Genomic DNA, 144,179 nt, shown 5'->3' on the forward strand with positions numbered 1-144,179 from the left:
GAAGCCAGGCACACAAAGACAATATAGGAGGAGCCCAGCACAATCAACTCCACACAGAGAGGACAATGGCGATTGCAAGAGGCCAAGGCTTCAAGGGGGAAAGAATGGTCAAAGTTAAATATGCATACAAGGCTTGTTCTTTGTTTTAACATCTTTGTCTCAGAGTAAGGCTACGAAGACCCTGGCATGCCCATTGTAATGGTTTCTCTGGGTTGTCAACTCAGTGGGATCTGGGATCAATTGAAAGATACATTTCTGGGTGGGTGTGAAGGTATTTCCTGGAAGGATTAACTGAGAGAGGAAGCCCGACCCCTCCCCCAGGATGGGCAGCATCTCCAGGTGGCAGTCGGGATAAGTTAGGAAGCTGTTGCTTTAGCTTGCTCATCTTCTACCTTCTGGGACTATACTTAACTCCATTCCTGACACCACTGTAGCCATCAGCCTTTGCTGACATCAAAACCCAGCTCATTCAGCCTTCCACTGTGCACCACATCCTCCAGGTGGTCATTGCCACATGCTGCTGTGGGACCACTAGCCTCAGGGAATGAGCCTTAGGTGTGCAGGACATTGGAGTGTGTGTGTGTGTGTAGGGGGGGGGGGGGTTGCCATACTATTCACTTCATTCATAAAAGCTGACCTAGTACATCTTCTTTGGGTGTCTTCATTCCATCCATTCTGCTCTCTAGAGAGCCTGACTAATACCCTCGTAATCCCAGCCTCGTGGGAGCAGGAAGATTAGAAGTTCAAAGTCAGCCTAAGTTCAAAGTCAGCCTTAGTTGCACATCAAGTTTGGCAAGGTTGAGGCCAGCATGAGACCCTGTCTCAAAAATAAATAAATGGATGAGTGAATGGACAAATAAACTACTAGCTAAGAATAAATGTCAGATATTTTTCTCTAGGAAAAAGAAAAGAGTACACATTGGAGCAGCTAACTGTGACAATTAACTTAGCTATGCTACATCATATTCATAAATTATAACGATACTTTGTTGAAGCAGGTTTTCTTTTTTGGGCTGCCAGTTCACAAAAGAAAAAGAAAATGACGTGGAGACTTGTTATTAATGATGAAAGTTTGGCTTGTCCCACTAGCTCCAATAACTTAAATTAACCCATTTATATTAATCTGTTTTGCCTTGTGGCTTTTTTACCTCTTTTCTATGTTGCACCTCCTGTTTCCTCCCTGTCTCTTCTGGCATCTCCCCCACACCCCTTCCTCCCTCCCTCCCTCCCTCCCTCCCTCCCCCCCCTCTCTCTCTGCCCAGAAGTTGCCCCTAATCTCTTCCCGCCTAGCTATTGGCCATTCAGTTTTTTATTAAATCAATCAGAAGGCACCTTGGCAAAGACACATCTTCACAGTGGACAAAAGAGAAATATTCCATAACACTTTGTGCTGCATAAATACATACAATCACAAATTGTTAATGATAATAATACTACAATAAAGATATTATAACAAAACTCAATAGGTTGTGAACCACAAAACAAAGAGGATGGGGAAAGGGTAGGGTTAATAGAAATGGGACGTAACAAAAACATGGATGATGTGGCTAGAATCAGCTGCAAATGATAGGAAGAGGCCAGGGTAAACAGTTAACAGTACAGAAACCCCACCAATTACGAGCTTCGAATGCAGTGTGGTCCTCACCCTTCCTAATGCTGTGACCCTTTAATACAGCTGTGGTGACCCCCAACCATAAACTTGTTTCCATTGCTACTTCATGACTGTAATCTTGCTACTGTTATGAATCATAATGTAAACATCTGTGTTTCCAGCAGTTATTGGGTAACCCTATGAAAGGATCCTTTGAAACTCGCCACTAAGGTGTCATGACCCGCAGGTTGAGGAACCCCTGTTCCAATGTTTGTATGGTAACCTAGGGGGTTACAATTAAAATTGCATTAAAAGGCCTCAAGCTTGAACACCTTTTAGTGTGCTCCAGCCGAAAGATGATGTGGATTAAAGGGGGAAAGCGTATGGATAGAAGTAATTTAAAGGCCCCCGTGGCAAGAACTTGGTTGTTAGCTCTTGAATGAGCTGTCACAAAGGGGTTATGACCTAAGGCAGAGTTGTGTGTGGAGGCCTTCAGATTCCTAGTATTGTTCCTGCACACGTATGAGGCCAAGTCCGTAAATGCAGGTTAGGTGACCTCAGCTGCAAGACAGGGGCACAAAGGGAAGGAGTCAGGAAATGCCTTACCCAAACAGTGTGGGTTAATCAGCGAGGCAGTGTCAGCTCAATGGAAAAGAAAAATATTAATTGTTTGAGAGCTTTCTCCAACACCCCAACTTATTCAAATGTTTTCACTATGAACTTGAATGAAAACAAAGATATGGTAACCAAATTTGCAAACAAGAGACTTAGGGGAAAACAGGTTTAATAATAATAATAGTTGTAAGAGTTGGGTGCAGTTAAGCTTGCGTGTAGTCATCATGCCCTGTGTGGCTTTTTCCAAGTTTATAATAAGATACATATGAAGAAATAAAAAGTCTTGACAGTTCACAATACCCTGAACTGGGACCATATACAAAGACTGATCTATCATGAGAACCTCGGACAAATTCCTGTGAATGACTAAGAGATATTAATTGAGAGGAAACGTGTGGGTCTTGTGTTCTATGTAGGAAGCCAACCTACTCTCCTGGGTTTGTGGCTCCTCTGCTTTCTACCTCTGGGTTAGCATCAATTCCCGCGAGACATGAACTTCTCACACTGCAGACTTCTCCAATCCCCATGTTTCTGGGGATTGCACTAAGGACTTAGTGGCTATTACACACAAAGCATGCACTGGACCAGTGAGCTCTGCCCCCCCCCCCCCCCCCGCAGGCTTCCTTTTGGTATTTGCTTTCGCTGAGTCAGCTGGCTGGACTTAGACTCACTCTGTGGCCCACACACTTTGACTCCTGACCCTCCTCAGCCTCCAGAGCAGCGAGGGTGAGAGACCAGGACCTCCGTGTTTGAATGGCATCTCCTTGGGTAGGTGAGGGCCATAGACAGAACTTCCTTGTACGCCCTGGCTGTCACCAGATAACAGTGTCAATGGGTGGTGCCCCTCCCTTTAGATAAAGTGTCTGTCAAAAGACAGATTACAGCAAATTTAGTCTAAACTGTCTTTTATCAGCAGTTCCAAGAGTCAAGCCACACACGGTATAAAATGAAGTATGCTCCGATGGGCTGAATGGAGATCGGCTTTACTGAAGGAAAGAGACTGGGGAAGCACAAAGACCAAAACTGGGGCTCTTGGAGACTGGAGAGATGGCTCAGAGGTTAGGAGCATTGCTGCCCTTCCAGAGGACCGGAGTTCAATTCCCAGCAACCATCTGGTGGCTCACAACCATCTGTGATGAGATTTGGTGCCCTCTTCTGGCATGCAGGCGTACATGCAGGCAGAACTCCTTATTCATAATAAATAAATAAATAATGGGCCTTTCAAACTAACTTTTCCTCTTAGGGTTAAAGGAGAGGCTGGCCATAACGATGCCCCCTTTGGGGATCTGGCTGCTGTCACTCTATCTCCTTCCTCAGAAGGTCGAGGGTCTTACTTTGGGCTCGGTGGCTTCTGGGACTTCGGCACCAGTAACCGCACTTTGCTTCTGCTTGTTGAGCCTGGGGCATAAACTCCATTCAAACTAACGATTCCTATAAGTTCCACCTATTGTGTCTTAATATATGTAGTCGCTTGAATGCGACTGGCCCCTGTAATATCATAGGGTGTGGCACTATTAGAAGGTGTGGCTTTGTTGGAGTGAGTATGGCCTTGATGGAGGAAGTGTGCCACTTTGGCTGCAGACTTTGAGGTTTCCTATGCTCAGGATACTGCCCAGTGTCTCAGTTGACTTCCTGTGGCCTGCATGTAAAGACATAGCGCTCTCAACTCCAACACATCTCCCTGCATGAACTGTAAGCAAGCTACCACAAATGTTTTCCTTGTGTAAGAGTTGCCGTGATTATGGTTGTCTCTTCACAGCAATAAAAACCCTAAGACAATATGTGACCACAGGATTTCCCTTCAGCTTGCTTAGGCTGTTCTTTCTGAAAGTTCCCACTGTGTGTGTGTGTGTGTGTGTGTGTGTGTGTGTGTGTGTGTGTGTAAATTCAGCAAATATCCCTCCCTTCAGTATTGCAGGGGTTGATGTGTGAGTTTATGTTACAATCACAGATTAGTTTGGAGACAAACAGAACCTTTACAATGGTCAGGTCTCTCCACGTGAACAAGCTTACATCTCCATTTACTTTTCATTCGGACCTACGCCATTCAAAGAGTGGCCTAGGACTGGAGATTCTCCTGCCTCATGCTCCCCTGCAGCAAGTATGCATCCCTGCACTCAGCTTTGTAGAGTCTGCGATGGGTGCAAGTATGATTTCCTGTGTGTGCCAGGGAAAACAATGGGATTTCGTCCTCTGGCTCATTGCCAGACTAGGTTGACCCACTTCCTGGCTGTGAATGCTGTGAATGCATCTCACGTCACTGAAATAAATTGTATGCTGTCCTCATCTCCCTGCAATGCCGTCTCTTTTATTAGCCAGTGTGGGATAAAGCATGAAGCTGATTATATTCTTCTAATTATGGGAGCGAAAGTGCAACTGAATTTTACTCAAAAAGTAATTTGGGATCAGAGAAATGGCTCAGCGGATAAAGGCGCCTGGTGCGGAGCATGCTCACTTGAGTTCACTCTCCTGGCGCCACGTGATGTGATGACAGCACCATCTCCTGCAACTTGTTCTTCCGTGTCAACGCGTGCACTTGGCCACATGTGCATGCTCACACACATGCAGGAAACAAATAAAATAAAACCAAGAGTAGTTTGTTCTCATAGTCAGAACATGGAAAAAAATCACGAAACTCTCTGAAAGAGAAATTGCTCATATAGGTAACTTTGATAACTACTCGTAATAAAAGAATGGATACCATTGCTGCTTTCTCCTTATCACACACAGCTACTTCCAGGGCCTGACACGGTCAAGCCGTGCCCGTGTTCCTTGTCCCTTGAGGTGATTCTCCTTGCTTCAGTCACCATCACTGTGTTCTTTTGGAGAACAAGACCCAGGTACAACCATTTGATATGTTTCTACACGGTCCTTTCTCTGAAGCTCAAAATTCTAATAGGTGAGCTCTAGTGTGAGCTGTAGATATACACGGAGTCGACTGAAGCCAACCCTTCAAAAGATACCCCACTGCTGATATGCAATGTGTCCATCCAGGTCACATATCCTCTCCATGCAAAACAGCTGAATAGGATCTTTGGCCATTAGGCATCCAGAGTCTTCTCTGTTGACTGATGTGGTGATACCTTGTTTGTATTCTAAATTCATCAGAGGGCAAAGAAAACCACAAGTTAACCATAGCGGTCTGGAGGTCTGTACAGACAGACAGGAAGTGATATGGCTGGGCAGAGAGAGGAAGTGATGGGCGGAAGGAGACAGGAACTCACTCTCTTTTCAGCTGGGAAGGTGAGTGGGTAAGGCAGCCATGGCCTTGCTCCTTTGTCTCTGATCTCTCAGCATTTTCCCCTATATCTGACTCTGGGCTCTTATTATTATGACATTCGAACTTGTGTTACAGACTGGTAACAACAGTACTGCTTTTTGATTCCCAGAATGCATGTCTGTTTTGCCTACTGGTTCCTAACCTTGTGAGTATTCATTGAGAACTGTAGAGGAGGAGGAGGAAGAGAAGGAAAAGGAGGAGGAAGGGAATGAGAATCAGCTTGCATTTCCCCAAAGTACACAGACTTCCAAAACCTTTGTACATCAGTTTTGTTTCTCATTATTGAGAACAGGCAGCTTAAGTAAGGAGAGGGGAGGGATTTTTTTTGGGGGGGGGGGCTCCCAGCTCAGGGAATGCAATCCATCCTGCTGGGAAAAGCATGGCAGCAGGAGAGGCTGTGCTGGCAGGAAGTAACTTGCCCACATCTGGCACATCTGGCTGGACCAGGCAGTGAGAGGAGAATGCAGGTACTCTGCTGTTTTCTCCTTTTTACTCTTTTATTCAGCCTGGGATCGCAGTTCATGGGACTGTGCAGCCCACATTCAGGAGGAGTCTCCCCTCCTCAGCTAGACCTCTCTGGAAACACCTTCGAAGAGACAGCCAGAAGTGTGTCTCCTAGCTGACTCCAAATTAAATCAAATTGACAATGATGGCTTTTGCAAAAGCTAAGTACAAAGGCACTCGAGGAAAGTCTGGCCTTTTACTGATGCTGTGGAACACCCAAGATTGTAAAAATGAGAAATTTAAGCTATTAACTGCCATTGATTACTGTGGTAATTTGAAAGAAAATGGCCCCCAAAAGGAGAGGCACTATTAGGAAGTATGGCCTTGTTGGAGTAGGTGTGGTCTTGTTGGAGGAAGTGTGTCATCATGAGGATAGGCTTTGAAGTCTCTTGTATGCTCAAGATACTACCCAGTGTTTCAGATCACTTCCTGTTGCTTGCTATCAAGATGTAGGTCTCTCAGCTACAGTATTATGTTTATCTGCATGCCATCATGTCCCACCATGATGATAATGGAGTAAACCTCTGAAAATGTAAACCACCCCAATTACATTTTTCCTTTATAGGAGTTGCCACTGTCATGGTATCTCTTCGCTGCAGTAGAAACACTAATTAAAACAGTTGCTAAAAGGTTAACACTACTTTTATTAAGTTTCTGCAACCATGCAAGTACTGACAAACAAAACAAGTAGAAAGTAGATAGAAGTTATTTGTATTATGCCTTTCTCTTAGGCTCACGGTGTCTAATACACAGGCCAGTAGCTATGTCCAGCTACCTAACACTGGAAATGTCTGGATACTGTGTGCTATTGTGTTGTCTTTGAATTGCTCAGTTGTTAAGGAAGGAACAACAACTGTTAAAATACACTTGATTAACAATGCTGCTGAATTATCCAATTTATATATTTTAAAATGCTTTTACTTCAAAATTTAAGTCTAAGTACAGGTTACTGGGGAAAAGAATTTCCATTTTTGTTCACAGAAAATGAAAAGCTGTGATTCCTTCCAGACTAACATGTTTTGATCAAGCAAGACCCCCTGAAGACTGCTTGTCTTCAGGTGATCCAACATTCAAAACAGCTGGGAAAAGGCAGCCTTGAAGACTATAGCCAGGATTTCTACATCTTCTTAGGATCCCCAAGACAGTGCAAGCAGGAAGCAGTTTAGAAAGAACAATGCCCAAATTCCCAAATATTGTCTATACGTGTTTGTTTTCATTTAAATGGGGTTGGTTATCCTTCTGTGGTCTTTGACGAAGTTGAAGACAGATAGTTATGGCTATAGTTTTCCTTATTTAAGATTAAAGATAAGTTACATCTAAGACTTTAAAATCACAAAGATAGGATAGATGATAGAATATTTTCTTTAGTTCTTGATAATGTTAATGAACTAAATATTGTAATTATAGTTCTTGCTTAATAACTGTTTTGTTATATGTAATTTTACTATGTTAAAGTTAAAACCCTTCTTTTTATTTAGATAGAACAGAGGAGATGATGGGAAATATTCTTCTGTATATATGTTTGTCTTATTAGTTGGTGAATAAAACACTGATTGGCCAGGCAAGAAGTGACGTGGCATGGCAGATACTGCCACTAGCATATATTGCCAGACCATAGAGGTCTGGAGGTCTGGGCAGACAGGCAGGAAGTGATGTAGCTGGGCAGAATCAGAATATAAACAGGGACAAACGGGAAATCGCTCTCTTCTCTGCAGAGATGTATCAGGCAAAAGAGATGAAGGTCCTGCATTCCCGGTAAGCCAAGACCACGTGGAAACACTTAGATTGATAGAATTGGGTTAGACAGAACTAGTCAATAAGAAATGTTAGTAACAGGCCAACAGGTTCATAATTAATATAGAGTCTCCGTGTGTTATTTGGGGCTGATGAGGCTCTGGGACCAGGCTGGTGGAAAACTGCTTGTAGCACATATTATTTTAACAAAGAAAAAGGAATTTTGCTTCAAGGGATGTTAACTTAGAGGAGTTTACAAGAAATATATGGGGAACTAACAAAAGATAAGGCTGACTTAGTAAGGGCTGTTCAAAATTTCTCAGAGTTGACTGCACATCGGCGATAAAACAGTCTTTTCCTCCTGGTATTGGGAAGGGTAGAGGACCAAGACCTTCACAAGAGAAAATGGATCTTCTGGTTTTAGATAAATAAGGGGACCGTTTCTTACTGAATCTCAATGGCTTTCAGCTCAAAATAACCCTTATGCCAAAGTGACATGTTTGGTAGTAGTGCAAACCGCTCTCATCCAGTGGCAAGTCCAAACGAAGATGTGCTGTTAGCAGAATAATTGTGGCGGCATGTGGAGGATGAGATGTCCCTCGATAGTTTTGGGTACTTAAACATCTGGTCCCAGTTTCTGGTGCAGTTTGGGAGAGGCTTGTGGCTTGATGTGTGAGCGTTCTCCCTATTGTCATGGACTCTCAAATCCTCTGGAACTGTGAGCCCAAATAAATTTTCTTTCTTCTGTAAGTTGCTTTGGTCATGATTTTTTTTATCACAGCAATAGAAAAATAACTTATATAGTTTTGAATACTTTGAAGGAAAAATGAATACAAACTATCTTAGCTTTCTGTGATTATATGTAAACTTTTATTTTTGATATACTGAGATAAATCAAATACCTCATTAATCAATTTTCTCTTTTTATGTGTTTCTATATATATCTTATTTTATTTATTTTTAAATTGCAGTGTGTATGTGTGTGTGTGTGTGTGTGTGTGTGTGCAATGTCATGTGCAGGAATTTGAGTACAACCTATAAGAGTTGATTCTTTCCTTCAGACATGTGTTTCAGGGAATGAGACTTAGGTCATCAAGCTTGGTGGCAAGCGCCTTTATCCACTGTCTCATCTGGTCAACCCTTATTTCTAAGATAGCACTTAAAATGATACATAGTTCATTCAATTTTGCAAGCCCATGTTATTTAGGTCATTAAAATAATAGCCGAGGAGTTGGGAGAGATGGCTAAGCACTTAAGAGACCATATTGCTTTGTAGACTTCCCTAGTTAGATTCCCAGCACCCACATTGCCGCATTGGGTGGTTCACAACCGCCTATAACTTTAGCTCTAGGGAGATCCAATATCTCTGGTGTCTGTGGGAATCTGAACACACACACACACACACACACACACACACACACACACGTCTTTAAAAAGTAAATAAGTAAATAAAATAATGACTGGGGTTGAGAATACATTTTATTTTTAACAAAATGACCCTTGTTGATAGGTTGATATCAGATATTGGCTAGCTTGCTGGGTTATTGTAATTTATACTGAGAAGTAATCTACAGGAAAATCCCCTTGGGCACTCGGACGAGCAGAGAAAATTTTTTGTTTGTTTGTATGTTATTTTAAACCTTCAAGAATATATTGGTCAACTGCTTGGCACAGCACTTTTCCTATTCTCCTCAAAAACAGCCTCCAATTGTTTAGAATGTAAGAAAGGAACAACCAATGAGCTGACATGACAGAAATATGCTCAAGTTCAACCAAAGGAGGATCTGATGAGATGGGAAAGTAAACCAGTCCCCTTTGTGACTGGTGTCCATACACAGAATGCCACCGCTGATGTAACCATAACAAATATTATTACATCAACCTAACAATTAAAACGGGAGTACTTGGTGGAGAATGGTCTTCTGTATATGTTTATCTTATTGGTTGAAGAATAAAACACTGTGGCCAATAGGGCAGCATGATAGGCAGGTCTAGGACATGAGAATTCTGGGAAATGTAGGCAGAGTCAGTCACGTTGTAGGATACGAGATGAGTAACAGGTCCAGACTTATTCTCCGGTAAGAGAAGACCATGAAGATACACATAGATTAGTAGTTATGGGTTAATATAAGACGGAGCTAGCCAATAAGAAGCCCTAGCCACCAGCCAACAGCTTCATAATTAATACAGTGTCTCTGTGTTTATTTGGGGCTTAAGGGCTGCGGGACTTGCTGGGTCAGAAACCTCATGCTACTAAGCAGCTAATAATTAAAAGAAAAGGGATTATTTCTCACTGAATCACAGCTGTTGATTTTTGGAACTTTTGATTGTTTTCTTGATGGCTTGAAATGGCCATGGACATGACTAAGTAAAACTCAAGGGATCTTTTGTCCCATAATTCTTCTTGGCTCCCTCATCCTGAATTGTCCTACTCCTTTCCTGCGTCTTTGGGAGCTAGAGATGGCCAGCCTATGACCTCCAGTTACACCTGCTTCCTTGACCTGGGCGGGGTTCATGTTTCACAGCTGCATTCAGTAACCAGCCCCACCTCTGAGCACCCAGAACAGCCCAGACCTTCTTCCCAGGACAGCAGACCATGCTGGTCTCTTTGCTTCTCTTTCCCGTGACGTAAGCCTCAGCATCTCAGCTTTATGTTTTTGATTGTGTGTGTGTGTGTGTGTGTGTGTGTGTGTGTGTGTGTGTGTGTGTTTGAAGGTTAAGAAAAACCCACAACCCCCTTGTGTTCTGGAAGATTCCTCATATGACTTAATGCCCCAGTAGTTTACGGATGATTACGGCCAGATCAAGCCTGCTAAACACCCATTCTTGGCCTTCTGCATGATTATCTGGGCAGCTTGTTCTAAATGATCAAACAAAATGTCTGTCAATCATATTAGTCAGCTTCCGGATTCCCGGGGGGGGGGCGGGGCCTTCAGCTCAGGCACACCCTGAGCCAGCATGTAGTCTGTAAGGACCCTCCCTGTAAACAAGCTGACCTTCATTCACTAAAACATTCTCTGATGGCCCCTCCCATCAGGTAACTCTCACATCCTACCTCTCCTCGCCCATTCTTGTTTATTCTGCTCTCTGAAAGAAGAAAGTCCTTCACCCTTTTCTTTCTTGTTTATTCTGCTCTCTGAAAGAAGTCCTTCACCCCTTTCTTTCTTTCTTTCTTTCTTTCTTTCTTTCTTTCTTTCTTTCTTTCTTTCTTCCTTCCTTCCTCCCTCCCTCCCTCCCTCCCTCCCTCTCTCTCTCTTTCTTTCTTTCTTTCTCTTTTTTCCTTCTTCCTTCTTTCTTTCTCTGCTTTTGTCTTTCTCTGCTCCTCTCCCTCCCTCCCCCTTCCCCTCCCTCTCTCCCTCTCTCCCCTATGATATGCATTGTATATGTATATTGAGACCAGAGGTCAATGTTGAGTGTCTTTCTTTACTACACTCAATCTTACTTTCGGAAAGTCTTTCACAGCATTAGAGCTCATTGTTCCCAGCAAGCTCCCAGGATCTTCATCTTTCTGCCCTTTGTACTGGGGTATCAGATGGGCACTGGCCTCAGCTTTTCCCTGGATGCTGGAATCTGAACTCAGGCACAGCAAGTGGTTTATGCATCAAGCCAGCTCTCACACTCCTGCTCTGTGTTTTTGTTTTTGTTTTGAAGGTCTTTTGGTTTTGTGGTTTTTGAGACACAGTCTAAACTCTTACCCAAGTTGGCTGAGAACTCACTGTGTAATCCAGCCTGGCTTCAATTCATGTTTATGTTCCTGCTTCAAGTTAAGGGATGCTGAGATTACAGGTACAACACGCCCAGCCAAGAGTCCTGTTTGCTTTACTCTTAGATGCTTAAGACTCAGATGACAAAGCTTCCACCATGCCGAGGGATTACCCCCTTATGCTTGGTGGCCTTTCTCCCCCTTTGTGACAGTTCTTTTGGATGGGCTGGAGTTTGTGTGGGACAGTTCCTTTAGATATGATTACGGATCCCTTGGAAGGATATGCCTGCATGAGCAGCACTCGGGACACTTCCCTGGGGACACTCCCTGTTTACAGAGTCCACAGGAATCTCACACTTGGGCTTGAAGTTCCCAAGGTCCAAATTTCCCAGTATGACATAATGATGGAATATCACAGAGGCTTGTCAACCTTCTCTCCCTGCAGAACCCGCAACATCTCAGGCCTCACTCAGTCTTCATGTTCACAGAATACCTGCCTCCTCCCCTGCATCTTCTTAGCTGGCTTCTCCTTGCATCGATAGACCCAGACCCAATGCCATTGCTTTTCCTCAGGAGAGGATTTCGTGTGTCTCTAACATCTTCACAAATTGCTTTATTATTTTGTTCTTTCATTCACTTTGGTTTTAAAGCAAAAAGGGAAAAGAAAAAAGAAAGGAAAAAGTGAAGCTATAAACCTCCCTTCAAGTGTTACAGCTCTCTGATTGTCTTGCACTTTCTTCCCAGGCTCCAGGGACCTCAGTGCTTCTAGTTTTCTTTTTGAAGTGAGCTAGCACCCTCTGTAGGCCAGTCTTTACAGAACATCTCCAACTAAGGCAAGGATGGTGTTTCTAATGCCAATCAACCCCATCTATCAAAACTCTCCAGGAGAATCCAGTAAATTATTGAGGGACATGAAAGCCTAGAATTATCTCTTTTGGTGCAGTTGCTACATCCTTCTCGGGACAGTGGACCATTAGCGGGAAAGAAGATTGAATTAAGGAGTGGCCTTCCCTGATACCACACTGTCTCTGCTCACACCCACGCGCTGATGTCTATGCTCTTCATTCCACCTGTGACAAATTCATTCAGCAGCACTTGTTTGTCCTAGGGTGCCAGTCTCCACCGTAAGCTCCACTTTGGAGAAAGAGATCCTGCTTGCATCCTAATGAACAGGCACAATACTGACCTCTAGATTAAACCCCCCAACAAAAAAAAAAAAAAAAAAAAAAAAAATCGATGCTTGGTTGGAGACAGTTTCACAAGAAAATTCCAACTACAGCTTTGAGCTGAAGTTTCACAAAATAAATAAATAAATAAATAAAATTAATTAGTACTCTGGTAATGTCATCTGAGGAGTCCTGGAGGAACTCTAGAGGGCGATGCGAAACAGAGATCTAGATGAAGGAGGGACAGAGTTATCTGCCACAAGCAGTCTTGCGACCATGAGGAGTCCTACCACCCCCAACTCCTAATCTCTTTGCAGACTTATTCGCATCACACATGTGGTGTGTTGAGCTAACCCCTCAAGGATTCTAGAGGAGGAGGAAGCTGTTGCAGCTGCTCACCCTAGTCTTCTTAGGATTTTGGAGATGGCAGGCTGGAAATCTGATGACCTGGAGGACATGTGGTGTCATGCAGTGGCGGGGTGTTTTATTTGTTTTTGTTTTCATTGTGTAGAATAGTTCCTGCTATGGAAGGAAGAAATGGATTCCACTGTGTGAACACATCTGGGGGTGAGGATCAAACCCTGAATTATGCACTTGCTAAGAGATTACTCTGTCACTGAGTTACATCCCTCCCTGTCATGGGAGAATGATGGATATTTGAAGTTATTCTGTGTACTGTGAAAGGAATTTGGTTCTATATTTAGATATAGGTATATACCTTTAAACTTCTTTATTAATTTCTTCTATTGCTTATTTAATCTTTTCTTTTGTTCTGAGACAGCATCTTATTTGTAGCTATTCTGGCCTGAAACTCTCTATGTAATGCAGGATGGTCTTGAACTAAAATTACAATCCTCCTACTTTAACCTCTCAAGGGACTGGGATGATAGGCATCAACCATTGTGTATATCTTATCATTTGTCTACCTGTCTGTCTGTCTTTTCACACATCTACCCATTGTTCTGTCTACCTGTAACCTTTCTACCCATTATCTATCTATCTGTCTGTCTGTTAGTCTGTCTATCTCCCTCCCCCTTTTTCTCCCTCTCTATCATCTATCTAGTCTCCCTAGTAGCCCAGGCTGGCCTCAATCATGATGATCTATCCTTAGCCTCCAAAGTACTGGGATATGTACTACCATGCCTGGCTTGGTTAACTTCGGGAAAAAAGGAACTGCTTTAACTATTAGGAAAGAGACTCAGAATATCATTCCCTATAGTCTCATTGTGCTCGAACTGTTGGTTGAAAGATCATACTATATTCCTGAACATCAAATGGGGCTGGGAAGTGTGGAGAACACTTCAAACCAGGTTCCTTCAAGATACTGCTATTCCTGTGGCAGCAGATGGGAGCAGTGTTTCAAAGAGACATCGCTATCAGTTGGATGTCGAATGTCCCCCAAGAGTGTCTACATGTTGCACTAATGGGAGGTGGGATCTGGCAGGAAATCTTTAGGTCATTGTGAGCATGAAGGGAATTGTGGGACCCCAGCTTCTTCCTGCCTTTCTGGCTTCCACAGAGAAAATTTGCTGTTCCAAGCATTCTCTACCTATACCATCCGTCAAACCCAATGGATCCACCAGATTTTGTACCCGAATAATTAGTTAATTATCTCTTCTCAAGTTACTTATTATAGCAATGTAAAGCTAAATAACATTGGGGAAACCATTTGAGCATAAGGGTTACAGAGAGAGCAAAGAGAGAAAACACTTGACAGATCAAGTGGTGTCTTTGAGAGCTTATTTACATGCTCAGACTTGCCCAGTGATGTTATATGATAACATAATTGACTTTTGCCTGCAGTCTGAAAAGACAGAGTAATAAGCACACATCATAGATGACTAACAAATGGCAAACTAAAACGATGGAAAGCAATGGGGTTGGCAATAGTATCTGAGTCATTCTAGGCCATGTATTCCCATTTCAGAAGGGTGTTTTGAAGTCATCCTTTAATGTTCATCAAAGCAAGAGTGCTGTAGTGGGTTGAAATTGTGTTCCTAGGGGCAGAACGCTATCTACAGAGCATCTTCACAGCATCATCTATGCCTGGGAGGTGTTTTCAGTATTTTTCCATACTTCACAAAACATTTTTGAAATTATTTTTATCTGAGGACTTCTTGAACTTCTGGTGACTATATTCCAAATGACCCCTGCCCTTATGTGAATTAGCATAACTGATTGCTGCTGATGACTAATAAATTCTATGTTGTGGAGCAAACTATATTGTAATACTTGATTATAGTCCCTAAATTATCTATTATTTATTTGTCTATTTATCTAAGTATCTTTTATCTATCTACCCTTCTTTCTAGTCCTTGACGTCACTGAGAGGCACATATCCTGATTTGATCATTCTGCTTTTGTATAATCTTTTCCTGATCACATTTTATCTCTGTTTGTATTTTACCGGCAGCTGAAGTGAACTTGAAACCATGGTTGTCCAGAATGTGAATTGTGGTTAGTATTGATAAGGAGACCATATTATTACTGACTGTATGAAAAAAAAATATAGGTAGCATTGTCACCATGGCAAACTGTCAAATCTTAAAAATGGTTATCCCTTATAGATTAGAAAAAGGCTTTGATAGTATGTCAGAAGATGTCTTTGTGGGGCTGCAATCAGAACCAGATGAGGGACCTGAGTGGGAGTGTGTGAATGAGGGAAAGGCTAGCTATAGATGATAAAGACAGAATAAAAGTCAGGAGGGCAGATCAGTCAATACTGAATCGCCACAAGTTTATTTTTCACCACTTTTATATACCTTAACCAAAAAGGGGAACATGGTATCATGTATGGGGGGGGCAGACTTTTCTCTCTCGATTATTCTATGAGTTCAGTAACCACACCTTAGCTCCAACTTCTTGTTCCCTAGCCTTGAGGATCTGGAGTAGCCACACCTCAGACCAGTTCTGTTGTTATTTAGAATAAGACAGCCAAACTGTACCCTTACCTTTGGCCTTTAGGTCTTATGATTTGCTGAGGGCAGTTTTGAACTCTCTGTTGTTGTGCCAAGATGTAGCGCAGCTATCTTCATGGACACCAACAATAGTATTTATTTATTTGTTTATTGTCATTGTTTATTGGTTCGGGAGATTGAATTTAGGGCCTTGCCTGTGCTTGGCACAGAGTTACAACCCTAACTATTCAATGGTAGTTTACTAACAAAGAGATTAAAGTATGCCACTGAGTCATCTAAGACTGTCCTTACCTGTCATTTTTTAAATTTACAATTTGCTTAAAACTGGATTTTTAGATAAGATAAAATACTACATACCCAGTTGAATTTGAATTTCAAAAGGAAAATATATGAAATGTATACATGCAAGACATTTAGTTGTTGTTAACTGAATTAACTCTTATCCAGTTGGGTGTATGTTGTTCATGGTTTCTAACCTAGCAACTCTACCTTAAAACTACTCTGTTATTGATGGTCAGTGATGTGACTCAGGGGGTTAAGGCATTTGTCGCCAAGTCCGATGACCCGAGTTGGCCAACAAGTTGTCTTCTGGCTTCTGCACACACCATGGCACACATATGCCTTTCTCTCCACATACATAAAATAAACAATTGTCAAAACCTAGGGGGCAGAAGCAGGGTAATCTCTGTGAGTTTTAGACAAACTGGTCTATATAGCGAATTCCAGACTGTCTTAGTTAGGATTTCTATTGCTGGGAAGAGGCACCATGACCAAAGCAACTCTTACAAAGGAAAACATGTAATTAGGGCTGGCTTACAGTTTCAGAGGTTTAGTCCATACTCATCGTGGCAGGAAACATGGCAGCATGCAGACAGACATGATGCTGGAGAAGGAGCTGAGAGTTCTGCATCTTGATCTGCAGGCAGCAAAAGCAACTGTGTCAAGCTAGACTGAGTGCAGCCTGAGCAAAGGAGACCTCAAAGCCTGCCCCATGTAGTGATAAACTTCCTACAACAAGGCCACACCTACTTCAACAAAGCCATCCTAATAGTGCCACTCCTATGGGTACCACGCTCTTTCAAACCACCACATCCCATCCCTGGCCCCCATAGGCTTGTAGCCATAGCATAATGCGAAACATTAATTCAGCCCGACTTCAAAAGTCCTCATAGTCAAACTTATTTAAAAGTCAAATTTCCAAGTCTCTTCTGAGATTCATGCAATCTCCTAACTGTAATCCCCTGTAAAATCAAAATCAAAAGCAGATCACATACTTCCAACACGTAATGGCACAGGGTATGCATCACCATTCCAGAACACAGGGAAGGTAGCACAGCGAGGACATTCTGTACCAAAGCCAGACTGAAAACCAGCTGGTTAACGCCAAACTCTGCAGCTTCTTGCCCGAGGTCAAAGCGCTCTTCAGATCTCCAACTCTGTTCGGTTTTGCTGACTGAGACGCACGTCTCTCTCTTGGGCTGGTTCTACTGCCCATCAGCAGCTTTCCTAGTCAAGTAATCCATGATTCTGGCATCTCTAACATCTTTGGTTCTCCAAGGCAATCCAGGTTTCAACTTCATAGCTTTCCTCAATGGTCTCTCCCAGGCTTCCATTCAGGGACACCCCTGACCCATGCCTGGCCTCAACTTCCACCCAATCTGAAACAGGGTCATTTGTGGCTATGCATGGTAGGCTAGCTAGCTCATCAACCTCTAGGAGTTTTCTTGCCTCTGCCTCCCATCTAGGAGCACAGGCAGTAAAGACACATGCTAGCTACTGCATCTAGCTTTCAGTGGGTGGGGATCCAAATGCATATCTTTCTTCATGCTTGCGCGGCAAGCACTTCATCCTATGAGACATTTTCCTAGCCCAGCTTCTTCTTATTAAACATTATCCTTAGGATTCAGGTGGTCCTTCTTGAGTATGGCTCGGGATAGTCACTCTAGTTTACCTTATTTTTAGAAGGTCAGGCCTTTTGTAAGGAAGAGCGCTATAATATAAACTATACTGAACGTTGTTATGGCCTTTTTGAGATTGTCAAAAACAGCTCCCGAGACGGGAAAGAGCCCCCCTGTCCCACAAATTCATCATGTTTATGTAAAATGTCCTCCAAAGCACCCTGTCCTGGGTCAGGCTGGGCCCCGCCTACATCCGAATTGGAGAAAGGAGAGCAAACTCTGCACCTTGAGATCTCAAAGAGACCATTTCAGCTACCCCAGTCATTTCTGCTGGACATTGAAGCCCCTGATTAATAACATTACTTTTGCTTGCTCTCTCTTTCAGGCTACTGGAGTTGTTTCTGATGATGTTCTAGTGCCCAGTTTGATGTTTTGCTGTCTGCTGCGTCTGTCTATCTGATACTTGCTCTTTGATCTTTTACTTTTGCTTTCTATATACTGAATAGATTCACTCCCTTCAACTGGAAAAACATAGTTATTATAGACCGTTCTCCACACAGAAATGTGTGCATGCAGTCTTCCACCTAGGAAGGAAAAAAATCCCACATGCCCTCTAGGAATGACCCTCCATAGCTTGTGCATACTTTGAAAATACATAATTTCTGTTTTCAGTCAGGTACCTGGTCGTCTAGAGCCCAACACCCTCCTTCCCCACACACCTCCCTCCCAACACAGCCAAATAAAAAGCATATGACACAAGATGGATGTATGGATAGAACATAAAGATACACAGAGCTAAGGGCTGGGCTGAGTCACTCACTGGCAGCCTCTGAAGTGTGTTCACCAATCCAAGAATTCCCAGCACTGAGATCCCTGGAGATCCTCTAGCATGGTTCTTCCTGGGATGAGTGAATTCATTTATTTCTTTTTAGTTTTGCATTTTTGATATCATTCCAATTATCACTTCTTTTGAAAATTCTCTTATTAGTTCTTTGAGAATTTCACACGATGTATTTTGACCAGATTCTCTCCCAATTCTCCCAACTCCTTCCAGATCGTCACCTACCCCCAACAACATAGTCCCCTAATTTCATGTTGTCTCTCTCGCCATGCTCCCCTCCCCTCCCCAAACTAACTTGTGCTGCCCATATACACATGTCTGTGGAGCCATCCACTGGAGCCTGTTCAACCAATAAGGGGTCACACCTTTAAAGAAAACTGACTCTTCCTCCCTAGAAGCCATCAATTATTGATAATAGCTCCTGGGGTGAGGGGTTGTGAGCCCCAAGCTGAAATGTTGTTTGTGTGATGGTTTGAATGCAAATGGTTCCATAGGCTTATAGGAATTGGCACTATGAAGATTATAGTCTTGCTGGAGTAGGTTCAGCTTTGTTGGAGGAAGTGTGTTGCTGGGGGTTGGGCTTTGAGGTCTCAGAAGCTCAAGCCCAGCCCAATGCCTAACCTGCTCTTCCTGCTGCCTGCCAATCCAGATGTAGAACTCTTAGATATTTTCCCAGCACCATGTCTGCCTGCATGCCACCATGCTTTCCACCATGATGATAATGGACCAAACCTCTGAACTGTAAGCCAGCCAGAATGAAATGTTTCCTTTATAAGAGTTGCCATGGTTATGGTGTCTCTTCACAGCAATAGAAACCCTGACTAAGACAGATAGCTCTTGTGAGGGCAACCACAGATGCTGTGGGTTAATGAGTGTAGGAGTCTTGTCATGTCCAGAAGACAGCTTCACCCTAGTCAGCCCCAACCCATGGCCTTTACAACCTTTCTGCCTGCTTTTCGTCAATGTTCCCTGAGCCCCAATGTACTTCTTTATTGATTAACACTGGAATATTGATTAATACTCAATACCAGTGGTTACTAATGATGGGACGTCAGCTACTTCCTCAAACACTGCTAAAGTGTAAGAAGGCTCTGTGGGATCTTGTACCTGATGTTGGATACTGTTATAGTCCAGGAAGTGTCAGACCACCACATGTATAAGGGTAAATTAGAATCCTTTATTAGAGCTGGTCACCAAGAACAGGCTCTTGCCATGATAAACTATGGATACTGAAGCTCAGAAGTACATTGTTTGTAAAAGGAAAAGACACCAATCACACAAGATATGCCAGGGCAATGATGACACAGAACTTGTGGGAGCAACCACATGTAACCAGCATCCTAGGTTGTTAACAGAATGCTAGGTGTTCAGGGTAGGGTATGCATGCATATACAGGTAAAGGTCTTTAGTTGCCAAGTGCATTATTAGAAGAGGACTGTGTATATAGCTCATACCAAGTGGAGTCCTAGGTTGCTAAATATTCCCTATGCTTTCCTGTATCACTACCAAGCATTGTCTATAAGCAGAAAACCAGGAAATAGTGCAATTATTATAGGGACAGAGGTTTGAGAATTGGAGGTGCAGCTAGAATCCAAAGACCTGAGAACTAGTACCTTTAAAATTCAAGAACAGGAGAAGTGGAATGTTCCAGCTCAGGGGAAAAAAACAAAAAGTAAATAGTCATTTTGTTTGTTTGTTTGTTTGTTTTGTGTTGCCTTCATTAGCCTGGCTTCACCACATTGGTGAAGGCAGGTCCTCTGTAACAGTCTATGGATTAAAATGCTAATCGCTTGCAGAAAAACTATCTAGAACCAAGTTTTAGAGCTATCTGGGCATCCCTTAGACCAGTCAAAATGAACATAAAACTAACAGTTAGAATGTCTGACCTAAAATAAAATGGAAGGTGGTAGAAAAAAGAAAGTGGTGATTACAAGTCACCAAACTCCTAGTACAAGATCACTAAGAATAACTATGTCCAACTAATTCAGTTGCCTGGGGAAGCAAAGGCCAGAAGTGACTTCAGTGAACAATGCCAATGATTCATTATGTTTCTCATTTGTTTATCTTTAAATCTTCAGCACCGGACTAGAGACATAAAGCATGGTACAAAGTTCACCACACTCAAGGGCTAGTATTTAGGACAAAATAGTCACTCTTGTTTTGGTCACTGTTCTGCTGCTGCTGTAAAGAGACACCGTGACTGAGGAAACACTTATAAAAGAAAGCATTTAATTTGGGGCTGGCTTACAGTTTCAGAGGCTTAGTCCATTATCGTCATGGCAGAGAGCATGGCAGCTTGCAGGTGTGGTACTCAAGAAGGAGCTGAGAGCTACACCCTGATCCGCAATCAGACAGAGTGAGACACTGAGCCTGGAGTGGCCTTTTAAAAACTCTGAGCCACTCCAGGGAGACAACTACTTCAACAAGGCCACACCTCCTAATCTTCTAAGGTCTTCAAACACTTCCACTCCCTAGTGACTGAGTGTTCAATATATATGAGCCTGTGGGTGCCATTATTATTCAAACCATCACAAACCTTTAATGCGGTCTTTGAGGTCCCACAGCAAGTGGTTTCCTGGCCTGTTCCATTCTGTCCCTCTTGTCCAGTCCACGCCACTTCCTCTGTCCTCCTCGACAGGCACATCCCTCTTTCCCTTCAAACAAGAATCTCCTGAATAATGTCCATTCATGAGCTCAACTGAACCTTCTCTGGCTCCTCAGAGAAACTCCACTAATCTCTCTCCCCCCTGTGAATCTGGGCTCTTCCTTCATAACATTTGCAACCTCTTGTCAAGTTATGTAATGATTTCCTTTCTCAGAAGACAGAACCTCTCCCAAACTCGAATCCTACCTATTTTTTCCAGTTCTTTAATAATATAAAATACAGATCTTGACTGGTATCAACGCACCAGAAAGACTATCAATGCTGATTCCCGAGTGTCTTAGTTAGGGTTTCCATTGCTGTGTGACTAAACACCGTGACCAAAAGGCAAACTGGGGAGGGAAGGGTTCATTTGGCTTATACTTCAGCATTGCTGTGCATCACTGAAGGAAGTCAGGACAGGAACTCAGATAGGGCAGGATCCCGGAGGCAGGAGCTGATGCAGAAGCATTGAAGGATGCTACTTACTGGCTTGCTTAAAGTTTATTACCATGACGGGGAGCATGGTGGTGTGCAGGCAGATGTGGTGCTAGAACAGCTAAGAGTCCTACATCATGTAGGCAATAGGAAATCAACTGTCTGTTAGACTGCGTGAAGCTTGACAGTAGAGACCTCAAAGCCCACCCCCACAGTCACACTTCCTCCAACAAGACCACACCCATTCCAACAAGGCCACACCTCCTAATAGTGTCACTTCCTTTGCGGGCCATTTTCTCTCTAACGACCACACTGCGGGAATGTGGAATTTATTTATATTGAGTCTGTGTTCTGTGGACAGGAAAGGTGACTTTGGCCAGGAGGCAGTCTTGTGATGTCTCTCTTCATGGCCTGTGTAGATGTCTTCAAGAGGGTGCATGCAACATGTATAACGAAGGCACAGAAGCAACTTTCTCTAGGTTAGCCTGCTTTCTTACAGAGCCCAAAACCACCAGCCTAGGGGCGGAACTGCCCACAGTGGGCTGGGTCATCGCCCATTAGTTACTAATTAAGAAAATGCCTTACAGCTGAATCTTACGGGGGCCACTTCTCCATGGAGGTTCCCTCCTTTCAGATAACTCTGTGTGTCAAGTTGACATAATACTAGCCATCGCACTTGGAAAATAGGATTTTTATGAGAAAGAATCAAGGGTTTGCTATTCTGCAATGTTACATTAATTCATAATTGCCAGCATTAAAGACAAAAGCCAACGCTAAATGCTCAGCATTCCCTTTCAAATGTTTTATTATGCTGCTATCTTTCCAGCTATTACCATAACATTTTTCTAAATTAAATGCTTATTTTTACTTAATTTGCACAATTAGGCTGAAAAATCAATGCTTTAACCACACCATGAAAAGACTATTAGCCGATTTATACTTACTCAGTTATTGAAATTCAAATAAAAACCTATCTCCCTTTCCTCTCTCTATTTCTCCCTTATTTCTCTCTCTTTTTTTTATTTCTCTCTCCTTTCCTTCCTTCATTTCTTCCAAGATTATATGGTATGAACTGGAAGCTGTAATATGTGCACACAGTTTGAATGTATAACCCCCAAATTCAGGCACATGTAACCAGCCACGTGCATAGAGAGTTCAGGAGTTCAGTGTGATCCAGGTGACTCATGATCACACATGTCTGGAAGAAGCATCGGCCAACACATTTCAACATCGTGTGTGTGTGTGTGTGTAAACACATTTGTGAACATGTGTGTGTGAGTGTGGGCACATACATGCTGCAGGACATGTGTGTAGAGGTCAGAGGAACCTTTGGAGTCAGTTCTCTCCTTCCTTCTTGTTGAGAGAGGGTCTTTCTTGTTGTTTCTGCTTTGCATTAAGGTCCAGGCTACCCGGCCTGCAAGCTTCCAGTCAGTTGCCTGTCTCTGCCTCCCATTTCACCACAGTTCTGGGCTTACCGATGCCTGTCATTGTACCTGGCTTTAAAAGAAAACCCAAAAACCAAGCCAAATCAACAAACACAACAAAGCAAACCAAGGAGGGGGGGGGAGAGAGACTCTCACCTGGTCTGACCCATGGGTCACACGCTTCACTCTTGGTTTTCATCTTCACCTGCAAGTGTGCACTCCATGAGTCAATCGGGCTGGCTTGAGGCCTCTGTCACGCCAGCGGCAATGGGTTCACACCGGGGCTCGCCCCCCAGACATCCCACCGTTGTCCTGTGTCGCCCTACAGTAGGTTTGTCCCCTTTCCATGCTCTTAACGGGTCATAGATGAGATGAATGTCGGGGTGGGCCCACTCAGAGCTCCGTCCTGTGCCTGGGTGGCAGCTGGACTGGTCAGCCCGCCGGCTTCCCGTCATTGTCACCACCCAGGCACACTCCCCAGCACAGTCTTGTTCAGCTCACCCAACTCAGCCTACAGCAAGGAGAGGGGCCCAGTCTCCCGTCCTCAGCCCCTTGGGCAGCTCCCTCACACTGGTGCCTCCAGGACCAGTCCCACCCTCTTGCCCAGGCTCCTGATTGGTGAAGGGAGTACAAGGGGGTGGGGTCAGCTCTCCTGTTCTCACTCCCTTGGGCCACCTCAACTCTATAGTGTACAGACCAGACTGGATGCAGGGTCTGTTCTCACATGTGCTACAGCTGGAGAGGGACAGGGCTAGTCCTCCAGCTCCTGTGACCCCAGGGCCAGCTCTCTTATCAGAAGCAGGTAGCAAGGGGCCTATACCCATGACACCACATGGAAAAACAAGAGGGGTGGAGGCAGCTTTGCTGCTCTAGCTCCCTGAGGCCAGCTCACCTGGGTCCCCGACAACAGGGAGCGCTCTAGTGTGCTGCGCAGATGAGTAGCATGCTGGTAATGGGGGGGGGGGGCGTCTTTTCTGAGTCTGTGGGTCAGCTCTCCTGCTGCAGTATTCAGTGAAGGGCGGGGCCAGTGAGGGGCATGCCCCGGCTGCAGCAGGACCAGGGACACAGACAGACATTGCCTCAACAACAGCTCATCCCGGATGCCTCCATGGTCCTAATGGCAGTTCAGGTCACCTAGATCAGTATGGCTCTGGTGGCAGGATAGCATTCGGACACCAACATGGCCTTAGGTGGCTGACTAGACCCTGGGTATCTGCAGAGCCCTTGGTGATGACGTGAGTCTTGGATGTTACCCCAGACCCTGGCCACTGCCGGGCCACAGACCCAGCTATGGCTCTAGGCAGCATCCTAGATCCAGATGTCTCCACGGTCCCAGGTGGCAGCTCAGGACCCACAGATGAGTATGGCCCTGGCAGTAGCATGGCCCTTGGACACAAACATGGTCTCAGAGCCCTCAGTGGCAACTTAGACCCTGACTGCTGCGGTGTCACGGACCCCGACATGGTCCTCTGTAGCAGCTCTGGAATGGACAGCGCCATGGCCCCAGGTGACGGTGTAGGCCATTCAGATCAACCAGGTCTTGGTGAGACATGGCCCTACGTCACCAATGTACCTATAGGCTGTGGCCTAGACCGCTGGCATCCATGTGGCCTTTGGTGGCAACTAGGCCACAGATATCAGTACAAACACCTGCTATGGTAGGACCATGGACCCAGACATGGTGCTAGGAGGCAACCTGGGCTCAGGGGGCACCATGGCTCCAGGTGACAGTGCTGGCCATTCAAATCAGCATGGCATCAGCAACAGCACAGCCCTCCAACACCACCATGGTCACAGGTTGTGGCCTAGATCCTGTGGGGCCTTTGGTGGCCACATGGGGGCACCAGACATCAACACAGACCCCGGCTGTGGTAGGATTATGGACCCAGACATGGCCCTCGGTGGGTAGCTACCTAGGCCCAGATGTCATCATGGCCCAGATGGCAGTACATGGCACTCAGATTGGCCTGGCCCGCACAGCAGCATGGCCCTTAGACACCAACATGGCCCCAGGTGGTGGCCCAGATCAGAGGTCTCTGCTTGGCCCTCAGTGGCAGCAGGAGCTATAGACTTCATCTTGGCTTTAATTCCCATCCCTAAACACCCCCCCCCACCTTTGCAGATCTGTCTCTCTCCCCAGCCCATGACCCCTCCCCCTCCTGTTCTCACTGCACATAACGGGCCCTAACTGACTGGCACCAGGCACCGGATGGGCTGCTGGCTGGCACAGAACTGTCGCTTGGGCCCAATTTGTTGGTCATTTATCGAAGCTTACTGTTTCGCCCCCTCTAATACTTGGTTTATTGATTCTCCCCTCTCAGGCTGAGAAGCAAATAAAAATATTTCCTGAAAACGCTTCACCAAGTCCAGAGACCGCTTGTCACCTCCCTACTCTGGCTCTCCTTATGGCCCAGGCAAGTAGATCTTTACCCAGTAATTTTAGTTAAAACCGTTAATTACAGAATGCACACAGATCTGAACACATCAGATCTTTTTTAGGCTGCATCCAATAAAAGACGGAGGTTTAACAAGTTTGCAGTCTTACACACAAACCTGGATGTTAAAGGACACGGTGATCTCATTTCGTCCGCGTTGTTAAGTCTTTAGTTGCGATGTCACTGTGGCCTGCTTCTTCATCTTGTTTTGATAAATGCTTTCTATGTCTTCCTTCTGTCAGTAGAACTCGCTAGGCTAGGTAGTTCTTTTTTGAGGAATCTGCTAGCTAACGCCCCATTGATGCCATCCTGGCATAGCATCATAGGAAGTTTTGTGTCAGTTGGACTTTCTGTGTGCTGCTCTTTCGCTTGAAAACCAACCAGGAAACTCTGTATCACTTTCCAAAAGCAAAGTCAGGGTCATCGCTGGTTGCTCTGCCTTCTGTGTGTCTGTGGGGCTGGGGATTGAGGGCAGGTCTTTGCCCATGCTAGGCAACCATTCAACCAACTGTCATTTGACCTCAGCTTCACCCAGAGGCCCCCAGGTCTTACTAGACTTATGTGGATATAGAATAGAATTTACCTGTTTGCCAAGAATTTAGACCCCTTCTCTGGTCATGACAAAAATGTGTAGGAATTAACTCATGTTTCAAAGAGGAACTTTCAACACATGCACAGATCTTACTGCGACAGAAAGAGGGGTCCTCAAAATATATATACCCATCTTAATATGAGATGTTTTTAGCTTTTCAAGGCAGGGTTTCTCTGTGTAGCCCTGGCTGTCCTGGAACTCACTCTGTAGTCCAGGCTGGCCTTGAAAGAACTCACAGAGATCTGCCTGCCTCTGCCTGAGTGCTGGGATCAAAGCCATGCACCACCACCACTATCTGGCTGACAATGTAAGTATTGGTTAGTTTTGTATGAACTTGACACAGCTAGTCATTAGGGAAGAGGGACTCAGTTGGGAAACGGCCTCGATAAAATTGGCCGGGTCTACCAGGCGTTGTCTTGATTTAGTGATTGAAGTGACAGGGCGCATTCTACTGTTCAACCCTTTGGAGTCCAGGGGATTCTTTTCAAACTCACATGCCTCCTGTAATAACCCAAGTGCAGACCAGAAGGCGTCTCACAAGGAGGAAAAGTCTAGCATCCCACACAGGCAATGCAACTATGGTCAGGAGATCCCTGGGTGTGTGAGAGAGCAAGCCAAGCCAGCAGGAGGAGCACATCAGTGAGCAACATTCTTTCATGCCCCTGCTTCGGTTTCTGATCCCAGGTTGCTGCCATGACTGCCCTTGGTGATGCTTTTAGTCATGGTGTTTCTTTTTTTAAGATCATAGCAATAGAAACCTCAGACAGAAGGGAACCACCATTCCAGACAACACACGGCAGGAAAGACCTGAAATTCACAAGGGCAGATGCATTAAAAAAAAACAAAACAAAACAAAATAAAAATGAAACAACCTTACTTTACATGCCAATCCCATGGGGAGTCGGCAAAGTCTGTCATCACTTGAGGCAGGACCAAGGCCCTCCCCCCCTGTATCTAGGCTGAGCAAGGAATCCCTCCATAGGGGATGGGCTCCAAAAAGCCAGTCCATGCACTAGAGATAAATACTGTTTCCACTGTGAGTGGCCCCATAAGCTAAGTGACTCAACTGTCACCCACATCCAGTGGGCCTGGTACAGTTTCATGCAGGTTCCCCAGCTGTCAGCTGTCATCCACGAGTCAGTGGGAGCCCACTGGGCAGATGCATTTTTAAGGGTACTTTGCTAAAAGAGTACATAGTGAGTGGCATTCCTTCCCTGTCTGGATAGAACAGAACATTTTTTTTTTTTGTTATTGTTTTGTTTTTTGAGACAGTGTTTCTTTGTGTTAATAGTCCTGGCTGTCCTGGAACTTGCTTTGTAGACCAGGCTGGCCTTGAACTCATATAGATCTGCCTTCTGAGTGCTGGGATTAAAGCTGCCACCACCACCTGGCTGGCTGTAAGTGAGCATTCGGAAGCACCCAGGGGACTGTCTACAATGGGATGTTGGACTTTCCCTCCTAGCTGGATACCTTCTAGGCTGCATTTGGGTTACTATAGGAGGCAAGAGAGTTTGGAAAGAAGCTGAAAAGGATTTCCTGGACTTTAAAGCCTTTAAAGAAACTCGAAGAACAGGCTGGGCCATCTCTTGCTGGAGAGGTGGGACAAGGGCTTGACGTGGGCAGGGTATTCCACCTCCGGGAAGAACAGATAGTTTTTCCTGTGGATCAAGAAGACATCCTACAGATGATAACTGGTATACTGACCCCTGCCCACCAACCACAGAAGGAGAACGGGAGGGAGGGCAGATAATGAGAAATTAGTTTGATTTGGATGGAACAGAAGTGTTCCACAGCAGAAAGCGTGTCCTCTTACACTCGAGACTGATGCCACAGTGGAAGGGTGTGTCTGAAACACCGTCCCGGAGTTTTAGAAAGGAGATCTGCTTGTTAGGAGGTAGACGGAGAGAAGGGGAACAGTGTCGTGTCTGCTCCGATGCAGCTTGTCTAACAAATCAGTTCTCGGTGCTTTAAAACAAAGCTGTGGTACCAGCTCTAGTAGACATTTGCTTTCACCCAAATCTGTTTAGTCGGACCCTGTATCGAATGATGCCCTCATAATCCACCCACCAGCTTATAGGAATGTACTCCGGTGGAAGATCGCAAGGAGATTGTTAGAACAATCCAGACCGTGAGACATTCCACAAAGACACAACTCTACTTCTCAAAAAAAAAAAAAAAAAAAGTGAGGCTTGTTATGAAGTTAATTCATGATTCCAGATTTAAAAATAAAAGGGAGAGAATGAGCAAAGGAAAAGTGCTGTCCTAGTCCTGCGATGACATATCCGACAAAAGCAATTTATTTGGCTCACAGTTGTGAAGGGGATTATGGTCCATCCTGACGGGGAAGGGGTGGCAATACCTTCAGGCACCTAGGCACACTGTTGTGTGCAGGCAAGATACAAATATACAAAGAACAAATTGGAAGTAGAAGCCACAGGGCCAGCCTCTAAAGCAGTGGGTCTCAACCTTCCTAAGGCCGAGACCCTTTAATACAGCTCCTCATGGTGTGGTTGGTGCATGGCCCTCCCCACAACAACCGTGCAATTATTTTCACTGCTGCTTTGTAACTGCAATTTCACTACTGTCACGAATCACATGGAAATGTCTGAAATGCTGATGGTTTAGGCAACCCTTGTAAAAGGGTTCTTTGATCTTCCAGGCGGTGGAGACCCATAAGTTGAGAACCAACATTCTGAACCCTCATGGGTCACCCCTTATGACCCACTTCCCACAAGGCTTCACTCCTAACCGGCCCATAACCTTCCTAAGCAGTGCCACCCTCTGGGAAACTAGTATTCAAGTATGGGAGCCTACTGGGGACATTTTACATTCAAATCATAACTGATAAACTGAGAGACTTCTATGAACTCTATTTTGGAACACACACACCATTTTTTTTTTAATTTAAAAACTCTAAAGTGATACATTTGCAATAATCAAAGAAAGTGTTTATCTTTAATCCCAGCATTCAAGAGGCAAGCCTGGGCCACATAGTGAGATCTGACTATCAGCTGATTTGATCTGGCCAGGAGCATGCTGAAGAAAGCATCTTTTAGATCTAGCCCAGTATAAACCTGCTTCTTGGTAGGGAGGGACTGAACTCAGAAGGCTATGTGTATTGGCTGGTGTGTGAATCAGCTTGACACAAGCTACAGTCATTAGAAATGAAGGAGCCTTAGGTGAGAAAGGGCCTCCATGAGACCCAGCTGTAAGGCATTTTCTCAATTAGTGATCAGTGGGGGAGGGCCCAGCCCTTGGCGGGTGGTGCCATTCTTGGGTTAGTGGTCCTGGATTCTTTAACAGAACAGGCTGAGCAAGACAGGAGGAGCAAGCTAGTAAGCAGCATCCTCCTTGGCCTCTGCATCAGCTCCTGCTTCCATGGTCCAAGCTAGTAAGCAGCATCCTCCTTGGCTTCTGCATCAGCTCCTGCTTCCATGGTCCAAGCTAGTAAGCAGCATCCTCCTTGGCTTCTGCATCAGCTCCTGCTTCCATGGTCCTTCCCTGTTTGGGTTCCTGTCCTGACTTGCTTTGGTGATGAACAGCAATGCTGGAGTGTAAGACAAGCCCATTCCTCCCCGGTTTGTTTTTAGTCATGGTGTTTGATTGAAGTAACAGAAACCCTAGCTAAGACAATATGGGTTTGGAACTGCTGGGTGGATGTCCTGTACTCTCTCTTCACTCCCCAGAGTTTCTGGGCTGGCCTATAATCACCCGTTCCCAGTTTCTTTTTAATATTTTTTCTTCTTTTACATATTGATCCCAGTTCCCTCTCCCCCCATCCTCCCTTCCTCAACACAGGTCCCCACCCCACCCCTACCTACTCCCCAGGGAGGGTGAGGCCTTCAATGAGGGATCATCAAAGTCTGTCACATCATTTGGGATAGGGCCTAGGCTCTCCCCCATGTCTCTAGGCTAAGGGAGTGTCCATCCTTGGGGAATGGGCTCCTGGAACCCGTTCCTGTACTAGGGATACATCCTGGTTCCACTGTCAGAGGCACTATACATATCCCAGGCCTCCTAACTGAGACCCACATTGAGGGGGTCTGGGTGGGTCCTATGCTGGTTTCCCAGCTATCAGTCTGGAGTCCATGAGCTCCCCCTTGTTCAGGTTCAGGTCAGCTGTTTCTGTGGGTTTCTCCAGCCTGGTCTTGACCCCTTTACTCATCACTTCTCTCTCTGCAACTGGATTCCAGGATTTGGCTCAAAGACCGCCCTGAGTGAGGTAACCCAGTCACAAAAAGACAAACACAGTATGTACTCACTCATATACGGATTTTACACATAGAACAAAGGACTATCAGTCTACAACCCACACCTCCAGAGAAGCTAGGAAGCAAGGAGGACCCTAAGAGACACATGGTCCCTCACAGAAGGGGAAAGGGATAAGATCTCCTGAGCAAATAGGGAGCAGGGCAGGGGAGGGGAGAGGTGGGCATGAGGGAGCAGGAAGATTGAGTCAGGAAAAGAATAGAGGAGAGCAAGAAATGATACAATAGAGGGAGCCATTATAGGTTTAAAGAGAAATCTGGCACTAGGGAAATGTTCAGGGACCTACAAGGATGACACCAACTAACAATCTGAGCAATAGTGGAGAGGCTACCTTAAATGCCCTTCCCTGTTAACGAGGTTGATGGCTACCTTATATGCCACCCCAGAGCCTTCGTCCAGTAGCCGATGGAAACAGACACCCACAATCGTTCCCATTTTCTTAAGAGGCAATAACGGGGTGGCAGGGACTGATGTACCAGCTTCAAGTTGCCTATCAGTTCAGACTTCTATTTCATTTGCCTTCAGTGTCATAGCACATTCCTTTACTCGACAGGGGTAGCATTGCTTTTTAGTTCCACCATTACTGGGGGTGGAGGGGTGGCGGCAAGATTGGTGGGCTGCTAGTTCCGGGGTGGGTTTGTCTCTGCCCAAACAAAAGGAAACTTCTGAATTTCTGTCATAGGTCTTGTAAAAGTCCTGATTTTTTTTTTATTTTATTTTTCTCCAAAGGATAACAGCTTGATAGAATACATTCTTCCCCAATGGAATGTTGTCCATACAATTTTGTTCATAATTTTAGGACTTTTAAAGTCCAATTTAATGTTATCCTTTTCAAACCATATTTCTGTCCTTAGTTGGTGTGGAAGGTCATGGCCCAGCGGAAGGTGTGGGCATTTGGGCCGAGTAGAAAGGAGCGGGTTGCAGTCCCCTCCCCCAAGTCCACAGATTACTTAGTGGCTCAGGAGTAGATCTATGTCGTTAGCTCCTTGTATCACAGTGTTTCTTACTCAAACCCAAGCGGCCCCATATTCACAAGGGAACTGATGGGAGCACCCTCTTCTGAGTAACCCTGGGTCGGTGTGGTGGCTGAGCTCAGGCCCCATCAGTCTGTATGTACTTGGAGCGCAGCTGCTGCCTCTCTTCTTCTGGTTTGGGTATCCATCTTTCCCGTGGCCAGTTCCTTTAGAGTAGGCACCTTGATCTTTTCTTGGGCATTTGTCTCTGCAGTGGCCAGTCATTTTACGGTGGGCACATTCATCTTTTTATACAGAGGGCCCTTTTCTTGATAGCGGTCTCTCCCTGCCCCTTTCCTCCTGCTATAAATCCTGTACACCAAGGTCTCTCTCCCTGGAAGGCTGCCACCATTAACTTAGCTAATTTCCTGGTCTGCCGCCCATTCTCTGGGGTATTCCTATTGTACACCTGGGAGTCAATTTCAACTTCAAATCCCAGTTTTCTCAACCTTTCTTCTCTGGCTCGATCAGAGTATGAGTCTGAGAAGCTTCCTGAAGGCACTCCAGAAAAGCAGAAGGGACTCGTTTGAACCCTGACTACCTAACCTACCTGACAAATTTGTAGGGCACTTAGCGGCAGCCAGGAGCCCTCCCGACAGAGTGTGGTGAAAGAGTTTAAGGGACTCCCTACCTTGTACTGGCTTCTAATCTGGTTGCCTAGAAGGAAAAGCTTTCTCAACCAGTGCAGGGTCATTGGATGGTCTCCCATCTTCCCCCATGACCAGCTTCTGGGCTCCCTGTCTGATTCTCTCCCTCTCCTCAGTGGTGAAATGGGTCTCAAGTAGCTGCTGACAGTTTGCCCAAATTGGCTGGTATGTATAAAACACCATTTCTAGAAGAGAGATTAAACTCTGGGGTTTGAGAAAGAGGGTTCTGGCATCTCCAATTATACAAATCAGTAGTGGAGAGTGGAACATAAGCCATCACAAACTGAGGAATTTTTCTGCCTTTTCTATCCTGAGAGGGCCCCATACGAGGGGCCTCCCTCAAGCAGAGAAAGGCCAGATAGGGGGCCCCTGCAGCTGGCAGCTTGAGGGAGGCCTGGTGTGCCCTAAGAGAGGAGCAGGTGGGGATGAGGACTCCCAAAGGGAGTCAGGAGAGGACTGGGGGGTCAGTCAGGATGAACAGCTGTTCGGGTGCCTCCAGTGATTTGCATCTTGGCCTGGCTGGTGCCAGGTGTACAGGGTGACAGTACACCTCCTTCTGAGGGGGCTGCTAGGAAAAGAGGCCAAGATTTGTCCTACACCTTTTTATTTTCTTTTTAAATTCAGGATTAGACTCCTCCAGGCCAGGATGTAGGGGAGCTGGTCCGGGTGCCTGGTTAATTAAAGCACCTTGTGCTTAAGAGAAAGGTTTAAGGATGCCTCGGTTGGCCAGCCCATCTGAAATGATGACCAATCAAGGGAGGAAAAAGTAGTTGTTGGTTTTTTTTTTTTTTTTTCCCCTACACAGACTCATCCTCTGGACTCCTGGGCTTTTCTCTGGAAATCTTTAAAATGAGACCTCGTCAGGTTCAGGGGGGTTGTTTGGGAAGAATTTTGGCCCATAGTTTCACCTTTCTCAGGGATGATAAACGATGTAACAAACAATCTACACAATAAAAACAAGACAACGTTCTAGACCTGGTAGTCACCCTGAATCCTGAGCAAACAGAGAGGGCCAGCAGTGTCCCTGTGGTCCCTCTGATTCAGAAATTGATACTATATTCAGCTTTTCCACAAGTGTCCAGCATTGTAAGCTACAGAGAAGCCTTACCTCCGGAGGTTTTAGAAAGTGCCTCCCCCTCCCCACCCCCCATCTAGGCTTTGGGAACCCACCTCCACATCCTCCAAACCTGGGCCGAGGTCAGCTCCCAGGTCACCAGGCACCCTCAGCTTCCCAGCTCTCGCTTGTGTAGTCTAGGCATTGAGAACCTGTCAGAAGCCTCCCAAGCAGTGGGATTGCCTGGACTCATTACAGAACAACCTTGAGTGTATAATACAGGGAGTTTTAAACAGACAATACGGAAAAACCACGTCCCAGGTAGGCGGGTGCAAGGGGAAGCAAGCAAGCAGTTTAACAGAAGCCAAGGACACGAAGTTAGCTGGGGCATTTGGACCACAGATTTCTACAACATGGTCGGGAGCTTTCCCACGGGCAAGAGTGTGTGTGTGTGGGGGGTCAGCTTCAGTTTAAACCAAGACGAAAGAAACCTTTTCCCTCTTACACAAGGATGAAACCAAACTCTACAGCTAATTCAGAACCCAGCCTCCTGCCATGCGTTACTGTGGCTCTGGCTGCCATTCGGAAGGAAACCGGTGACTTGGGACTGGAAAAGCAGGGGGAAGCCTAGCACAGCCTGGGTTTCTCTGGCCCACGTGGGCCGGGCGCTGGGCGGTCGGAATCGGCCTTTCCAGCCAAGATAGCGACTCGGCTCCGGATCGGCGCGGCGTCTGGAGCAAACTTCCATCACAGGCTGGCGCTCGTCCGAGAAGGTGGCTTTGGAGCCCGTTTCTCCAGCCCGGGACAGGGACACCTCCAGGGGTGACCCAGAGGTCGCCACCCTGTGCCGGACGATTGCAGCCCTCTCAGGTCCCAAGTGCGGTGCAGCGGTCCCGGGCGTCCACGCGCTCGCCGGAAGAAGCCGCGGTCCCAGCTTCCTGTCTGTCACGCCAGCCCCCGCTGGCGATTGGTCGGCGCTTGGGGTCGGCCCTCCTCCGGCCCCGCCCTCCCCGCGGATGGACGGGCCGAGGGGGCGGGGCGCCAGCGACCCCGCCCCTCGGCTACGGGCGGGCCCGCCCAGCTGTCAGTTACGGGGGCGGCCCGGCCGGCGGGCGCTCGCTCGCTGCCTCGGGGCTCGCTGGCTGGCTCGTGCTCGCTGCCTCTCGGTCCGGTCCGTGGGGGCCAGTCCGGGCCGCCCGAGCAGCGTCCACCGCCGCCTCGCCCCCGCCCTCCTCCCGGCTCGCCTGCCGGCCCTGGCGCCCTCCGCTCGTGAGTAACCCGCATAGGGCGCGGAGAGTCCCCGCGGCGGCGGCGGCGGCGGCGGCCAAACCATGTTCCGGAGGATCTTGCAGAGGGTAAGAGTGAACGCGCCCTTCCGGCAGCACGTGAGTGCGAGCGAGCCAGCCGGCGGCCGAGCCCGACCCGGGCTAGCCGAGCCGGGCGTGGGCTCCGGGCTCCACTAGGCCCGGTGGTGGCGGCCGCCGAGGCCTGCTGGTCCTGCCGGAGCCGGGCGGGCCGCGGGTGGGGCGGGGCGCAGGCTGGAGCCCGGAGGCCCCGGGGCCGGCTCCCGCGCCCGGCTGTCACCGCGGGCCGAAGGGTGTGGTGCCCGCGCGTCCCTGCGCGCTCCCCGCGGGTGGGTGCGCGGCTGCGGGGGGCTGCGGGGGGCTGCGGGGGGCTGCGGGGCCCTTTCCTGTCCCCCCCCCTGTGCCTCCACCTCCCCACGACACGCACCTGCCTCTAGACCTACTCATCTGCACCACAAGGGAGGGGAATGGGAGACCCCGTCCAGCACGGGCTGGGATCCTGGGACTGAAGACGCTTAACTGGCAAAGTCAGCAGACAAGGAAGATATTACTCACTGTTGGAAACTTTGAAAGAATTACAAGTGCATTTTCCTCTCCAAGCCCCAGAAAAAAACCTTATTTCGGTTTTCCAAGAATAAATGGATCGGACGGCAAAGGCACTCCAGTTTAGTTTCTACCAGGGCTATCTGGATTAGCGTTGGAGAGCTGTAGGTGTTTTGTTTAGGTACCAGTTCCTAGAATAGCATAATTAAAATCTCATCTAATAAGAGTTGCCTACTCTTTTTTTTTTCTTTTTCCTTTTTGTTTGTTTTGTTTTGGATACCTTCCATTCGCTCCCTTCCGAGACTGGTAAATGTGAAGAGATGTTACTCAGAAGGTAGGAGAATTAGTTCAAAGGACGAGAACTTAGTGAATTTGTAGTATTTAGTCAAGGAATGTGCCAAGGAGAGTTGAGTCACCCAGTATACAGGAAGGGAAGATTGCTGCTCACACAGCTGCTGTGAAAGGCTTGAAGGCATCTGAAACTTGGTCCGGTCTCAGAAGAGAAATAGTTAACTCGTGTCTCTGACCCACTGTATTGACATTTGATTTTTCTTTCCCTTTTGCAGTTGTTTTGCCAGTTTTTTTCTTATTTATTTTAATAAAGCAGTGATTTGGCAGCAAGGGCATGCATGCCCATTTCCTCTCGACATCAGTTACTTTGTTCAACAGTGAAGGCTTCTGTTGAAGGCTTCGGTGTGTGATTGATTCCTCGATTTACTTGAGGAACTTTTATCAGTCCGGGTGTCACTGCTTACCTCGTGCCTTGGATTGCATTTTTGTCATAGTTACACAAGAGAAAAGGAGTCAGCCCGTGGTTCACTTTGGCGTCTTCTGATTGAGGAGTTGTTCCTGGTAGCTACAGTCCGAAAGAACATGGGATGCTTCGCAGAACTATAGCAGATGCTGTGAAGCACTGGGTTTTGTGAAGGTTGTTTTTGGTGGTGTTGTGTTTCTATCTGTTTAAGAAGTTTTTGTCAAAATTTTAAAAAATGTTATTTACTGTGGTCTTGCTGAGATGTGTAATTGAATCATCGTATTTGAATAAATCAGTTGGCAACTGGGCTTCCAAAACTTGGAGTTTCACATTCTTGTGAGCAAGTCACTCTTTGTTATAAGGGTGCATTTGTAGATGGCTAACATCATCTCTGGCTTCTATTTCGTAAATGGCAGCCACATTCCTTCCGATATTGTACCTGCTTTGAGGCAACCAAATATATCTCCAGACTTTACCAGATGTCCTCTAGGGGCTAAGTTGCTCCTGGTTGAGATCCATTGTGCTATTAAATGTATATGTTCTTCAATAGAAAAACTTGAAATAGTTCTCATAGTTCACTTTGTCTTCTGCAAGTGTATATGTTGAGCCGTCAGTAGAATTCAGGCATTGTTGTAGGAGCTGGGAATTGATTTAATAAATGTGGTCCTCCCTTTAGAACTCAGCACCTGGAAGGGGAGGTGAACACCAAAAAGTAATTACAGTGCTGTGAACTAGAAGAGTGAGGAGTGCTGTGGGAACCACTTTGGAGGAGGGTGTTGGGCAGTTATGATAAGCTCCAGGAAGGAGGGCATGCTTATAGCTTGAGAGGGAAGGATATGTCAGGCCGAGGGAATGGCCTTTATAAAAATATGGAGTTGTTCAAGGAGCAAGTGATCCTGGGGGGAGATGAACAGTTAAGTTTAAGAAGTGAGATTGTATTCGGGGTTGGGTGGAAGATGAGGCTACTCTAGTGGATAGTGACCATATTATGAGAGGATCTTGTATCTCTTTGAAGGAGTTCAACTTTGCCTTGTACATGTGTCTGTTTCATTTAGTGGGGAGTATTTTGATGACTCTTAAAACTTGTGATTTATATTACTAATTTAGAATGTGTGTTTTTAATTAACTCTACAGGTGGTTTGTGCTAACAAGCATACCTTGAAGCTTTGAATTAAGCAAATGTCAATCCTTTTGTTTCCCTTATCCGGTCTACCTCGTTCTCAGCACTGGTATTAAGACATGCAGTTCAAACTACACTTACTGATTTAGAGGTTTGTTTGACGTGGTCTCTAACATCTGTCTTTAGATGATCTTTCATTTTGACTATTATAGTTTTCTTCTGATTGCATTTAGATCACATTTTCAGAAAGAAGAAAAGGACATTGCATGTGTCATAAGTTGTAACTCAGTCTTTGAACATTGTCAGTAGTGCCTCAGGGTACTTCACAGACCTTTTACTCCTCTTCTTCCTCCTCTCTCTACTTTTCCTCCTTATCCTCCTTCAGTGGCTTACTAAAAGAAAGGTGTTATTGAGGCTTAGAAAAGTCTGGGGGAACAACAGTGGCGCTGAAGGCACTCGACATGCATGCATTGAATATTTTGATTAATGTTATTAGCCTAGTTACCCTTCCAGTGTTGAGATTAAAAACCATCATGAACAAAATGACTTAGAAAAGAAGGCATTCAATGTGGGTCTTGTGAGGGTCCATGATGGTGGAGGAAAGGCATGGCGACAGGGACAGCAGAGAGCTCAAGCTGGGTGTAGTTTGGAGGCGTGAAGGGAGACACTGGGAATGGCTCGAGTCTTTTGAAATCTCAAAGCCTGCCTCCAGTGACACCTCCTCCTGAAAGGCCACACCTAATCCTTCCCAAACAGTTTCATCAGCCAGGGGCCGAGTAGTCTAGCCTACGAGTCTGTGAGGCATATTCTTATTCAAACCATCGTGGCTACTTTGAGAAATACTTGAACTTAAGGCATACAGTGGCCTTAAGATTATCAGTGTTTACTACATTGGGCAGTCTGCAAACTTTGCGCCATTTCTTTCTTAAAGAACACTCAAAGTATGATTTAGTAATAGAGTATTAGATTTTCTTTTGCTGATAAATATAAGAACATGTCTGAGGAGAGAATGGATTGAACTCAGAATTGGAGACATGGAAAGGATGCTTTGCTGGTCATTTGGTTTATCTCTTTGGTTTCACAAATCAGAAAGTAGAAAGAATGAGATGCATGAGTTATCTACATCAGTGAAGTTAGTAGATTTCAAAGACTACTAGAGACTAGAGCCAATTAAAAAACAAACAAAACTCCAAAACATCAACTTATTTCATTTAAATGCGTTCTACCTGCATGTACATCTGTGTACCACTTTCATACTTGGTCCAGTGGAGGCCAAATGAAGGCTCTGCACCCCCTGGAGCTAGAGTTAACAGACAGTGGTAAACTGCAATGTAGGTATAGTGACCGAATTCTGATCCTCTGCAAGATAAGCAACTGCTCTTCACTACTGAGCCATAGCTCCAGTTCCTACAGCCAGATTTTACAGCTTCCCAGTCTGTTCCCTTTTCCTGGAACTTTGCTCCCTCCTCCTCCTTACTGCTCATTTGGTGTGGTTAGCACTGTCTAAGATGCAGGATAGATGTGAGACCCAATTTCTGTTTCAGGGACTGTCTATGCGAACTGCTAAAGTAAGTGATAGAGTCATTAAGTCTCTAGAGTAGTAGTAAGAGGAAAGGTCACCTTGGGAAATACTGCCATTAGAGGGGGTCTTAAAGAATGCTCATAGGCAGGGAAAGTTTTATGGCAGGAAAGCAGTTATGATGTAAACAGAGATTTAGAAAAGGTGCAGTTTGATTCCCCTCTTGTTGGAGTTTCTCTCTTGGACTAATAGCTTTTAACACAGTAACAATAAGTTGCAGTACTTGTAACACTAGCTATGTGCTAGGTACTCAAGACAACAGTGAATAGGCATAGCCTTTATCTGTAAGTTGCTTAAAACCACCTGGCTTAGAGATAGCAGTGTATTTAAAGAGGAAACTGAGAACAAGTTGTAAAGTAATGTGAAACTCAACACTGGGTTTGACTGGTTCAGCTCTGTCCAGTGCAAACATCATCATTTGTAAACCAGATTGGTAGTAGTAATGCAAATTGAAAGTACTCATTTAAGCTAGTATATTTAAACTATTTCTATGTGTGAACCATATAAACTTACTAAGATTTTGCATTTTTCATTCTTAAGTCTTTGGAATGTTGTGTGCACTTAACTCTAATGGCATATCTTAACCTGAGCAAACCACATTTCAGCCATTCAGGTGTCTCATGTAGGTAGGGGCACTATTTTGAACACAACAGGTAGTTGGATGCTTGCATACTACATTAACTAATTTTGAACTTCGAAAAAGTTGGAAGAATAAAGTAATGCAAAGAGCGCTCTTATATTCTTTACCCATGTGGTGGTCTGAATGAGAATGGCTCCATAGGCTAATATTTCTGAATGTTTGGTTCCAAGTTGATGGGCGTTTGGGAAGGACTAGGTGGTGTGGCCTTTGGAGGAGGTGTGTCACCAGGGGTGGACTTAGAGGTTTCAAAGCCAACGGCAGGTCCAGTGTCTCTGCTCTCTGTCTCCAACTTGCTGATCAGATGTGATCTCAGCTGTTGCTCTAGGGCCTGCCCACCTGCTGCTGTGTCCCCACGTGATGGTCATGGACTCAGCTTCTGAAATCGTAAGCAGGCCCCCACTTAAATATTTTTTTAATAAGTTGCCTTGGCTGTGGTGTCTCTTCACAGCAATAGAACAGTAACTAAGACAACCCGTATCTGACTATTGCTAATATTTTACCCAATTTGCATTAACATTTGCTGACTTCTCTTATTTTTCTTTCCTCTCTATTTTTCCTCTTACTATTTTTTTTTTTCTGAGTCAGTTGAGGACCATTTTTCAAAGAAGAAAATAAATATTTCTTGATATTGATCCTCCTATTCTTGTTACTGGAACTGGAGTTAGATTTTATGTGTTAATAGATTTAAAAATATTTGTCACATTATATTGATCTCTCTTATTTAACTTTTACACTTATTTATTTCATGTGCTTTATGTGGAGGCCAGAGGACTTGGTTCAACCCTCCCACCTGCGTGGGTCCCTGGGTTTGAACTCAGGTCATTAGGGTTGGTGGCAGGTGTCTTTACCTACTGAACCGTCTTTGCTGGCTCTACTTTGGTCTCCTTTAATTTGGGATATTTCCATAGTGTTCATTTGTATTTATAATGTGTTTTCAAAACACATTTCCCCATCTTAGTTGTTTTGTGTTGCTGTAACAAAATAATTTATAAAGACAAATTTACTGAAAGAAATCCTTCAAGTTCTGTAGACTGGGAATCCAAGATTGAGGGACTCAGCATCTGCAGAGAACTTTACTTGATACTTAGTGGTTCAGTAATGTAATGTGAATATTTGTTGGTTGTGTAGAGAGGATTAAGGGAAGGACCAGCTAGAAAGTTACAGTATTTCCTAAAATGGGAATCATTTAGGATTCCTAAGGAAATTCTTTCCCTTCCTTCTTTCCTTTCATTTCCTTCCCTCCTCCCTCCCTTCCCCCTTCTTGATTTTGTAATTCTAGGATCAAGTTCTAGACTTTGTTCATGGTGAGCAAGTACTTGCCTGCCACTGAGCTATACACTTGCCAAAAGATTCTAGAGCCTCACCATTGAGTAAGGACGAACGGACTTCTGATTGTTAAGTTAGTGAATATAGAGAGCTTGAATTCAGGGAGTGGCTTTGGGGATAGAGAAAGACCGACTTTTCAAGAAAATTAAACAGTAGGATTGATAGTGCTTTTATTAATATTGCATTCTATTATTACTTTAGTTACCTGTATATGTCTGTGTGGCTTGGTTCCTTGTGAGTGCAGTACCCACACCTAAAACAGATTGCCCCTGTAACTGCTGTTGTGAGCAGCCTACCTGGGTGCTGGAACTCAGGCCTTCTGGAAGAGCTGTATAAGCTTTCAGTCACTGACTGACCCAACTCTCCAGTCCTGGTAGGACTTCGTGACTTGGATAGCTGAAATGATGGTCAAATAGTCATGGGTTAAGGTTAGAAAGTAGGAGAAAGATTTGAGAGGAAGATGTGTGTAATTTATGGGTCTAGACATACTTGGGGAAAGATGATCTGTGGACAGCTGGAAATACATGACTTGCATTTTGGAGACAAGTGGAGGCAAGTATTAGATGTATATGATGTTGAAGAGAAGTCAAGTTCTATAAGGACTGAGAAATGCCACTGAGAAATTAAATCATACTCAGGTCACTTTCAAGAGAATCTTAAGGAGAGATGACAAATGAGTAAAGAAATAGAGACAAGCACACTTACTGATCCTCTAAGTATGGAGGAAAGGAAGTAGAGAGTAAAAATAGAGAGTAATGGAGTATTAAATTCACTATAGTTACTTGCCATCCTTACAGCATGTCCTAGCACCTTTTAATTTGGTAATTATAAACAAGTTTACATTTTGTGAACTCATTACAATGAAATGATTTTTATTAGGAAGATTTTATTTATTTGTGTGCATGAGCACATGTATGTGTATTTGTCTGTGTGAATGTATGTGACTGTGATCCAGAAGAGGGTGCTGGATCTCTTGGAGCTGGAGTTACACTGTTTGTGAGCTGCTCAGCATGGGTGCTAGGATCCGAACTCTAGTCTCCATGATTAAGCAGCTAGTGCTCTTAATTGCTGAGGCATTTCTTCAGCCTTTTTGCTTTATTTTTAAAATGTTTTAAAATGAGAGAGAGCGAGTGAGTGAGTGAAGTGGTTTGTGTATATGGGGGTCAGAGGGATTCAGTTACCTCTCTCTGCCATGTGGGGTCTGGGGATCAAAGTCAGGGCAACAGGCTTGGTAGCAAGTGACTTTACACACTGACCCATACTTCTGGCCCACCTTGTTGTTTTAGAAGATTGTTAAGTATGGTAGTTAGTATTGTCAACTGAACACCTAGGAGGTAAGCCTTCCAGCACAGCTTTGAGAAATTGTTTGGACTAAGGTTAGCCTTTGAGAATGTCTGTAAGGGGTTGCCTTGATTCAGTTAATTGATGTGGAACGACCCTTCTTAACTGTGGGTGGGTCCATTCACTGGGTAGGGGCTTTCTAGCATGCATGTATTCATTTTACTTGAACTATATACCAGTAGATGCGATTCAGCAAAAGTCACACACTTTCCTCATCTCAGTTCCAAATATCAGACCATGGTTAACTTTATATCAGTATGCAAATGTATACGTTTTCCAGGGCCTCAGTGGTATTTTATTTGAGCTTTCATAGGTAAATGGTATAAAATATCTTAAGGATTCTCTGCTTTATGCCACTGTATGCCAAAATGCATTTAAGTAGTGGGTCACATTATTAATTAATTTTTAAAAGAGAAAAATCTCACTTTGTACCCTAAGGTGGCTTAGAACTCACCATGTTGTCCCAGGTGGCTTCAAACTTCCAGCAATTTTTCTGGCTCAGATTCTGAGTGCTGGGATTACAGTTGTAAGCCCTCACACTGGTTGCTAAAATTATTGTAAATAATAAAACTATACTTTTAAATATAAGAATACATGACAGGAATCAATGAAATTTGAAAAGCTAAAAAAACTTTAAGTAGCATAGGGATGTGATACAGAGGACGTTTAATATTTAAAATGTGAATTTTGAAGCCAGGTGGAATCTCAGCCCTGCTCATTAATGCATTTGTGATTTTATTACTTGGGGGAGTCAGTAGAGACTTTGCTTCCACTATGTGAGCTTCAGGGATTGGACTCTGGTCAGCAGTCTTGGCAGCAAGCATCTTTACCAACTGAGTCATCTCTGTTCCAATATCTGTGATCTTAACAATTAAGTTAGCTCCTCTGGCCTTACACTTTTCCCTTGACTGGTGAGAGCCACCTTTGTCTTTACTCAGCATTGGGAGAATTCAGTGCTATAGAAGTAGTTGGCATTGTGATTGTTATAAACTTGGTATATTAGCTATTATCATTATCATTATTATTATTAGTTTAATACAAAACACTCCCTCTAGTCAGCTACCCCTGACATTATTAAAATTAAACTCAGTTTCTTATGTAAATGATTTTTGAAAAATGCAAATGATACACTGGGAGTTGGATATGCTATGAATTATAATAAGAGTCTTGCTTCAAAGTTACTTTGATTTCATCAGGCTTTGATTTTAAGATCTCAGAGAAAGCAAAGAAATTACCACGTTCTTGTTCTACCTCTGCTACCAGCATGATATTAGAAAAAAATTTATCTGCTTTCTTATCTGTCCAGTGAAGATACTATCTGGCAGATCGCTAAATTAATTTTTAGGCTAAATGTTTAGTTGAAAACCAAGAAAGAGCAAGGATTTTTACCGATTATTTGTAAACCCATAGCATAGAATTTTTGTTACATTATATATAAGAATATTGAAATGTTTTGTTTTCTGTCTACTGAGAAAAGGCAACTGTATTCAGACGGCAAGTCTTCACTGAGAAGATTTGATACCTAATGTAAGCTGTCAGAGCACCTGCCCTGAAATAAGCTCTGCAAGACATGGGCTCCCCCTGCCCAGCATAGTTCTCTGTGGTGTCTCACAGGCAGTGAGACACCTACCTCTCCTTTAGGGTGAAGACATACCCCTAGTTGCCCACAGTTATGGCTGCTGATGACTCATAACTGTCTTTTTTCCCCTGGGGTCTGTCATAGCTCACTGAAAGCTGCCCTCCCACCCGCTAAGATCATCTCCTCTTTCTGGAAGCAGCCTACATTTTGTTATTGGCTGATGCGGAGGACACAGAGACATATCCCTTCGCTGTGCCCCGGCTGCCACTGCAGGTCTGCCACTGTCGAGTAGGGCTCAGTCTCCCCCTTTACCCACTCATACTTGAGCTTCTGTGTACACACAGGCGTTGCCCTCAAGATCACGGCCCAGTGAACTTCCTGCGTGTACAAGTCACTCCAGGTCTGTTTCCTGGGGAGCTGGAAATATGACAGCCACCTACAACTTGGGTAGATGTTGATTTTATGCGTTTTGTGCTCTTCTTTCTGAGTTTCATCTTTTTCAATAGAAGATACTGGGAATTGGCCAGGCCTCATGTATTTGAAGAAGGTGTTCCAGCACTGAGCCCGGAACTCCTGTGTTGAAGCTGATAGTCTGTGTCTTCTACACAGGTGTCTATAGCCAGTAGATTAGTTTGTTAGTTACAAAGTGTTGCATAGTAGTTTTTCAGTTCCATTAGCTGGGACTTTAAACAGACACATGCATGTCATATTCTGAAATTTTTATTGTTAGGGCCTTTCTCTGTTCCCTTTGGTGGATTTAAAAAAAGCATTTAGATAGGGTCTTACTATGGAATGCAGGCTAACCTGGAGCTTAGGACCCTCTTCCCTCTGTCTTGTGAGTGGTGCTAGTGTGTTCCACTTGTCTGGGCCTTAATAAACTTAAGGCTTTTTAAAAGTGTGGCTTCTTAGAACTGGAACTGGACTCTGAATCCTTATTTGGCTGTTTTTTTTTTTTTTTTGGCAGTTTATACATATTTGTCTACTTTTTTCACTAGGCTACACTGAAGAGGTAATTGCTTTTATGTAACTGTCAATAACCATTAACTTGTTTTAAAGATTTGAAAATGACTGTAAGAAAACTAAGCATGCATAGAGGTTTGACATATGTTTAGATTTAATTTCTGTAAACATACATTTAAATTAACCAAGGGCTCAAATGAGTCATGAAATGAGAATTTTGAAGCTGGAAGGTCCTAAGGTCTTGCCCTGTCCTTAATTTACTAATGCAGTCTATTAATGAAGAAGCCAAGATCGCAGACATTGAATGTTCCAATTGCTGTGCTGTTAGATGGATGATGAGAAATGGAAGGTTATGGGACTTAGAAATCTAAGTTTTAGTTGCAGCCTTACCATTAGAGAGCAGGAAGCATTCTTTCCAGGGGACTTATCTAGGGCATAGTTTCTTGGCTAGCTAGTGATAATCAGCAGATAATCTCTGCCCCCCCCCTCCAAATTTTACACTTTATCTTACTGTAAAAACTTACCATGTACCCTAGACTGGTCTCAAACTCACAGTGACCTTCCTGCTCTCAGCTTTCTCCAAACCAGATTATTTCTGAGTACCTTTCTAACTTTTACAATTTGACTATAGATACTTTGGGAGGAAGAGATAAGTATTGTGTGTACTGTGTATAATTTATCTACCAATCAGGTGCCAACACGCACGCGCGCGCGCACACACACACACACACACACACACACACACACACACACACACTTACTTGCCTTTTTTTTTTTTTTTTTTTTTTTTTAAGACAGGTCTCTCTCATGTACCCAGGCTCATCTAGAGTTCATTATGTATTATGTAGTTAAGGTTTCCTTGAACTCCTGATCTTCCTGCTTCTAGCTCCCAAGTACTAGGATTGCAGCTGTGTGTCCCCATACCCAAATAACATTTTATATTTACTATTTTTAAAATGTATTTTATGTGTATGTGTGTATGCCTGAGTGTGTGTATGAGTAACATGCTCATGTAGGTGCCTTTGAAGGCCAGAAGGTGTCAGAGACTGTGGGACTAGAATTACAGGTAGTTGTGGGCCATTTGACATGGTCACAGGGAACTGAACCTGGGTCCTCTGCAATATCAGCACGTAAACATACTCAGGCATTCTTCTGGCTGAGAGGGTATCACTATGTCATATCAGTATGAAGTGAGTAGTCTTCCTATGCTAAAGTTAAAGCTTCCTTTGTGGTTAGGCAGAAAGGGAAAAACTGCTGTGGGATAACCCTTTTGTATGCTGTGAATATGTTTTTATTCCCATTGGTTCATAAAATAGATGATTTCGCCTATGGCAAAGCAGGATAGAGGGGGAAGAAGGGCAGAGTCATGATAGATGTCAGCAAGATGTACCAGACCACAGGTAAAGCCATGAGGCAACACATAGATTAATAGAAATGAATCAAATTAAAGGTAGGAGCTAGTTATCAATAAGCCTGAGTAATAGGTCAAACAGTTTGCAATTAATATTAAGCCTCTGAGTGATTATTTTTAAAAGCTGCTGAGGACCTGGCAGAACAGAAAAGCCTCTGTTTGCATGCTGCACTATCTTAGTTTTTAGTAACACCAGCCAGCTATGTATTACTAACAATCTGGGGGTTCTGTATCTTGTAGTCACTTGTTTTTTGTTTTATAATTGCAGTTATTGATGTGATAATATTTCTAAGAAATGTGTGGCTGAATCCCTTTCTAGTTTATGGCATAGACTATTAAAACCTTTGGAATTTCTTATAATAGGAGTGAAAGCAGCTTGCTTCTTCCCTGATTTATAGTAAGCCCTTTTCAACTTCACCTTCAGTTTACCTTAATGAGGTGACTCTGGGTGTGTGTGTGTGTGTGTGTGTGTGTGTGTGTGTGTGTGTACTGGGAATTGAACCCAAGGCCTTGCACATGCCAGGCAAGTGCTCTACCACTGAGACACATTTTCAGACTCTTCCCTCATTTTTTCAATTTTTATTTTGAGACAAGGTCTTGCTTAACAGCTCAAGTGGGCCTTGGACTTGAGATAGTCCTGCCTTACTGTCAGGTCGAACATGAGGTGATGATTGATTCTCCCCTAACAGCTTCAGATTGGAGACTAGTTGTGCTACTGGGATGAGTCTGGCACTGGACACAAGGCAGGCTGGGTGGTGAAGCGAAAAGAAGGTCCTGGGAGGAAGGGGACTTTCGTGGCAAGCTGCTCAGTGAGAAGACAGACTCTTGTTACTGAAGTCTTTCTGCAGGATGAGCTGAGAAGCTGCTATGTGGTTTGCATGGGTCACTCAATTCTGTTCTCATGGCAGGTGGGCCAGATGAGGCATGTCTGATCCTTATCACCTAGTCATAACATAAGTTTCAGTTTTGCAGAGTTCAGGAACAAAGATCTTATTTCCTCTGGCTGTTCCTGTCACTGGTTAATGTGTCCACTGTGCAGTTACATATTATATAATATACATATTATATAATAAAAATACCCATATTCTCTGCTTCAGTTGCCAGAGGACCTAACCAAAGCTTCTAATTTGGAACTTTGAGCTATATAGTTCAGCCTCAGGATGAAGAGAGACTAGAGGTTGAGTTAATAACAAATGACAGTGATTTAATCAATCATGCTTAAATAATGGAACCTCCATAAAAATCTTAAATTTGGAAGTTTGGAGAGTGTCTGAGTTACTGAACACTTCCATTACTTAGACAGCAGCTCCTTGTCTCAGGATCCATTCAGATCTCACCTTAAATCCTCTTCATTTGCCCTTCATTCATATTCTTTGTAGTAAAACATTTCTTTGAGCCCTTACAGCATGTTACTGAGCCAGATGTCAGTGCACAGAAATTTGGATAACAGGTATTTCAGTGACAGAGTAGGAAATCATTCATCTTTCTCCAACATGTCACTGAATATTGGAGCCTGTCATCAGATGCTCAAGACATAGAGGATAAATTTCATCAATGGGAGATTGACCCTCTGAAGCCATTTGGAAAAATCACCAGACAGTCATGAGGCTGAGGTTTCAGTCCAGACAAAAAAGCTTGGTCCATCCCCCTACAAACACAGGCATCTCAGGAAAGGTCATAAGGACAAAAAGGATGAGACAAGCAAGAAGAAGGGACTGTGCCTCCTCCTGCTACTTCAGCTCCTTCACTGTCTCTGCAGAGCGAAGGCTATAGATTCACAACTCCACTCCAAGGACAGAGCACAAAGCCGTCATGATAGTGTTAGCGTGGTACATCAGAAATACCAGATTGAGCCCTATAGGCGGTCTTCTCCAAGTGACGTCATTGCCATTAGTACCACTCTACTCTGGTCATTTCCTAACCTGCATTTAGCTGACTTTCTCAGGGTAGTTTCCCAGTAGAAAGGACACCACAATATGAGGCCAGAAGTGATGCTCAGGTTCATAGGTCTGACCCGCTGAGCCACGCAGGCAGTAGATACAGATGTGCTGTATTTTATGTGTTTAATTTTATAGTTTTTCCAGTATGTTAATACTTTTTTAATAGTTGAGTTCTTTCTGTCAAAGAGACAGCTGTTTTTATTCTGAGAAACACAAGCCTGAAGAGAAAATGAAAGCACAGTAACTTGGAACCCTTTAATTCTATCCGGTGGTAGAATCAGCTCTCCATCTCCTTCCGTGTATGTCTGACTTACCCTGTTTGCCTGTTTGTCTGAAGCCACAGGGTCCTCATTTTGGATACTGTATCTTGGTACTAATGACTAAATGGGAACTCCTTATGTCTCGCTCCTCTCGTTTTTGTTTAACTTTGTTTAGAGATTAGCTTTTACGTATTTCATCTTTAACATGTTTCAGAATTCTACTTTTCCTCAGTCAGTTGACTGGGCCTCAGGGTACAGTAGCAGCTCTTCTTGTATGACTTAGTGCTGCTCCTGCATCGGGAAGAATGCTGGCTTCATTTTTTATGCCACAGTTATGACATTTTTTTTTCTTCTGAATTATGCTTCTGGTATCCTCCAGCTTTCTGTGTTAAAACAATAGTCTAGGGGTGTTCAGCTTGTACTTTTAAGATTTTCAGTCATCCAGTTTTCTAATTTATTATGTATATTTTATGTGTATGAGGGTCTCCTTGTTTATTACATCTATTTTATGCGTGTAAGGGTCTCCTTGTATGAATTGCACCACACGTGTGCCTGATGCCCACTGAGTTGCATATGGTTGTGAGCTACTTTGTAGGTACTAGGAATTGAACCCTATTTCTCTGCAAAAATTGCAAGTGCTCCTATCTGCTGAGGCATCTCTCCAGCCCGTTTCCCCATTGTTATCGGGCATGTTTGATTAATCTCTTTCCAGCACAGAAAATAAACCATTCATCTTATACCCTCCTTTGAGGACTATGTTTAAGAGGAGTTTGGGAATTTCATTGTAACTTCCATTACCTGCTGTGATTTACTACTTGTGCCAATTCCTAATTTATATAAGAGCAAAAACTATAATTATATGAGTACAATGTGTAAAAAGGAATTAAGAAGTAATGTGCATTACTTCATCAGTCTTTTTAAGTATAAATATTTTAAAATATAAAATAGTGAAAATATGATTAAAATTGTGTGAAACAGAATAGCAAAGGCAAAAACTGAAGAAAACTAAAACTCAAATTCCCTGTAATTGTGTCTTGCTATAGTAATCATTATTTCCATTTTGAAATATTTCTTTTTAATGCTTTTGTTATATAGATCTTTTATAGTTATACTAATATACATATTGTATTTATAAGGAAAGAATACACACACATGTATACACACATGTTCACATACACAAATATACACACACGCATTCGTTCACATGAGGTAGATCTCAATATGTAGCCAAGGCTGATGTATAACTTACAGTAACCCTGCCTCAGCCTCTTGTGTGCTATGATTTCAGCTATATTTCTAATATAACTTTAGTGTTTTCACTGGTAAATTCAGGTAATTTAGGTAAATTCAGGTAAATTCAGGAGCTCATTTTAGATTTTGTATTTAGATCAAGAATACCGATCATGTACAGTACATAAATAAAGATATAAAAAATAATGTGCACTGATTCATCTTATTTTAAGTATATGTATGTGTGTTGAAGCAAACTTTTAGTGAATTGTTCTCAGTTTTGGGTGCCTGTACTTTTCTGCAGAGCTTTCTGACAAAGCAGCAGCATTGAACATTCAGAACCACATAATTCCAATTAAAATATTTCCTCTATTTATTAGCCACGTGGCTTTGGCAGGTTCTTAGTCTCTGTGCTTTCAGTCTTGGATAAAGTAGGAATCATAAAATCTCTCCCTCTCTCTCTCTCCCTCTATCTCCCTCTGTGTGTGTACGATTATTGAGTTAATTTTTGTGCTCTGAATCTCTTTTTAGTGTTTTACTAGATTTCATATTAATTTATAATAACATGTAGGTATTAATAAACAATAATGTTAAGGGAAAAGCACTGTTGGGGCTGCACAGACATTTAACTTAGGAAATGTATTCTTGGTGGTATCACGGCGAGTGTTGGAGATAGGCTGATAATGGTTGGTCTGAATGAGAGATGAGTGAGTGGAAAGGGTGACTGGATAGTTGACGTGGGTGGCGTTTTACATTTTTCCCCACCACTGCACTTAGAGTGTATGTAGTTAAGAGAGCAGTACAACAGGAATCAGTATCAGCATTGTAGTTCTGCTTCTGGTTTTTTTCTTCTGTTGTAGTTTTGATGGTGGAATATATTCACATGTGTTTTTATTTTTTCTTCTCTCTGTTTCAGACTCCTGGGAGAGTCGGCTCTCAAGGTTCTGACTTAGATTCATCAGCAACTCCTATCAATTCTGTGGACATCAATAATGAAAGTTCCTCAGAGGTATGAAGATATAGTAGAGAATAAAATTCACTATTATTTAAGGGGAAATTAGCAAATATTTATAGTAATGATTGGAAGCTTAAATTATTTTCATAGGGGAATTTCCCATTAGTTGCATTAAAATGTGAGTTGAGTTATAGTTATGTAAGTATATGAACATTTGGTTGTAATATTGAAAAACTGCATATTAAGATTGGAAATTGAAATATTACTAGCTTGTTTTTTATGTTGTCATCTTAATTTAATGAAGAATATTTTAGTGTTTTTGTTTTTTTTCTTTTGAGACAGGGTTTCTCTGTGTCGTTTGTAGACCAGGGTGGCCTTGAATTTACAGAGATCGGCCTGCCTCTGCTTCCTGAGTTCTGGGATTAAAGACATGTGCCACCACTGCCCTGCATGTTTTAGCCTTTTTATAAAGAATTTACATATAATGTGTATGTGTGCACCATTGTAAACTGTGTTAATTATGCATTAGAGCATGTGTCATATTTTTTATAGTATTTTCTGTTTTCATTTCTGACCTGTTAAACTTTATTTTATCTTTGTTAGCTTATTAAAAACTAGTGAAAATGTGAATGAGCCTAATTTCAGTTACAAAGCCTTTTAAATTGTATTGCTATTTTTATTTTTAAGAAGCAATAAAAAGAGATAAATAAATAAGTGATGGTGTGTTACCATCACTTAAATGTTAAGGTAATTTTCCAAGTCTAGGAACACAGCAAGATGCTTACTGTCCATAACTCTACTAAATATCACAATAGTATGTGTGCTGCCTTGCTGTCTGCCCCTTACTCCCTTCCCTTCCCCTTGAATGGATCTTGCTTGTGAAGAATGCTTTCCCCACATGTTTTAGCATGTTGATAGTATGATGAAGTACATGCATTTAAAATAATATTGATATACCTTTGATTCTTCAGGTATTTGTGGTCTCATTTGACAATGTTGTGTTGTTACTACTATTTTAATGCATTTTTGGATTATTTGTTATTTGTTAATTTTTGAAGATGTTTACATGTGTGTTCATGATATTGATTCCCCCCACCCTCCTTTTTTTTTTTTTTTTTTTTTTTTTTGATACAGACCTCACTCTGTGCCCCTGGCCGGTCTGGCACTTGCTACTCAAGCAGTCAAAAACCAAAATATTCTAAAAATATAACAGAATAGATAAGTTGATGCTACTGAAAAAATATAGTAGAAAAGAAGGTACAGACCATCTTTTGTAGCTGTAGTTTTATGTAGTTATCACTGAAGATTTCTCAACTCTAAAGGGGTGTGGTGGCATGCCTTAGAACTGAAGAAGGTAAAGGAATGAGCCAAGGATGTTTCTGGGGCTAGTGATGTTCTAGATATGTAGGACACAGGGATTCTTCAAGCCAAGAGCATGTCTGGCATGGTAAAGACCAGCTATGAGGCTATTGTAGCTCTAGAATATGGATCACAGATTAGCTCAGTGAGGAATCAGGCCTCCCTCTTGCAGAGTTTGTAGACATTTGTACACATTTAGTGGTTAAGTCTCTGTGAGGTAGAGAAGCCCCTGGAGAATATTGAGCAGGATAATGTTAAGATTAGGTAATAGGCTCGTCACAGAATACTCTGTGTGGCTGTTGTCTTGAAAATAAACTTAGTGCTGTGAAGGCTGGGACCACAGCGTCCTCTGAGTGTAGTGTGGCCATCGTGGCCTCAGGCTGTGGCAGTGGAGGGCTTGAGACTGTGGGTATGTCCTGAATGTAGGTCCAGTAGAATTTTCTGGTTTTGTGACGTCTAAAATAATTTTCTTGGTAACTTCCTCAAGAGGCCGGTAAGCTTCATGAGATTGGAGAGTTTGCCTCATTCATTGTGTTTGTAGCATCACATCTAATGGCTAGGGCAAAGTCATCATACAGTAAACATGTTTTAATGACTGATGAGAAGGCTGGGGGTGGACATTTACCGTTAACAGTTATGTAACAGTAGAGGAAAACATACTCCAAACCTTTAGTGGCCAAAAGAAAGCAAAATAGACAAGAGTCATTTTTGAAGAAGTGCTGTTTGGGATTTGGGTGTCTAGAATATAACTCTTTGACCAGTTTAAAAAAAAAAAGGTGAATTTGTGTCTCTTGTTTTTACCCGCTGAGGAGCTCAGGAGTGGCACCTAAGGTTCTCTTCTGATTTGCACATGCACTTGCACATACATGTGCCACACATGCACACTAATGATGGTGGAACTAGGTAGTGTTTACCAAATGTTTTCTTTGTACCAGGTAATGTGTATGCTTTACATGTTGTGTTAGCTTTTCATTACCTGAAATTAAACAAGAAAAGAGAAATGTTTTAGTCAGTGATATGTTGCTGTGAAGAGACACCATGATCAAGGCAACTCTTATAAAAGAAATCATTCAATTAGGGCCTGCCTATAGTTTCAGGAATTTAGTCCATTATCATCATGGCAGGGAGCATGGTAGCATGAAGGTAGTCATGGTAACCGAGAGCTTCTACATCCAGATCCCCAAGAAGCAGAGAGACTGACTTGGCTTGGGCCCTTGAAATCTCAAATCCTACCCCTAGTGACACACCTCCTTCAACAAGACCACACCTACTCTAACAAGACCACACCTACTCCAACAAGACCACACCTACTCCAACAAGACCACACCTACTCCAACAAGACCACACCTCCTTCAACAAGACCACACCTACTCCAACAAGACCACACCTACTCCAACAAGACCACACCTCCTTCAACAAGACCACACCTACTCCAACAAGACCACACCTCCTTCAACAAGACCACACCTACTCCAACAAGACCACACCTCCTTCAACAAGACCACACCTACTCCAACAAGACCACACCTTCTATTACCTTCTAGTAGTGCCACTCTCTGGTGACTAAGCACTCAAGTATATGAATGAGTCTATTGGGGACATTCTTATTTAAACCACCACAGACTTACTTAGCCTAGAGAATCAGACAGAAGCATAATACATTGGGGGTTATTGATATGGGAAGATGGGATCTTTGCTAAGTGGAACACAATAAAGATTAAAAATTCCTTTGTTGAGAACATAATATCACATAAAGGCATTGTCCTGGCCAGAACTTCTTGTTCTAAAATAAAACCTAACTTGCCAATGCTGGGTTTCGGCTAACTATGGACAAAGGCCACAAACAAAAATGATTAAAAATGCATAAACCAGAGTATTTGAGCCAAAGCATCTGGGTACCACAATGAACAAATGAGCCAGAGAAAATGTCTAATGCCACGATGGGAACTAACTTTTAAAGTTCTGCTTCAGAGAGACCTGTCACCTTCTGTAGCTACACCTTGCACTGTCCCTGACCCATACCAAAAAGACGGTTTAATTTCTTCCCATACATGTTTGCATGCTCATGTTTTGTCTTACTTAAACCAAACTAAAAGCTGTTATTTCGCAGGGTTTCATCTGCCCATTGTGTATGAAAAGATGTGTAACTGCTATTGACTTGTCGGAACATTACCAGGAAGTGCATACTGAGCCTGAGACAAGAGGGCAGGAACTTCTTAGTGACGCCAGTGTGACTGTGGGTCCTCTATATTTTGTTCTGGCAGCTTGGGTCTGGGTTGCTCAAAATAGCTTTGTTTTCCCTGCCCTGGTGTTGGTCTCCCTTTGTGCGGTAAGGGAATCTGGACTGCTCTAATCATGCATGCTTAAGAGAAGAATCAATAAGGTAAAGGCTCTGGGATAGTCCGCTTGTCTCTCCTATTGTTCCCAGCTGCCCTTTTGTGAACTTGTAAATAAATGTGAATGCTTAATATGTAAATAAATGTAAGTGCTTAATATGTATACATACATTTTGCCATGAAATTTGAAATGTTAGTGGTATTTTAATATTTGTAGGATTATCTTTTATTTATGCTTCATTAATGAATTGTTAAAGCATTTAAGTTAAAATGGTTCTTACATAGAGAAAGGTTTGTATCTGAACAGCATTAGAACTGAATCTAAGACTTTCTGTCTTTGTTTTGCTCTGCTGCAGGTGTTGAAATGCACATCCTCACCCACAGTGACATGTAAAACATTCCTCTACAGCAGGGGTTCTCACCCTTCCTAGTGCTGTGACCCTTTAATACAGCTCCCCATGCTGTGTGACTCCAGCCATACAATTATTTCATTGCTACTTCATAACTGTAATTTTGCTACTCTTAATGAATCATAATGTAAATATCCACATTTTCCAATGGTCTTAGGCAACCCCTGGTGAAAGGGTCCTTTGACCCCCCCCCCCCCCAAAGGGGTTGTGGCACACAGGTTGAGAGCCACTGCTCTGTAGGGTAGGGCTGGGTGGGCAAAGTATTAGGGGAAATTATTTTTAGGCTGGAAAGAATTTCTCTTATAATTTTGCTTATATGTTTCTTTTTAAAGTTTGGTATTAAAAAAGCCAGGTATTGGTGGCACACACCTTTAATCACAGCACCCAGGAGGCAGAGGCAGGCGAATCTCTGTGAGTTTGAGACCAGCCTGGTCTACAGAGCAAGTTCGAGGACAGGCTCCAAAACAATACAGAGAAACCCTGTCTCAAAAAGACAAACAAAAAGAAAAAAAAAAAAAAAAAGCATAACTTTTAGTTCTTTTACAGATCTCATAAATCTATGAAACTTGGTACTATGAAAGCCTATGAAATAGAACTGTTTTTCTGTGAAGCAGTCATGGATAAGAAAATAACTAAGCAAACTCACTTAACATGTTAATGAAGTAAGTTACACAGCAGATGTTGTAGTTGTGAAGGAGAGAAAAGATAAAGTGGGCAGGCACACCAGGAAGTCTTTATGATAGATGGATGTTTTGTGTGAAAAGCACAGATGACTGATTCAGGTGGGGGCAGTCAGAAAAGTTCCCACTTGGGCTGGTGCATGGAGGATGAAGCAGGCTGATTGAAGCAGGGCAAGCGAAGATGGAGGAAGGGGGCTTAGGCACATGTTCAGTGTGTTTCTAGTTGTCTAGAAGATGACAGGTTCTTGTCTTTAAGTGGAAGTTACAGCGTAGGAACCCACCATGTAGGGCTTTCCTTATGCCCTAAAAGGACCTGTTCAACAGGAGAACCTTGGCATTCCTAACTGCACTAGATCCACGAAAGGATTGAACATAACATCTCTTGAGCAAATAATTTATTGCTTTTAATCTTAAACTAGTGTTTGAAACTTGATGACAAATTTGGAAAGATGTAGTTGGCTATTTTTAGCACTATTACGAGCAGTTTTCTCGCCAGCTTGTCCCAGAGCCACGTCAGCTCCAAATAACACATGGAGACGCTGTACTAGCTCTAAAGCTGTTGGCCAGTTACTAGAGTTTCTTATCGGCTGGCTCTGTCTTAAATATTAACCCATTTCTACCAATCTAAGTGTTTCCACGTGGTCTCATCTTACCAGAGAGAGGGTCCGGACCTCTTCTTTCAAGTCTCTACATCTTGACTCTCTCCACTACCTGTCCCAGAATCCTCCTTGTCCCCCAGTCCCGCCTATCTTGCCTTCCTGTTGGCCAACAGTGCTTTTATTCATTAACCAAAAAGAGAAGCATATTTTCAGAATGACATCTCCCATCATAGCACTTTTTGTTAGTGAATATTTCTCTGCAGTTTGTCTAGTAAACTTGGTGCCTTGAGTATAGTTTAGAAAAAAAAAATAGTCTTTTATATTGAGATTTAGTATGAAACTCCATGAGTGAACAGGTTCACATGCTTCATTCATGGGCAATTAGTAGAAACTAATTATATTTTAAAATGGGTATTGTAGCTTTGATAAACTTTTTTATTACCCTCTATGACATTACTAAATATACCTTACTAATGATTTTTAGAAATGATTTTGAACAAGACAGGCTGCAGTGAGGGCAGGGAGGGAAACGCAGAAAGGAAGAGTGCTTAGGTGTGGTGTCTTATTACCAAAGAGGTAGAACAGCCACTCATAGTTCTTAAGGTTAGAGTTCATGTCAAAAGGTGAAAGTAAGTTTGGGAAATGAGTCAAGCTTTAGATTTACTGCATGTGAGATGCCTATGGGATACAGGAAGGGTTATATGTTTCTAGATCTGGAACGGCCTTGCGCAGGATTGGATTGATATTTGGATTAGCATGTATTGTACAGGAGGAAAAAATTGAGTTGTGGTGGGAGAGTGAAGGAGAGCATATTGTGAGAACTTTTGGTTTAATTTTTATTGTCTATAATGTGGTAGCTCTGCTTAGCTATCATGAGGGAGGCAGCACACTGCTTGAGTGAGCACACTCATGGACAGTGGTGATCTTTACAGGGAAGTGCTTTAGATTTTATAGAATGGAGAAAAGATGGCCATCCATTCCCACATCCCCCTAAGCCAACCCTAGTCTCATAGACTCTTCAAAGTTAGAATGTCCTCACTTGTTGCTTACAATGCAGATGGGCACCACCCTCTTATGCATTCTGTTTCACCTTTGTACCCGAAATACAGGACGTTTTAGACAGAATTGCCATGCACTTACTAAGCACAATGCAAAATTATTTATTCCAGCCAAATTAGCAGAATCATATAAACATAATAACTTCATGAGGTTTTCATTGATACTTTATCTTTGATTCAATGTATTTAAATATTTTTGGAATATGATATACCCTTGCAGAATCTTATAGATTAGAGTGAAGGATAGGTTGGATTAGTAGAAGCTGGGAATGTTTTCAGAATTGACACCCTTCGTAGTTTTTAAAACAGTAAGAGCTTTTGGTGGGGGGAGTATGTAGGTGTACAAAGTGTGGAGAATTATTCATAGAAACCTTTGAATGCAAAATTTCAGAGATTAAAAGCTGAGTGAGACTTCTTTTGTATATTAATTATGCGGAAATAACATAAAATGTAATACTTTGACTGCTAGTAATAATTTATGTTCCTCTCAGACAAGTAATTCTTAGAGAAGCATGAGACTGCTAATGAGAGCTCTTATAGCCTTTGACTTGCTAGTACAGTTTACAGTTAGGTAGCCACACACATGCCATTTGGTTAATAACTGATTCAGCTCTTTGAAAAGATAGTGTGTGTGGGCTGGGACTATATTTTACCATTTGTGTCTTCCACAGAACTATTATTATGATCAAAATAATAATAAATACCCATTAAATCAATTCACTGTGAAGTGAGAACATAAAAGGACCTAACATTAAGGGTTAGGTCATCATATTCAAGAGGTAGTATAATATATTGGAAACATAGGAAATGCCCAGCAAAATTATATCTTAGTCATTTGTGACCTCAGGAAAGTCATTTAGCTTTTCTGAATTTCCTGTCCTATGGTAACATGGTAAATAAGTAGACCTAAGCTTTAAATGAGATTGTGTAGAGCAAATATCTGGTACATAGTATGGATCTAATAGAAAAACAGTTTTTTTTTTTTTTTCATTGTAGCTACTTCTAAGAGTTAATCTATAAGGATGCGTCTCAAAGGCTTTTGATGACACCCACTGTAATAAATATGTTGTTTACTGTTAGTAAAATAAACTCTAATATATTCTACTATGGAATGTTAAAGTTACAACCTAGTCTGTTGATTTTACTACTCATTCCTGAGTTGTAACCCCAAACACAGAAAACATGAGTCTATAGCAGCATCTTTAACACCACAATGAATGATCATCCTAATCGTATATTACACTTTACATTAGCTTTGGACTTTTATTATGTTAGCTTCCGGCTAGCAGTTTTTATTTTATTTATTTATTTTGAGTTAGGGTCTCATGTAGCCAGTGCTGGCCTTAAATGTGCTATGTAGCAGAGGATGACTTTGAACTTCTGAGCCTTCTGCCTCTGCTTCCCAAGTGCTGAGATTACAGGTGTGTCCATCCTAGTTTCTGATTACAGCACTTCTCTAATAGAGCTTTGTGTGAGACATGTAAAACTGTCTTGATTGTTCCCTTTGGTGACAAGATTACTTCATTGTCTTTACTTCCCTCCCCCCACCCCCAGTCCTGTGAAATAGATTAGGACAAATGTTACTTTACTAATGGGTATGTACAGAGAGTGGAAGATTGGGGTTGAAATTGTTCTCAACTATCTAGAGTAGTCAGCATTCAGAAGGCAGAGGCAGGTGGATCTCTGAGTTCAAGGCCAGTCTGATTTACATAGTGGTTTCCAGGCCAGCCAAGGCTACATAGTGAGTCCCTGTCTTAAAAACAAACAAACAAACAAAAAACAACCACAGTCTCACACTAGAGTTCATTTCTTTGGCCATTAGTTAATACAGATTAAAAGATGGCTATGGCTTTGTTTTGTGAAATACTTTTCTTCTGATATCAAAATGGTCATATTTCATTAATGCAAAGTGTTATTCTTCAAAATTAAATATTTTAAAATCTTCTTTTGTGCTTCTTTTTACAGGGGTTCATATGTCCGCAGTGTATGAAAGCTCTTGGCTCTGCTGATGAGCTTTTCAAACACTACCAGGCAGTTCATGATGCTGGCAATGATGCGGGCCATGGCGGAGAGGCCAATCTTGCTTTGACACGGTACAGCATGCTAGGTTTGAAGTGCAATACTGCCATGGAATGTGCATGGGGTATAATTGTTACACCAAGGTTTACTACTTTCTGAAAATTGAAATGTTCTCATATTACTCGATTTGAAGTTGCCCTCATTTAGCATGGTCTTTCTCCCTCGTCTAGCCTGTCTTGCTTACTTTCTTGTCAGCTTGAGTCTGAGGTGAGAATACCAGAGTGTGAGAGGAAACAGAAGCAAGTCATGATAGCAAGCGTGGCCAAGTGATTGAAGGAAGAGCGACAAATCAGGGGCTAGGTTGTGCACACTTCATAGTGCTGCTGACAGTGCTAGATTTTATGCCAGTTACACTAGGAAACCATTCATGCTACCATCGGCAAATTACTGGAAGGTATTTTGTTTCTTTCTGCTCTAGGCCCTTGATGATTATCTGGTTATTTTCATGAGTATTGTTCTTATTTGTAAACCATGTGCTTTAAGAATAAAATGATTTCTCTAAAGGCTTCAGGGTTTTAAGAGCACCTGAGAAAGCTCTAACATTCATAGATAGTTACTGATTATTGCTTGTACATTAAGGGACGTTTCCTCTCTCTCTCCCATGCACCTTCAGAGATGACATAACACTACTCAGACAAGAGGTCCAAGACCTACAGGCCTCGCTTAAGGTAAGAATAACATGATAACACTTGTTTATTCTCAGAGTTTCAGATTAAAATCTTTTAAGATTTACTAATTAAAATCTTTTTTATTAGGAAGAAAAATGGTACTCAGAAGAATTAAAGAAAGAATTAGAAAAATATCAAGGGCTACAGCAGCAAGTAATTGAATTTTAAATTCTTGAAGCATGCTTAGTAGTTGTTTGTTTTCATTGTTGAAAATTGAGCATTACATTCTTTTATAAGGGGCTTGACATAAATAACTTCCTAACTTATTTCCTTGTATAGTAAGTAGTCTATTGGATAATCTGTGTAATTCTAATGAGTGGAAGCAAATATGGGAAGCAAAGATAAAGCTTCTTAAACATGTTTCATTAAGAATGTTATGTCAGTGTGATAGTACATGTCTACAATCCCAGCACTTGGAAGGGTAAGACCAGAGAATGTGAGTTAAGGACAGCCTAGGCTGCACAACAAGACCCTGTCTCAAAAAGGCGCTAGGGAGGTAGGGGTGTGAGTGTGTGTGTGTGTGTGTGTGTGTGTGTGTGTAACAAGGTCTCAATCATTTAGCCAAGCTGAGGCTAGCCTTGAACTCATGATCCCTTTGCCCCTATCTTCAGAGTGCTGGGATTATAGGCATGTGGCAGTGTGTCATATTTCATAATTTAAATAAATTCTCAATAGTGTGAGATATAACTTGTCTTTGCAGTAACTTTCCATTTGGAAGCAAATGCATTTTAAATACTGATTGTTCTTACCAGTCAATATGTCTAAATCTAGTGCGAAGTGAAATTTAAAAAAAAAAAAAACATTGGTTTATTGGGAAATTCTTTATTCTTTGAGTTAGGTTTAACCCTTTAAAATACAAAAATAATGTAAAAGAGATATTAATTTTTGTTTCTAGTTCCAGGATGGCTTTAACCTGAAGGGTTTTTGTTGTTTGTTTTCTATTTTTTGTTTGTTTGTTTGTTTTGGAGACAAGGTCTATACTTAGCTCTGGTTGTACTAGATCTCACTGTGCAGACCACATTAACCTCAAACTCTTAGAGGCCTTTCTGCCTCTGCCTTTGCCTCTGCTGGGATTAAAGGCATGTACCTCTATGCCAGGTTTTCTAAGGGTTAAAGTCTTTATTTCTATGTTTTACATTTAGTGTGTGTGTGTGCATATGTACATATATGTGGGTACCTTCTTATATATGGAGGTCAATCAATGACTTACGAGAGTAGATTTCATTTCGTGAGCCCTGGGAATTGAATTGATTTCAGGTCTTAGTGATAAGTGCCTTTACCCAGTGAGCTATCTTGTCTGCCCTTTATTTCTCTTTTGAGCTGATTGATGGTCCTGTATTTAAAAACCTACTTTAATAACAATTTGAAATGCTGGGGATGCAGCTCAAGGGCCAGTGTGCTAGGCAGTCTGTAACACTGATCTGTGTTCCCATGTCTAACTACCATCCCCAACCTCACACACACCTTTCCTGGGTGTGACAGTTGATGGCATCTATAAGCTTATTAATTTTTAAATATTCTAGGTGTTTTGTATGCTGATAGTAAGGATGTGATTGAGGTAATGTTCTCTTAAATCACATAGTTTATTGCTACATACTTTTCCCTTTAAGTTCTCAGTACTTAAAGGAGAGAATTCTCTGAACAAATCTTACAGGGAATACACTCAGTAGATGGGTTACATTAACCATGTAGTGAAGGCCACAACTACTAAAGCCTATCAGTAATTTCTCTGCTGTTGTAGATCCTCATTAAATTGGAGGTGTAGTTTTATGAGGGGCTTAAGAGTGATGCTTTCCAAAGAGAGCTGTGATGAAAGGACCCTTAACTGAGAGCGTGTCAGGTGTGGTGGGCAAGACTGAAAGGCTAAGAGTGTGGCCCTGTCACTCAGTCAGGCTTGTGTATTCTCAGGCTAGCAGTTTATGCGTGCAGCTTACATATGGAATGTGACAGAGCTGATACTGCATTCTGGAGGAGGGGCAGTTCTGTTATTAATTTATTACTGATTTTATGAAATTCTGGATGTCACCTAACACACAACACTAAGAGTTTTATATCAACATACAAATGTTCTTTGAGTGGCCAACTGCAGTGAAATTATGCTCACCATCTAATGACACCTTATAGATCCAAAAGTAGAAGAACCACCAGATTCTTCTTCTGCTTAACCTGACAGAGATGGCAATTATATAGTGTTTATTTATGTGTTCTGTTTTAATTAAGGAGGCTAAACCTGATGGATTGGTGACTGATTCATCTGCAGGTAATTAAAGATAGTTCCCCACCCCAGTTTTCTTTTCCATCCTGTTTTTTATTTAACCTGATAAAGGAATTTTATGTTTATAGTTGATGTTTGTAAAACAATAAAAATGTTGTTTATGCTTTGGGATTAGGTAGTTACCTGTGTCATAATTTAGTCAGTTAACTCATAGCTCATTGCATTCTGAATTTAAGGATAAACTTCTGGAACATTGATATTATTTGATTGCTTAAAGAAAACTCAAATCTATATTAGGAAAATGACGAGACTAGCATCTTTGTAACTACCTGCTTTTAAGTGGATGGATGCTCAGTGAGTAATCCAGATTACATGTGGAGATTCTGTGTTCTATTTAAGGAATGAATGCAAGAATGACATGGTAGTAACAGGCATTGACTGCGCATTCTGACTAATGTATTTTACAGCCGCCATTGTTCTCAGTTAGTTCTAGATTCACGTTATAACTTTGTCTGAAGAACATAATTTAAAGATGGTCCGTGCCTGTAACCCTAGCCCTAGGAAGGCTGGGGGAAGCAGGAGAAGCACAGGTTCTACTCTATCCTTTAGTTGTAAAGATTTTAATTTAAAAAGGCAAAAGTAAACTTCTAAACACATATTTATAGATATTGGAGGCTATCTGAATGATTTTTCATGTATAAGCTATATTTTTGACTTATTCTCTAAATGAATTGCAGATGCTCCATATTTTCAAATGTGAAAATATTCTTATAATTAGAATTGGATTCACTGATTTCTCTGCCACCACATGGCTGTGATATAAGTAATAAAAAATTAGTGTATCTAACTGACATTTAATACATTGCTATGTTCTCTTTTAGAACTAAACTCTTTAGAACAACAATTAGAAGAAGCCCAAACAGAAAATTTTAATATTAAGCAGATGAAAGATCTATTTGAACAGAAAGCAGCCCAACTTGCTACTGAAATTGCAGGTATGCTAAATCTGAATTTTTTAGTCAATAAATAATTCACACTACCCTTTCATCATTATGTGTTTTAGAAAACCATTTAATATTTTAAGTGTGATAAAACATTTATTGTAGCCTGTGGAAGTAATTAATGCACTTTAATAATAGTAGTTTCTGTGTAAATTATTTGTCCCTCAAATTTTTTTTTTTTGGTAGATTCTTCTTGAAAAGAATTTTTTTTGTTTGTCTCTTTTTATTCAAGACAGGGTTTCTTTGTGTTGTTTTGGAGCCTGTCCTAGAACCTCTCTGTAGACCAGGCTGGCCTCGAACTCACAGAGATTCACCTGCCTTTGCCTTCCAAGTGGCTCCCAAGATAAATTTTATTTTTTTCATATGCTTGATGATTAAAAAGTAACATTTAAACACATTAATTATGCAATATATTAAAGTTTTAACACTTGGTTAAATTCATCCTGTATTTTTTAAAAATTATGTGCTTTTTGGTAAAATATTATAAACATGTATGTTAAAATGCTAAGTAGTGTAGTGTTAGGTGGAATTTAACATAATCATATTTTATTCAGTATATTCATGGGTACTTAAGGAATATAAATTAGATTTAAGTGTGTATAAATTTGTAGACTAATATATGGGAATTTAAAAACTTGCCTTCAGAGTTAATATTATGAAACTAATATTGGTATTGCTATCCTTAATTAGATGTAAAGTCAAAATATGATGAGGAAAAGAGTCTCCGAGAAGCTGCTGAACAAAAAGTGATACATTTGACTGAAGAGTTAAACAAACAAACAACTGTGATTCAGGATCTGAAAACGGAACTGGTAATTTAGGAACATGCATTGTAATGTTAATTAATAGCTTCCTAATGAAAATGGAATATATACGATGCTGGGTATTTAGTTAAGGGATAGAGCACTCGCCTAGGATGTATAAAGCTTCCAGTTGGATATGCAAATGAAAAATATTTGAAAAAATAACTTAATGAACTGGAGGCAATGAAAGCTTCCTTATGCCCTTCCATCTACATGTATACACTATGATTTTTAAAAAGAAAAAGATGTTTTGAGAGTTGTGCATTTAATTCCTTTAAATGTTATTGTGTCTGTCTAAATGTAATTGCTCTGTTTTTTAAGTATTTCCTATATCCATTCCTTGGTGCTGTTATTTCCTCATACTTTCTTTGTTCTTTTGAGACAGGGTCTCACTATGTAGCCTTGGCTGGCCTGGAACTTGCTATGTAGTCAGGACTGGCCTGCGACTCATAGAGATCCTCCTGCCTCTGCTTGCTGAGTGCTGGGACTAAAGGTGTACACCACCATACCAGATATTTCCTCATACTTCAATTGTATGATCCCAGGTAGTTTTAGGATTACTTGTACTTGGATTTATTGCTTTCATTTCAAATTCTACAAGTATAAAATTCAAGTTGTCATATTTCTCCCACTATTGTATATATCATTGGTGCCATGGCTCAGTGCTCTCCTTAGGCTTTACAAGCTTGGACCTACCTTTGGCATCTTTCTTGAGATAGCTCTCAGTAAATACTGGATGAATGGCTGAATCAGAAGCATCTGGCTGAGAACGTAAACAGGCTTACATCTGTCCTTCTTCTTTCTTTAAACATTGTTGACACAGCAGTGCAAAGGGTTGACCCCATGGCTCCATGCCTGGGACTAGCTCCACAGCTGTAGCATCTCTTACTCTCATTGCCTCTTTCTCAGTGTAGAGAAGGATGTGCCACACATCGAGGCACTGTCATGACTAATGCACAGTTTGTTAAGGAAAGTAAAGAAGGTGAAACGATACACCCATTGTGAGTTTGCTGGAGTGCAGCTTGATGACGCTGTTAAATAGAATGGAAAGAATGGTTAACCTTGGGGGACCGTATCAGTGCCTAGTGTTTGGAGTCTGAAAATTGATACTAGTTATTGTTTTTATTTTTATCTCTTTTCAGGAATTATTCTAAAATGTATATTATTTTAGATTTTGACTGTGATATTTAATTAAAATATGTTTCACAGCTTCAGAGACCTGGTATAGAAGATGTTGCTGTACTAAAGAAAGAACTGGTCCAAGTTCAAACACTAATGGATAATATGACTTTGGAACGTGAGAAAGAATCTGAAAAACTCAAGGATGAATGCAAAAAGTTACAGTCGGAGAATGCAAATTCAGAGGTAATGAAAACACTCAGAGAGGGATGTTTACACAATAGACTATTTCACCTAATAAATGATATATTCAGTTAAATAAGGCTAGTTGGTGATGATTGACTTTATCTTAATTTTGTAGGAGCAAGCAAAATATGATGTCATTTCCTACGATTACATTAACAACTTTGTCTTGGAAAAGTATTTAGAAACAATTCCTTGTTTCTTTTTGGCTTTTTAAAACTTTTTTGACTTGCAGTCTCACTGTGTTGCCCAGATCCCTTTCAGCCTCCTAGACTGCAATCAGACTGGGTCCCTAAGTGGCTGAGATGACAGGACTGTGCCATGGTATCTGGCAAAAGATTGATTTTTTTTTTAAATAGGCTAATTTCTAGTTGGTAGACATTAAATGGCGTGGATGGCATGGTCTCTACGATGTTCTGATTGGGATGGGAGAGAAGCCTCTGCAGTTAAAGCACATGCATCCTGCTCTTGCAGAGGACCAAGACTTGTTTCCCGGCGCCCACGTGATGACTGGACTATCTGTAACTTCATTTCTAGGGTATCGATGTTCTCTTTCCTAACCTCTGAGGGCATCCAGCATAGACATACACATAGACAAAACACACATGAAAAATAAAAGTAAATAAATCTTTAAAAAATATTGCAGTCTACCACCATAATGTTCTAAATTACCATATCTGGCCACACATGCCTAGAATTCTACCATTTGGAGGCTGTGTTAAGAGGATTATGAGGTTGAGACCAGCCAGTCTCCGCTGTATATAGTGAGAGACCATGTTTGAAGAAACAACAACAACAACAACAAAAACCAGAAACAAACAGGGAAACATTTTTTTGTAATGACAATTTGATTTGTTTTGTTTTTTAGCTGGTGATGAAAATGTCACTCTGTTCATAAATAGTAACATGTTTGTAAACAGTGCAGTAGAATTACTACAGATACCCTATATCTGTTCATCCTTGCTTTTCCCTGTATTACTTATTAGCAGAGGACTTATGAAAGTGTATATAGTCTTAACATGCATGAGGCTCTATGATGCCTGACACTAATTTATAATGCTTTCATGCAGATTTCCCCAAATGCCACTTCATAACCCCTGGCACATAATTTTACCAGTCAGTAAGATATTCTAGAGGTTTTACTAAGTAGTCTGTAATAATAAGTGTGCAATGAAAAATCTGGGTGCTGGAGAGATGGCCCAGAGGTTACGAGTGTTGGCTGCTCTTCAGAGGACCCAGGTTTGATTCCCTGCACCTACACAATGGCCAGTGACCTCCTACAACTCCTGTTCTAGGGGATCTGACATTGTACATACATAATGCATAGACATATTTGCAAGCAAAACTCCCATACACATAAAATAATAATAAATAAATCTTGAAAAATAAGATGTGGATGGAAAAATAAGATGTGATAATGGAAAACGTGTTTTAGATTACTTTGAGTGTGCCCAGTCATTTACTTCTATACTCCAGTAAAGAACTTTTGTTGGTTAGATCTACCTATTGACTGATAATTTCTCAAGTTAAAAAGTAGTCTCTTGATTTAAAAATGCCATTGAATGTTATTTGACATTTCCATACAAATGAACATGGTAACTAAATTTTCATTAAAGTAATGATGGTTTTACAATATACATATCTAAAACTGTAGTTCCCTCTGATATTTTCCAGTTGAGTATTATGGGAGCCATACTTGTTACCAAAAGATGGGTTGTGGTGGTACGCCTTTAACCCTGGCACTTTAGGAGGCAGGTGGGTGTCTGAGTTTGAGGCCAGCCTGGTTGACAGAGAGAGTTCCAGGGCAACCAGATCCATACAGAAAAACCCTGTCTCAAAAAAACAAAACAAAACAAAATGAATATTAGCAAAGAAAAGAAATCTTTACATTTATTTATATTTGAAAAATGTACAGAAACATGCTACAGTTTGATAATGGGAATATTTATGAACTACTCTAAGTTTAAAGGGTTTTTGTAAATTTGTTCTTTTATTCGATTAGATTAATTAATCTGGAAAGCCCTGACTGGCCTCCTAAAATCTTGTCTAATGTTTTATTACTTTAGTGTTTTGCCAAATTGTATGTGTGTAATGATTGTAGCTATCTTGGAGCTCACTCTGTAGACCAGGCTGGCCTCCAACTCATGGAGCTCTACCTGCCCTTGCCTCCCTAATGCTGGGTTAAAGGTGTGTGCCACCATCCCCTGCCTAGCTGAACATATTTTTGAGTTGTATCCAATACTGTTTCCATATGAAAAAATTAGTATAAGTTTTTCATCTTATATATTTGTTTGTAACTTCATTTGCTGTTTGGTGTCTGCTTATTATGATTATGTGGCATGTTTCATTAAAATTCCATTCTATTTATTCTCAGTTAACTATTATACCAGGCATTTTCTTTTAGGCCACCAACCAGCTCCTAAATGATGACATGGAGACATACTGTCATTTTGAATGCTGGCCTAGCTCAGCCACATTTCCCACTAGCTCTTGTAGCTTAAACTGACCTGTTTTTCTTTGCCTGCCTTTGCCTCTGGCCGTTTTTGCCTTTCTTCCTTTCCTGCTGTCTCTGTGTCTGGCTGGCTGATGGCTTCCTGGCCTCTGGCCCTGGGCATGTCCCTCCTTCCTTACTCCTTTTGTCGTTGTCTTCTTTCCTGAGCCTGCATTTCTCCTCCTCTTAATTCTCCCCCACCAGCCCCACTTACCCTTTCTTTGCCCAGCTATCAAGTGCCTTAGGCAGACAAGGTAAAACAGCTTTTCTCTATTACGCAAACGCAACATAAACGTAATGTACTTTTAAACGGTTAAAGTTATAGTCTACAACGTAAACAGAAGTAACACACCTTTACACAGCTAAAGTAATAGTCTGCGCATAAACAAGTGTAACACATTTTTGCATCATTAAAATAATATTCTATAACAAAGTATATTAATGAGTTATGGCATTTAAAAATTTTATTACAAAAAAGTTGTAGATGTGGTTACTTTCACTAAGTCAGAATGAAAGCACACCAAAAAGCCATTAAGGAAGCTAGATGGACAAAGATTTATCAAATGTTTTATAGTTGGGATTGAGGATCTGTACTCTGAGTAGTTTGTTACTATTATTGCTACATTATTATTATAGATTCCTTTGTTTATTTTCATTGAAACTTACATACCTTACGAATTTATTACATTTTGTCTATATATTTATTATTTATGAAAGTACATTTTTTTCATTCTAAAGCATTTGAAGTACTTAGTAAGTAGTTCGCTATTTTAAAGATTTAAAATTATTTCTAAAAGCCTTCATCAAGGTAAATATCAAGGAAAACTGCAATGAACTTAGGTACGATGTGGTATTTCATGGAAGTAATTTTTAAGGAATCTTATTTGTATTCCAAATAATCTTATTTGAATCCTAATTTTAAGAGCAAAAATGTTTATGCAAGTCTGGAGTAAGCATGATCATAATTCTACCTAGCTATTTAAGAGTGTATTTTAATACTAAGTATGTTAGTTAAGAGATCATATTTGCAGTATGTTTGGATGTTTTATTGTGCTTGCATGTGCTGTTTTGTCAATACTGTCTTCCACCTTTCATCCATCATTTTATTATTTTTTCTGCTTTCTAATGGAGATGATTAAATTTGAGGTAATGTGCTTTGGGACACTTGTTAATTTTGGTAATATTCTTGCCTACCACTTTCTATTGTCATTTGCAATTTTGTTTTTTTAAAGCAATCTTGGAACTTCACAGACATGCTCATTTTGTTTTGTTAAACAAGTTGTCATCCATTTTAAATGATTATTTCTTGGTAGTAGAATATTTAAGCAATAACTATAATTCTATAGCATTAGCAGGATGTGTGGTCAAAATATTGCTCTTTAATTATTTGTAACTTAAAGGTTCTCCTAAAATTTCAGTGTTAAGTTCAATGACATAACATCAAAGAAAATAAAAAGTTTGTTAGGGTCTCATATACTGTTCTAACGGGAATAAATATCAAATCTTTTAAGGGATGATCGCTCATTAGAGAATATATTTGGAATAAATATTTAGTGGCTGCGTGAGTTAGCTTTCTGTTATGGTCTTGTGTGAGTTAGCTTGCTATTGCTGTGAAAGCTACCCGAGAGAAACAGCTGCAAAGGGGAAAGACTTGTTTTCTCGTGGATTCAGTGTAGTTTGGCTGGATCTGTTGCTTTAGAATATCATGGCAGCTGGGACTGTGGCAGAGAGAGGCTGCTTACTTCTGGCAGCCAGGAAGCACAGAGGGATAACTGGGTCAAGCTGCCCCTGGTGACTACTTCCTCCAAGTGTGCTTTACCTTTGAAAGTTTGCATCACCTCCTCCATCATGATCCAATCATGAATTAATCAATGGGTTAATCATTTGATTAGAGCAGAGTCCTCATGATCCAGTAACCTCTTAATGATTACATCTGTTGGAACAAGGCTTAACCACAGGAGCCTTTTGTGATGTTTAGATGCTTTTATAATCAAGCCACACCACACTAGGAAGTGAAGTAACAAATTCTGTGTAGAAGGGGGCGGAAAGCAGAGGGTATGCTATGGTAGGGCCGGGAATAGTGTGGGAATAGTGTGGTAGCTAGCACGATGGAAGAAGATCCTGAGCATGTTAGTAAGGAGAATATAGGTGGGAATCAGCAAAGCCCTGGGTTACAGGTGATTACAGCATGTGTTGAACGACAGCCATGGATGAACTTGTGCTGTTAAATGGCAAGGAAAGTCGGCACAGGAAGAGAAAGGCTTTGGCGTGTCAACTGTGCTACCATCTGAAGGAAAACACACTTATGTCCTTCACTTTTCTTTAATCATTATTTTCCCCCAAATAAGAACAATGCATTATCATTTTAAAATGTGGAAATGGTTGATAATGCACAACAGGGAAAGGCAAAGTCTCACCTAACCCTCTTTCCCTCCTTTTCCTTATAAGCGATTCTACCTTTTAGTGTGCACGCTTCCCACATGTTTTCCTAGTGGTCACACCTAAACATGAATCTAAACCAAACTTGTTTTCTTAATTTATGGTTATTAAAATTAGTTCAAGCGCTCAATCACCCAATATAGTCATTAATGTGTTTAATTGACTTCTGAAATTTGAAACCGTTGTTTTCTAAATGAATGAAGATGCAACACCACTGAAAATACTTTTTAAAAAAAAGTTCTGTGTACTATGGGTTCATAAGAAAGTAGTGAAAAGGTCTGAGCAGAGATATTACTGCCACAGCAAACCAGGTCCCTCCAAAGTTTCTTCTTTATGATGTAAGGACTAATTTGATATATGTGTGTTATGAAGTCTATTCATCATAAAGAACATATTCAATGGAAATTACTAACTTTAAGTATGTAAAAAGTAGAGTCAGCAAAAAAATTAGAAATGCAAATTTCATAACACTACTTTCTAATGTTTGAGCTTTGTGTATTATCTGGCTTTTTCTTATTATTTTTAAATAACCAAACTATCTGAACAGTAAACATTGTTTTGTTATAAAAATGTTTAAGTTCACTAAGACAAGTTTCTATTTAACTGTTACACCTGACTATAGAGTGGTCTGGCTTAATGAAACCACATATGACCTTAGTATGGTAATTTGAATAAGTATATTATAATCAGAAAGGTGATTCATGCAAATCAAACCCTTTGTATGTTTTAATATGCATGTCTTAAAATTAAAGGAAAAGTTTCTGCTGTGGCAGCTTGGAGAAACTAAACATAATTGGTTTTCCTTTTTTAAATTCAGGAGGCTCAAAGTATAGATTTAAAACCATGAAATTTAAAAATTGCAGTTTGATGTTAACCAGGCAGATAAAGATGTTAGCATTTCAGCTGAGATATTATTAAATAAATGAATTTAGGTATCTTGGTGGCATTTTCAAAATGAATTTTAATCAAAAAATTTTAGGTGGGGCTATTAATGGTGTTAGAATAAAGAATTAAGTTGAAAAGTTTCAAGTATTACTTCAATTTAACTGCACCAGCAAAAGAAAACATACTGTCTTCAAATCTTTGTGTACCTCCATTTTGTTTGCTTTAATTTTTATTTTATTTTTCAGGCTACTATAAGCCAACTAAGGAGTGAACTTGCCAAAGGCCCCCAAGAAGTTGCTGTGTATGTGCAGGAAATACAAAAAATTAAAGGTTCAATTAATGAATTAACACAAAAAAACCAGGTAAGAATTTTAAAGCTATATATAGTGATGAATAGATTTTATCTTCATTAAATATTATTTATACTGTAGGACAAGATGACTCTCTCTCTCTCTCTCTCTGTGTGTGTGTTTAGTATTAATTGTTAAGTATATTCACATGGTTGTACAAACTAGTGTCCAAGAACTCTTCATATTGTAAAGCTGCATCTTATACCAAAAGATGAACGCTCCCTTTTGTCTCTTCCTTGAGCTCCAGGCTGCCACCATTCTCTTTGGTATTTCTATGATTTTTACAGTCCTGGGTCCCTTATATAAGTGGAGTCAGAAAGTATTTGTGTATTTGTAACTGACATTCTTTAACATAAAATTCTGAAAGATTCATCCATATACCTTCTGTCCTTTATGGTCGAAGGATAACTGCAGGTCAAGTTGGATGACATACATTCATCTGTCAATAGATACTTGGATTGCTTTCATCTTTCTAGTTATTATAAATAATGTGGCTTAGAACATGGATTACAAATATATTATAGCCCTGTTTTTAATCCTTTTGACTATATATCCAGGAATCAAGTTACTGGATCATAAGCTACATCTATTATATCTGTAATTCACATACATATTTATAAGGTTTATTATTTAAAGATCTTACAAATAAATAAAAACATCACACACCAAAATCAACCAGACCCAAAGTTTATACAACTCAGAGTAGGCATTCAGAATGCAAGCTATGAAGCCAGTTGTTAAATTTTACACATTCAGTATCAAATATGTTTTATGCACTTAATCCACCACCAAAAAAAACCATGACAAAATTAGAACTAGAAGAACAATCAGCTTTGTATCCTCTTTTATAACTTGCATTTCCTTTCATATGTTGAATTTAGCCAGTCATCCATCCATCCATCCATCCATACATACATACATACATACATATTGTGTGTGTGTGCATGCGTGTATGCCTGAATGGGGTACGGTATAACATGAGGACAAGAAGAAAGGCTAAATGTAAGAAGATGAGGATAGACTGAAAGCAGGTCCACATGAATTTGTGACGATGGGGATCAAACCCAGGTTCTTATGAATGCAGTATTAGATAACCCTTTGACCACAGAGCTGCATCCTGGTCTTATTTTCAGGGTTTTTTGGCAGGGGGACTACTGTATTGATTTCAGTTGCATTACATGCATCCTTTTGCATCCCATCCACAGCTTGCACGGTTTCACCACAGCCTCACCAGCACTTGTTTAGAGTTTACTCTTTCACTTTTTTTTTTTTTTTTTTTTTTTTTTTTTGCCTATGCGTTAGGTAACAAATGGAAGAGATTACCGACAAACGCAACGTCATTTCCTCTATGTTTTCCTTAGGAATTTTATCATCTTAGGTGTTATGTTTATATCTTTGCTTTGGGCTAATTTTGTATGCACATAAGACAGAAGTCTTATTCCATTCTGCATGTGGGTGCTAAGTCTTCCTGATACTGTTTGTGGAAAACTGTCCTTTCCCTATTGTGTGGTCATGGAATTCTTTTTAAGTCATTTGACCATTGCCTTAGGCTGTGTCAACTTCTGTAACAACCACCATAAACTGAGTATCTTATAATTAGTAGAAATTGATTTCTCCCTGTCATTTGGACTAGGATACCCACATTTAGGCACACGGTTTTATGTCCTGATAGAGTGGGCTCTTTGGTCCATAGATAGTGCCTTGTTGCTGTGCCATTGCACCACAGGGGACAAGGGATCTCTCTGAGTCATTTTGTTTTTTCATTTTAATAAGAACACTACTCTTACCCATGAGGCTTTGGTCTAAACTCTAATAACCTCTCTAAGGCAAAATCTCATAATACCTTTGCCTTGGGGGCTTAGGATTTGAAAATATGATTTTAGAATTGCAGGGGATACAAAGCTTGTAACCATAGCAACCATGTATATGAATGTTTATTTTGAGGCACTCTGCTCCACTTATCTTTGTTTCTCTTTATGCCAGCACCACTGTGTAGTAAGTTTAGGAATCAGGAAGTATAAAACTTTCAGGGTTTTTCTTACTATTTTATTTAATTTTGAGGCAGGGTCTTTTTGTGTGGCTGATACTGGCCTAAAACATGCTACATAGCCCAGGCTGTCTCAAACTCATAATGTTCTGCATTAGCCTCTCAGGTACTACAATTACAGACATATGTCATTATACCAGGCGCGGGTGTCTGTGTGTGTGTGTGTGTGTGTGTGTGTGTGTGTGTGCCTTTATTGGTATGTGTGAGGGCAGAGGTTGACATGGTTCAGAGATCTGCTTGCCTCTGACTCCCGAGTGCTAGGATTAAAGGCATGCACCATCACTCAGCTTTGTTGTCCACTTTTTAAGAATATTTTATTTATTTTGTAGTTAGGTATTTACTACAGGTAGTTCTTTTTAAATATTAACTTGTTTTTGAAAGGTTTATACATTCATACATTGTATATTGATTATATACTGCCTAGTTTCCTCTCCTCCTAACCCTTGACACCCTTCCTGCCTCCCAAGTTTGTGTTTCCTTAAAAGTTGTTATTAATGATTCCCTGAGTCCAGTTAGTGCTGCTCATATGTGCAAGGGTGTGTGGCTATCTACCGGGACAGGAGCAATCTGTCAATAGTCAGGAACCCAAAGAGAATGGCTCTCCCTCAGAGCTGTTAACTCCAATAGCTCATCTGGTAGCAGGGGGCCAGGGAGAGGGGCTTATAAATCCATGCTGGAATTTTGACTGATCTGATCTTACACAGGTCTTGTGCTGGTGCCTGAGGCTGCTGTGGGGTGTTGTGTGCTTTAAGCCATGCCATATCCAGAAGTCACCAATTCATAGCTCCCCCTACCATTTGCTAGCTCTTAACATTCTTCTCTGTCCTGAGAAGTTCTGATATGGATGACCCATCTATAATTGAGCACTCAGTTACTTACACTTAGTATGTTGGTCAGTTGTGACCCTATGCATTAATTAACCATTGTCCACTGTAAAAAGAAGCTTCACTGACTAAAGTTGAAATAAGCAAAAATCTATGGGCATAAATACAGTTAGGCTGCTATTGCTAACATGTCCGTTTATTGAAACAGTAATATGTACTACCATAGGGCCTATGATCTCCCCAGTCATAGGCTCTTTAAAGGGATTAGAGTACGGGGCATGAAATACTTTCATGGAGCAGGCCTTATATCTAATCAGGAAGTTGTTGGTTACAGCCATAGCTATCATGCTATTATTGTACCAGTGAGCACAGCTTGCTACCAGGTAATTATTGTAGTTTGCAAGATCCAGTGCTATATAAGACCATTGATGTCTTTTCTCTCCAAGTAGCCTGCATAGTACTTTTCAGCATGTGTAAGCCAATTAGCAGGGAGCATTTACAGGTCAGTTATATGTTGATTTCTCTATGTCATGCACAAGAGTGAGTTATGGTGGGTAACCCGAGTGTTGTCAGTAGCCTTTGCTGTCCCTAACTCATAGGGAGTTCCCCCTCGCCCGATCTCTCTCTCTCTCTCTCTCTCTCTCTCTCTCTCTCTCTCTCTCTCTCTCTCTCTCTCTTTCTCTCTCTCTCTCTCTGTGTGTTTTTAATGTGGCACAGGGAGTGTGTGTGTAGAGGTCAGAGGACAGCTTTGTGGACTTAGTTCTCTCCTTCCTCCTTGATGTGAATTGCAGGGATTTGACTCCATTGGTCCAGCCTGGCAGCAGTGCTTTCACTCTGAGCCTTCTTGCTGGCTCCTCTACCTTATTTTTCTCATTCCACTGAGCCTGTAGCATCTACTTTAGCTGGCCAGTGAGCCTCCAAGTGCTGCCATGCCCAGCTGCATGGGTGCTAGGTTTACATGCTCAGGTCCTCATGCTTTGTCCACTGAGCTATCGCCCCAGCTCCTATTAATGCCCCCATCCCAACCAGGTCTTTATTTTGTTAATACTAGTCGAGTAGAGTGTAATTAAGTGTTTGTCTTTAAAGATGTGCTAAAAATGTTGGCCTTTATTTAATAACTTAAACCTAATGTTTTTGTGAACTGTAGCAAGAGAAAAGTCAAGAAAAAATAAAATTATAATATGAAAAAAGAGATCATGTAATTGGCTGTAAATCTTAAGACCCATGGCACGTGTCATGTGAATGAGCTTGGAAACACATCCTGCAGCCCTAGCCAAGACTTCAGGAACTGCTGCTCTGCTCAGCAGCTCATTACAACTTGAGGAGAGAGCTGCTGAGCCTCCAAAGCGATGGGAGATGATAGATGTTATTGTAAGTTGATGCTACTGAGATTGAGAGTCGAGTCATTGGTTGCATGTGCCCTTTACTAGCCCTTCTGTTTTATGTTCTCAAAATCAGTAAGAACTTGATAGCGTTTATGTTGTGGAAGGTGGAAAAGAGAGGTTTTATCTGTGCATAGTTATCTTGCTAGACCTTAAAATTTTAAATTAGTCATTAATTTAAAAATATTAACCCATTAAATATTAGCATAACTTCTTGAAAGTGGTTATTCAACCAAACACATGATTCATTAAGAATGGTAGTGATATCTCTACAACGCTCTTTAATATCTGCCTTAATACAGGATAGTTGGAGTCTCCTATCTGTTTTTATATTCATAGTCTGCTATGACAAGTAGATCAAGAAAATTCACTCTCACAGTTATGGTGTTGAAAAGGGAGGAATACTTTAATAACCTTTCTGATAGTCATGGCTATTTTTATCTTTTTCTTGGTAAATGATGGTTTCTCAGGAATTAGTCACTATGTAGAACCTTTAACCAGACCAGTGAACTTTCTGTACATGTGACATCAAAACTCACCGGTCTCTCCTGCCTTTTGAGTGGGTCTTCTCATGCATATGACTTCATTGTACCACTCATCATGTTAAAAATAGCAGCTCACTGAGTGAATTGGCTCTTTCAGGTATTGACACATTTCACCGTACAGTGTGTAAGCCACTCATCAGCTTTACTTTCTGTGTCATAATAGATTTGAAGGTGGGAAGACTCAAGATCAAAACTGAAGGTTCATTTGTCTCCTTTATTTATCTACCTATCCCCTTTGTCCTTGTTGTTCAATACTCACTCAAACCATAGTTATTGGCAGTAATAATATACAAGTATTTTAAGTTTGTAAATCTCTGCACATATTCTTTTTTTGGTGATTCTAGAGATTAAACCTAAGGCCTTGTGCACCTATGCAAACATGCTGTACTGAGCTATATTTCTTAGGCCTTCCTGCTTTGCTAGGGTGCTTATGTTGAAATTGATATTCTCCTGCCTCACCCTTCTGAGAAGCCAGGATTGCAGGCCTGTGCCACCTAGCCTGACTTGTACATTATCTTTTGATGGATGGTATGTAAAATAACATATGCTGTTTTTATGGGTCATTGGCCTCATCAGTGTAGATAGATAAAATGTGTAATAGATGGAAATATTATTTTTTGTTGTTTAAGTTTTCAGTTTTAATTTAGTGTTTACTAATGGTCTTAAAATATTAAAATCAAAGTGATAAATGTAAGAAACTGCCTTGTTATTTTTAATAAAATTGTATTTAAACATGTGTAAAAAAACAAACCAAGAAGGTGCTAAGGGTTTCATGAGCTTTTAGTATGCACCTCAGTGAATTTTGTTTTTATTGTTTGTCTTGGCAAATATGATAACAGGATTGGTTGGGTCAAGGCCATGGTCAAAGTTCTTCTAACTTACAGCCTACTAAGTCAGAAAAGACCTGTGCAGAACACATAACTTTTACCGAGTCTTTAAGAAGGATTTATAATGGTAAAGGGATTTCAAATGTGGATATAAAAAGGTATGGAACCATGTAAAAGTTCATGCAGCTCATAAAATGTAAGGTGTCAGGTAGTTATTTATAAAGCATTAAAAATATCATTCCTATTCATTCATTCCTTTTACATGGGCAAGTATCAATAGAATAACAAATAAACATGTTACAGGGAAATTGTTACCTTTAAGAAACTATGATGGGAAAACAATTGATGAGAAAATTAAAAGGGAGGAAAGGAAGGCTTTCATTGCAAAAATGATTGTTAGTCAGGTTTCATATGCACCTTATAATTTAAACTTGAGTGGGACAACATTTAGGGATAATGAATTGATTTACTGTCCAAATTATGTATTTTAAGAAATTAATTTGATTTAGAATCATAATAATGACTCTCTTCCTAGGTTAAATTGCATGAGGTTCTTTCAACTTGAGATTTCTCATCCATAAATAGGAAGATTATCTCAAAATTTGTTGTAAGGATAGATATGGAGAATTGAAAGAAGTCATTATTTTCTTTAAAGGATTCCACTATATTTTTAAACAGCACTAAAAGTTGAGTGCTGGAATTATAGGTGTGTGCTACCACACCAGCTTGATAGAGTTTGATTAATACTTGAGGACAGGTGAGTTTTAAGTAGTCATTGTTTGCCCTGTTCTTTTGACTGGTTAAAGAGTGAAGACGACTGGGAGATGTGTAGAAGGGGTGGGTTACTTTGTCACTTCATAAGTAAGCCCGTGGGAAAGAAGATTAACTTACCGATAGCCTTAATTTTATACCACATTTAAGACTTATATGCCACCCAGTGGCATGACATCCGTGAGCGTGGTTATAATAGGAATTTTAGTAACTTACTCTTTAAAAATGATTTTTGTAAATCAATAGGCAGATTTAAGTTGGTGTATGAATCTTAAATGTTATTTTTCTAAATGTGAGTTCTGAATGTGCCATTGTGCAGAGACTGAAGTTCTAATGAATAAGATGTATGTAATAAAAAGATTGTCCTAATACGCTGTTGAATCTAAGTGCCGTTTCTCCTCTGGTCTTTGGTCTGCCTCTTTGGAATGAACGTTTTTGGTGACTGACTGTTACAAATTTCTGTTTACCCTCTCTGCATTAGTTGTTCACCTTGTCTTAGTTATTGATGTAATGAAACCCCAAGGACAAAAGAGCAGGTTTGGGGGGGGGTAAGGGTTTATTTGGCTTTTATTTCTATAGTGCTGTCCATTATCGAAGGAAGCCAGAATAGGAACTCAAACCCAGAGGCAGGAGCTGATACAGAGGCCATGGAGGGGTGCAGCTTGCTGGCTTGCTTCCCCTGGCTTGATCAGCCTGCTTCCCAATAGAACCCAGGACCACAATGGGCCAGGCCCTCCCCCAAGTGCCCTAGAGGTGTTCCTACAGCTCAGTGTTACAGACATTTTTCTTAATTGAGGGACCCTCCTATGTGATGACTTTAGCTGTGTCAAGATGACATAAAACTAGCCAGCACAGCCTCTCTTCCCTTTTTCTCTTATATACACTTATTGTTCTGGATGCTGGGTTTTTTTTTTTTTTTTTTTTTTTTTTTTTTGTAATGTGTTTTTCTGACAATCACCTTAACTTACTTTTTATCAGGTAGGTGTGTTCAAGAGCCTTCACTGTGTGTTGGTACTAAGCGTCTCTCTGCCTCTCCTCACTGAGGCTCTAAGGTTTGCTTTTACTCCACCTGTACCTGCCTCTTTTCCCCTGACGTTTAACAGCTTGCAAACCCCCTTAATTACCCCTCTGAAAACAATCTCAGACTGTTCTTTTCTTTCTTTTAGCCTTACCTGATTTAGCTCATTTTTAAAAATTATTACCCTCAATTGATACATTTACAGCATAACCCCTACACCTAAGGCTCAGGGAGCATCATGAAAGAGAAGGCAGAAAGATTGTAAGAAGCCATGGACCAGGGCATCTGCTGCAGGGTAGTGAGTGTCTTCTATATCACAGTGACTTAATTAACAGCATGGTCTTAACAGCATGGCCACCTAAACAAGATCTGTGTTATGACCAGTTGACAACCATCATGGATGGGGAAATCTCACAAGGCCCAACTGCTAGGAGAGCTACAACCAATTAATAGCTGCTGAGAGAGGAAACCAATCTTTCCCAGAGTCAAGCCCCCATAGGTTACCCAATCCCAAGGGTCAGCACTAAACACACATGCATTTGAGCAACAGGAAATGCACCTAACAAGGAAAGTAGGGTGTGTGTATGTGCGCGTGTGATGAGGATAGGCCATGCCATGGATTTGAATTTGAAAGGCAGTGGGGGAAGACCTTGAAGGAGTTGAGCGAGAATGTGGGGTGGAATCAAGTGATGTAAGTACAGGACTCATGTAGTAAATTCTCAAAAGTTATAAAAACAAAATTGTCCCCTTCCCCTCTCCCGTTAAAAATCCCATTTATATTCCTCTTTCCTTCTTCCCTTCCCCTGACTTTCAAACTCAGCTTTCTGAATGCCAAAAGGCTGTTTGGCTGCTACTGATGACATCCCCAGCCCTTTAAAATGTCCCTGTAAATTATTTTTGCTGGGTTAGAAAGGCTATTTTAAGTATGCTGTCTTACTTATACAGTCGTCTCTTTAAGATGTAGAGGGTCTGGTCCTTATTTCTGCACCATCCTTCCCTGCGCAGTGCATAAGGAAATGTCCTAATGTCCGATGACAGATCGGGTAGTGTCCATAGTGTCCTCTCAGTATGTGCACTTTTCTTAGGGAAGTTAAAATCTTGTTCATAGTTTACTTGTTTTAAAATATTCTGTGTCACTTGTAACAACATTACCGAGACCAGCCTTTGAATTCAGGTTGATTGATCCAGATCTGTGATTGATGGTGTTATTTTTATGTTAATATTGCCAGTTTGGGTAAAATAAAATATGAGGCAGGTAAATATTATCTTTAGATCATTACTTTATATGCCCAGGAAGAAATGTGAGTTCATTTTAGCCTGTAACACTAAAAAAAAAAAAAAATGGTCTTTATCAGAAGGGATGAAAAAATGCAACAGTAGGGCCAGACACTAGCAAGACAGGTGCCACTGCTGGATGAAGCTGTCACTACCTGGGAAGCTGCACAGCCCACTTGAGAGCCTTATAGCACACCAGTGTAATTTTTATTGAATGAAAAGTAGTCGTAACTTAAGTAGGAACATAAACATGTTGCATAATCCCCAAAGAATACAGTAGATATGTTTTCGGGTTATGACCATATTTTCTTGGCAAGTTTTGTCTTGTATCGCCACATTTTAATCATGATGACCAATAATAAAATTGTCATAATTCTTTCTGAAAGTATTTTCAGTTTTACACTGTAACATTGACTGCTCCGAAGTCTGAGAAACTGGAATAGTTAAAGAGTATTAAAATGCACATTTTTAAATGGACATTTCCAGAACTTGACTGAAACGTTGCTGAAGAAAGAACTGGACTACACCCACTTGGAGGAGAAGCACAGGGAGGAGTCAGTGAGTAGAAAGAACGCACAGGCCGCCCTGCACCAGAGGGACCTGGACTGTCAGCAGCTTCAGGCAAGGCTAGCGGCCTCTGAAGGCTCACTGCAGAGGGTGCAGGCGGAGCTCAGTGAGAGGGCAGAGGCTGCTCAGAAGCTCAGAGAAGAGCTGCGGGAGGCCGAGGGCAGGCAGCAGCATCTCAAGGCCGAGTGTAAGCAGCTGCAGCAGCAGCGGGAAGAGAAGGAGCAGCATGGGCTACAGCTGCAAGGGGAAGTCAGTCAGGTGAGCACTGCTGCCACCCAGCGGAGTCTGATGGCCGTGCGCCAGTTCACCGTTCGCCGTCAAAGAAAAACTAAAAGGGCCATTTTTACAGCGGGACTTTTACAAGCTGTAGTTTAGATCCCGTTCCTTTTCCCTTTAGTTCCCCTTAAGGAAAAACAGATACGATTCACATATGACACCGTTGTGAAGCATTTACTAATTAACAAGGATTGCTTAGAGTGGTGCCTGGTATGGGGTCTGTAATAGGTTTTAGCTGTCACAGTCAATTCAAATTGTGCAGTTATTTACTTAAAAATTCTTGGAGTGCTTGACGGGAGGCTTTATTATTATTTTGTGTGTGGGTGTTTTGCTGGCACATGCATGCCTGCTACCTGCAGAGTCCAGAAAGGGAAGTCAAATCCGTTAGAACTGGAGTTACAGCTGGTTGTGAGCTGCTGGGAATCGAACCTGGGTCCTCTGGAAGAGCAACCAGTGCTCTTAAACGTCAGAGCTATCTCTCTAACCCAAGTCTCCTGTGTTTTTTAAGGGAAAATAAAACAGGCACAAAATATGCAATGCTTACTCATAATTTTATGCGACAGTATAATTTATGTGATTAAAATTTTGTTGTATTTTAAGTTATTCTATAGTGAGGTGTGAGGAGTTATAAAATGAAAAGATGGTATAGAGTTAACTGGTGGAAAACACAGTGGAGTAGGTGGTACTGTGTGTGTTTACACTTACACACGCATACTTCGTTTCTGTCCTAAAGTTACACAGCAAACTTCTGGAGACGGAGCGCCAACTAGGGGAAGCTCACGGCAGGTTGAAGGAACAGAGGCAGCTTTCGAGTGAGAAGCTGATGGACAAAGAACAGCAAGTGGCCGACCTGCAGCTCAAGCTGTCTCGTTTGGAAGAGCAGGTAAGCTAGCATCTACTTGCACATGGTTTTAGACTCGAGTGTCTTAAACACGGTAAACATTTGTATCAAGAACTTGAACTATAGTTGCCTTTATTCAACATTGCATGGGGCCTTTATTTCCCCCCAGTTAGAGTATCCCACTTATTCACTACGTTTTAAGTTCACCATGTTTTATTGTTACTATATTCCTCAAAGTTCTCAATGGAAATGCACAAAGCACAGTTTAGCTTGCATCTGGAAGCCTTGCTGGTGTGGTCCTAGCCAGGGCTGCTGTGCTCCTCATACCCAGGAAGAACTGCTTCCTGATGAGGCGGACCAACATACAGCTGGTCCAGTCACAAGCAGCATGCAAACATGGATTTCACATGTACTGAGGACTTCAGTTTTCATAATTAGCCAGATAGGACATGTGATATAGGTCAGTGGCACAGCTTGCCTAGCATGTATCAGGCCCCAAGTTCAAGTCCTGGCTCCACAGAAAGATGCCTCCAAACCATCGCATCAGCTTTCCCCCTGGAAGTTGTAGTGGCTCAGATGGCACCTTATGTGGTTAAAGTAAATGCTGTGATTGAGTTCTGACTTCCTTGAACAAATGCTCTGTTTAAAATCTGGTACTCAGCTGTCCATTTTCTATTGAGGTTATGTCTTAGATGTGGTAGCAGATTGAGCCCTTCCTAGTATGCCACAATTGTAGCTGCTAAAAAGTAAAAGAAATGCAGACAGCGTGGTTTAGATTATCACTGCACACAAATTGCATATTAATTCTTTAGCACATTGGGATATAAAACTGCAGTACTGAACTAATTAATGCCTGTCTGGAGGACGATTTGTTTTCTTTTTAGGATAAAATTTAATAGGTAGAAGATGGCTTCTTAGTCATGAAATAAGTAATGAGAAACTGCTCTAAAGCTATTACCCATATGGTTTGAATGTGTTTTTTTTCAAGTTGAGAATAATGCCAGATATTTATGATTGATCACAGTATGTCTTAAGTTCTTAACTAACAGTCTACATTTTTAAGTTGAAGGAAAAGGTAACCAATTCCACCGAATTGCAGCACCAGTTAGAAAAATCGAAGCAACAGCATCAAGAACAGCAGGCTCTTCAGCAAAGCACTACAGCCAAACTCCGCGAAGCTCAGGTGAGCAGATTGTAACCTGGCCTTGTTAAGCAAAGGCAGGAGAGAAGCGTTGTGATAGAACTGCGCAATGCAAATGCTCGATGGGGGTGCTTCTGGTGGTCATAAGTGATGGTCAGAAAATCGTATTCCTTTTGATTTCTATGAAAAAAAATTAAAGCACTTTAAAACTATTGCAAACACACTTGTTTTATATAAAATTCATAAATTATTCAAATATATTTATCTATTAAATGGCCTATCAAATGTAAAGATGGGGCGATGGCTCAGCTGGTAAAGTGCTGACTGTGTAAACATAAAGCAACCCGTGAAACTTAAGTTCATATCTCTGCTACCCAAGTGAAAAACTATACATGGTAGCATGCAGTGACCCATAATCCCAGGGCTGAAGAGGTGGAGGGCATGCTGGCCTGTCGTTAGCCAGGAGAGATCATGTCTCAAAAATGTAGTGGAGAAGTAATAGAGGAAGACTCCCAGTGTTGGTTTCTGGCTTCCACATATGTGTGTAAACATATGAGCATGCATACTCATGCACGCACTGTTTCATACTTCTACAATATAATGTACTATTCAGTGGTCATATCTTATTAACCTTGCCTGAACACTAGAATTACAGGTATAGAAAATATAATTGAGTGGGTTAAATTAATACAGATCTATTATTACATGGCCTAGAAGAGAAGTTAGTTTTGTTGTGTAAGAGCAGGATGCATGTTTGACGTGAATTTGCCTTTTGTATTCGTTTATTCCTCTTTCTGTCATTGGCTATTATTGAACACTGACTGTCAGGCACTGCTCATCAATGAATATAAAGAGACACAGTGTCTACCCTCTGGGAAGCTCGGTGGAGTGGTGTGTATGTAGGAATTTTGTGGTGTCTGGGGCAGGGACAGGAACTCATTTCTGCAGTAAATAATCTTTCCTTCTGAGTTTGAAGAGTGACTCAAGAGTCAGACAAATAGAGATAAAAACCCTGGACTCGTTTGTCACTCCTTTTGTTCTGCAAATGAACAGCATTATGTCTAGTCTCAGCCAAGGAGCTAGTTTTGTATCTCTTTATGGCAGTGAGTAAAGCATACAAAGGTGTCTGATGTCATGGAGTGCACCCTGAGGGAGGCAAACAATAACCGGTAAGCAAGCAAACACACAGTTGCCTAAGTGCTGTGGTCATGGTCAAAAGGAGGGCCACGCTGGGAAGCTTTAGGGTTGCGATGGCAGGGAAGCTTGCTAGCAGAGGCTTCTGTGAGAAGAAAGAGCAGAGGCAAGGCAGGGTATACGCTGTGGCAAGCGCAGTGGTGTGAGACCCTGAGAGAGCAGTGAATCTCAGAAACAAGAGGGCATCATCTCAGAGGACACATGGCTCAGAACATGTAGAACTTCTTAGGTAGTTTATTTTTTGTCTTTTTTGAGTAAAATGAGAAAATGGAAGGTTCCAGGAAAAGGAATGACATGGTCCAGATGACTTCTCAGGATTTCTGTAGCTGCTGTATTGTGAGTAGACTGAAGAGAACATTGAGAGACGCATAGAAATTAGCTGGGAGAATACAGTAATTCACACAAGACATGTTATTGGGACTGGAATGGAAATAGTACACACACGGAAAAGTGGTCAGACTCTAGGTAAAGCTGACCCCTTTGTTGATGGACTGACGTAGAACCTTGAGAGAGAAGATAAGTACGGCTAAGGGTTTTTACCTGGGTACCAAACTAAATGAAAACCGAGGATTCTGATGGATTTGTCAGTAGGAAGGAAGGCCTTTGGCACTGGTAAGAGAAATTTGCATAGAGAGAATGGGATGAGCACCAGACAGGAGATTTCATGAGAGAGGAGAGAGAAACTAGATTATGTGACTGTAGGCTATGCCAGGACTTTACTGTTGGGAGTAGGAAGGAAATGGACCATGGAAGTTTTTGGAGACGTCAACAGCTAAGAGGGCTTTCTTATGCTATCTCCAAGTTAATTTTATTCAGCTGGAAATGACAGGCTTTCACTTTACAGGCAGACTGACTCTGGAGGGGAGAACGAGGGGTTCAGGTAAACATGCTTAGTTCCTCATTTCCTACTCACAGTACAGGCCAAGAAACATCTCATGGAAACTGGAAAAGTCTGAAGATGTAAGTAAATTCAGTGGGGAGTTGGTGGCGCACGCCTTCAGTCCCAGCACTCGGGAGGCAGGCGGATCTCTGTGAGTTCGAGGCCAGCCTGGTCTACAGAGCTAGTTCCAGGACAGGCTCTCCAAAGCAATACAGAGAAACTCTGTCACAAAAAACAAACCACAACAACAACAACAAAACAACCAACCAAACAAAAAAGAATATAAAAGCAAAGTAGATAGTATAATATTACACATTAGGCTATAATTGATAATTGTAGACAGAATAGCTCTGTGTCAGTCAGGCAGGGATTGAGAGTTTGGGGAGAATGCTGAAACTTTAAGAGTTAGGAGAATGTTGAGATGAGGGTCTTATTCCAACAAAAAAGACTGTTTAATGGAGATTGGAACTCAGGCGCTTTTAGTGGCACAAATCTATGGAGATATGTGCTTTTATTCAGAAGTAAAGGAGTGAAGGAACAGATCACAGTACTGATCTAGAGTTGGTATTTTGTGGGGTGGTTGCCAGGGATATTTTGAGGTGACAGGAAATGGAGGATGTGGCTGCAAGAATAGTTTATTTCCATTTATGAGGTTTAGAAAGAAAAGCTACGCTACAGTAAATCATCCAGAAGGAAACTGAAGTTACTGGCATTGGACATGAGGTCATGGAATGGGAAGATAGGAAGTTGTGGTCAGAGTAAGACAGCCATACTTTTTAGCTTTCATAATTTCAGGCCATAACAAAATTCTGTGTGTGGGTGACCACAATATAGAATGAGTTCGGCTCAGGAATGAAGGTGATGTGAGTTGAGGTTGTGTTCTTAATTCTGTGTACGTTCTATGTTTTGTAGTAAATTAACAGAAATTGAGATTAAGAGGGTTACAGTAGAGGGCAGAATAAAGAAGAGTAGCATACTTCCAAACCAGCACAAGGCTTCTGTGAGAGGCGATGGCAGCCGGGTGGTGGTGGCACACGCCTTTAGTCCCAGCACTCAGGAGGCAGACAGGTGGATCTCTGTGAGTTCTAGAACAGCGTGGTCTACAAAGCTATACAGAGAAGCCTTGTCTTGAAAACTCACAAACAAAAACAACAACCACAACGAAAAGGCGGGGGTGGGGGCAGAGGAAGAGCAGGGAAAGGCCCGCCTTGTGGCCTGCTAGTGCAATACCCTGACTGGGGAGAGGAGGGGATGGGGGCTGAACCCTGAAACTAGATTCCAGTGCTATCGCAAACAGTGAGGTGTGCAGGAAGCCTTGCCTGGAACTCGAATTCCACAGCAACAGTGAAAAAGAGTAGTGGGCGGGAAGAAAAGCTGAGGGCAAGTAGGCCATGTGGTTTTCATGACCAAGCTTAGAGGGATGAGAAACTTACTGGACAGTGACTGAACTTGGAGTGTTTTAACACTGACACAAATCATTGAGCATGCTGGCTGGCTGCTTGCCATTGCTATTACATGGGCTACTTTAAAGCTAGGGCTATTATTCTGGGCAAAACTCTGACTGTTAAAAAGAGGGAGGCAGAGCCAAAGCCACTGGCTCTGGGAGTTAACAGAAAGTGGGTATTGTGGACGTGATCTATTGCAGGATGCTATTTGTAATGCTTAGGAGGGAGAGGACTTGGCTGATTTAGAAGAGCCCTGCTGGGTACAGAAGTGAGTTTCATAAGTGTCCATGTGTGAGAGGGCAGTGAGCTTTTTTGGGGTGGGGGGGTTAAAGACAAAGTTTCATTGTGTAGCCCTGGCTGTCCTAGAATGTACTATGTAGACCAGGTTGGCCTTGAACTCAGAGATCCACCTGCCTCTGCCTCCCAAGTATTGGGGTTAAAGGTGTGCGCCACCGTACACAGCTGCAGTAGTCGTTTTCATCCAGTGTTTATTTTAGAACCTCCATGTCTTAGGTCTTGAACAAGTATCAGTGAACAATAAAGATAAGATACTTACTTATGTACATATGTCCTGATGGGAGGGGGAAGAGGGTAAATAACCCTGAGACAAATGAGTAAGCTATAATGTGTTAGAGGTAAGTACAGTACACTGGGAAAACCAGGGTATAGAGTTTGGAAATGTCCAGGGCAGCTGGACAACTGAGCAAACATCGAAGAGGAGGGAGGGTATCATTTGCCTGTTAGGGAAGCATTGAAGACAGCAGGATCATTAGTGCAAAGGCTCTGAGGTAGGAGTGTTCTTGGTGCAGTCACTGAGTGAGTCCCATGTATCTGAAAAGGATCAGAGTGTAGGCAATAAGGTCAGAGTATTAGGAAAAGTGTGATATAAATGTTTTTGTTAAATTCATGCTTATAAATAATGTAGACTTGTGTTATTAAATTTGCCACAATAAAGCGTAATAGTTTTTAAGATGTAGGACTAACATTTTGGATGATTAAAATTATTACCAGTCATTTCATGTTTAAGGAATAGCTTTAAATTCTGCATTTAATTCTTTACAGAATGATTTGGAGCAAGTGTTACGTCAGATTGGTGATAAGGATCAGAAGATCCAGAACCTTGAAGCTTTACTGCAGAAGAGTAAAGAAAATATTTCCTTACTAGAAAAGGAAAGAGAGGACCTTTATGCAAAAATCCAAGCTGGTGAAGGAGAGACTGCTGTTCTTAACCAGTTGCAAGAGAAAAACCATACACTACAACAGCAAGTAAGTTTGTAAACTGTTATTATAGTTCTAACTGTACTTAAATCCCTGTGAATTGTACTGAATATTTATAGAAACAATTGGTGATCCTGGCTTTTCTTGTTTTAGAAAGTTATTTTTTATAACATTATATTTATCATCCAGGTAGGTCACTGTGTGTTGAAGGCCAGTTCAATGTTTAGACATCCCAGGAGGTAATTTACTACCTGTGTGATGTGGTGATACATTGTTTATGATCTAATAAAGCTGGCCTGAAGATCAGAATGCAAAGCTAGCCACAGCCATAGAGGCCAGGCAGTGGAGCCATACACCTTTAATCCCAGCAGCCACACTGGGTAGCCCCAGGCTGGGCAGTGGTGGTGTACACCTTTAATCCCAGCACTAGAGAGGAATATAAGACAGGAGCTCAGGGTCTCATGCGGCACTCAGTCTCCAGCCACTCTGAGGATCCCTGGAGGCAGGGTCGCCCTTGCAGAGGTGAGAGCTAGTCACTGGCTGTTTTTCTTCTCTCATCCTCAGCCCTGAACCCCAATATCCATCTCTGGGTTTTTATTATTTATACTATAATGTGACAACAGGTAAATAAATCACTTCACTTAGGTCGATGGAAAAGTAGAGATGTGACTGGTAGTTTACACTTGTCTCCTGGCCTTTGTGGTGTTTTGAGTAACAAATTAGTAGTTAAATGTAGTAATCAAGTGTTAGCTACTACTGAGTATTGCATAATATTTCAAACTCAATAGTTATTTATATTTTGATAATGCATTTGAACTGATGAGTGTAGGTTAGGGAGCTTCATGGAAGTTAAGGCAGCTTAATTTGCATGGCTAAGTGTGAGGTCAGAATTAGCATTATAGGGAAAAGCACCACAAATTTCACTTGGGGCCTGCTAAGTTTTGTACTTAGGCAGTGAACTGGAGCTCACAAAAGGCGTTCAACCACAGCCAGTCAGATGAAGGGCACCAGACATACCACACCTTACATGAGTCAATTTGAGTTTCTTCATTTTTGCTGTGATTTGCAAACTTTGTAATTAGACTCTTGCATATGTAATAGCTAACTCAACTAATGGAGAAGCTGAAGAATCAGTCGGAAAGCCATAAGCAAGCCGAGGAGAATTTGCATGACCAGGTACAGGAACAGAAGGCACATCTTCGAGCTGCACAAGACCGTGTTCTTTCCCTAGAAACCAGCATCAATGAACTAAGCAGCCAGTTAAATGAAAGCAAGGAGAAGGTCTCTCAGCTTGATGTACAGGTAATGCATTGTGTAATGTGTGTGTGTGCATAGCGCATCAATTGTAGACCATACATGGTGCATATTCTCTTCTCTTGGCCTGTCAGTGAGGAATGAGGATATAAATTAAATTATATAGTTTCTTGAGGTTTCCTGTGACCGCGGGTATTTTCGTTCTTTCCCCCTATGCAAAGGTGATTTCTGTAATGTAACTTTTGATCTTACTTCCAAAGTACTTCCTATTAGGATGGTCAGCACAGTGTGAAGGTGAATTAGCACATTCAGTGTCCAAGAGTACATCACGGATCTGCTCTTAGTGTCTTACTGATGCAAGGGCTTTCATGCATAGGCTGCAACAGCGTCCAGTCTTCATGCATTTAAAGGGACTGCAGATGGGCTGGGCTTTCTGTTTTTGTTTTGTTTTGCCATTGGATCCCTCTGAGATAATATGTCACGTGTATTTGGAAACATTTCATGAATTTTAAGTTCCTCATGACATGAACTGCTACCTGTAAATGAGGCTGATTTACACAAAAATGAGCTCTTTATTTAGTCTTTAGTCTGGTACATGTTTGTCAGTGAATGTTTACTTCCCGTTACTTAACGTGTAGACTTCTTTAGTTTTCACTTGGAACTCAGGATAGAGATATACCTTATCAAACATTATTTCTGTGAAGATCAAGTATTGAGTTACTGAGAAATAATTATTTGGAGATTTTCCTTTCTGCTTCAAATTATGGTTAGTGTGTATATTTTAAATTTTTTTATATTTACCAATCCTCTCTTGACTTAGTTAAATGAGTATCATTTTAACTCTTCTAAAAATATTTTAATTTCAAATGTAGTTATATTTTTTCTACTTTTTGCTTTTTTTAATTGAGGTGAATTGTGCTAAAGTTATTTCAATATTTGTAAATGTCACTTTTGATAAAGAAGGCACAACTTTTAGCTCATTTGACTGTTTCACAACTTACTGTGGAACACCTGCGATTTTAAATGTGTAATTTCTTGGCTTGTAATGAGAATCAAAAACAAAATTCTTTATATGAGACGTTATCTGGAAAGAGTGGATTTTAAACGTACTTCTAGTTTGTTTTATTGTTTGGGCTTCATACTGAAGCCCTTGATCTGACGAGCTATCATTTTCTATGTCATAGTTCAATTTATTGTGATACTGGTAAACTTTGACATTTCTTTCTGGTCTCCTGGTGGGGGTGGGGAGCATACAATTTATTTGCCTTTTAACATAGAACCTAAGCATGTTGCATGGGCTGGGGCTCACAATCCTTTTTGCCTTTGCCTCTCACCCGTTGGGTCTCAGACCTGTTGGGTACCAGTCCTGGAACCTCCCCCCCCCCACAAAGGGCACAGCATGATGTGTTGTTGTCACAGAGGAGCAGCTCTCACCGTTATCTAGCCCTGATCTTCTCCCTTACCTACTTCTGTTTGGGAGATTTTTACATATGGATTTTCCAGTCTCAGTTATTCCTTTTCTCCCAAAGAACTTAATTTTTTAATAGTTTTGTGACAAAACTAATATGTCTTAAGGAAGGGAAAGATAATGGTTAAATATGGAATTCAATAATTTGTAAATTGTGTTTCAGATTAAAACCAAAACTGAATTATTACTATCAGCAGAAGCAGCAAAAACTGCTCAGAGAGCGGATCTTCAGAACCATTTGGAGACAGCTCAAAATGCACTACAAGACAAACAGCAGGTAGGGAAGCTGGTAATGTCACAGTGTAGTCTCCTGTTTTGTAGCTAGATAACTTGCTAATTTGTTACAATGGTGAGCAGCTTTCTAAATATTGTGATAGGCATTCATACCTTTATTTTCAGAGTTTTCAGAACCAGTTGAGGGGGTACTACAGAAGCCAGAGAGATGGGTACAAAAGCACCCTCTATTTTTTATGAAACTAGTGTGAGATGTGGTTGGGATTCCTAATATTGTATTGTGTGTCCTAGGTAGCCTAGGCCATAGTAAGAGATGAAGTCTTACTTTCAAGTATGGGAGTGTTGCCATCCTTGAGGTAGACCACTGCTGCCTGTGACCCAGATGTCCCTGCCACTGAGAAGGAGGAAACGATGCTGTTTTCTCCCACGTCTAAGAGGCACTCATTTTCTTGGTGGTAGGAGAAAGTGAGGACATTTAGATGCCAACCTTCTTAATAGAAGCTTCTGCTTTAAGGTCACTGTCAAAGTGCTGGTGGCCTTTCCCCTTTGTTATGGAGGAATTGTAGAATATACTTACTAAAATAATACTGAAGTTCTAGGCCCATTTTTAGAAGAGAAGCTCAGAAGTGTATCAGATTCTAAAACCAAAACCATTTCCTATATTTACCTTTTACTCTAATTCAGTCTTTCTCCTTAGGTAGGAATGTTTTCCTCTGTAAGCACTGAAAACATGTTTAGTTATGTGTTTTGGTTGTTGTGTATACACTAATATTTTCCTTCGTATACATGAAATCACACTTAAGTGGTTATAGTATTTGCATATACTTATATCTGTAAAAGTGTTTTGCCAAGTATGTGATCAGAGTAAGAAATGATAATGTGAAAATATTTAAAAGAGCAACCACATAATGGTATAGTCTTTATCTATGTGAATATTACCAAAAATGTTTATGAGCAAACAGAAAAAGAGAGAAAAAAATGAGCAATTTTTTGGTGTTTGCTTAGTGAGGTATTAATATCCTTGTTATTTAACACATTGTAAGAAGGAAGTGAGCCTCTAAGGAAATTCAGGCTGACCGTAACTTTCCTAAAAATACTCCTCAATATAAAATATTTTGAGCAGCAATGATGGATTTGGAACATATAGAATCTTAAGTTTCTGATTAAGGATTATCAGTCTGTGAAATCTATATTCTAAACCTGAAGTCTCAAAAATTCTGACTCGAAGTATTTCATATGTAAGGAATATTCTACTTGTATGAAAATTTAAAACTGCTTTAAAAAATACTCAGGTTTCTTAAGAATCAATTACCAATTGAGACAATAATGAGATACATTTGCTGTTATGGAGGGAAGTTTTGTGTATGTGTGTGTCCGTGTGTCTGTATATCTCTCTTTCTGTATGTGTGTGCATCTGTGTTTACGTATATCTCTGTGTGCATGTCTGTATTATATATCTGTGTGTGTTTGAAGAACTAAATAATTGGATGGGGAATGGGGAGCAAATCTTGAAGGATGATCAAAACAAAGTATTTAAGAAAACACCATAATGAAACTATTACTTTGCTAATTAAAAGTAAAGTAAAATAATTTTAAAAAGAACTTCAGAATTTCCTATTTTGCAATCTTTTATCCTAAGGGAATAAGAGCTATAAAGGTTGTATTTGCATCTCTGGTACTAAATACAAGAAGTGCAATAGTAATCTAAGAATTGAAAGTATGTTATTAATAAGTATATTGGCTTAAAAAAAGAGTCATACCAGTAAGATGGGAATTTATGCAGTTAGATATAATCTAGAAAATATCAGAAAGTTTTATAGTAAATTTTTGTGATAAAAATAAAGAATTTTAAAATAAGATAATATGCAAAGTAGGACTCTACTTTTACTTAATTTATATAACCATTTGTTCATTTATTGTAGTGTTGGAGACCGAATCCAGGACCTCAACATGTTAGAAAAGCTATCTCCTACTGAGCTGCTACCTCAGCCTGTTCTTATAAGTTCATAAAATAAATAGAAAACAAATTGATATGCAGACAAGACAAGAATGAGAGTTATCAAAACATTAACATTGATTACCCATGGGTGAACTTACTAGTAGTTTTTATTGTATTCTTTCTATGAAATGGATATTCTAGTGATTTTGGTAATTGTTACAGATGTAACTACTACAGTATTTTTAGAATATAATTTCTAAATGTTTTGAAAATTGAAAATATTCAACTACAGTATAGTAGTTAGTATTATTAACTTATTCACTGATCTGTTATATGGTTTAGCTTTTAGATAATATTTCTAGAAAGTTATTAAAACATTGTTAACTGGCTAGAGAAGTAGCTCAGTTGCTTAGTATCTTCCTAGCATGTATGAAGCCTCTAGGTTTGATTTATTTGAGCCCTTGTTGCTCTTGTAGAGGACATGGGTTCAATTCCCAGTACCCTCTTCTGAGCTTTGCTGGCACCAGGTGTACGTGTAGTAGTAGATAATAAATCTAAAAAAACCCTTTGTTACACAAGTAAGCTTGGCACCTTACATTATGTACAACTTAATTTTCTTTGTTAGTGGACAAAGATGATGTCTGATAAGTCACAGAATGTATCTGAAGTCTTACTCCAGACATTTTCTCATCTAAAATTAAGAGATTTTAGTTTCACTCAGACTGAATCTCGGAGCGCTATGACTTTTCTTCAAATGTGTTTCCCTGCAGGAGTTAAATAAGGTCACTGTGCAGCTGGACCAGGTCACTGCGAAGTTACAGGAGAAGCAGGAGCATTGCACTCAGCTGGAGAGCCACGTAAAGGAGCTCAAGGAGAAGACCCTCTCTCTAGAACAGAAAGCCGAAGACCTAGAAGGCCAAATTAGGGTTCGTATAAAAACAATTAAAACAGTTGAATTTGTCGGGTTTCCTACTCAGCACCTTTGGAGTCTGATGACCTTCCCAAACACTTAAGTGACGGACAAGGGGAAGTGGGATAAAACTTCAAAAATTACTTCATCAGTTAATCTGGAATTCCACCTTTATTTTCCATTCCCTCACTGATGGGTGACTGTTATAAATAACAATTAACATAGTGCTATTTTATTGTAAAGTGTAAACTATTTTCGGGAGACGGCAAGCAGTATAATTCTGTTGGTCTAGAATCTCTTCTCCCCTTTGATATTTTCTTTTCCCTCATCTTATTCCAATACAATATCATGTATGGTGACATTTTTCTTTTTAAACCTTTATGCACCCTTTGGATTTTGCTTCTAATTTAGTAATGTATTTAAACCATTGTAAACTGAAACTTACCTTAAGATAATTCTAAGTGAGGTATTGATTTACTAAAAAGATGAGATAATTAGACATATCAGAAAAATTTGACTTAGGATTATCAACAGTTAAACAAAATAACCTTATTTTCCTGTTACCTGCTTCCATAATCAGTTGAAGCATGAGGTATGATTACAGGGTTATAAGGTGACTGTTTTTCATGGACATCTAATCAGTATAATATGAGAGAATGACTACAGCTCTACAGTTCTCACTGTGTGTGTGTGTGTGTGTGTGTTTTAATGCCAGTAGTCGTAATGACAAGATATGGTTGAGAAGAATATGTAATAATGTGTTACAGAAAAGTGAGCGGAGAAAATTCTTATTTGAGAACCTTTCTAAAATAGTTGTAATTGGAACAAGAATTTTTGGGGTGCTGCCACATGACACATGATTTTAGATAGTACCTTATATTGTACATTTTAAAAGGCTAGGAAAATGATTTTTTGAAAGTTTTCAGCATAGTGAAAAGGCAAATGAAGAGATATGTCTAACTCAATTTAAGCATGACATTATTAGGTACTCCTTTGGCATATAGAATGTCTATGTTTTGTGTTTCATTTAAGACAATAATTATACGGGGGCTGGGGAAATGGTTGCATCACTAAAGTCCTATCATGTAAGCATGAGGACCTGAGCTTGGAGATGTGGAATCCGTGTAACATGCCAGGCATGACAGAAAGGGCCTGTGATAGTTATGCTGGGCAGGCAGAGAAAGAAGGCCCTGGATTTACTGCGTGGCCAGCCTAGCTGCATCTGCAAGCTTCGGGTTTAATGGCAGATCCTGTCTCAGAAAATAGGATGGAGAGTTAAAAAGACAGCCAGTTTTGACATGTGTCTTCCCCAAAGGTACACACAGGAACACGCACACATAAAACCCACACCAAAATATAATAGAAAGCATGTTTTCTCCATTTAAACCTATGCGTCGTACTTTGATTTTATAAATTTGAAAAATCAGATGCATAATAATATGAGCTGCCTGGTACACTACAAAGAGCAGTGATGAATCTGAATGAAGACACTAATTAAACAAAGTCAAGAATTTTAAGTGCTGTATATTTATGGTCAGTGGATGTCAGTTCAAGGACTACATGACAAATCTGTTCGTTTTTATATTAAGCATCTTATTATTTCATGGTTGTTAGCTGCATATGCATAGGTAATATATTTTAAGTGGGCACAGGAATGACCTGTTTCTTAGGGTTTTTGTTTTTCAAACTTTAATTAACAAACTTTTGCTTTTTAAATAAATATTTATGTTTAAGTTAATTATCTTATAATTAATTCTTAAAATAACTGCTGAGTTATGTAAAATGCCTATTCTAGATTCTCTGACAGATTCTTAGCAGAACAACTTCCTCATTTGGTAGTGGTGTCAGAAAGGGTTTCTGTAAATATACTTATTTTATGTTTTGTCAATAACAATTTGACTGAGGCCAAATGTTATAATATTTAATAATAGGTTAGATATTGTCAAATTCAAGTGGATGCTCTACTTTACCCACAGAAAGTAGAAGCCGATGCTCTTGAAGTTAAAGCAAGCAAGGAGCAGGCTTTGCGGAGTCTACAGCAGCAGAGGCAGCTGAACACAGACCTTGAGCTCAGAGCTGCAGAGCTGAGTAAACAGCTTGAAGAGGAGAAGGAAGTGTAAGCTGACTGTCCACTTTATACCCTGTGGGTCTGTGTGTTCTCGCTGTTCTTAGAGACTCTGCGTGTGCGTGCGTGTGTGTGCGCGCGTGTGTGTGTGCGCGTGTGTGTGCGTGCGTGCGTGTGTGCGCGCGCGTGTGTGTGCGTGTGCACGTGTGTGTGTGCGCGCGTGCGTGTTGGTTTTATGTACTACTGATGTTAATGTCAATGAAAAATAAAGCTATTATTACTTGAAATTAACTTCATTTTCCATTGTTTACTTAGTTCTGAAAAATTTGGTTTACTCACTTTTCAGCAGTAATATGGTAGCTATTTCTCTTGAGCATTCATTTTGAGCTGCTCACCAGTTTGAAATAGTTAATGTAAAATATTTAAATATTGGAATGTGCATATGTGTCACTTAAGAGCAGTCATGTATCTACTCTGTGATACTGTACTGAGTACAGAGTGGGTTTTATTTATCAGGAATGTTTTTCCTTTTCAACTCTGTAGTGAATTTTTTCAGCTTTGATGTTACTGAAACTTACTTTGCTTTCTGTTGCTGTGATGAAACACTAAAGAATTTGGAGAGGAAAAGGTTATTACATCTTATGGGTTAGAGTACATCGTCAAAGAAAGCCAGGCCTGGGGGTCAAGGCAGGAACCTGGAGGCAAGAACTGAGTCAGAAGCCGGGGAAGGGCGTTCATCCTCTCTCATACTTAGGACCATCTGCCCAGGGCTAGCCCTGCCCACAGTGGGCTCGGCCTTCATACATCAGTCAAAGAAGTTCACCATAGGCAGGCCTGCCCTCTGGTCAGTTAGCTTGTGTCCAGTTGACAGTCAATCAATAAGTCAGTCAGTCAATCAATCAATCAACCAATCAATAAGCGGCACATCGAGTGGAAGGAAAATTCCACAATCAATGCACATTCTTAAAGTTGGTTGTTGTAGACTCTACGATTTATTATTGAAGTTCTTTAATGACTTATCTGTGGTGGACGGGACTGGATTAAGAGTGTAAATAACCTGGCCCTCGCTGAGAAAATCATTTTCATCCGATGAGATGCTTTAAGGCAATTTTTACAGGTTTAAATTTTGTTAGTGATAAGTAGAAAACAAATAACAATTTTAAAATAAACATATGAACCATTTTGTTTTAGAGAATTAAACATTTCCTTGATTTCCCAGTTCTTTAAATTATTTCTCCTGGGATATATAGAAAGTTCAAGACTCAGTAATCATATGTGAATATTTTTGAATGGTAAATTTTCTATTAATTTTAAAAACTCTTTTTTAAACTATCCAGAGTATCAAGTACAAAATTGGATCTGCAGAATAAATCTGAAGCCCTTGAGAATATTACACAAACTCTTACCAAGAAAGAGGAAGAGAAAATTATCTTGAAGCAAGAACTTGAAAAGTTAAGTCAAGATGCAGAGAGGCAGCACAGGGAACTGAATGACAGAGTCCAAGCAGCAGCCACAACCCTGAAAGCAGTGGAAACTCAGAAAGAGACTCTGATGGCGGAGCTTTCAGCAACTAAAGAAAAATTGTCTCACGTTTCTGATTCTCTGAAGAACTCCAAAAGTGAATTTGAGAAAGAGAATCAGAAAGGAAAAGCTGCTATACTAGATTTGGTTAGTTGTTTACATTTACTATCTCAGGTGGAAGTCATTCTCTTATTTAAATGCCCAACTGGTATGTGTGTTGGTGGGGGGGGGCTTGTTTATTTCTTTCTAAACTGATAAACCACTTGTAAGTTACTACTGACATTTTCTGTGTATTGCTCCTTTATTAGGAAAAAGTTTGTAAAGAATTAAAGCATCAGCTCCAAGCACAGACAGAAAGTACGCTCAAGGAAAAGAGTGAGCTGAAGAAATCACTTGAAAAAGAGAAAGAGGTACAGTTTCCTTTGGCTTACATACTCCGATCACAGCCGGTCCTAGAGGGAAGCCAAGGCGGGAACTCGAGCAGAGACGAGGTCATTAGTTTGTTTCCTAATGGTTGCTCAGCTAGCTGCTTGTTTACCAAGGACCACCAGTCCAGGGGTGGCAGCACCCACGGTGGGCTGGGCCCACTCACATCCATCCTCAGTTAGGAAAGTGCCACAGGCTTGTGCACAGGCCAGCCTGCAGACAGGTCCTCCACCGCAGCACTTCCCAGCTTAGCTCAAATGACCAGAACTGACTACCACACAGACAGACAGTATTTGATGATGACTGTATAGTACAGGGATATTTCTGGACTGCTTGCTACACAACAAGCTACACATATCATTAACTGTCTATGAAATAAGTCGTGTTTGGAAGGTGACCAACAGGTTCAGTAATATCTGCCAAGAGTAGTGTGTTACTTGTAGCAGATAGGAAATGCGTTTTGAGTAAGTCAGACAGGTTTCCATTTCTTTTAGACTTCTGAACAGCTGAAGGTGGAACTGAGTTCACTCAAGGGAGAAGTCACACGGGCTCAGGATGCATTAAAACAGAAGGAAAAAGAAGAGCAGCAGCTTCAGGGCAACATAAGTCAGCTGAAGCAGTCGGCGGAACAGAGGAAAAAGCAAATCGAAGCACTTCAAGGGGAAGTGAAAACTGCTCTTTCACAAAAGGTACTGATACAAATGTTTACTTTTTTATTGGAAGAAAAAACACAGAAGTTAAGGTAACATTAAAGTGAGAGTTTTATAAGTTTTACTCTGTTTTGATGCAGTTTTGAGATGGACCTTGCTAGGACATTGTTAGTACTAGAAGTCATCTCCCTAAGCCCTTCAAATGCTGGGATTACAGCCATTCCTAACTTGTCCACAGAGATGCTTGAAGTCTTTGTTCCCCAGAATTTAGTGTCGTTGTCCAGGTATTTCTTAAACTTCACCTGTATAGCAGCATAATTTAGTGAATGAAAAACACAACTATTTTACATGTTTCCTTTGTGTTAAATTGTAAGATTTCTTTCAGGGTTAGGGTTGGTATATATTGGATATGCTTTGTACGGCTTCACTAGATGATACCTAAAATTAGATCTGTGACTAGCAAGAAATGAAGGACGAGAAGAGAAGGCGCTGAGGGTGTGCTGCGGTGCCCTGGCAGTGCTGTGGTGGCGTAAGGTGTGGAGGAGAACGGGCTACCGGTGGTTTGGAAGTAGCTATGAGCCTTTCTGGTAGACTAGATCTTGAGACATGGACGACTGACAGTGCCATTATTGGAATGAAGTAGTGTTTTGTTTTGTTGTTTTTTGATGGGTGGGGCTGCTGTCAGGAATCAAGGGTTCAGGTTGAGACAGGTGCCTGTGGATCGTTCAAGAGGAGATGCCATGGACGTTCCTGGATAATAAGAGTTCACAGTTCAGGTGGAGAAGTTAAAGCTACTTGTTAAATAAAAGGTGTTTAAAACTTGAGCAAAGGAGACCTCAAAGCCCACTCCCACAGTGACACTTCCTTCAGCAAGGCCACACCTGCTCCAGCAAGGCCACACCTTCTAATAGTGCCTCTCTTTTTGGGGGCCATTTTCTTTCAGACAACCATAGTTGGTTTTAGAATAGTTTGAACTTACGTGAAATTTTCATATTCTGTCTTGTTGAGTCATTAATAATGACTCAACAGACATTCCCAGAATTCCTTTTGAGTTTTCAAGAGTAGAAACTACATGCTTAGTTCATGGCTCTGTAATGGCTTCTTAATTTCTCTTACGCAGAAATTCCTCTTAGTTCAGCCTTAAAATGTGGTGCAAGAAATCTAGCACAGTGTTCTGTCACACCATGATTGTTACTGGTCCCTGAGATCCAGTGCCCACCACATACTGGTGGAATGGCTCTCATTTCCTTTTATTGCTTTTGCATTTTAAATTGGGAATTGCTGGTTTTGTAATTCTTTGACATTATAAATTTAACTACATCACTCTTTATTAAAATATAGTTTTAGGACGTAAATGAAGTTTAGTTGGTTTTCCGAAATTTTAATTTTCATGCGAGTAAGATTTGTACTTTTGTCTTATGTTTGGCTGGGTTTTCATTTACGTTCTCCTGTAAACCACTACTGCATGTTTCAGACAGAGCTGGAGAATAGATTGCAGCAGCACTTATCTCAAGCGGCCCAGGAGCGCGCAGCCGAGAGAGAAAAACTGTCAACCTTACAAAGCACCTATGACAAATGCCAGGCAAGCCTGAAACAGCTCCAGTCTGACCTCTACGGCAAAGAGTCCGAACTTCTAGCCACAAGGCAAGACCTTAAGGTATGGAAAACCGTGGTGTTAGAAAGCCCAGCAAGCTGTTTGTGGATGCCTGTGGGCAAGGGAAATTAGTATTTGTGAAGTATTATATTTTTCTGTTGAATTATTACTTTAATGTTCTCTTTAAAAGTGAGATTGTTTTATGACAAATCATGGTATCCATAAGTAAAAATATACATAAAAACTCATTTTAAAATGAGTTATAGTGAAATATTTTGGGCATATGTTATAACACTATTAGCTTTTCTAAGGATTTTGAAGGCTTTATTTTAAAATAACTTCAAAGATTGGCTGGTTACCAATCCAATTATGAAAAATGCAAGTGATTTTACTGTTTTCAGGCAAAACTGGCTTTTAGTGTTATATATTTGTCAACTTTCTAAGCTTACAAGCATGCCTAATGATCATAATTAGGCCACTTAAATATAGCCTTAATTAATAATACTATATGGTCAAATAAAGTACCATGTTTGTTAAAATGGAGGGTATAAATTAAAAGATAAGCAAGTTTTATATAACAGTGACACATTGTTTTCCTAGAGGAGAGCTAACTGTGCTTTTGCACATACGGTCAGCCAGCACCGCCACCCCTCAGCCTTAGTCCCTCTCTCTGTCTCTACCCTGTCCCCAGTCCTTTTTTTCTTTTCCCGTCAAGGTAGAATATGCTTGTTCCTGTATTTGGGGGCTTTGTTTAAAGGGTGTTGCTGTAAAACTTAATTATTGAGACTCACCGAACATTAAAACATTTATAAGCATAGTATCTACTTTATACTTTTTTCATGGGCTCTGGGATAGATTTATGCAGAGAGCTAGGCCACTTAGATACGTGAGTGGGTCCTGAACTATAGGGAGAAGTTGCAAATGCAGTCTTGACAAGGATCTAGTGTTGCAAAGGAAGTGAGCAGAGCGAATCGGGAATACTGGCTTATGTTTGATCCTGGTGGGTGGTCTGCACCCCTTTAATCCCAGCACCCAGGCAGAGGCAGGGGATCTGGGAGCTTGAGGCCAGTCTGATCTGTAGAGCTAAAGAGACAGAGACAGAGAAACCCTGTTGAGAGAGAGAGAGAGAGAGGTAGGATCCAAACTGTAAAGTATATTAAAAAGTATATTAAATGCTTAGCAAAACTCAAGCAGAGGGGGAAATGAAAACCATTCTGTTTTAAGGAACCTAACCTGGAACAATTTTAAAGACGTTTGGATCACTTAGTAGGGAGATCAGTTAAATTTTTCTCTCCTCCAGAGGGTCTGGTGCCTTCTTCTGGCCTCCTGCGTGCATGTGATACGTATTAACTCGTGCAGGCACACGCACACACATACACTGTGATCACATTAATTCATGCAGGCACATGCACACACATACACTGTGATCACATTAACTCATGCACACACATACACTGTGATCACATTAACTCATGCACACACATACACTGTGATCACATTAACTCGTGCAGGTCACGCACACACATACACTGTGATCACATTAACTCGTGCAGGCACACGCACACACATACACTGTGATCACATTAATTCATGCAGGCACATGCACACACATACACTGTGATCACATTAACTCATGCAGGCACATGTGTACACTGTGATCACATTAACTCGTGCAGGCACACGCACTGTGATCATATTAACTCATGCAGGCACACGCACACACATACACTGTGATCACATTAATTCATGCAGGCACACGCACACACATACACTGTGATCACATTAATTCATGCAGGCACATGCACACACATACACTGTGATCACATTAACTCATGCAGGCACATGTGTACACTGTGATCACATTAACTCGTGCAGGCACACACACTGTGATCATATTAACTCGTGCAGGCACACGCACACACATACACTGTGATCACATTAATTCATGCAGGCACATGCACACACATACACTGTGATCACATTAACTCATGCACACACATACACTGTGATCACATTAACTCATGCACACACATACACTGTGATCACATTAACTCATGCAGGCACATGCACACACATACACTGTGATCACATTAACTCATGCACACACATACACTGTGATCACATTAACTCATGCACACACATACACTGTGATCACATTAACTCATGCACACACATACACTGTGATCACATTAACTCATGCACACACATACACTGTGATCACATTAACTCATGCAGGCACATGCACACACATACACTGTGATCACATTAACTCATGCACACACATACACTGTGATCACATTAACTCATGCACACATGTACACTGTGATCACATTAACTCATGCACACACATACACTGTGATCACATTAACTCATGCACACATGTACACTGTGATCACATTAACTCATGCACACACATACACTGTGATCACATTAACTCATGCACACATGTACACTGTGATCACATTAACTCATGCACACACATACACTGTGATCACATTAACTCATACAGGCACACGCACACACATACACTGTGATCACATTAACTCATGCAGGCACATGTGTACACTGTGATCACATTAACTCGTGCAGGCACATGCATACACATAAATAAAAATAGATTAATTAAAAAGATTTCTCTGTAAATTCTGGTGGTCAGATGAAGGATGGTTAAGACTAGGATTAGAGTTAAGCGAATGGAAGGGAACAAGGACAGAGTTCATAGCAGGCTCAGTGGGAGCGCAAGGAGTCAGCCAGAAGGACTCGACCCAGGAACACAAAGTTAGGGAAAGAATTTTCACAGTGATAACGAGGGAAGGAAGAGAAAAAAGGAGGCTGGTTAGCTCCCCAGCCCCACAATAAAAGGCAAGGGTGCTGGAGAGATGGCTCAGTGGTTAAGAATATTTACTGTTTTTCCAGAGGATCTGAGTTCAATTCCCAACACCCACATTGACAGCTCACGTGCTTGTCACTCTAATTCTAGGGAATCTGATATTTTCTCTGACCTGGGTGTGCACCACTGATAGTTGATGCACAGACATACATATAGACAAAGATACACACACATGAAAAATAACATAAGTCTCTAAAGAAAGAAAAACTAGAACATGTTGGAAGATTTGTGGGGAAATTTGGATTTAATCTAAAAGCCCCTTTGGCAGGTGAGGCCGGCCCTGAGCTGCAGCAGAGCAGGTCCATGGCTGGGGCTGCTTGCTGTATTCAAAGCCCCTTCTGTACCACTGTCTCTTGGAGAAGACGTTCCTAAGGAGGCACACGTGTTTGTTTTCAGTCATCCCTGTCCTTCGAGCTGATGTCACATGTAAGAAAAGGAGGAGAATGAGAACATTCTATAACAGGACACTTAGCTGTGGGAAGGCACCCTGTTGTGGCCGATGCCAGTGTACACCCCAGGCTGCCAGTGTGTACTGGGAAAGCAGTAGGGATGAAGAAGCCTGGCCCGATCTGTGTTGTTAGCCCCATCTGCTGGATCTCCTAGGAAATTCATTGCTCACTGGGTGTTTCTGTACTATTTGTCTAGAATAGAAATGGAATTCACTTGCAAATTTATGTCCAGATAAAGTGAAAATTACAGGGCTATGCAGAATTAAACCTAACTCTCTCTCTCTTCTTCCATTTTATCAGACATCAGAAAAAGTAAGAACTAACACTGTAAAGGTTTTATTTGAAAAGGGTGTGGGAAAGCTTGCTTAACAAACAATGGAAACTATAAGGAACTATAGTTGTTTTTCCACTGGGATGCTGTAATTGGTGTAATCACTGTCAGGGTTGGTAGTTGATGCTCTCAGTGATTTGCCTAGTGCCATGGTTGTGCCTAGGTTAAAGACAGTTAAAGCACAAAGAAGTGAACCAGAAGAGGATTCCAAGGGAAACGATGTGAGCATGTGAGACTTGCCTGGCAGTGCTTTGTGGGAATGTACTAGCAGGCGTCCAAACAGGGTGCAGCAGTGGCACCTTCAGAGAGACTTCATGAGTAGTCTTTCACCTTGAATTCAAAGAGCTGACTAATGGCTTTCATGTGTTTACATTTTTAGAGGCCGTGCCTTTGAAATCCTATAGGCCAGTGACACTTGGAGGGGTTTGTGGACATTTTGACATTCTCACAGAATTTCTTAGGGGTACTACTGCTTTGCAGGTTTTAGCAAGCCTCTTGGACCAGACTCTCTAGTACCAATTATAGGTGCAGTAGATTTACGCAGTAAGCTTTGAAAGTCATTTGTTTATTTCAGTGCTGAGATGAAACTCATGGTCCTATGTGTGTCAAGAGCCAGGAAATTTTATTCTTTTAAAAACCAATCTTCCCTTGATGGCATCTAGGCCAGTTGCCACATACATGCCTCACTTTGCTAGGGTCTCATACCGTTGTTTTCCACCATGTATCTGGGAGTGAGCACTTGACCAGCTTCTCTGTTGAGTTTCTGCTTTACATGCTGCTCTTCTGAGTTAACCATTTTATGCAGGCACTCAGTTAATGATTAGCTGTGATGACTCTGGGCATTACCTGACAAGTCTGAAAGGGTTTAGAATTCTACTGGCTACTATTAAAAATTGAGATTTATATCCGAGAAAATTCTGAATGGAGTTAGTGGTAAGAAGTAACCATCCTTTCTCAGAAGCACATTCTTCAAATGAGGTCTTACTCACTTATTTATTCATTTGTTTAGTTACTTATGTTTGAGTCAGTGTTTCACAGTGTTTTCTAGGCTGCACTCAAACTCATGTGCATCCTCCTGCCACAGCTTCCCAGGTGCTGAGGTTATAGACATCCATGCCCAGCTTCACTTACATGTTATTAGCATGTGTGGTGTGCAGTCCTAGCTGTGTGAGATCCTTTCTTGAGTTGCATTATCTGTCTCCTTTCCAAGAGAAGTGTTTCTGTAGTGAGAACTGGGTACTTCTGTCAGGTCTGGTGAAGTGTGGTAGCTTGTCCTCACTCACTCCCTGCAGATTCCTGGTGAAAGTAGCTAGGACGGCTGTTCCCCTTCCCTAGGGCCACATCTACCTCCCAATGGAACCTAACAGGCACGTTAGCCTTCTTCCAGTTCAGCTTCTCAAGACTATGATGAAAACTGACCTTGCTCTGAATGGTTATTTCCTCTTTTTGCTACAAAAGCAGCTTGAAGAAAGGAGGCTTTATTTTGATCCACAGTAGGAAACACTATCCACCATGATGGAGAGTCTTGGACCTAGAAGCTCAGGCAGCAGGTGGCTTTGCATGTGTAGAGCCATGAATGCTACTGCCCAGCCTCTTTCTTCTGTCCTTGTCATTCAGTTCAGGACCCCAGCCCATGGAATGGTACTGACCACGTTTAGGGGGAGTCTCTGCCTGAATTAACCTAATCTAGAAACCCTGTGCAACATACTCAAAGGTTGGTTTCCATAGTGATTCAAAATCTATTAACATGACAGATTTCACCTCCATATGAGGGACTGAGAGCTTTCAGTAACTATGACATTAACTACATCGCTTTTACACCACTGAGGCGGGAAGCTCGCAGATGGGCCCTTGGCTGGTCAGAGTATGGCTTTAAATATAAGGCTAAATTTGTTGATCAGATTGACAGCTGTGAAATATCCCCCTATGACAAAACTATGTCTTGTTTATCAAGGTGTTTACCAGGTTGGTGGGGGGGGGGGCATTGTAAATCCTGGAAAATATATATGTGTACATATATTGCATTCAACTGTATTTCTTTTTTTTTTTTTCGGAGACAGGGTTTCTCTGTATAACAGCCATAGCTGTCCTGGAACTCGCTCTGTAGACCAGGCTGGCCTCAAACTCACAGAGATGGGCCTGCTGCTGTCTCCAGAGTGCTGAGATTAAAGGCATGCACCACCACTGCTTGGCTTTCAACTGTATTTCTTTTTAAATAGTTTTCTTTCATGTCTCCACTGGTCTTTTTTTCCAACCATATATTTTATTTTCTCTGAATATATTTGATATGGTTGCTACTTATCTGATATTCCTTCCTATTATAAGTATTCAGTAATGACTTTAGATTATTTCTAGAGATTCCAGAATAAACCTTCAGTTTTGTCTTCCTGCATCTCTCCCTTCTCTACTTCCCTCCCTCCTCCCTCCTCCCTCCCTTTCCTCTTCTCTCCCCGTCTCTCCCTCCCTACCCCTTTCCCACTCTCTCTCCTTCTTCTCTTTTCTCTCCTCGTACAAGGTCTCAGTAAGTGGCTTTGGCTGGCTTGGAATTGTCTATGTAGACCAAGCTGACATCTAACTCACAGAAAGCCACAGTCCTGTGGCTCAAGAGTGCTGGGGTCAAAGGTGTGCACCCCCCAGTAGCTTTGGTCTTCTAAGATCCTAATGGGCTTTTTAAAAAGTCCTATTGCCTGGATCTTTTGGTGATTATTTCCACATTTATCTAAGTTAGGTACCTAAATATTCACCCTGACGTTGTACCAGCATACAGTATTTACTGCTTTGATCTACTGTGCAGGTTTGGGACATGAGAGCATAGCCAGGTATGGAGTAGGCTACCATGTAGGTGTGTGTAACTACCTACTTCACTGTTCACTTGATGGGTCGTCTAACAAAGATGTTCACGACATGTCAGCCTCAGTCACACGTGATTATGTGCTCTTTGCTATTGTGCTTTTATTAACTGTTATGCTTGTTGAAATCTACTAATCATATTAATCTGAGGAAATAACTCTCTATAAGTCTGTAGAAGAGAAGCTCTCTCTGGCGCAAGAAGACTTGATTTCTAACAGAAATCAAATTGGAAACCAAAATAAATCAATTCAAGAACTTCAGGCTGCCAAAGCTACTTTGGAGCAGGACTCGGCAAAGAAAGACCAGCTGCTAAAGGAGCAGAGCAAAGCAGTGCAGGATGCGCAGAGAGAAAAGGTAACCTTCTCAACTCTAGACTTGTGGAGCAACTGGTCGACCCCCTGTCCACCTTGGCCGCTCCCAGAGGGTCTGAGAATATGTGAGAGTGTGTGTAATCGGGGTTCTGTGCTAGGAAGTGCTTCCTCACTTCCTGTGGTGGCTATCCAGTTTGCTTACTGCTGTTTGAGGTTTTATAAACATATTTTTCACACCATAGAATTTCTAGCATATTCCAAATTGAAAATTTCCCTTGAATTATAAAAATCGTGAGTGGTTTTTGGAGTGGGGATTGTGAAAGGACAACATTCATGATTTATGTCTCAAGTTTAGATTGTTCTGGCAGACAGTATTTAATTGGTGCTTAACTGCAAGGATTTTAGCTCAGACATACCATGTTTTAGTGTTAACTCTATCCCTAGTTGGATGATTTCTTTTTTAAAATTATTTTTTACTTATTTATAAAGTGTAGATTAAGAAATCTACCCAAAAAGGAGAACCTTATGTAAAAACAGGGTGGTAATAGAAGTTGTAAAAATGAGTAGTATTGCTGTATTTTACAGTAGCCTCACTATTCCTAGATGCCATTCACTTTACACTTTTCATCTCAGTAATGACATTATCAAGTTAATAGGAAGGGGAGATGCACATTCTGCTCTAGTTAACTTCACTAGAGAGGTACAAGCCAGGGTCATAAACATCAACGTTTTAGTATACTGATTGTCAAGAAAGTGGATGCTTTAAATTTATTTATAATTTCTCTACAGTCAGTGAAGGAAAAAGAACTAGAAAATGAAAAGTCTAAATTGACAGAGATGGAGGAAATTAAGTATAGACAAGAAAAAGAAATCGCTAAACTCAATGAAGAACTCAAGTTTCACAAACAAGAAAGCATGAAGGTGGGTTAAAATAGCTTTTGCTCTTGTCCATATTGCACACTTGACTTTACATTTCCCTGTGAGTGTATTAAAGACTGAGAAAGAATAGTGGTGTGTGCTAGACAAGTTATTTTGTTGTTTTTGGCAAATACTATGGGTGTGGCATTTTCTCAATTGAGATTCTTTCCCCCAAATGATTTTAGCTTGGGTTGAATTAACAGAAAGCTAGCCTATGCGAGAGATGATTTGTTTCTGGCTTTTCCAACAGGAAGTAGCAAACCTCAAGGATGCCAAACAACTTTTGATTCAGCAGAAATTAGAACTTCAAGGCAAAGTAGACTCGCTGAAGGTGGCTCTGGAGCAGGAGAAGGAAAGTCAGCGCCTGCTTCGAGAGCAAGTGAAAAAGGAGGAGGAGATGCAGAGGGAGGAGTTTTCTGAGAAGGAAGCAAAGCTGGTCAGTGACTCACCTTAATAGCGGGAAATGTGCCGTAAAGTGGATCTTTGCATCAGTCCAGGGAGAGTTTCTGCCTACAGAGTATGATTGAAATGGCTGTTATGCTAAATTAGAAATGACATCAAACTTTTTTAAGTAGCTATTGTAGTAGAAAATGTTTTATTCTGTATCACGTTTTAGGTTAGATAGGTGAAAATCCAATTAGATATAATAGTGAAGCATCTTTTGTGTACAAACAAATAAGCAAGCGTACAGGCACAGACACGGAGAGGTGTGTGAGTGACACACTCATTTGCTCGAAGTGAATGTGGAGAACTGGGGGCAGAAACGTTAGGTTGGAATTACTATGACTGAAGTCTGCTTTTCCTTCCCTGGATTGTGTTAACCTCATAGGAAGCATCCTGCTTTATTGGACCAAATCTCACCAGATCACTCTGCCAAATGTCTTAGTTGATCTGGAGGGTTTGTGTTATGGTTTTGGTGGCTTGATGAGACAGAGGATGCACCGAGGCACGAGACTGTAGCTTTGTGGACCTCTGCTTTCTCTTAGCATGTGCATGTGCCCTTGTTCTGGTGGACTGCAGTCTCAAGTTGTGTCTTTTTATCTTGTCTGCTGAGAGCCTTGCTGATTCTCATTACTGTATTATAATGGTTGAACAAACCTATTTCAGCTACACATATTTGCTGAATTAGGATTTTAATGTATAATGAAATGTGATTTTTATCTTTGGTATTTTAATTTCAACAACTGCTTATGTAATAACTCCCCCCCTTTTCCCCTCAGCATTCTGAGATAAAAGAAAAGGAAGCAGGAATGAAGAAACATGAAGAAAACGAGGCTAAGCTTACCATGCAGGTCACAACATTAAATGAAAACTTGGGTACTGTGAAAAAGGAGTGGCAGTCTAGTCAACGGAGAGTTAGTGAGCTTGAGAAGCAAACAGATGACTTACGGGGTGAAATCGCTGTCTTAGAAGCAACGGTTCAGAATAATCAAGACGAAAGACGAGCACTCCTAGAAAGGTGACTGCCATCTGGTAAAATTAGTTTGTACCTGCTGGCTGTGGTGGCTGGTGTACGCTTTTCACCCCAGCACTCAGGAGGCAGAGGCAACTGGATCTCTGAGTTCAAGGCCACACTGGTCTACAGAGTGAGTTCCAGGACAGCCAGAGCTACACAGAGAAACCCTGTCTTAAAACTTTGTTTTTAATTATTATAAGTAATAGATTGTCATATGCCATATTTTCCCATTAGTCATAGAATGGAGGAAAGTGTGTAACCTCTGTAGGTATGTAAGCAGCCATTATTTTTTTAAAAAAAAATCAGATTTTAAAAGAAATAGCTGACGGTGGGCCAGTGACACAATGGATAACACATCTGATTACAGATCAGAAGAAATAGCTGAAATTAATGTATTATATTTAAAATACCAAAGTAGTCCATTACCTCTATTCCAGAAAGGCCCTTGATGGTTTCTTAAATATTAATGATCTCTTTGCAATCTATTCCATAAGATGTCTTAAAGGAGAAGGAGAAATAGAAAAGCTTCAGACCAAAGTTCTAGAGTTGCAAAGGAAGCTGGATAACACGACTGCAGCTGTGCAGGAGCTGGGCAGAGAAAACCAGTCCCTGCAGGTAAGGCGCCTGCTGGTGTGGGCTGCTCCCCCCTCAATATCCCCCCAAAATCTCCCTAACCCCCAAATCCCTCCAACCCCCTCCCCAAATCCCCCAGTATCCCCCCTCCAAATACCCCCAACTCCCCCCCAAAATCCCCCTCCAAGTCCCCCCCAACCCCCCTCCCCAAATCCCCCCAATATCCCCCCTCCAAATACCCCCCAACTTCCCCCAAAATCCCCCCCAATCCCCTCCCCAAATCCCCCCCAGCTGTCAGTGAAAAACATATTTTTACTTTTAGAAAACAGCCTTCAGGGTTGAGGATGTAGCTCAGTGGTAGAGAACTTGCCTGTCATCTGACATTCCAGACCTGCATACCACACAGAAAACCAAGATGAGATAAACACTTTCCATGTAGAGATTTTTATAGATGTTACGGGTAATTGTATGAAAGATAAAAAGGTAGCTGTTTCAGAAAGCTCTCACTCAAGAGTGACATCATTCACAGAATGTCACAGAGAAAGAAAATCCAGGAGTACATGGTATTAAGTAGGTTGGTAAGTATCTAAGGAAATGATCTCGAGTAGGCATGGTAGTGTAGGCCTTTAATTCTGACCCTGAGAAGGAAGAGGAAGGCAGCCCGGACTGTACCATGACCTTTTCTCAAGGAAGAAAAGAAATACAAAGCAGGAGTGAACAGAAAATAAGGTGATTTAGGTTTCTCTCACAATTATAGGAAAAATTGATTGTTGTAATACAATGAATGTGAAATTGCCAGATCTTTGTAATTTCCAGTGCCTCTGAAGAATTTATTAATTTTATTTTGTCATTTAGATTTATGGATGTGGCTAGTCTGACAAGTAGAAATCAAGTAAAGTATTTGACTTTTGAAATTTTGTTTCATATGGCATAAAGTTAAAACTTTATCAACACCTGGCAACAAATTAGAAATAGCCAATTCATCATTCTGTGAAATGTTACATATTTTAATGTATAAAACCTTTTAAAAACAGATCAAGCACACACAAGCACTGAGCAGAAAGTGGACAGAAGACAATGAAGTGCAAAACTGCATGGCCTGTGGGAAATGCTTTTCAGTCACAGTGAGACGGGTGAGTGGTTTCTGTAGACAGCTACATCTGTAGACAACCTTGTCATGTGAGATGTGTTCGCTCTGTCCCCCACACCTGTCCATAAACACAAACTGAGTGGATGGAGTCCACGCTCAGCAGACCAGAATAAACCATAGAGGTTTGGGGGGCTCAGGTGGAGAGAAGGAGGAGGGAGTTTCGCTGGCTGGCCTTTTTGGATCTTGGCAAAGCAGAGAGAATGGTCTGCTGGGCTCTCCGCCATCACTGCTTGGATCTACTGGGTTCATACCCTACTATCTGACTCCTGAGTGTTTACCAATAACAGTTAGATAACCATCACAATTCCTTTTCTTAGTGACATGTTTTAAACATCAGTTGATGCTTGCTAGTTTCTGGTTGATGATTGCTAGTTTCTGGTTATCGTACATGCTTGAAGTTTAGTTTTCAATTCAGTCACATTTTATTGGTCATTCCCTGTAACAGTTGTTTCCTGAAGCAGTAGACAGACAGTAAACTTAGGTTTCAGTTCTTCTTCTTCTTTTTTTTTTTTTTTTTTTTTTTGAGACAGGGTTTCTCTGTGTAACCTTGGGCATCACCATTGCCCAGCATATTTGAGTTCTTTTAAAAGAAGCAGAGATTTAACAAAATGTATTATAAATAATTCTGTTGTGTTTAAACTCCAACTGAAGATAGAGTTCCTGAGACTTTTGGTGACTAGGAATAGTTTTTCATTCTTTAGGAGTGCTTTATCACTTTAAGAGAAGCGTTTCCCACAGTTCTTTAGGGAGTTCTAGGATATAAGCAAAAGCTACCTAAAATGTTACCATCCTGTTTTATCAATTTAAGGGGTTAAATCACATAGGGCATTCTTTCACATGTTTTCAAGGTGTTGGTTTGTAACAGTCGTTTTGTTTTAGAATGCTTTTTCTTGCTGTAACTTTTGTGCTTGAAACTGTTTAATTTTTATCTTACCAGCATCACTGCCGACACTGTGGAAATATCTTCTGTGCTGAGTGTTCAGCCAAAAATGCCTTAACTCCTTCTTCAAAGAAGCCTGTTCGTGTCTGTGATGCATGTTTCAATGATTTGCAAGGATGACGGGTTATCACAATGGCAGAGTAGTGTCACACTAAGATTAGATTTCTAATAAATTTGATTTGGACTCTGGTTGCATACTAGGCCAAATTGGAATTGATATATTTTGGAATGTTATCAGTATCAAGTAAAACTCTTCTATTTTTGTGAGACTTGGGTTCAGTTTTGATTACTTTTCTCCATTTAATCCCTAACACAGCTTTTATGCCAAGGTCAGAATTAGCCAATGAAATGTAAATAATCTTTAGATGGAAAATAGCAATGTATTTTTTTAAATATAATTTAATTATTCACAAATGATGAATACAATTCCTTAGTTTCATCCTCTCAAATTTTATGTACAAAATGTATGGGTGATTGTTACCATTTGTTGTGGTTTCTGTTGCACAATAACAGTGATTATGTGTTCTGTTGGAGTCATGCGCAGGAGTAGCTCAATGATGTTGTTATGTTATTCACTGATTACTTGAGTGTCCTCAATGCAGTTTATGCTAAAATGATGTGCATAGCATGGAGTCAAGCATGTTTTTTGTTTTGGCAGTATTAATTCAGTTCTCAAGTGGATTTGATGAGCTCCTATGTAAAACTAAATGGTTTACTTTATGGTACTTCTGGGGTTATACTGCTAAACGAGAGTTAATTTATATTTCTCATCTTAGTTTAGACACGCATACACTGTCCCCTAAAATACTGTCTAAAACTTCCCACCCTGATCTGGAGGGTGAGTAATAGAGCTGCGTGGTGGCCTGGCCTTGTTTTTCTGCTGGTGGAAAGTCTTCTGCAGCCAGTTCACATGACAGCCTTTCTTGGTTCTTCCAGCATCTTCAAGAAGTTTGCTTCCTCAATGAATGTTCTGTTCCTTGTCTGGCTCAGACGTCATTAGTGGAGCTCAGTGTCACTATAACCATGCCTCCAGTTTAGCCTTTTTAAAGATAGGGACCAACACTGCTATTGTCCTGTCTGTGAAGACAATATTAAAATTCTACTTTACATTTCCTCTAATCTAATAGGAAAGAATACTTGGAGAAGTGGAAAGTCGACTTCATGTTTCTGATGAAGGCTCCATGTTAACTGGGAAATCTTTAAACTTTGCAAACCTCATGTAGTGGAAATAATTTACAGCTAAAGAATAGAGTGTATATAGCCCCAGAACTCCTAAATTATGATAAAAATGGAAATTTGGTTGCTAGACACTGTCATCGGGACCATTTGTCTGTCAGTGATGGGACTGAGTTTTAATTTCATAGTCCTACAAGCCAGAGATGGAGAGAGCATCCAAAGGCTGATCTTACTGCATACTAGTTTTTAAATTACCTTTCTGAAGAAATATAAAATTACACATTCAATCAGTGCAGTAATTCATAACAATAGCAGAGAAAGATAAGAGCTAATATTTCATTTTCAAGAAAGAATTTGCAATACACACTTGCTGTCAGGATTATGCTGGAACTTTCATGTTTATGACATACTTACAACATATATAAACAACAGGAGACTGACATGTATTTTTAATTGCTAAACAAAGTTAAACCCTGCTGTCAGTAATTACTAAGGAGACTAAGTCACAGGACTTGGATAAGTATGTATATATCCTTGAGCTTATATAATGAAGTGATATAGTGACCCCTTATTAAAAATAGCAGTTGGATAATATAAACTGCTATTTATGCATTTTATGTCATTGTAAATCCTTTCAAGTAGTCCTCCACTTTTGTTTTTTTTGCATATAAGTACTCTGAGTATGTTAAAAAATGCAAATATGCACAGCACTGCTTCATGAAAATTGTGGATTAGAAAGTGTTCGTTTCATCTTTTAATTGAAGCCCTCCCTTTGTTCACCGCCACTTCAAACAAAATATAAGTGGGGAGTGGTAACAAATAAAAGAATATGTGCTTTTAGATAGTTTTCTTGTTTTCCCACAGCAATCCCTCTGTGTCACAGGTCCCAAATGAAGCCAAACAATTCTTTTGTTCTTAACTATTACCAGTTAGTATGTATTAAAAATAAAAATTTAACTTCTTTCCCATTTAAATAAAGTCCTCTTCTGAGTTCCCCTTTGGCTGTATTGTAGATATTTGTTGTAGTGCTGTATCATCAGTGGATTAGAGCTGGTACATACAGAGTCCCAGGTCTTGGCTATAATGCAAAATATATTGTCATCGGATGTTGGCAAGCTGCAAACCCCAGTACAGAAATGTGAGTTAAAATCAAGTTGTGCTAGGTTGTGTACAAGAACTGTATGTATAGAATTGTTATAATAGAAAGCAGGCAGAGCCGCTGGTATAGGACGTATTCCTTTTGAAGAAAGAAAAGAAGGAAACACAAAAACCTCAGTGCAGTGTGCAAATAAACATTTTGTTCAACTACCTCTTAAAGTGGGATTAGCTAGTGAACTAGTTTCCTTATGGTAATATTAAATAGTCACTGCCAAATTTATGTTCCCATCCCTCTTTAAAAGTCTTTATGATTATTTTATATAGTTTTGAGGTCTTTATGGCTACTTTTCTACTCTTGCATTTGCATAAGATGTTTATCTTGAAGTAGAAGGCAAATGACAGTTGTATATTTTGATATCTGTGACCTGTTTAACTCTGGCAGTTTTTTTTTTTTAAATGCACTTTGGCTATGAAAACTATGGATAACTTATCTATAAGATTTAAACGTGCCATCAATTTAATATTCCCAGACATAAGCTTGGTGGGTGATCTTCTGTAATTATTATGTGCCACACATTGCTGTGTCTTAATTGCCCTTTGCCTGAATTTTAATGGTCAAATTGTTATTGTTGCACATGTGAATAGTGTGTATAAACTTGCTGAATTTATGTAAAATTGTGTAAAATAGAATTGAAAAACCACTGTGTAATGAGCTTCCTGTAACATGGTCCAGCCACGAATCTGACATTCTATGTTTCTCTGCATTGGATCACATACCCATAGCCTTTGTACATACTTTTGCATGAGTATTTTCTCCTTAAGTTTGGGGTTCATTATTTTATTGTGTTTACTACTTGTGATCATGTAGTTGTGCCTTATTTTCTGAAAGAGTTTAGCTCAGTAAATACTGTAATTTCCAATCCCAGTGACTAGAAAGTTACTAATTATAACTATAACTGGTATATTACAAGACAGCATTTAAATATGTGTAAAGAATAATGGAAGGATCCTTATTGAATTGCCACTTGTGTTTTTTAATATGTTAAAGATGATATTAAATGCCATTTTCTTCTAGTAGGTGTTATCTATGACTATGATTGTTTTGCTTGCTTTAAAAGAGAACATGCTATTAGCTTTTTTGGTTTTTTTTTTTTAATTCACGAAATATTAGGACTTTGCATTTGGATACAGAGAGTGGTCATGTTTTAATGTTGTCTAACTTTATATACTAATTAAGTTTACAGTCTCAACAAAATTCATTAATGTCATTTTGGATGAGAAATTCCCTCTTTGTCATTCAGACTAAGTTTGTGGAGAATTAACAAAGCCAAAAAGAAATATTAAAAATATATTTGATCCCATCTCTCGTTGTGTATATACATTTAATAACCACCTAGACAATTAAAGACACTTTTGTGACGATCCAATACCCAATTGGTTTTTTTTTTTTTTTTGTTACCTTTTTCCCTGTATCCTACTGTTCCAGAGTGAATTATTTCCCTGTTTAATTCAGATGTTCATTAAGCTCTGAGGAATTGAATATGTATACTCTTAAGCATGTGATATGTCATATGTTAGATGTTATTTAGTGTGTTGTATAGAACCGATATTTCTATATGGCCTGTCCTTGAGCTATTTTTATCTTCTCTCCTTACTTTTATGCTAACATTTCCCTTAATGATATTTACAGAGAAAATATGTGCCTGTGAATGTGTGATTTCTGGGCTAAAGTAATCCTACAAGTTACCTCATCTAGTTTATTGCTGTAACTCTGTGAAGAGTGAACATCAGACTTCCTTCCTAAAGCCAATTATATATAGCCAGAAATTTCCTTGTAAATCACACCTAGAAAAAGTTTACTTAGCCTTCCTTTGGACACAGTTCCATCCAGAGGCCATCTCCAGAGGCTTACTAGATGTTATTCTCCTCTTTGCTTTCATGCCCCATTCACTTTTCTCTGTTTAATTTTTAAAGCTAGCATGGAAATTAGTAAGTTTCATTATGGTGTGTTCATACAAACATGTCCTGATACTTTGCTCTTACTCATCCATTTCATTCCCCTTTCCTTGCTCACTAACAAGTGACTGCTTCTTAGTGCCCTTTTGATTTCGCTGACTCCTCAGGGCTGTCCGGCTCTCCTGTGACAGCTGCATGTCTCTTGCACCACAGCCTTCGGGCAGTACCTGGTCCAGATGAGTAACAGTGCATGCAGTTCCCTCAAACATCATCACTCGGCCCTTTACTTCAGCTCAGTTAAAGAAACCAGCCAAGGCTTTGGCTGTCCTGTAACCACATTTGACAAATGTGTTGTTTCCACTCTGTAAACTACAAAAGATACCATGCTTGAAATAGAAATGTGTAGACTCCCTTGAATGAAATTAATATTTCATTTGAAAACAGATATTTTCTTTCTTAAAACAGTTTTCTCTTGGAGTTCTCTACTTCCAAGTTAGAACCTTTTCACTTATTATCTGGATAGACAATGACAGGAACCTTTAAAAGATAACTAAGTCGGGGTTAGGTAAGTGCTCACTTCTCCATAGCTGTAAAACAGTGGTCTACTTTCTGGCATAGCTCCTGACCGCCTTGGAGCCTCATGAGCACATTATTTTCATTTAGAATTGATTGTGGCATCTAAAAGTCATTGTGTGATCCAGAGCATTTTTTCCCTTAAGAAACTGAGGGACTGAGCAGCTGTTGGTTGTATGGCAGGAAAAAGTAAGAGCCTGTGTGCTTGGCAAGTAAGGTTTCTGAGCAGGTTATGGAGTGGATGTCTTCCCCTGCTCCTCCCAACACCTCTCCTTACCAAAGCTGTGGCTGGGGGTGGGGTGGGAGATGCACAGGACGTCCCAGTTCACCTTTAAGAATCAGTAACTTGCAAAATAAAGATATATAATCTGATGTTTTCCATTTGGGCTTATAATAAGAATGCTGCTACACACTGTCCATACCTGTTTTCATGTTGTATGAGAAAAGCATTTCTGGCCCAAAGACTAGAAAAAGATAGTACAAAGACTGGAAACTCATTTAATGTGAACTCTAAGCAATTTCTTAGTACAAGAACCGGGGGTTTCCCTGTTCTTTGGCTCTGTTTTGTTTTGAGAGTGGAGTGTTATGTAGGATGGGTACGGTTTGCCCTTTAACTTGGTATTTGCTTTAATGAGAATAATACTTGGCCAAGCAGTGCAACTGGATTTAGCCTTTTAAAATGGTTTCATAGAACAAGCTAAGCCTGATCAGTGAACCCCTGTTTGCATGTGTGAATCTATATAGTATAAAGATGGTTATGTACCAAGCGTTAGGAAAATTACGTTCTAGGGATGAAAAATAGGTGTATTTAGTTCCAGTATCACTTCTTTAAGATTGAAAGAAATTTGGAATTGCAATCTAAAGTCTCGGGGTTGAGCCAGGACTCTGCTGTTCATCTGCCACGTGATTTTTCATGACACAAAGCCTCCCTGGATCTAAGGCTCTTCACCTGCTGATAATTCTAAGCATGGCATCTCTATATCCCCGCCAGGAAGGAGACTGGTATGGAAACTTCTTTGATTAGAGACACTGAGCCTCTCTGTCCTCTATTTACAGCAGTGAAGCACTGCCACTGACTAATGTGTTAGTGCTACCCACCCCCAAAATACAAGAGACCATCAGTGCATGTATTAAAGAAGGAATTACCCCCAGAACCTTCTCCTCCTCATAGATGCACGCCATCATATCCCTGAAGGCCTCGCTAGAACATGCCAAGGCAAGATTTTGTACATAGAAAATATGTATATTTCTGACAGACACCCCTCTCTCACCATCGTACTGCGTATGAAACACAGACTCTGTCCATAATTCTTTGAAGTGTTTATACTTCCTTAAGATTCCTCATTCCTTACAACAGAGAGTGAGCTGGAGCAGGGAAGGCCCTGTGGCTGGCACGTGGTTGGAGCAGTAGGAAGGCTGAGGTGTGAGGGGCTAGGCAGGCAACTGCATCCCTGGTCTATGAACTCTGTTAAGAGTCTGTTCTTGGTTGGCAGCCACCTAGCATCTCCTGCTGTGTTCCTCATCTTCATGTCTTCTTCCTTGTCTTCCAACCAACACCGTGTTTTCTAGTTTTCAAAGCTCACCTCTACCCCCCATGCTTAAGCCTAAAGCCTTCTCCAGGCATTCTAGAATAAAGACTTGAAGTTACACCGCAGTCTGATAATTAGCACAGACTTCCCACCTAGAGGGAAAATTTAGAGTCAGAGGTTTCCACTCAGTCCAGTGTGTTGTATTTAAAGGATCCTCAACAAACACTTGGTAGCTTCATTGCCTCTGACACCCGGGGAACAAAATGACAGCGATGATGCTTGCTGACAAAGAATTCAAGTTTGCTATATGTCACACCTTGAGGTGAGTTCTTCATGGATGTCATTCTCTTTCATCAATGATTTAACAAACTAAATATAAGGAACTTGCTTTTACAGGGGCAAAGTGTAGTTAGCTACACTGTGACGTCTTTTCCAGCTTGACTGTGTCCAGTTCATGTCTTTCATCACCTTGGGACAAAGTGTAGATACAATTTCTCTTGCATACCAACTTACAGACATCGGATAAGCTGTAAAGTGGCAAAGATGTTGGGCTTTAAAATAAATCATTTATTTGCCCGTGAAAGTTATTTTTCCTTTGTAGAGAAGGTGCCTGTTGGCTTGGTGACAAGAGGCTTTCTGCTCGGTTTTCTTTGAAAATGTGCTTCAACCCCTAGTAAAACAAGAGGAAATAAAAGAGATTGTTAGTAAATTGAAAATGAACATGTTCAAGGAGCTGGGCCAGTGAGCTCCATCTAAGAAGTCCAAGACACTCAGATATCCAGGCAGGTGCACACAGTAATGGGACAGAGTTGGAACCTCTCAGGTCTCTCCCAAGAATGGCATGATGGCATCACTGTCCCTACACCTAACACCACATGTACAAAGACTTTCCCATGGATGAGTCAAATTAGACTGTTCAAGTGGACAGCTGAGGACTTTCAAAGACTGTTCTCACCTGAATGTCAGACATCAGAAAAAGGACAGCAGTTCTAAGTGATCCTCTTTGTGCCTCTGGGATGGAAACGTTTCCCGAAGTAGAGACCATATAGTCTCTTGTAGATGTTGAAATTTTTGGAAATTGTTGAGTCACCTCACTTTTCCTTCAAGATTTCCCAAAGGATAAGACATTCCCAGTGTTTTTTTCTTAAATGTATATAATGTTGGAGCATTAATTCTAATACATATGCATACTCATTACTTACAAGCACTGCCTGCCCCTACAGACAAACCATAGTTTAGATTCCTTAGCTTTTTCTTTGTTGCTTATATCTCTTAGGAAACTTACTGAAGTAAAACCAGCTGCTTCTGGAGAAAAGCAATATCAAAAAAAACCTTTATTGATAACTTCATATACTACATCACAAACAGCCTAAAGGGTGGTTAAAAAAACAAAACAAAACAAAAAAACGGACTAATATAACAAACATATGGTTCTTAGCCTTGAAGATTCATTCCTTTTATGATAGCATGCTCTTTTTAGTAAGAACTCAAACTTTGCATTTATTTTCCAAAACATTCTAACAGAATGTCGCTTTGAGGTTTGATTCTAGAAAACTTAGGAGTAAGCTATCAATCTATAGAATCCTATGGGCAATGGAAGCCTTCAGAATCAGTCACTTTCAAGACCATAGACTTAAACTAGGCCACCTACAGCTTACTCTTCAACAGTGAGACTCTGTCACTGAGACATTCCCAGAGAACTTGTTTTTATCTGCCTCTCTAACCAAATGCATAATATTAACATTACTGCATTTCTAAAAGCTTAATTGAATTTGTTTTTTTATTAAATGATAAAGTCAATTCCAAATCCTTAGATTATTTTGAAACTTGAATTAGAGATTAGAAAAGAGAAAATAATCCCTTCCTTAAGTGGTCATTTTACTTTAAGTTTGCAAAAGAACATAAATAATATCTCTTCTGTCCTGCTGATATTTATCAAGTTGTTCCCCTTTGATGTGCAATAAGAAATCATCAATTTCTTGAGTTTAAATTATGAAGATACATAAATAAGCTGTTTGCCATAGGGCTTGCTTAGTTCCTGTCCCTGATTTTAGTTCTAAAGCTTGTAGTTTGCTTTATTTTTATAATGTTTGAAATAAGACCCAGGGCATCATGTACTCTACCAGTATGCCCAACCCAGATGAAGAAGGCTTTTGTCTTTTTAGTTTTATTTTCTTTTAAGATGGGTCATGTTATGTAGACCAGGTTGGTTTCAAACTCCAGATAGATACATCTTAACTGTTGTCTCACCTTCTTTTGAGAAAGAAATATATTTGTAATGTATATAAGAGAAGGTCATTCAGTTGAGCTGAATATTAATGAAATGTAGGAGTCCCTTTTTCTCTCTCTGCCTCTTCTACAGTTCCATTACATAACCCAGGCTGGCTATAGATACACAGTCTTCCTACTTCATCCCCCTGAGTATTGGGAATACAATCAAGTCACCATGCTAAGCAAATATGCACTTTGAATGGAGGTAACTTGTGTATCTGCACTCTGTTGGATGGATGACACAGATGTTTACACATGCCCTCTTGTGAACCTGAACTGACTACTAGGTTATGTGAAGGGAGAAGACTATGCAATAATCATTGGTCTGATCTAAGCATGGACCTTCAAAAGGAGGCTTTCTAATGACTTTTAACACATTTCTGGGGACATCAGCTGACTTGGCTCACCTGGCTTCACCCCTCCAGGTTTGCAAAAAGCCTCAGCAAATCTACATCTGATCGATATTCATATGTTTTCAGGTATATAATATACTCATAAAAATCTTTTAACAATACAATGTAAGCATGCTAGTTTGGGTTTTAAATATTGAAACATGCCCTCTGCAAGAATAGTAAACTTAAACCTCTGGGTATAGTTTTACAAAACAACATAGGAATGGGTATTCCCAAGGCTTGCACATTCACTTAATATTATTTGTAACATTTCAGTTTCATAACACACGCTGCAAATGAACTCCTCAGCAGGAGGACACTGCTGCGTGTTAACCCTAACAGCATCTCTCAAGAACATTTCCTCCGGATGGGTCTCCTGTGCTTCCCAGTGCCAGAGACACCCAAAGGTTCTTGTCTGCCAACAACACGAACTTGCAAACAAAACAGCTGTGTTCTCATTTCTGTGTTTTCCTGCAAAGATCCCAAAGCCCTTTACTTCTGGAGACTTCCAAACAGAGTGTTAGTGAGTTAATAACTGATAAATGTTTTGTTGTGAATAAAGGTGTTCACAAGTCATGAATGCTGAAGGGAGCCTTGGCTGTTAGACCTAGGATCCTGCTTTTACACATCCGGGGAGCTAGACTGTGAGTAAGAAAACGACCATCTCTTTTGCCCTTTGGCAGTAAAGGGGGCAAAAGGTCCATCTCTTCCCAGAGGCTAAGGTGTTAAAAGACTGGACTTCAGAGGTCAAGCCTTAGCCACCTCCCAGCCCCACAAATACTGATCAGGCAGTTCTTGGCCAAGCCTCACAATTGCCTGGAGACCTTACTAAATCAGAGTCTGTCTGGCCCCAGCCTGGAGCTGCTATTTCAATAGGTCTAGAAGGGATGTCTAAGTTCCAAGGGATTCAGATGGCTGCTCTAAAACCTCATGCTGAGAACTGCTTGCTCAGAGCTTCCCAAAGCTGGCAGATAACACCAATGTGCAGGACATCCAGATACATCCCACAAACAACAACAATGGCCCCAGACAAAAGAACAACAATAAAACAAAGCAACAAACCCTCGAACCCTTTGTTATTACAACTCACTTGCAACAATTTAGTAGAAATACTCTTGTTGCCTTAACTGCTTGCTTTGTAGAAATGTTACCCTTTGTTATTACAACTCACTTGCAACAATTTAGTAGAAATGCTCTTGTTGCCTTAACTGCTTGCTTTATAGAAATGTTACCCTTCCTTTTTACAACTCACTTGCAACAATTTAGTAGAAATGCTCTTGTTGCCTTAACTGCTTGCTTTATAGAAATGTTACCCTTCCTTTTTACAACTCACTTGCAACAATTTAGTAGAAATGCTCTTGTTGTCTTAACTACCTTACTTTGTAGAAATGTTTGTTGTTTTAAAGGTACTGAATTCTCCAGAATATTTATTTTACTGTTTGAATTATGATTTTTCAATTTACAAGCAACTCTGGGAGGACTTATAATTTGTGCAAGGGGAGGTACATTATATACATAAGTCCTCTGGAGTTTATGAAAATGAATTCAATTTTTGTGAGTTTGAGTCCAGACTGGCCTACATAGGAAGTTCCTAAGTGTTACGTAAGGAGACACTGTCATAAAATAAAAAAAGCAATACAAAACAAGAAACACAACGACAAAAAATGAGATTGTAAAAGCAAGATTCCGGGCTGGAGAGATGGCTCAGCAATTAAAAGCACTTGCTGCTCTTACAGCGGACTTGGGTTCAGTTCCCAGCACTCATGCCAGCAGGCTCACGAATCACCTGTATCTTTAATTCCAGGGCATCTGACACCCCTACTTTACTTCCCAGAACCTTCACACATGTGACATACACACATTCGTGCACTCCCACACACATATATGTGCCTATATGATTTTTAAAAATAGTAAATCTAAAACAAAAAGCGATATTGGGTCTCTCTTGGTTTCTTCTATGACCTCTCCATAAAATGCTACCTGCGATGTCGGTCTATTTCAAGAAGACCCATCCCAAATGCAAACAAAACCCTCTATTTTAGACTTCTTAGGCTCTAGAATCATGAGCCAAACAAATGGATTTTCATTATTCATACTGATGGTGATATTCCACTATAGCATCGGAGACTAAGACAGATCTTAACTAAACATTTTGTCAATACCATCTTTAAACACAGCAGTCTACGAGTTCCTAAAGTCAGAGGTAGACACAGGGTTTGAACTCAGGTTCATATAGGCTCCTTAGATCACTCCAAATGACCAGAAAACACCCCATAGGCAATTGCAGGAAGCAGCTTTAGTCTTGAGGAAAAACTAGCATGCTGGGGTCCAAACAAAATGGCTTTAACCCCAGTGTGGGGGTTGGGGGGAGGGTAAGGCGGCCCCCTTTAAGCCTGCTCAGGGGAATTCCAACTGCAGTTAAGTGTACTTTGAAGTGATTGGGTATAGACCCTTGCTGATACAGAAATCATTTTATGATTGGCTTATGACATCTGGTCAGTAACTGTGCTTGCAATGTCAGTAATCTGTCTGCTGTGTCATGGGGTCTGTCTGACTGAAAATAGCCAGAGCAGTTTCTGCTTGTGGCCAGGCAGGACCCTGATTGGCTGCCGAACTGGAAATACCTCCTGAGGGTCTGAATGAAGCCAGACACGAGTCAACATTAGGATGATGGGATAATATAGAGTAGAGGTCTTAGTAAACTGGCCCCTGGGGGAAAAAAAAAAAAAAACCAACTGGCCCTGATCCCTTCAGTTTACCCAGATGATACTTTTTACCTGGAAGCACCCGGAGTCCAAAAGTACGGGAGGAGAGGTAATTTGGGTACCATATGGCCCAACTACTTTGCAGTCTGGAGGAAGTGACTCCTTTCTCTCCCTTGAGGTATATATGTTCTCTCTAAGAGATTCATTTCTACCTCGTCAGGTCAGGGCTGCCGCACTAGCCAAACTCCTGAGCCTTGTTTCCACAAATGACAGTGTGACTGTCCCCTGTCATCGGAGCATGCCATACTGTATGTGATGTGGTCCTACAGACCTGCCTGTGGCTCTGTGGCTGGTAAGTACTGTTCACGAGGGAGCAAAAACCTAGAGGAATCAGAGGAAAGATGATGTGTTTCCGTGAAGGTGGCTGCCAGCTCCCTGGCCCTGGGGTGTGTCACCGTAGGAGAGAATGAAAGACTCATTGAAGTCGGGAAGTTGGAAGTTCTATGCAGTTCTGAGATGTTGTTTAAGAACTAAGAATTGGGTGTGAGCTTGTAATCTTAGAGCCTGGGGCCAGAGGCTGCAGACAGACAAGCAAATACAATAGTTTAGTGCCTAAATGAAAATAATGACATTTCCTTCATGAGCTCCAAATGAGGGTACATTCTCCTAATTTCCTTTTGTCTGCATGAGAAAGTCAGGTCCCCAAGGAACCCTATTAATATTTTCCATGAACTACAAAATTGAACAGCACATCCCTGTCCTAGGAACCAATAAATAAGATGCTCACACACCCCTCGATGCCTCCTCAAGGCCATCTGACCAGGGAGCAGTTTCTGATGGGCTTCCATGACATCACTCGAGGTCGCGAGTCTGACACTGTCTGACACTGTGGCGGGTCTTTCTGTAGGCCCCTGTTCCTGTGGGCAGTGGCTCCTTGTGTTACTCAAGCCACAGCCGAGGCTGGGCAATGACAGCTACTCCCTCCTGTTGCAAAGCACTTGAGTGTATCAGGAAAAGAATCTCTGGTTGGTGTTTGGAGTTGTGCTCGGGGATTTTGTGAGTCTTCTCTAGTGTGTTTCAAGTCTTAACCTAAACCTAATACGGAGGCTGATCCAGGTCCTACTGGCAAAGGCTTGTTGAAATTAACTGATTAAAAACTGGGCTAGACATATAGAATTGAAGAGAACTTAAAAGTCATCTTGTCACAAACAGTTTACTTCTCAAATTAAGGTAAATAGCCATTCATTAGTTAATGATGGGGATAAGTTCTGCAAAATGGACTTACAGAAACTGATGATGTCGCTAGGCCATCTCATCTTCTGAGCCATCATAGATGTTCTGTGTGATTGACCAAACACTGTCCTGTGATTTTGTTGGCTGTCCTGTAGTTGGAAGATTCTCTCTGTCTTTCCTGGTTTTTCTCCTGCCACCAGTCCCTGAAGCCACTTTTGAAATAATCACTCAGAGGCTGAAATTAAATATAACTGTTTGGCCGATGGCACAGGCTTACCACTGGCTAGCTCTCACAATTAAATTAACCCATATTTATTAATCTGTATATAACCACATGGCTGTGGCTTACCAGTAATGTTCTGGCATCTTCTATGTAAGCTTCATGGTGTCTCCTCAACTCCACATTCTTTCTCTCTCTATGTCTGTTTGGGTTTCCTACTTAGCTATATCATATCATAGTCAAAACAGTTTTATTCATCAATCAGTAAAAGCAACACATATTTGCAGCATACAGACTGACATCCCACATCACTGTCCTGGCATTTCTGTAGGTCTTCAGAGTCTATAAAATGTTGTCCTACCCAATACTTTAATCAGAGAGGGCAACTTTCTTCCCCAGGCCCCTGTGTCTTGACCAGGACTGGGCTCCCTCCTTGGCTATCTTAATGAATAAAGCAAGAATCGGTCAGGCAACTTAAAATCATGATTATATTTTTTAAAACTAAGAAAAGCAGAGATAGAAAAAGGAAAGAAACTCGTAAGTAGTAAACAATTCACATGATACCCAAAGGCTATAGAATTCATAGCCAAGGAAGTCTGTAATTGTCAAGGAAGGTAGGCAGCTTTCTGGGTGAGATATGCTCTTATGTCTCTGTCTTTGCTCTGCTTAGAGAGACAGGGTTTTCAAACACGAACTCCTGAACATGTCGGGTCCCTTGGCCTCTGCATCTTCTGTTGATCCCTGGCTTTCTCCAGAATAAACTGAACCTCTAACAGACCAGGCACTCAAAGACGCAGACTATTCTCAGGCCATTTCTGAAGCTAGAGTCTGACATCTAGAACCACATAGTGTGATAGCTGGAAGGCAGAAGCTCATGAGAGTGTGTACTAATGACAGAAAGCCAAGTCACCGAATGGTCACACAGCAGGTGTGTGGTGGATGACGTCATCACATGTCCTTCATAGTCTTTTTTTTTTTTTTTTCCCCTGGGCTGTGACTCTCAGGACTGTAGCACAAGAAAGTACTTGAGGGTTTATTAGTCTGACCCTCCCTTAGTGGATGATTAAACGAAGCCCACAGTGTGAGAGAGAAAGACTTGCTCAACATAATCATCTCTGTCAACAAAACTAGAATATGCAGCAGACTCGAGTTCCCTTAGCACGGAACCCCCCACTTGTTGTTGTCATAATGTTATTAATAATACTTGTTTAAGTTTTTTCACAGGGGGATAGAGAAATGGCTCAACAGTTAAGAGTATGTGTTGTTCTTGCAGAGACCGAGTTCAGTCCAGCATCCATGCCACGGAGTTCACAACCATTTGCAAGTCCAATTCCAGGGTGATCAAATGCCTTGGGGCTGTGGGGACCCACGTTAACACATACGTGTCCACATACAGGTTCATATGCACACACAAAATTTTAAAAAAGTAATTAAAATATGATTACCAGGTAACATACAAGTATCGCTGAAAATTTGAGAAGCAAGAAAAATTACAAAACTTAAATATCCTAGCCGTACAACCATTGACACATTTTTTTGGATATAAATCATAACTTTTAATATTATGCTTCTATAGCCGTAGTCTGCTCCCTAAGCAACAGATTGTGAGTAGTTTAAAAATGTATTTAGTATTCCATTGCAACAGTGTGAACTACCCACTTAAGGAGTTCATATTACCAACCATGCCAGGAAGGAACCATCAAATAACCTGTAAAGGCTTTCTGAGTCAACTTGGCAGCATTTCAATTGAGTGTTTGTCACGATTTTCAACCCATTCTGTTGTTTTCAGGGCACACGATGCTGCCATGGATCTGAATGATTTGGAGCAAGCTAATCATTGTTGTGGATTCAATGCAGATTCAGTCAGTTCAACCTCACCTAAGTCTGCTATGTACACTGGGTTTTGGTGTAAGAACTCTTTTATAAAATGATACCAATCAAGAGCAAAATTGGCTTAATAACCAGCCAACACGAATACAGTTCTTAAGGGCCTTGGTTCCTACCGCTGGAGCCACGAGGAAAGCTTTCCAAATACTCCGTGTTACAGGCTTTTAGAACTGGTGACCCACCGCCATGGCTGCATCTATGATGCATCTATCTGTCAGTATCACATCTACTTCCACAGGATGCCACTCTGATTGGAAGACGCTGTTGGGCTGGATATCAGGAGCCGGCAATTGTAAGTCCTCTAGCAACTACAGATAAGCAGCCAACAAAGTAATTCTGATCCAAAATGGTCATTATTCCTGGTGTGCCTGTTACAGGTGCTGCTGGACCTGGGATGAATAATTTGACAAGAGAGCATTCTAAGTAGAGACCCAGGCCTTATCTCTGCAAATAGATCGCCTATAAAAGACTAATAGCTGGCGTCAGTAACTCATGTCTTGTGACCGTGCTAGGCGAGGCTTCCATTCAAATGGGTCCACACCTGAGTTCCATCAGATCGTAATCACCTAGAAAGCCCCTTTTGCTTAGAACAATATCTGTGCCATGTGCAATGAATGTAGACAGAATGACTAGGACCTGGGTTCAGCAGCAGTAAATGACAGATAATCAGCAGCTCTATCGGACACTCAAGGACCAGCACTCTGTCTGTGCTGACAGAACCTGGGCTCCTGAGATGAAAGGTAGGAGCTGAGAGCCAGGCTGCTCGACAGTCATTTTTCAGACACCTCTGCTCGTATGGGTGTGGCTACCTACCAATTTTCTCAGGAAAAGTCGGGCTACAGTCTTGAGGCATAGTAGGGCCCTGAGAATACAAGCACAGCCTTTTCAAGACTGTTTATCTATGTAGCTTTGGCTGTCCTGGAACTCACTCTATAGACCAGGCTGGCCTGGAACTCACAGAGATGCATCAGCCTCTGCCTCTGGAGTGCTGGGATTAAAGGTGTGCAACCCCCCCCCAAGCAACCCTGTTTAATTTTAACTCATCAAGGAAAAGGGGGGATTTGTGCAAATGCCAACACACACACACCCTTGTTCTGCCTCAGACACTGGAAAAAGTCTTCAATCCCAGACATCTTTGCAAGGGTGCACACTGCCCCAGAAGTGGGCGGGTCGCATGGGGGCAACCCCAGAGCATCTAGCAGTACAAAGCATAGTTTTTCTTTATTTTATAGAAAAATGAGGAGAATTGCTAGTGTTGAGGCACGTCAGGGGCTCTTTCTTTTGTACAGATAAGTGAAAAATATAACCCGTGTGTTAAGAGTAGGTTAGGATGCCCCGGACATCCGGATGTTTTCCTGTCCCACTCCGGGAGCCCCTTCCAGAGACTTAGTTCCCCCAGGTAACATCCACCCCTGTCCCCACCCCCCAATGGGCGTGGTCTGTGCCACAGGTGCAGACAAAGTAAGTATCTCACTATATCCAAGTCTTGCATGATCCGGCCCAGGTGCCTTCTGCTATTGTGACTTTGTGGTTTATTTCCAGAAAACAGGGACTGGACTGTAATTCACAGTGCTTATACCTCCACATCTGGGCTGAAGGGGGCTGCCCTGTCTTCTAGGCCTACCACTGCTCCTGAAGGATCAAGTCCATGTGTTACCAATGCTAAATAGCTTAAATGGGGAATATTCAAATAAAATTTGGCAGATTTATTCAATTAGCTCCACTCCTTGGAGCTTTAGAATCTATTTTACCTGCCCTTTCTCCATGTCTCTGGAGCAGATGAATATAAATTATAAATAAAATAAATGAAACAATCCTCTTGTCGTTCTCCATTGTGGAAAGTGATTTACTTTCAAAGGTCATTTTGTAGATTCCTGCCTTAATTCGGCATTATCCCAAGCTCCAGGCGTCTCTAAATCCCCCCAGTCCCACCCTGTTCAGTAAGGGCTCAATAAACATTTAAAAAAACAAAAGCCAAGCCTGATGACAGCTAGCTGCTCTGTGCTGGCCCCCAAACCCACTCCACACGTCTATTCCTCTTCATCTCCACCACCTGATAGTGATTCCTCTCTAAACTCCTCCAGAAGTCTCCCTGTTCACTCCAGAAGTTTCTCTCCTCCCCTCCTTCCCCCTTCTCCTACTCAATCCCTTCCTCTTATAAATACTTTTCAGGAGGCTGTACTAGGACTGACCCAGTACAGAGAATTCAATCATTTAGCATGGGCTACAAGCAGTCTTTAAGTGAGCCTATGGGATAAATAGAAATGTCGGTCTATGGAATAAAATGCTGGCAGTCTTTTGATGAATTTGGTTTTACATTCTGGTTTTGAAATGAGTAATTGTATGCATATCCAAAACCAAAATGCATTTTGATATTATGCCCACCCGCTCCTCCCCTTTATGGAGTCATTTCTAATATTAGGTGCGCATTTAGAGTGGCATGGGTCAGGACTGAATCGAATTTTCCATATGGAGCAGAACGAGGACACCCAGCTGATGCAGGCCCTGAGCTGTGACCTTGGCTTTTCACCCTGAAGGTCAAAGCACAGTTTACATCCATTCTGGGATGGTAGGGATGCCTCTGAATATAAGATGATCTATGAGGATGTGAAATTGCTTTGAACATCAAAAAAAGGAAGATGGACAAAAGAAAATATCACCACAGTTGTAACCAAGTGATGTAGGAAAAGATACTTGTGTCTTACTTTTGCTGACCTAGACACTAGAATTTCTTCTTTCAAAAAGCAGCGTGATGCTGTCCCAGGGGTCATGTTGATGGGAATGGCCTGCACTGCGACCTGAGGCCATGCCGATTGATGTCTGTGCTGCTGCAGAGGGTCATGATGGGGTCTGAGGTCCTGGGGATTGTCTGTGGCCCACATTACCACCAAAGGCCAGGTGGATGTCCATAGTCTATGCCGCCTCCTGAAGCCATGTTGATGTCCAAGGACCAGGTGCTTCAGGGGACCATATTGGTGTCTGTGGCCTGTGCTACCCTGGAGACCATATTGATGTCCCTTTGCTATTGATGAGGGCTATGATGGTGTCTGTGACCTGTGCTGTCACCAGAAGCCATGTGAGAGTCCATGCTCCATGCTCCCTCTGATTGTAAAGGACAAGGAAGCTACTCTTGAGGTGGCATTCATGACAACTTCTACCCCTCACCCCACCCCTCCGTACAAGTAACAGCCTAGACAGGGAAGCCATCCAAAAGAACTTTTAGAAATTGTGTTAAGGATCCTAAGTGTAGCTCTCCATAATTGATGGCTTCGGTGGGACGGGGAAGGACTCAGTTTCCTTTAAGGAACCCACTGGGAGTTTGACCATGTTCCACTGGTTATATGGGCAACACAAATTGGACATGTATTTTTTTTTCTTCTTCTTTTTTTTGGGGGGGGGTCACAAAGATGTGGGGTGGGGGTACTGGGAAGTGAGTGCAATGAGGGTACATGATGTGAAACTCTCAAAAACCAATAATCAATAACATATTATTTTTTTTTTTTAAAGAAGTATGGATGTGTTTGGTTCTGGGTTGGTTACCCACTGGAGATAATCGTTAAAATGAATTCCACGTCTGTGCCCAGTTCCCCACAACAAACCATGTTTATATGGGGAGATGCAGTCTGTATAAAGAGGTAGGGAACTATATTTCCACATGACAAAATTAAGCTAGGAAACAAGCTAATTAGTAAGCACAAAATATGAGATCTAGCAGCTCATTTGGTTTTATGTGTTACAATATAATTTTGTTGTTTGGAAAAACGCAACCAGTTATTTTTGAGAAATTCATTTTGTTGTTCTATCAGAAGCTTGGCTATTCTGATTCTTTGCCTGAGGACAAATTTTTGGATCCAGAGAGTTGTATAACTGGGTGCCTTACGTGGACTTGATAACCCAATAGGACTTAACATCTCTTCTGTGTCCAGCTTCCTTCCCTGCCCAGAAATCCTGACTTAGCCACATATACACTAACCCGAGTTTCCATGCCCCTAACGTGTCAGATTGGGAAGTTCTAGTTTCATGGCTGCTGGGATAATCTTGCCTCCCTTCGGGTACCAGGACATCTCCTTAAGTCTTTCTTCCACTGCAGATGGGAAGATTCATGGTGTGGGTGGACACACAGTAACTCAGAGAATCCCAGGAATTTTCCACATTGCCCAGCAGGCCCTGCACCCATGAGTCAACACTAAGCAGTAAAACTGCTCTTGTATTTTAGTGCTAGAAAAGTTTCTGGCTGCTAGAATTGTGACTTCCATGTGAACACCAATCACATGCACATTTTGTAAGCAATAGGTCATTCTTGGTGAATAGTAGTCTACTTTAATTATCTGGCCTTATGGAACCCAACGCTCCACAGAGATGCTGCTAAACATCTTGAATGAATGATGATATTGATTTTCATAAGCACTCTTACATTTTAGGCTAGTGTAAACCCTCAATTTACCACTCACATTTTAGCCTAGTGGAAACCAAAGCTTAGAAAGATGGGTAAAGAGTTTCTTGTTTGTGATTTTCAGAGCCAGAACTCAGAATTCAAGTATATAGGTTGGATTCTCGTGGTTTGTGTAAAGAGAAAAGATTGCCAGTCATTATAATGGAGACTTTTTAAAAGTGGATATAGTTCCTTATATCCACAAATAAATTAAGTATAACCCTAACTCCTCATCAAGGAAAAGTTCTCTTTGCAACGGATGGATACCATTACAGAAAACCACAAACAACCAAAATACAGAGTGGTTGATCCAGTCCAAATAATACATCTACAAAACAACTCCTGTCTCCAAGGCTCAGGGGACATTGTAGAAGAGGAGGAGAGAATAAGTGTAAAAACCAGAAGATCAAGGAATTTGCTGTGAGACCACGTCTCCTAGAAATGTCAGAAGCCACACCCAGAAAGTCTCCACCCATATGACAGCCTAAACATGGGCTGGACACCAACAATAGGCATGCTAACGTGGATAGGGGAACGCCCACCAGGCCTCAACACATACAAAAATCTGCAGGCAACTAAGAGATGCCGAGCGGGAGAAGTAGTGTGGATACCAAGGGTGAGAGAAGTCTGCCCCAGAGAAGGCCACACAACAAGTGGCCAGCCCTGAACACATGCACATGAGTAACATTATACAGGTTGAGTTTAGGAAAGTGCATGTGTCCATATATGTATGCATGTACATGCGTGTAACCACAATTCATGAAGAAAGGAGGTCATGAGAAGGGAGACAGGAGGGGTATATGGGAAGGTTTGGAGGAGGAAAGGTAAGGATGAAACGACGTAAGTATATTATAACCTCAAAAGAAAAAGAAATAAGAAATGGATATAGTGATGGTTATATCTTTAGTGAAAGAAGTACTATGGATGGAATGGTACTCTGCTCTCAAAGATATGGAACATCTACATCCTCACCTTAGGACTGTGGCCTTAATTATTTTTATTATTGGCTGGGAGGGTTCCAAATCCAACACCAAGCTCCTCTATAAGAGAGAATAGGGAAGAAAGAAAGCCTCAAGGTGGAGCTCATGGACCCATCTGACAGCTGGGAAACCAGCATAGGACCGACCCAGACTCCTGAATGTGGGTGATAGATAGGAGGACTGGGCAGTCTATGGGGCCTCTGGTAGTGGATCAGTATTTATCCCTAGTGTACAAATGGACTTTGGGAGCCCATTCCACATACAGGGATACTCCCTCAGCTTGGACACATGGGGGAGGGCCTGGGCCCTGCTCCACATGATATGACAGACTTTGAAGATTTCCCATAGAAGGCCTCACCCTCCCTGGGGAGCAGAAAGGGGATGGGATGGGGGGTTGGTGGGAGTTATGGGAGGAGGGAAGGGAAGAACTGGGATTGATATGTAAAACAAGCTTGTTTCAAATTTAAATTAAAAAATATTATAGAAAAAGAAGGCCTCCTGAAGGAAGTCATGAAGGTTAACCAAAGTCCAAATGAGGAAACGATGGAGAAACTTCCTTCCTAGAGCCTGCACAGGACCAAAGGTTTGCACATTGGAACTCGGATTTCAAACTCCCAGAGCTGAGAGGTGACAAACGGCTATTGTTTTTAGTTAGCTGGTTTTGGGAAATTCATTACAGCAGCCACAGGAAGCTAATAGAGAATCCCCAACTGTGACTGTCATTACACCTTTGCAATGACCTTGGCATGTTGTTCCCTTGGGCCTCGGTTTCCCTATGAAGAAAAATGATGATGCCAGGTACCTAGCAAGCTTTGAATAAAGGTTGGGCATGCGCAGTTTTGTAATACACTTGATGTTCCAACACAGCAGATGAACTTTCCATGTCCGGCTTGTTTAGCCTTGGTGTATAATATTTTAGAAAGAATCCATCCGTCACCTGCATATGACTGGGGTATCTAAAAATACAACAATATCTACAGTGACTACTAATTGAGCAGTAACAATGTCATCAAAGCTTGTGAGGTTCTCATGGTTGCCACTGACATTTAAAGTGCCGGGATACAGGAACACCTAGAGACAAAGGACCTGGTGACTGTGAGGGATTACCTGGACCGAGTTAGCTTCTGGGGATGCATCCTATGAAGAATTATCTAGGCCAGCTTAACTGAGGTGGGGAGACCTAGTCTGTGGCTTCTGGTGGCATCACTTTGTGGGTGAGGGTCCTGGACTGGACAAATAGGAGACAGCTCAGCACAAGAATGTCTTTGCCGCCGTGAGGGACGCCACCGTGATGTACTACGCCATGGAAACTGCGAGCCAACATAAGCGCCTGTTCCCGAGTCGCTTTGGTCAGGACACTTCGTCACAGGATCAGAGAAAGAAATGGACATACAGCTAGCCCCACTTCACGGTGAATAAATCCTAGCACGCTGAAGAACAAGACTCAAGATCTGAAGATCTGTGCCAGAAAGACCTGGAGCCAGAATCCCAACTTAAGCTCTGGATTCTGGGAGCTTAACTCAGGTTATGCTGCCCTCTAATGGTGACCCCCACATGGGCCCTCCTGAAGACAGATTTTCAAATGCCTACTAGCCATTTGGTTATCATGCTAACACTGACCTAGTTTAATTTGGGTGCATTTAACTTTCTTCAGCTCCTTTTGACACTGGTAATTCGTGTTTAATTCCCTCGAACATGCCGTGTGTGTGTGTGTGTGTGTGTGTGTGTGTGTGTGTGTGTGTGTGTGTGTGTTTGTGTGTGTGTGTGTCCTTTTCAGCAGCAAGGGAGGACCAAGATGAGGTGAGACACCAGTGTTCTGTGAATATGGACCTTTGCCAATGCAGTAGCATCTTACTCAACCCTGCACGATCAGACTCTAACCAGCTTCAACACAGCATCCATCTCTCCGTGGGTCTCCCCCTTGCCTGTCCTGACACTTCTGTACCCTTTATTCTATCTCTGTGGTCCCTCTTTCCACTCTGTCTTGCAGACTTATCATTACTGCCCACTGTTTTTATGCTCTCCTGTTGTTAGAGACACAGGGCTCCTGAACTTGATTCTGCTAAGTGCCTTGCCTTGATCAATAAAATTAGATGAGACTCACAGTCCAGGTAGAAGAAGCATTGCGTGTCTCCACTGCGACCTTAAGCCTCTCCCATCACTGTAAGGAAAACATGCCCTTTGGTTCAGGAAAAAGGACAAGGGACACAAGGAGCTGAGCTGCCCGGCTGAGCCCAGCATAGCCCATGTAAGCCCCACTGGCCCACAGGCTTACCAGAAACAATCACTGGCTATTACTTCAACATTTGGGAGTGATTTGTTATGTTGCAATAGCAAACATACACTAGACACAATAATTTGTATTTCCCTCCGCTTCTGTTTATATGTGTGGGCTGATGTCATCTTGTCTGTGACCATCAGGTGACAAAGTCCCCGTGATTCCTCAGAGATTTTCCAAATGAGATGGGTGACATCAGACACAGAGTTGTCCTTTCCTGTCAGAGGAACTCTTTCTCCTCAGGTGGGAGGACAGAGTAACGGGGGACACGCTGCAGGTTCAGAGCTGGCTGCTCCCTTGCATTGTAATTGTAGGTGAGGTCAGAGTGTGTCATAGTGTGTCACAGGAGGCATTTTAAAGGTCCAGCTCATGCAAACAGCACATCTTGTTCCTTTTATCCGGAGTCCTTTGAGTTTCCTTTTGAAAGGCTAGTGAATATTTTTTGCCTTTCTATTTCCTCTACCATAAAACCATTGCTAAAAGGATGCCAATTAAGTCACAGGGCCAACCCACTCAAAACATAAATCCTGAGCTCCTCTTGTGATTATCATACCTTGCCCCCTCCAAGCACAGAGAAATGCTGCGCTCTTGAAGGGGACTCCAAAAGTGACTTTTTTATAGCCACAAATGGAGAGCACTTGCTCTTGTTTGGTTTGGGTTTTGAACATAAATGGAGATGGGAGCCTAAACAGCCAGTACATGCACACCTGGACTGATGTGGCTCTTCTCCCTAGTAGAAATTTCTAAAATAACTGTTTTAGTCTTGCTCATACTCATCTAGAATTTCACAGCAGACACTGAGAGGAGAAACCATTTTACTCCTGGATTAATTTGGGGGTAGAGGTGGGCTGAGGAATAAGAACTTTGAATAATGGACCCTTTCTCCTTCAAGTCAGTCATTGTTCTATATTTAAGTGGTATCTATTTGCAACAGGACCATTCATTGCTCTCCAGAACCTTAAGCACCATCTGTGGCCTTCCTCAGAGTGTCTTCATGGACACAGCTAGATTCCACCTGTTTTCATTCTACCTCAAATGCTGCTATTTCCTGGAGGACCAGCACTACTGAAGGGTGAATGTGTCCTGACACCCACATCTTCCCGTGGTAGGAAGGACCTGCTGTCTTTGGATGTGGGGCAACTATGAGGTCTTTTCAGTTACAACCAGAGGCTCCTTCCTCTCTGGGAGAAGAGATCTGAAGAAGGGACACCTTACTCATGGGCTGGGGGACAGGAAGGTCATCTTTATCAATGGGCTCTGTTTGTGACCAGATTGGGTTGGCTGCATTGATGGCCCCGTGGGCCTTAAAGACCATCTTGTTTTGAGTCTCAAGGATGGAAGTCATGAGATATATCCTTTGGACTTCCAGGTTGACTCTTGGGAAGGCAACTTGAGGAGCTTGCAGGATCCCTTCAGCTTCCCCTGGTAGACATGTTCAAGGTGCTTTGCAGAATCAATGCATGTGAAACCTGTAAAACTGGAGCTCTCTCTCTCTCTCTCTCTCTCTCTCTCTCTCTCTCTCTCTCTCTCTCTCTCTCAGTTTTTTCAGACAGGGTTTCTCTATGTAGGTTTGGAGCCTATCCAGGCACTCGCTCTGTAGACCAGGCTCTGCCTCCCAAGTGCTGGGATTAAAGGCATGTACCACCACTGCCTGGCTTCCACTGGCTTTTTAACAGTATCTGGGGAGCTCTGCCCCTAGATAGTGTGCCTCCATCCTTCCTATGAGGTTAGGGAGAGCGATTTCTGGCAGCTTTCAGAAGACACTGTCTAAGTTGCTATTCTGTAGCTCACAAGTTGTTTCCCTAGTGTTTGTGTTCAATTGGTACCCATCCTGTGGTGTTCTTTGTCCTTTTCCAAATGGGAATCACAAGCAGGGTTACTGTTACAAGCAGGCCTGTCCAAACTGGAGACTGAGGTGTGAGAAGGTGTCTGAAATGTCAATGGGAAGCTTTTAATTCAGAGGAGATAGGGAGAGCTCAATTTTCATTAGTGCCCTTGACATTTTGAAGATAATTTGCCTATGCAACTTTGGTAGGGTGGGTAGTATGTTAAATACATCTAAATAGGAGATTGATAGTCACTTGCTGTTTATTATTCGTAAACAAAAGACTTTTAAATCTTGGACAAGAAACTTCAGAGCCACTTAGCTAACCTCCCTTTGGTGATTCTGTTTGAACAGGATCAAACATGCATTAAATCCCTCTTATATGCATGTGCTTGTACATGTATTCATGCCTTTAGAGCATTCCAGGGATTCTGGAACTGAGAAAACAAAGGCCCTTCCCTCAAGGTTTAACTACCAAGACACGCTTTCAACGATAATTGGTGTGAGCCATGAATGGAGTCACAAGTCTGTGGTCCCAGGAGTATTGCAGACTCACAACCAGCCTGGGCCACAGGAGAAAGAACCTGAAAGACATCTTAGGGAAAAAATGATATGAAAAGACAGCTCCGGATGTCATCAGGTGCCCTGTTTCTCTTGATGAGAGAGAGGTGTTCCTTAGAATTCACCCATGCAGAGCTCCCTTCCCACAAATCCTTTCTCTTGCTGTATGTAGCAAAGCTGATTCTGCCATTTGGCAATGTGACTCACAGGGATATGGAAATGACCTGTGGCATTGGGGCCATGCCATTTCCTACCTATCCTAGCACTGACCTCATCTAAGTCAGGCCTTGACTATTCACAGGGAGGGGACTCCGGAATAGATGCTAACATTGCCCTCCTCCCCTAATTGCCGTGGGAGACTGGAAGCTGGGTGTAGTCTATACATGGGTTGTTTGTGGATGAGCATTGGCAGTTAATCACATATTTTGAGATGCTCAATAATTTTAGTGCCACCATCTGGAACCCCCTTGGAAACCCGTATGTTTGGACAGGACACATTTTTATAGTGTTTTATCATTCACTTTTAGTACACTATAATTTTAATTTCATTAATAGCACTTTTTACCACTTCCACAGACTGTTATTTACTTCCCTGACGTAATAATAGAGAGTGCTGATAAACAATGAATGTTTTTCATGACTTGACCTTCTTCTGACTGGTTCAGCGTGGGCTGAAATGTTATGGCTGTGCCTATGTTTATTGTAATTCTGAGAACAACATGCTCCTATTATGTTATCACACATGACTACCTCCACACATAAGCCCCTCTCCCCTCCCCCCGACCAAAGCACTCTGATGATGGGAGATGCTATTTTGTAAATATGTTTCTCTTATTGGTTAATGAATAAAGCACTGTTGGCCAATAGGAAAACAAGATAGGTGGGGCTAGGAGACAAGGTGGATTCTGGGAGATATAGGAGGAGAGTCAAGACATAGAGACATGAGAGGTAGAGGTTCAGATTCTCTCTCCGGTAAGATAAGACCACGTGGAAACACTTAGATTGATAGAAATGGGTTAATATTTAAGACAGAGCTAGCCAATAAGAAACCATAGCCAATGGCTAACAGCTTTATATCTAATAGAGCGTCTCTGTGTGTTATTTGGACCAGGATGGCGGGAAAACTGCTTGTAACACTCCCCACCTTTATATCGTAGTGTGCTTGCCTACTGCTGGCATTTGCTCGTCTTTGTTTCATTTAATCACCTTCAGGCATCAAAGTCCAATAACTGTGTAGCAAGAATTAATATTCTTTTGGGTTTATTCTAATTTGCAAAGAGGAGGAACCCAGTGTTATGACATTGCCATGGCAATATTATGACATTGATTCTGGGAACCTCATAATCTCTTAATTGACTCTGACTCTCATTTGGTTAAAGGTCAAATGAAGCTAGCAGATCCTGCAGCACTGTTTAAAGGGAGTTGCTGAACTATCAACCAAAGCCAACTCAATTCACCCTTGCAAAGAAATTGGAAATTATGGTGGGCTTTGCTCTAAGTTTTAGAGCTGAGGGCTCAAGCATCATGGAACTTCACGTGTCAAAACAGAATGCGTGCAGTGCATTTTCTCAAGAGGGAAGGAAAGGCCAGTAAATGTGGGACTATCCTCCTTTGGTTTTGAGACTTTTTTCCTGATTGCTGTTTTAGAAACTGATGTTACCTTCTCCAAATGTGAATGAAAAAGGCCTTTTCTGACCATTGACAGATGGGCCTGCTATAACACGTCAGGTCTTCAGCCTCCTGGCTGGAGGGACTGGTTCATCGTTTCTTAACAAACAAAGGGCTGGGCTGAGGACTAGTGGCTCTTTTCCATGTGTGCACACACCCAGAGGGTGTGTAACTTTCAACTTTAGAGGATTTCCCAGGTTCAAGTAACAATAATGTTACCAGGATCCAGGAAGCTTATGTGGGCTGGTGCACAATACTTCCATCAGAATTCTCAGCTTGAGAGTTTCCCTTCTGCCATTTTAGCTTTTAGGACACAGCTTTGGAGATTGCAGCCCTCATGTGACACAGATGTAGTACCGATGGTAGGAGGTGATTTAAGCCCAATAGGATTTAAGGTTCATTAAGTGTTAGTTATTGGAGGATGTCTTCAGTATTGAAACTACAGCAATAACATCTGCACAAGGCAACAGTCGCCCAGCAGGACTCACTGCAGAACCGAGAGACTTCAGATGCAATAGGGCTCTGGAGCAGTTTGAAGGAAGGGTTCAAACTGGCAAACAGATTAAGCTAGCTTCTAGTCAAGCCTCCCTGTCATCTTGTGGTGTGACCTTGGGGACAGACCATTTCAGGACACTTTGCCTGATTCCAGGCTGCATTTATAAGAAGAGTATCAGCCTCCCTAAATCAAATGAGATAATGATTGCTGCTCCTGTGAGGATTTCACAGAGAGTTGCCCCCGTGGAGCTGATAGAATCAAACTGAATAATAACCCTGCATCTGCCATCTCTTCTAGGAATTCTCTACAAGATTGGATTAGTAGTAGAAACACATTATTCAGAAGCCCCAATCCTGCAAATATCCAGGCATGGTGAACACCCAAAATCTTAGCACTAGGGTGTTATATGCAGAAGTATAAGGGGTCCAAGGTCATCCTCTACTATACATTAAGTTTTAGTTCAGCCTGAGCTATGGATTCTGTCTCTAAAACAAAACAAAATCTGACAAACACACTCACCTTGTTGGGGAAGAATACCACAGTACTGGGAATTAAGTCACATCATTACTGTTTCATCATTTCTATTAGAACTGGGTAGACCAGCTGGATGGACCACACAGACTTAACAGGATTTCAATAAACAGAAAACGCAATCAGGAATCCAGCAAGAAGCAGTGAGTGCCTTAATAGTTCTGGGACGGTCTACCCCTGAACATGACATTATCTGGTTGGGTCTGTAGCAGCCTCAGGATGAACACAACTGCACATCCAGCTGCCTGGCCAGAGCTTGGCAGCTGGACCCACACCTGTGAGATGAGGGTGTGGCTCTCATTCTGCTTATTTTCCTCGAGGATGTTGTAGTCAGATTTTTCTTTAGACCTCTAGCTCACAAATAATGCCATGGAGACTTACTATTAATTATGAAAACTTGTGCTTAGCTGAGGCTTGTTCTCAACTAGCTCTTCTAACTTAAATTAACCCATTTATATTAATGTATAGTCTCCTGTGTCATGTTACGTCATCTCTGTACTGCCCATCCTGCTTTCTTTTTGTCAATTCCGAGAGATCTCTCTGTCCCTGGAGGTCCTGCCTAATCTCTTCCTGCCTAGCTATTGGCAATTCGCCTCTTTATTAAACCAATCAAAAGACACCTTAGCGAAGTGCTTATGGCTCAGTGGTTCTCAAATTAGGTTTTCACTAGGGATCCCTATGCCCTCGGGTTTCTGTGATGTAACAGAAGTCCACCATGCTTTTCCTAAGCCTTGGGTTAAAATCTGAGACTCAACTGTTACAGAGTGTAGCCTTGTCTCATTCTCTTTGTTAGTTTTTAATTCTCTCTCATCAATGTTAGTAGAAGGACATTTAGCACATTTACTTTGCACTTGGAGGGCCTCTCCTTACCCTATGATCATCACCCGAACCCCAAAGCCCAGTGTGGACTGGCAAGGACTACCCACTTTGCTAACAGAGCTGGAGTAAATAGGTGTGAGTTCCTGCCAAGGCTGTCTAGAAGTGAATTGCTTCACTTCAGGAAGAAAGAAAAATGAATAAAGTGTTGCAGTTTGGGGTGTGCAGAAGGAAGGTCATACTTCATTTGTTAGTGTCCTCATGCTTGAACACAGATGGCGTTGTAAAACTGCCTCTCTGGGGGATAATGATAATGGGGTGCTTGCTCTTGATGAAAAAAAAAATGCCCAACCTCTGACGGTAACTTAAGAAAATTAAGGGCTAGAGGAAAGCCACAAAGAACGATAAGGGGGAGAATCGTGCCTTCTCTGTCTGATTTGTCAAAGACACTGGGCCAAGAGAATCTGTAGGGGCAGTGAAGGGGCACCCAGAAGGACGCACAATTTCAGGGCCAACTCCTCCACGAAGAGCTTGGAAATCACACTGACCATGAAGGTCATCCTTTGTCTCTCAGTGTGATCCACAAAACTCTCCATTCTGAAGAGGGAGATCCTTGTCCCAGCATGTGAGCCTGTCCTCTGGTTTCTTGTCTGAAATGTTTGGGTTTGGCTGGCACGCTGTTTTGTTATCCTGAATAACTAGCTCCTAGACCAGAAGCGGTGGAGCTAGCTATGCTTGGTTCTGTATGATTCTCTAGATCCCCTGAAAAGGTCAATCCAACAATAAAAACTAGGACAACTTGTTAAAAACTGGGCTGTAGGACTTTCTTTCTCTTAAGAATATTAACTAGACTGGCCACACTCTGTTCCCATGTCCCTACTTCCATATATATATGGAGATATATATATATATCTCCAAGAACTGTTTGAGGACAGGCTCCTGGGGGCAGATACTATAGGCAGTACCTGGTTCACCAGAGTTTCTCACCGTCCCTCCAACATGGGATAAAGTTGTCACATTTAGTACAGTTTCAGAGATTTACTTGTTAAATAGCACTATAAGCAATTAGCCCCACCCTGGAAACAAGGAGATCATCCCTTTCCATAGACCATCCGTCAACAATAGAGCAATGCTTTGGCATCTTCCTAGAACAGATTACTCAACAGAGAAAGAAAGAAAGGATGGTTCCCTTCCAAGTGATGCTAGACAGAAGTCGGGATGTAGGATTTCATTTTGACGAATGCCAAGAATAGGCAGAAAAGATGAACAGGAATACACGTTGCTTCCGGTGTGATAGATGGTCATTGTATGCAGTTATCGTTAAACTTTATGACTAACCCTGATTTTATTTCTTATTTTCTTTGCTGGCCAGAGTAGTTCTCAGGTTACCAATTAAAGAGTTATAACAATCAGACATTGATTTGTACCATGCCTCCAATGCATGCCAAGGATGGCCAGTGTACATGGCCGGGTATAGAACATCAGGCAGTAAGTAGCCACTTAAGACTTCATCTGGTCTCATTTCTTTCAGCTGTACTCAGCTGAGCTGCATTTTGTTCAACCTTTTGTGCATGCTTAAATTGGAAGGGTCAACCCAAATTCACCAAACGAGACTCCATGGGTGCATTTTTTACTGTTTGAAAAACCCGATAGTATGCATTTCTATCTTCTGATTTTCTTTGAAAAATAGCCTCTTTAAAAGATGTGATATATTAGTTGGGCTGTGGTAGTACATGCCTTTAATCCCAGCACTTGGGAGGCAGAGGCCAGCAGATCTCTGTGAGTTCAAGGCCGGCCTGGTCTACAGAGCTAGTTCCAGGACAGCCATAGCTACAAAGAGAAACCCTGTCTCAAAAAACAAAAAATCAAATCAAAACAAAACAAAACAGAAAAAGAAAAAAATTGTATATTTTGACTCTATACCTGAAAGTGATTTTCCTGCCATTTTTTAAGGAATGTGGCAGTAAGAAGGAATGTGGCCGTAACAATGATGAATTGTGTCTCAAAAGTGCTCATTATGACGAGTGTGGAAGGTGAGTTGGAGACTTCATTATTTCTTAGGGCACCAGTATTTATCCCAGAGATCATGTGTGATGAGCAGGCACCCCACCATTGAGCTACACTCCCAATCCCAGAGAATATTATTTATAAAAATAATAAAATAATTTACATACCATTGTGCAAATTCTTCTTATACTTAATGTATCACCAGCATTATTTGCTACAATTAAACATATTTGCATTTGGAACTACATACTATCCCAAATATGAGATTATAATTACCTAATCATGCCTCTATAGATACAATGGTTACCCTAATTACAGCCACTCACTCCTAAACTGGAGTGATTTTTTTTCATCCATGCCCCTCTTGCTAGCTGTACTCTCTTCCCTTAGGGTTAGGCAAGGCTAACCTCCCTTCCTCTTCCTCCAACACAGGACCAAGCCTGGTGAAGGAGCATACTGGCACCCTGGTTGTGGGTGACCAATTAAGCTGACATATATCCCAAGCAGGGACAATCTAAGCTTTCGCTGGCATCTGTAGAAGCAGATGCTCTTTCTGTTTGATCACATGTTGTGCAGCTAATGCCTACCGGGGCTTGTGGGTGTGTGCATTTGTGGCCACAAGGGAGCACTTGCCACGTAGGAGAAGGCGAACACATGGATGCTGAAGCCCAGCTAACCCACATCTCTCTCCCTGGTGTGTGTTTGTATGGTGGCATGTGTGTCTGGGGATGCATGTGTACATGCACTCCAGCATGTAGAGGCCAGAGACAGCTGTTGGGTGTCTTCCTCTGTCCCTCACTGAACCATCACTCACTGACTACCTCAGCAGAACGGCCAGTGAGATCCAGGGATTCGCTTTTCTCTGCTCTCTTGCCCATCGGTACAGCGTTGGGGTCATAGATGTGTGGGAGCAAGTCGGTGTTGTTTTTATGTGGCTGCTGGAGATCTGAGCTCAGGTCCTCATCCGTTTGTGGCTAATGCTTTACCCACTGAGCCATCTCTCCAGCCCGAAATCTCTCCTTTAAAACCAGTGTCAGATATGTTTCTATACCAGTAACCTAGAGTCCTCATCAGGTGTTCTAACAAGAAATAGAAACACTTAGCTAATAAATGATATAGCAAGAGGGCGCTGAGAACCATTTTCCTACAATTAAACAATTATTTGAGGGGATTCGTGTAGTGGTCTTTTCCTGAACAGCTTAGCCTGGAATTAGGTTGTAATTTGGAGGCTGGCATATTTTACAGACACTTTCAATGCCACAGGATTACAAAAGGCCATGCTCTACCACAGTAAGGTACCTGATGATGCTGTCACTAGTCCTTAGGTAACTGAAGCATAAATAATGCGGCGGGAAATTCATAGCAGAAAATGAATCCTTAAAGAAGAAAGGTCTCTAAGAGGGAGGCTGGGCTGAAGAAACTGGAGAGCTTCTGACGTGTGTGTGTGTGTGTGTGTGTGTGTGTGTGTGTGTGTGAGAGAGAGAGAGAGAGAGAGAGAGAGAGAGAGAGAGGGAGAGAGGGAGAGAGGGAGAGAGGGAGAGAGGGAGAGAGGGAGAGAGGGAGAGAGGGAGAGGAGACTGGGTGTGCTGATTTAAAAGAAAATGGCCCCAAAGGCTCAGGGTGTGACTGTACTAGGAGGTGTGGCATTGCTGGAGGAAGTGTCACTATGGGCAGGCTTTGAGGTTTTAGATGCTCAAGCCAGGCTCTGTGCATTCTCTCTTCCCGTTGCTTGTGGATATAGAACTCTTGGTTTCTTCGCCAGCACCGTGTATGCCCATCCACTGCCATCCTTTCCACCATGGCAATAATAGACTAAACACCTGAACTGTAAGCCAGTCCCTGCAGTAGAAACTGCGGGTAGCCACAGGATCCCGGGATCCAGGACAGCCAGCATGCGCATGCGCATGCTCAGCAGGCACTTCCTCCCTGAGCTAAGCCTGGAAGCCTGCTTCAACCCTGGGTGCCAGAAGTTGCAGTTTACGCTGCTGGGACACCCCTGGGTATGGGTGAGAAGATGCAGTATCAACGACTCAAGCACCAGGAGACAGTAAGTAGCGAGCCTGCTGCAGACTGGTTTATTAAGGAGGTTAGACCCGCCTTTATCCCGCGTCCCAAGGTCCCATTGGCTCAGGCGGCTGACTCTGCTGTGTGTTCTTTCCCCATTGGTGTCTCTGGTCAGCAGTCTCTGAGGGTTGAGGCTCAGGGAGGAAGAGCCTGAGGTGCATGGGCCTGGGCGCCCTAGGGCAGAGTGACTGTGGCTTGGGTAGGCAGGCCACGGTTTCTCCTACAAGCCCCAGTTAAATGCTTTCCTTATAAGAGTTGTCATTGTCATGGTGTCCCTTTGCAGCAATAAACAGAAACCCTAACTAAGACACTGGGTCTTAGTATGTAAGTCACTCTAGCCTGAACCCGTCGTTCTCTGGACTCAGCATTAAGATTTAACGCAAAGTTTGAGTTACAGACGTTATTACCGAGGGAGAAGCAGCACTTGGCATTTTGTGGTTGTCTGCTGTTGGCATTTCCTGTTCTCCACCAGACTCCACACCTATGGTCTGCTTGTCTGTTACATCCATTCTGTCCTTTACAGCTTTACCCCCTTGAACTTTGGGGCTTTAACTTGGAAAATTTTCCCTGGCCTGCCTTCGATTTTTCTAATTCTGTCTTGAACCTCTAGTATACTATTGGTCTTATCTGAGGGTTGTTACGTTTCGACGTCTTACTGTTTTTATTGTAGTTCTAGAATTTCATTATAAGTTTTAACATAAATTCTAACTCCATATTAAAACTTTTTTCTCTCTTAAATTATCTAATTGTGTGATGTCACAGACATAGTATGTTCTTGCCCTTTCCTGTTTGGGCACCTTGGTTTAGAGGGTTAACGACTACAGTCTTGTAAGCGTTAGTATTATACAGTTTCCTGGTTAA

General features: G+C 41.4%; 1 protein-coding gene across 2 annotated transcripts; it reads left to right on the forward strand.

Moving 5' to 3' along the window:
- The first annotated feature begins 33,960 nt into the window (after nucleotides 1–33,960).
- On the forward strand, nucleotides 33,961–113,569 carry Eea1 (early endosome antigen 1). 2 transcript variants are annotated; one of them, XM_051206338.1, is made up of 29 exons: nucleotides 33,961–34,118; nucleotides 49,667–49,759; nucleotides 58,113–58,240; nucleotides 58,840–58,894; nucleotides 58,982–59,047; nucleotides 61,115–61,154; nucleotides 61,991–62,104; nucleotides 62,801–62,922; nucleotides 64,123–64,278; nucleotides 70,336–70,452; nucleotides 79,616–79,954; nucleotides 80,706–80,855; nucleotides 81,877–81,996; nucleotides 86,536–86,739; nucleotides 87,793–87,993; nucleotides 89,577–89,690; nucleotides 92,357–92,512; nucleotides 94,473–94,612; nucleotides 95,899–96,229; nucleotides 96,391–96,492; nucleotides 97,003–97,197; nucleotides 98,633–98,815; nucleotides 105,441–105,626; nucleotides 106,373–106,504; nucleotides 106,752–106,937; nucleotides 107,722–107,960; nucleotides 108,452–108,572; nucleotides 109,565–109,663; nucleotides 110,618–113,569. In XM_051206338.1, exons 1-29 carry the CDS (start codon nucleotides 34,095–34,097, stop codon nucleotides 110,738–110,740), a joined length of 4,236 nt encoding a protein of 1,411 aa, XP_051062295.1. In that variant the 5' UTR covers nucleotides 33,961–34,094; the 3' UTR covers nucleotides 110,741–113,569. The 2 variants fall into 2 exon arrangements, with proteins under 2 accessions (XP_051062295.1, XP_051062296.1); XM_051206339.1 differs by lacking the exon at nucleotides 58,982–59,047.
- Nucleotides 113,570–144,179: the final 30,610 nt, after the last annotated feature.

This window comes from Phodopus roborovskii, unplaced genomic scaffold (genome assembly GCF_943737965.1).
Source record: "Phodopus roborovskii unplaced genomic scaffold, PHOROB, whole genome shotgun sequence".
In the NCBI taxonomy this organism is placed as follows: domain Eukaryota; kingdom Metazoa; phylum Chordata; class Mammalia; order Rodentia; family Cricetidae; genus Phodopus; species Phodopus roborovskii.

Excerpts from the sequence above, each read along its gene's own strand:
- Eea1 (XM_051206338.1), top strand. The coding sequence starts at position 34,095 with ATGTTCCGGAGGATCTTGCAGAGG. Across the intron at positions 87,994-89,576 it reads TCTCTCAGCTTGATGTACAG|ATTAAAACCAAAACTGAATT; the intron begins GTAATGCATTGT and ends ATTGTGTTTCAG. Across the intron at positions 107,961-108,451 it reads AGACGAGCACTCCTAGAAAG|ATGTCTTAAAGGAGAAGGAG; the intron begins GTGACTGCCATC and ends CTATTCCATAAG.